The sequence below is a fragment of the Stegodyphus dumicola genome, chromosome 10, assembly GCF_044657685.1.
Source record: "Stegodyphus dumicola isolate Sdum_Otavi_A_Nest chromosome 10, ASM4465768v1".
Classification (NCBI taxonomy): Eukaryota; Metazoa; Arthropoda; class Arachnida; order Araneae; family Eresidae; genus Stegodyphus; species Stegodyphus dumicola.
Window position 1 is genome coordinate 98,441,593 of NC_140777.1, and position 144,179 is coordinate 98,585,771.

The 144,179-nt window shown below is 32.7% G+C and overlaps 2 protein-coding genes and 1 long non-coding RNA gene across 4 annotated transcripts; 1 reads left to right on the top strand and 2 right to left on the bottom strand.

Moving 5' to 3' along the window:
* Positions 1–7,023: 7,023 nt before the first annotated feature.
* Positions 7,024–61,333, bottom strand: OXA1L (OXA1L mitochondrial inner membrane protein). Its single transcript, XM_035358564.2, has 9 exons — positions 61,141–61,333; positions 56,901–57,062; positions 49,850–50,138; positions 35,551–35,694; positions 33,318–33,403; positions 26,385–26,549; positions 24,940–25,044; positions 13,638–13,800; positions 7,024–7,342 (listed from the first exon to the last, which is right to left on the bottom strand). The coding sequence occupies exons 1-9, from the start codon at positions 61,288–61,290 to the stop codon at positions 7,182–7,184; spliced, it is 1,425 nt and encodes a 474-aa protein (XP_035214455.1). The 5' UTR covers positions 61,291–61,333; the 3' UTR covers positions 7,024–7,181.
* Positions 61,334–63,805: 2,472 nt separating this feature from the next.
* Positions 63,806–65,841, bottom strand: LOC146995046 (uncharacterized). Its single transcript, XR_015043487.1, has 2 exons — positions 65,591–65,841; positions 63,806–64,729 (listed from the first exon to the last, which is right to left on the bottom strand). It is a non-coding gene; the product is annotated as an uncharacterized LOC146995046 (long non-coding RNA).
* An 81-nt stretch (positions 65,842–65,922) lies between these two features.
* LOC118188192 (putative RNA polymerase II nuclear localization protein SLC7A6OS) lies at positions 65,923–118,500 on the top strand. Of its 2 annotated transcripts, none has more exons than XM_035358565.2 (6): positions 65,923–66,199; positions 90,265–90,579; positions 97,750–97,877; positions 99,190–99,335; positions 99,422–99,495; positions 118,264–118,500. In XM_035358565.2, exons 1-6 carry the CDS (start codon positions 66,062–66,064, stop codon positions 118,435–118,437), a joined length of 975 nt encoding a protein of 324 aa, XP_035214456.2. In that variant the 5' UTR covers positions 65,923–66,061; the 3' UTR covers positions 118,438–118,500. The 2 variants fall into 2 exon arrangements, with proteins under 2 accessions (XP_035214456.2, XP_035214457.2); XM_035358566.2 differs by having other exon boundaries at positions 65,926–66,199; positions 99,422–99,499.
* The last annotated feature ends 25,679 nt before the right edge of the window (positions 118,501–144,179 follow it).

Below are 144,179 nucleotides of genomic sequence, written 5' to 3' on the forward strand. Positions count from 1 at the left end.
AAAAAAAAAAAAAAAAAAAAAAAATGGAGATATCAGATTGTGCTTAGATTATCGAGCTTTGAATGCAGTGACGAAGCCAGATGACTTTCCTATGCAAAATGCCATTGATTTAATGTACAGCAGCGTTTCCCAACCTTTTTTGGCCAAGGCACACTTGTCGCGGGGAAAAAAATCACGAGGCACACCACCATTAGAAAATGTTAAAAAATTAACTCTGTGCCTATATTGACTATAATAAAGTAATTCTCTTGAATAGGAATCAAATAAGCACAAAGAAAGTATTTTATAATTACTTTATTATGAAATATTAAGTAAACAGAATAGTGAAAAATTATAAAATACTTTCAGTGTGGAACCTAGGCCTGTTTGGCTGAACACAAAGCTGATATTCTGGCTGGAATCGAAGAAAGACACACACGTAGCTCTTCGTCAACAGTTCTCAGTCTCTCTCTGTATTTGGTTTTCATAGCAATCATGCTTGAAAAGCTAATCTCACACAGATATGTAGTGGAAAAAGGGAGCAATGTCAAAATAGCTTTGTTTGCCAGAAGGGGGAACTCCTTGGCAGTATCCAACCAAAAACTGTCCAAAGGTAGATCAGCAAATCTTAGCTTGCAACCACGATTTTGTCTCAGTTCAATTAGTTCCTCCTGCTCCTGTAAAGTCATTTCCTTTCCAACAACTGATGCTGAGCTATAAGGGTCCCTAACCCAGTCAAGGCATTCAGTGGAGACTGAAGAGAAATAAAATGACAACTTCTCCTCAAGAGTTTTTAAATGCTTAACTATTATCTCACACAGTGCAGCAGTGTGAACACCTTGCCATTGCATGGTGAGTGTGAACATTTCAAGATTGCCACTTTTCACGTGTTGATGCCAGAGTTGCACCTTTGAACGGAATCCATTTATTTTATCTGTACTTGTAAGCAGGTTTTCATTTCGGCCTTGCATTCGGGTGTTCAATTCATTCAGATGATGAAATATATCTGCCAGGTATGCCAGCCTTGCACACCACTCATCACTTGCAAGTTGCTTTCCGTAATATGACCCCTCATTTGTCAGAAACACTTTAAGTTCCTCCCGCAGCTCATACACACGAACCAAGACCTTGCCACGCGACAACCACCGGAACTCCGTATGAAACAGCAAGGTTTTATGCTTTGCTCCCATCTCCTCACACAAAGCTGCAAATATGCGACTTTTCATGGGTCGTGACTTTACAATGTTTACCATGCGCACAACATCATCCAACACATGAACTAAGGCTGATGGTAAAGTCTTGGCTACGAGGGCCTCGCGGTGTAAAAAACAATGCGTAATAATCACATGTGGATTTCTTTCCTTCACTCTGCTTACAAAGCCTTTGGTGCGCCCGACCATGGCTGCAGCTCCATCGGTGCAGACACTTGTGCAGTTTTCCCACTTAAGTCCTCCTTGTTCAAGGTATTCTGATGTGACCCGAAAAATTTCTTCTCCTGTTGTTTTTTCTGGCAATACCTTGCAAAAAAAGAAATTTTCTCTAATTGCATCACCATCAACAAAACGCACATTAGCTAAGAGTTGAGCATGTCCACTGATATCAGTAGACTCGTCAAGTTGCAATGCAAATTTCTCACTGATACGGATCTTTTCCAAAACCACACTTTCGATGTCTGCAGACATGTCATTAATACGTCTGGAAATTGTGTTGTTTGAGAGAGGGACTTTGGCTATTTCCTTTGCTGCTTCAGGTCCGAGCATCTCCTCTACAATAGCTTTGCAGGCAGGAAGTATTAATGTCTCTGCCACAGTGTGCGACTTTTTTGTCTTGGCTATAAGTTCAGCAACTTGATAGCTAGCTTTAAGAGCTCTTTCATTTACATTTGTTGTTTTTCTCATAAAAGTTGCCTGTTTCTCCATGTTGTCACGCAGGCGAACAAAATAGTCCACATTCTTGTTTTGAAGCAAAGGGTGTTTCGTTTGGAGATGGCGTTTAAGTTTGCTTGGGACCATAGCACTGTTAGCTAGCTTTTCACCACACACCACGCTCAGTGGAGTTGGTTTGTGTTCATCTCCAGTGAAAGTAAATCCAACTGAAATATAGCTTTCGCTATATTGCCTTACGCCAGAGAATTTAACCATCTTTGCTTTCTTTTGACCCCCACTCATACTCGGGCTCTCATCTGGCTCCAGATTTTGTTCAGAGTCCAGTTCTTTCCTTTTCAAAAACTTGTCCATCACTGCAGTATCAGTGTCTCTCTCCTCACAGCAGCCGTTGTCTCTCTGACACTGTGTGAGGCGTCTGCCTGCGTCTCATGGGGGCGGGAACACGGCGGACACTTGTCAAGATTGGCAGGGGGAGGAGTTATAGCACTGCACAGCGCCGTGACCACCTATGACACTGGCGGGGGGAGTGACGGGAAGAGTTATAGCGGGCGAACAGCACCGTGACATCCAGACCCGGCGGCACACCACGGTGCTTCAGACGGCACACTGGTGTGCCGCGGAACAGCGGTTGGGAACCGCTGATGTACAGTATAGGAAGAGCCAACGTCATAACAACTTTAGATTTGCTGAAAGGATATTGGGCAATTCCCATGGAGGAACAAAGTAAAGAGTACACATCCTTCAAAACTCGAGGTCAATATCAGTTTAAAGTGCTACCCTTTGGATTAAGGAACGCAGCAGCAACTTTTCAGAGAGTAATGAATAACGCGCTGAAAGAATTTCAACAATTTTCAAGAGCCTATATTGATGACATAGCTATATTTTCCATGGATTTCGACACTCATCTCCGACATCTGGATAAAGTTTTTACCAAACTAGAGTCACTTGGATTTACTATCAATTCGAAGAAATGTTCGTTTGCAAAACCTCAAATTAAATATTTAGGACACATCATTGGATCAGGAAAACATCAACCAGATCCCGAGAAAATAGAGGCAATCAAGAAGCTGGAAACGCCGAAAACGAAGAGAGATCTTAAAAGTCTGTTAGGACTATGTAATTATTATCGCGATTATATCCCAGGGTATGCAGAGATCGCCTACCCACTCACAGAACTCACGAAAAATAAACAACCGGAAATACTCGAATGGAAAGAAATTCGTGAGTCAACATTTCAACAACTGAAGGAACGATTAGCGATGTCAACGGAGCTGATCACCCCAACATTGCAGGATCCGTTTGTCATTCATTCTGATGCATCCCAAATCGGAATAGGTGCATGTTTGTCACAGCAAAGGGGAGAGAAGCAATTTCCCATCTGCTACGCGAGCAAGAAATTATCGAAACCTTAACAGAGCTGGCCGACAATAGAGCGAGAAGCTTATGCTATAGTATGGGCATTGAAGAAGTTTGAACCTTGGATATTCGGTTCATCGGTGAAAATTGTGACTGATCATAATCCTCTAGCCTTTATAGTGAGAAATGCTCCGCAATCGTCCAAATTACAATGATGGGCCATAGCTTTGCAGAAATATAATCTCGAAATAGAACATTGCCCTGGAAAAAAACTGTCAAACGCGGATGCATTATCCAGACTTCCCACTTGTGAACTTTGAACATTAATTTACTGTTCATCTTCACGAACATTTTGTATAGTTAATAATTATATAGTTTTCTTTGCTTTTCATAATCATTTTACAATTTTGTGCAAATAAGATGTTTATGTAATTTGAAATAGATAGAGAAATTATTGGATAACAAATATTCGAGGTAAGTGGTAAATTTAGATATTTGTCTCCCAAGGATTTAAATCATGCTGCAGCATCATTAATTAAAAGGAATGTTAAGAATATAATTTTATATATATATATACGAGGGCTATCCAGAAAGTAGATTACGTTTTGGAATAAAAAAATAAACAAAGTATAGGAAACAAATTTTATTATATACAGATGAAAGCCACACTCAAATACTACTTTTCTACATAGTCACCATACAAATTAAGGCATTTATCGTAGCGATGTACGAGCTTGGAAATTCCTTCGTCGAAAAATTCGGCCGCCTGCGCCTTCAACCACTTCGTTACCTCTTCTTGCCTTCCATCTTGCACAAAACTTGTGGTAACCAAGCTTTTCGCTGATGATTTCGTGCAACAAACTTCGCGAAATTTGTGGAAAACTCAAAGAAAGTTCCGTTATTGTGAAATTTCGATTTTCACGGACTTTAGCATCGACGTTTTCGAGAAGTTCGGCGGTCACTATGCTGGGTCTCCCACTTCGATCTTCGTCGTGAACATTGGTTCGGCCATTTTGAAATCTTATGACCCACTGACGCACTCCACCTTCAGTGATAATGTTGTCCCCATACACTTTCTATCGGTTTACAGTTTTTTGCAGTCAGAAACCTTATTACTGAGCGCACCTCGCGGGATTTTCAATTAACGCAGACATTTCAAACCGTCACAGTATCTGAACGGAGCACAGCACGAACCTCTCACTAGCACGGCTAGATGCAGACTGAGCTGCGCAACGCTCTGACCCCAAGATGGCCGCGCTAGCCCCGCCCCTAGCGGACACAGACGGAAACGTAATCTACTTCCTGGATGGCCCTCGTAAGAAACTTAATAATTTTACTGTCATCATTGGAATAATACTAGGGTATATTTTAACATGTTTATAAAAGAAAATATCAACTTGGTTTCTTTGAATTAAGAATTGATAAATTGTTACAATAATAATAAGGTTCGGAACAAGTGAAGTTAAAAATGATTTATCTATGTTTATATATAAAAATGTGTTATCTATGTTTATGTAGTAAATTGAGGTATGTCTATAGTAATTGAGATTTGAAAATTAGGAGAGAATGTATAAAAGTATATGTAGTTTTTTTTTCTTTTTCACGTTGATCGCAAACAGTTGCTAGATTTTAGTTTCCAGATTGCTGATTGATTTGTAAATAATATCAACAACAATCTTACGACGGGGGTGTGATATCTGGCGACTGTTTGGCGATCAACAGAGCATACTTGGCGCAGGTAGCCCTTCTCCGAAAAGGGTTAATGTATTTATTAGGAGTTGCATGTTAGCCTCGGAAGAGGAAGGTAGTAGATTGTACTATGCGGTAGGAGCGACGTACTGCTCTGAGTAACTATTATATTATTATTGGAATTATATATTTAATAAATGTTTGTTTCGTCTTGCTAAATGGTGCCTTGTTAAACCACGAAGTCATCACAGATGTCACTTATTCAGATTTTGTAATAAAGAAAGGACTTTGTTTTTACTTAGAAAGCTGATGCACATTTTTTATCATTTAATCAATTGCATTTACTATTCTGTTTGCACATAATAATCGCTGTTCACCACTGTAAACAAGCATTTTTTATTCTGTTTACATTTAAAACTCACTTCGCAGTGCTCTGATCTGATAAGTGTATACATTTATTTACTCAACAATTATTTACAAGAATTATTCATTCTACTATTATGATGAATTACATAGATAGGACTATGTTTTTACTCGCAAAGCTGTTGGACTTTGCTTTACACATCTAGTATTTTATCATCTCATTTTATTATTCTGTTTACATCAAATAACGGCGTTTCACTACTGCAAAACTTAAAAGTTGCTATTCTGTTTATGTTTAAAAATCACATTCTTATACTTTCATTGCCGCCAAAAAAATTCGCTAAATCTTGAAGGCCAAAATAGTTTCGCGCCAACTTAATCCACTTATGGAATTTTAGCCCTATTATCTCTACTTACTTTCCTTTTCTCAAACTTATATTTTTGTTCTTCTCTCTGTTTAAACATAATATACTCTTTGTTTCAGTTATATTTTCCAGTTTTCTTTAGATAACCAATCACTTACTAAATATTTATCAAAACATATATAAACACAAAAAAATAATACTAATTCAAAGGAAAGAATTTAAATTCATATTTAATTTTAATTTGAAATCTGAAGTGCTCTCTCTACCTGCAAGAAATTTCTCCAACTTACTTTTTGCAAAAATATTTTGCAATTCAAAGATGCAGAAAAACTAATAAAATTTTAAGTCTAACATTCATATCAATAAATTCTAATAGGTTGAATTAACCACTAAATAACTTACTTAATAATAAAGAAAAGGGACAAACAAGGGAACTGTATAAGTGGGACAAAACTTGAGAATAAATAATGACAATGCATTATCTTTTTGCCCTAAAAGGCTATTAGGCTAGAAACCAGATTTAGCATTGTTTAACTTTTCATTCCAGTCTATTCCTATTCAGCAAAGTGTTAAATATCATTCTTTCATGTTTAGTCTATCTGCTATTAATTAACAAACTATACTACTAAAAAACAATATACACAGTTTTTAAAAATATAATTTTTTAAAATAATTTTTAATCCAACTGATTAAAATAAATATGCATTTAATTCATGATGTATCTAATTAAAAACATTCAACATTTTTATATTTATATTTTTTCACTTTTTAAATACACAGACAATATATAATGCTTCCATGTTAGTCTAAATGCATATTCATCATATATTTCATAGAATGTTTTGCTATTCCACCTGAGCCATCTCTCTTGATAAACCATATTAAAATTTGAAAAAGCCCTTTTGGATTGATTGTTAAAATCTGAACCCTTTTAAATTACTTTTCCTTTATTAATTTTACTTCAACACATGCAGAAAAATACTTGTCTGCATATATATAATTATTATAACTTTATCACATTCCAATGCTGATAAAGCTCTTAGCTTTGGAAAAAAAATTACTAGAAATCATCTTTATCACAGATTGAGGTGGTCACCAGTCAATCGGGCTCTAAGCTTATTCGTTCTTATTTGCAAAAAACATTGTTCAGGTATAAATATACTCACACACACACACAAAAAAAAAAAAGATTATTCTTATTGCAAAAATTTATAACTGAGCATATTTTAAATGTTAATCAAATCTGTATCTTAAAATCTTCAACTGTAGTTACAACAAATACATAATTGAAATGTATTTGAAAGTATTGTAAAACTGCTTCTGGGGCCCCTGAAGAATGCACAAAAGACAGACTCAAAAAATTATGTTATTCAATTTTAACAATATTTAGCACACAAATTTTCTTTATTATTGTCAACTTTTAAGTTGGACTGAAGGAAGGAAAAGCATTTTTTTACAAGGTAAAAAGACACTCTAAAATACAATCACAAAAATTTTCTAATATCAAACTCTGATTTTAATGTACACTATATTTACATGAAATTTACAATGCTTTCTGTTTTGCAGCAATATTTGCAGGTCTGGGTTTAGTGGGATCATATGAATAAGTCCTAGGTATAGGTCCTGTACCATACTTCTGAAATCTAATTTCATCCATTCTTCTCCTGTCTTCTACAGCAGCTAATATTTTTTGATCTTCGTATGCTAAAAAAAGAAAAGATTCAGATTTTAAAGTTGCACTACATGGTTTTCAAACCTTCTTCTAGTATGACTCTCTCTCGTGTGTGTGTATATATATATATATAGAGAGAGAGAGCTCTTAAAGAATTTTTAAAAAGTGAACTTAAAAATAGCAAAGAGACGAATCTATGCTTGTGCTACTAGATTGAAAATTATAAAAATTGAAAAGGAATCGTTCAAAACTTTTTTCTTATCATATGAAGGTTTAACCATTTCTTCGCCTAGTAAAGAATTACCAATTTGAGTACATGTACATTTAATGAAACATTCAAATATGTTATCTAAACTGAAAATTAACATCAGCAAAGATAATTTTTTTAAAAACATTACTCAAAACAATACAACAATTTATTAATCTCCTCTGTTTAATACTTCAAACAGAACTTGTCAAAGGAAAAGTGTTTTGAAGCCTTAAACCAAGTTAATGATGAGTTCTGTTTACATGTTTTGTTCCTCTGAATCATTTGAGACTCGCACCGCTTTTTAGTATCAAACTTTAACTTTAAAACAACATTGTAGTAGTTTTCAAATGTTCAGATCTTTTCCCTACATGTATTCGTACTCCACTAAGACTAAAAATTATATACAAAAGTTAAAAAAAAAAAAAAAAAAAAAAAAATTTTTTTACAAAAAACTTAAAAAACCTAAAAATGGCTAAACTAACTAGATACACAAACAAAATTAAATTAAGAAGAAAATTCTACATCAAGAATTAAAGAATCAATTATTTCTTCAAAACGGAAAAATAACTTGTTTGGTCAAATTATTTAAAGCCAAAAACAAGGGCAGCTCAATTACTTGAAAATTAACTTTTTGTGAATTTTCACTTATTCTCATAAGATACTCAAAGATAAACTGCTGGAGTGAGCTTAGTTACATTGAATTTTTTTTTTTTTTTTTAATTAAAAATGCAAACTAGGAAAATTACGAAACAAAAGACAAACATATCTTTCTTTAATCTTACATCTCAGAGAATGCTTGAAAAGTCCAAAGAATGGATGCCGATAGGGTTGCATGAATTTAGATGACCCCTGCTAAGGGGTTTACCAAAAAAGGAAAAACGGGGGGAAAAAAAGCTTACAGAATAATCCGTGAAGGATGAAAAGCAAACAACTAAAAACAATGAAACAGCCCATGCTTTCTGGGAGTGATTCAATTGGAGGTGAAACTGGAATGGGGGGTGTTAACAAAGCAGAAGGTAATGAGGATGAACAATGGCACCATTTTTTACTAATATACTTTTAATAGAATGATCCAAGATGGTGATGCTTCTTTACTATTTTAGTTTTAAAACTGGCTGAAAGATAATCCGTGAAGGACGAAAAGCAAACAACTAAAAACAACGAAACAGCCCATGCTTTCTGGGAGTGATTCAATTGGAGGTGAAACTGGAATGGGAGGTGTTAACAAAGCAGAAGGTAATGAGGATGAACAATGGCACCATTTTTTACTAATATACTTTTAATAGAATGATCCAAGATGGTGATGCTTCTTTACTATTTTAGTTTTAAAACTGGCTGAAAGATAATCCGTGAAGGACGAAAAGCAAACAACTAAAAACAATGAAACAGCCCATGCTTTCTGGGAGTGATTCAATTGGAGGTGAAACTGGAATGGGAGGTGTTAACAAAGCAGAAGGTAATGAGGATGAACAATGTCACCATTTTTTACTAATATGCTTTTAATAGAATGATCCAAGATGGTGATGCTTCTTTACTATTTTAGTTTTAAAACTGGCTGAAAGTTTCAGGAAAAAGAAACAAGGTGTTAAAAAAGTCATTCTTCATGTAATCAAGCTATAAATATGTCTTACGAAATTGAAATAGGTCCTTTGTCAAGTAAAATAGGATAGAATGCCAGTAATTCTATTAAGTACATAATTAATAGTACTTTAAAAAAATCCTAGCTGAATACAAAGAGAAAGGAGAACATGTCTCAGATGTAAGACTAAACAAAGGTATGCTTGTCTTTTGTTTCATAATTTTTCTAGTTTTCATTTTTAATAAAAAACTTTTTCAATTTAACCAAGCTTGCTCCAGCAGCTTATCTTTATGAGTATCTTATGACAATAATTTAAAATTCACAAAAAGCTAATTTTTGAGCTGCCCTCGTTTTAGGCTGTAAATAATTTGACCGAACAAGTTATTATTGCGTTCCCCCCTTCACATTATGTTAAGAGTTCATAGATTTGGAATGAAAAACGAGAACAGTACTTGATGAAGTATCAAAACACTCCAAAATCACACTTTTACAGTCGTCGAAGAACTACTATAGACACGCTGTAACAATCAGCAACACATCCTTCAGGCAATCAGGCTATAACGCTGAAGATAGCTTCACAGCAAAGCACCAGAGTACAGCTCCTGCCTCTGCTCGGTCATTCTTGGAATTCTATATACTCTTAAGATTCTCCACACTACAACTAGCGATGCAGTCGACGATACACAACAGTACAGCTCTTGAATTGGTTCAGTCATTCCCAGAGTTTAGCACACTTTAAGACAAAACTCGATGATACACTAACTCATGATAAACTAAAAGACTCTCTTGATGCACTCGACAACCAACTTGGTGCTTGACTTTGAGACACTAACTCAATGACTGACTATCAACTCATTAGACGAGGCACTAACTCTCTGTGTACCAGCAGGGTTTACTTAGCTTTTGGATTGTGTTTGAGAAAATTCTGGGCTAAACCAGTAAGAATTCATTCCAGAAGGTTCTCCATCTGTCTATGGTGTATTGCCAATTTTGTCACCAAATGGACAATTTCTTGCCAAATGTGGCATCCCTGCCTTCCCCTTGCCTATTTATGGCAACCCTGTCTATCAACAAACTAGCTTACCACGTTTGGACATTTCGTAACACTGCTCCCTCCTAAGGACTGCATGTCCCGGGCAGTACAAGCCTTTGTCAGAAGCCAAATTCGATACAAACAAAACGTTATAAAACAAACAAATAACACAACTAAAGAAACAAATATTTACACTATTTACAACTTGCTACGTACAAACTTTACACAGAAATCAGGTCAGAAAATTAATGCTTAAGAATTATGGGTACCCCTAACAATGAGAAGCACTAGGTACTATGGCTATAGTATGGGGCTAATCTGTCATGATGAACGACCTTAGGTTTGGAATTAGGGGGACTTACAAATCCGTATCAAGACGTCGTTCAGTCTGCTGAGGACTGTATACAGACCCTCTCAATACGACTGCAGTTTGGAAGAAACACCTTTACGAGGACTCGGATTCCACAGCCACACCTTATCGTTTTACTGGAAGTGATGTTTGGTGGCACTTGCATCGTATCTCTTCTTCTTCCTGTCCGTCGTAATGTTGATCCACTCTCGGGAAAAACCCGTGCACTGTTCCTAACCGGGCCTGGAGCTCTTGCACATACTCCTCAGGCGAGGAATGTATGTCCGGAGGGCGGCCGAAAAGCAAGTCACCTGGTAGACAGAGATCACGACCGAAGAGCATCTGTGATGGAGAATAGCTGGTGCTTTTGTGGACAGCACTACGCTAAGCAAGCAGGAACAGGAGCAGCTTGCGATTACAGTCTTCTTGGTTCTTGGAAACCATGAGCGAGAGGTGGTTGAGGATTGTACGGTTAAACATCTCCACCATGCCATCAGACTGCGGATGTAACAAGGTCGTCTGCGTTTTCGTGATTTCCAGCAAGTCACAGAGTCCCTTGAACACAGCCGGAGTGAAGTTCCTACCATGGCCGGAATGAATCTGAAGGGGGATCCCAAATTTGGATGCCCAATTCTGTAACAGAACTTTAGTTGTCGTGACAGCCTTTTGGTCTGGAACTGGTAAGCTTCGAGCCACTTTGTAAAGTAATCCATGGCAACGAGGATGTATTTGCTGCCATCCGTGGAAAAGGTCGAAGTATGTCGAGGACAATTTGCTCGAAAGGTGCTCCTACATTGTATCGCTGGAACCTTCCTCGGCTACGTCCCTTCGGTCCTTTCTTGGCTGTGCAAGCATCACTAGATCGGCAACACTTCTCAACATCAACTCTCGCCAAACTCCAGAAGAAGAACTCTTGGACCTTGTTTAGTGTCTTCATATAGTCGAAACGCTCTCCTGTTGAGCTGCTGTGTATTTCCTTTAGAATATCAAGCATTCGTTTTCAAAGAAGCATCAGCTGCCATCTCTTATTAGCCCCATCATCACTTTCCCACAGTCGATATACAGCCTTCCTCGGCTACGTCCCTTTCTTGTCAGAAGATTGGCACCACTTCTCAACATCGATTCTCGTTGAACTCCAGAAGAAGCGATCTCGAATCTTTTTTTGGTGACTTCTTATACCCGAAATGTCTCCTGTTGGGCTGTTACATACTTCCTTCAGGACATCAGGTATTCGGCTTGAGGAAGTAGCAGCTGCCATTAGTTTTATCGTTGCTTTCCCAATAGCCAATATAAGACTCCATTTCAAAAGTGGAATGAATCACAGAGAACCCAGTACCTTTTAGTTGTAGGACTGAAAATGGAAATGTCTTGCCACTTGGGTTTTGTACTGGATGATTCCTTCAGTTCTATTATTGGCTTAATGTCAGGATCCGCTAATTGGTCTTAACTTTTTCATCACTCCACAGACCTGAATCAGTTGATGCTGAAGATGTTATTTGATGGATGCTCGGATTCGCCAATCTGCACTTAGCCTCTGCTCTCGAACAGGACAAGGCTTCCTGGATAAAGCATCCACTTTTCCGTGGGAGGAGCTTTTACTATGTTTTATCTCAAAATCATATTCCTGGAGTTTTAACATTCACCACTCTCACAGGAATGAAACCTCTCGAAAGGTCTACTAATGTGGAGACCACTAATATCTCTCTTGGGCTATTTTCAGGGTATTCAATTAGTCCGAATCTGAAGCTACTCTTTTCTATGGAGCAGGCTGTTAATAATTCTGTCATCGGAAAGATGGTGACATCTGTTTTTGTTGATACTTCATGAGCTGAGGGAATGATACTCTTCATTTCAAACACAGTTATATCTTGTTTTGCAGAGTGCATTTCGTTACACATTTAAAGTCCAGTGTAAAGTCGTACTTTCACAAAATGTCCAGTCCAAGTATTAATTCGTCCACGACGGAAGCCAAGTGTTGGTAGGTCTCATTTCTGAAGTTCATTTTACCTTCAATGGGAATCTTATCAGCTGTCACTGCTTGTAAAGTCACACAGGGTGGAGTCCAGCACAATCTTTTGCTCTTTTCCCAAACTACATCTGTTCTCATGATAGTTACATTTGCTCCTGTATCTATGATCATCTTACAAGGATGCTTATTCATGTATTCTTCAAAGAACAGTCCGTTATTTCCGCCGCTCAATGAAGAGATTTGAAGAACTTTCAGAGGGGCTGCATCTTTGCCTGGCAACCTCCACCCCATAAGATTGCTGCATTTTAGTTTCCATGATTTTGTTTCACAGATGCTCTCTCCCAGTCCTGATTCATGTGACAGTTCCTGCGGAGATGTCCTTCCAATCTGCAGTTCCAGCACTTGATGATTTCCTTTCTAGTATTGCTTTTATTCGGTCTTCTTAACACCTGCCAAATCTCTCTTTTTTCTCAGTTTTGCAACATTAAAATTTGAATCTTCTATTTGAGCCTTATGTGCATTATAAGCATAATTTAAAAAGTGACACACTGCAAAGGTGTGGATAAGTTATAAGCATGATATGCATCATAAACAATACACATTATCTTTCAAAGAGTAAACATTTGGCAACATAATATTTTTTAGTGTTACAACCATCTGTGCATTATAAGCATTATAAAGATAAGTTATTAACCTCGTTAATATATTTAAATGCATACAGAAATTTACAACAATATTGACTTGAAGGTGGACAACTTTTATATATAAATATACGATAAATTTTTGACTTGAAAATGATACACTGCAAAAGTGAGGATAAGATTAGAGCTCTTTTGGTGCTGATGACATTAAAAAGAGCCTTCACATAATATTTAAAAATCACAAAAAAATTTCATTAGGAATACATGGGCTTAAAAATAGGGCAGCCTAATGGAAAGTACAATAGATTTAAGTTTTTTGCCCATACTTCTCCCCCTTTGCAGTTGAAAAAAGTTTTGCTTCTTGCCATTACAAACCTAAATCATATCTGACTAAAGTATCTACATAAATATTTTTGTATATAAATATCCAATAAATAGAGTAAAATACTAATATTCAAGACCTTAATCCACAAACAACATATTAAAAAAATTTTTTAGCAACTAACCTTCTTTTATTCCACCAACAAAACTCTTTTTGGGTAATTGGAATTTTGGATCAATTGGCTGCTGTGTAGGCAACTTAAAATATTGACGAACAGGCTGCAGCTTTAAGACAGATACAATTGCCAGTGTGCAGAAATTAGTTGTACACCAATAATATAGCACAGCCTGTAAGAAACAGAATCATGTCATTTCAACATGTAAAATGACAATCAACAAAATCTAAGATTTACATCAGAATTTGCAAATATATTTTCTCATAAAATAATTGAATTTTACCACTGATATGAGCAATAACTGTTGGTTTTTTTTTTTAAGATTGGCATATATATAACATTCTCAAAAGAATCATCCACTTCTAACAAAAATACATTATGGCAATATACTAACAGAAAACTTTATTAAAGAAAATCAGACATAAGAAATCTTACCACATTCTACCAAACCATAATAATGGAAAAAAAAAAAAAAAACTCTCTCTTCCAGATACATTTTTAACTCATTCTTTTTACAATTTAATATCAATGTTGCCAAAATATTAAAACTTAAAATTACGCTTTATAAACAAATACTATCAATTCCCCCCTTATTTGTATTTAAAGATATAATTTTAATCAGTCAGTCATGTCCATACTTTAATAGTTCATCTTTTAATTTCACCCTAGGTAGATACTTTGTTAAAATATCTGCTTCTTGATTTTGTGAACACACAAACTGAGGAATGATTTGATTCATTTCATATTCATCCTTAACAAAGAAATATTTTCTATTAATGTGCCTTGAACTGCTACTTTGTTTTGGTTTTTTAATCCAATCTATTAATGCTTGACAGTCTGTTTTAATTCCTATTGGTTTGTCAATTAGATCAACTTGACCCAATTCTTCAAGTAAAAAGATGTACCATTTAACTTCACATGCACATTCGCAGAATGCTAAAAGTTCAGCTTCCATTGTAGACAGAGCAACTATTCTTTGTTTGTTGCACTTCCAATTTATGAAATTTTTGCCTAATTTAATGAAATAACCTCCAAATGATTTTCCATCTTCAGTGGTACACCAACTTGCATCTGATGTAGCATTTAATTTCCCATTGTCTGAAGTATACACTAAGCAAGTATTTTGTGTTCGTTTAATATATCGAAATATCCTCTTTACAGCTTTCCAGTGTTTCTCTCTGGGATCTTGATTATATCTTGCCAAATTACTTACTGCAAAAGCTAAGTCTGGTCTTGTGCCTGTTGCTAAGTACACCAATGAACCTAATGCTTCTTGATATTTTGTCTTCGACACAGGTGGTGAAGATACTATGTCATCAAGATTTTCACCCAATATTCCTGGAGTCTTGATAGGTTTACATTCATCCATTTCAAAGATTTTTAAGATTTTAGTTATATAGTTTTCTTGACTGAGTATAAGTTTTCCAGATTCTTGCCGGATGTCTATTCCTAAAAATTTTTGTGTTTGAGCGACTTCTCGTAATGTGAATGATTTAGATAGTTGAGAGATGATGTCATTTATCTCAGAATTTGAATTTCCAATCACCATTAAGTCATCCACATATGCTGTGATAAAATATTTGATCTTATCTTTATAAATATAAACACACGGATCTGACTTTAGTCTAGTTAAATTCTTTTCTTTAAGAACTTTACATAATTCATCATACCAGCATTTTCCTGATTGTGGTAATCCATATATACTTTTGTTTACAAGATATACTTTGTTCAGATCTGATATAAAGCCAGGTGGTTGTTCCATGTAAATTGGTTTATCCAAGTATCCATTTAAATATGTAGTTTTTACATCGAAAAATCTTATTTTGTAGTTTTTGTAAACTGCAATCGATAGTAATGTTCTAAAGGTTGCAAGTCTCATTACTGGGCTAAATCCATCTTCATAATCAATTCCTTTTCTTTGATTAAATCCGGTCGCTACTAGTCTTGCTTTGTAAATTGTTTCTAAATTACCCTTTTCATCCCTTTTTGAGAATATCCAGCAGTTTTTAATAACTTTCTTATCGATGGGTCTTTCAACTAATTCCCAGACTTCATTAGCCTCCATTGAACTCAATTCTTCTGTCATTGCTTGGAGCCAGAATTCACTTTCAGCAGATTCTATAGCTTCATCATACGCCTTAGGTAATCCTTCATTTGTATTGTATACTACATAATCTTTTAATTTTTCTGGGGGCTTCGTAATTCGCGCTGGTCTTTTCTGTACAGAATTTCCATGATTGTCATTTCCAGGTTCTTCATTTATTTGCGGATACTCGGTTGGCTTTTCCAATGAATTGTTATCATCGTGTTCATCATCAGTATTGGATGGCAAAATTTTCTCAGCTTCTTCATCTGTTGTATTATCTTCTCTATAGTATCTGTTAGTTATTTCTGAATTATTTACATTTCCATTAGTTTGTTCCTTATAAAAAATAATAAGTTCTTCTAATATTTGATTTTTATTGAAATTTAAATAATTTTCTTTAGTAAAGGTGATCCAAGTTTCTGTTCATCAAATTTTACATCTCTCACTTCTTGAATTTTATTTAGTTCAGGGATATAAATTTTGTATGCTTTTCTCTTCATGCTATAGCCTATCATAATTCCTTTTTTAGCTTTTAGATCCATCTTTCTATGTTTTTCTCGTCTTATATGAACATATGCTTCACATCCAAATCTTTTAAGATAAGTAATGTTAGGCTTGCGTCCTTTATATTTCGTATGGTGTAAACCTTTTATCATTTTTGTGACTCCTGTTATTCACATGTACAGCTACTTTAACGCTTTCAGACCACAATTTTATTGGTAATTCTGCATCAATTAACATAGTTCTAGCAGATTCAATTATAGTGCGATTAAAACTTTCAGCTTTTCTATTACTTTCCAGAGTATAAGGGGTTGTAAGTTCATGTTTAATTCCCATTTTTTCAAAAAACTCTTTTATATTTTTAGCTAAAAACTCACTACCATTATCACTACGAATTCTTTTTAGTTTCTTTCCTGTTTGTCTTTCTTCTTGAATGATAAGTTTGATTAGAGCTTCTGAAGTTTCACTCTTCTTCTCAATTGTTATCACAAATATGAAATTACTGTAATCATCTACCACTGTTAAAAAATAACAACTTCCATCTATTGATTTCTCAATTGGTCCAACTAAATCTATGTGCCATAATTCTAAAATATCTTCAGATTGCTTAAATTTCACACTTTTATAAGATGTTCATGTTATTTTCCCTAATGTACAAGGTTCACAATTGTTTTCAGTTGTTTCAATTGTTTTACATTTTCTAATCCAATGACCGATGAGTGTTTTTTCATTTCTATCAGCCTTTGATAATTTATATGACCTAGTCTCTGATGCCATAGTACATCATTAACATAACTAATTTTAGCTTCTTCAACAATATTTCCTTCAACTTCAAATTTATTTCCATTTCTGTTAGCTATATATAGAATGTTTCCCTGTTTATTGATCACTTCTGCTTTATTTTTGGTAAAAATTACTTTTAAATCATGATCTACGATTTTTGATACTGACAGCAGATTTTTCACTTAAATTCGGTACTTGCAGAACATTTTCTACTCTCAAGATGTTCTTATTTCTATCAGTTTGCATTTTAATGTTACCATTACCAACTGATTTGATCATGGCCCTTTTTTCAGCCGTCATTATTTGTCGTTCTTAATCTTTAAAATTAGTAAATATTTCTTTATTAGTTGCCATGTGAGATGTGGCTCCTGAATCAATAATCCATTTAATTTTTCTATTCTCGTGTTTATTTATTTTATTCTTTTCATCATTTCTATTTTGATTAAGATATGAGCTTTCTATTTTCTTAGATACTTCAAATAAGCATGTAGCTGATTCATATTCTCTTTCCTTGCTTGACATTCTATAAGTTTTATTTGTTACATTTCTCTGCTGTCCGTGTTCTTGTTTAGTTTTCATTTTACATTCAGTTGATTTGTGGCCGAATTTTCCACAGCAAAAGCACTTTATACTATTATTATTATTTCGACATTCTTTTATTAAATGTCCTAATTTTCAGTTTTCTTTTGCCTTAGAACTTACTTCTATTTCTTTTCCTCTTTGTTTATTTTTTCCTTCTGTTTCTTTTAAAGCTTGTCTAATTGAAGCTAGATCTTTCTCTTTATTGCTTTAATTAATTTTAACATCAAATTCAAATTCCTTTCTAAGTCCTTCTAGTATGAAGTAAATTAATTCTTTATCTCTTATTTCATCTCCAACTTGAATACTTTTACTTTTCAGAATAACAGCTCTATTCATATAATCATCTACTGATTCATTTTGACTCATTTTCAGTTGAGCTAATTCTATTCTGCATTTGATTTGAATATCTTCTGTTCTTGCCGCCATTTCATTTTTGATTTTCTCCTATAACTTCTTTGCGTTCTTTTCATTCGCATATTTTAACGCTTGTGGAGTTGTCATAGTTTGATTCATTATATTTCTTGCTATCACGTTATTATCATCCCATATTTCCCAAGTTTTTATTTCAGTTTCGAAATTAACATCATCCTTTTTATATGGTTTTGGTGGTTCATCAGCTTCTATCACACTTCTCCATATCTTTAAACTTCTTAATTCACTTTCAACTCTGTTGGCCCAAATAAGATAATTATCGTCACTTAATTTTTCTATATGACTCAAATTTATTATATTATATGCCATATTTTCTAATTTATATTCACTAATTATTACAAGTCTAATTTATCTCTTAGAGAAATTGGCTATTTTGTTAAGCCTAAACAACATCAATGTTCTATCTGAAAGTTTATTAACAGAGGGGGCAACCACGCTCTGCTACCAAATGTTTTTTTTTTTTTTTTTTTTTTTTTTTTTTTTTTTTTTTAAGATTGGCATATATATAACATTCTCAAAAGAATCATCCACTTCTAACAAAAATACATTATGGCAATATACTAACAGAAAACTTTATTAAAGAAAATCAGACATAAGAAATCTTATCACATTCTACCAAACCATAATAATGAAAAAACTCTCTCTTCCAGATACATTTTTAACTCATTCTTTTTACAATTTAATATCAATGTTGCCAAAATATTAAAACTTAAAATTATGCTTTATAAACAAATACTATCAATAACTATTGGCATAATTTTTTTATTATTACTTTTTTTCCCTTTAAAAAATGCCATTTTGTATAAGATATTAACATGGTAAACAAAAATTTCTATCAATGCCGAAATAAAAAAGGTATTAGGATTAGACATATACCTCCCAATGTCCATAATCCAGAATGATCTAAAACTGGACCTCAAGACCATCAGCAACCTTTTTTACTTCTTTGTATGAAGTAAAAGAAGTATTGTAATCACGGAAAATTTCGGGTAATCATATTTCAATGGAAGTATCACTATCGAACACAATTTAATGAAGTTTTTGTGTGACATCTTTATGTAAGGACAGAATAAAGGACTCTTTTTCCCCAAAACGGATTGTCAGATGGCTTTAAAACAGATTCAGAAGAGATTTTTTTCATGACATCTGTGCATATGTATGTACGGTAAAACCCAGCTTAATGCGGGGGTTACATTTTATCAAAGTAGAACGTTATATGAAATATGATTAAACATGGTCATCTCTATAAATTATGGGGTTAGAGGGAAACGGGTATAAATTTTACAAAATGTTCCAAGTATTTTTCATTATTTAAGTTCATTAAATATGTTTTTTATACATATTTAACAATACAAACTAAAAACTTATTTCTTACAAATACTGAAACAACAAATGAATATATAGAAATAAATAAAATTTTAAGTCACCATTTATATTTTTGATCATTCAGATTTTTCTGCATTTCCAATTTCCTGCTTAATTAATTATTATTATTATTTTTTTTTATAAAGAAGGTACCTAATGTCACTTGCATTTTTCTTCTGCACTCAATAAGGGGACAATTTTCAATAAATAAGTCCATAATTTCCGGTTTGGAAGCTAAACTGGTGTTAGAAATACTGTTCAAAGTTCTTTTGCTTTTCTTCAGAATCACTATTTTTAATATTTTTCTGGTCTTCTCAATCCACTAATTCCTTGAGCTCATCAGTAGAAAGATTTTCTGCAAATCTGCTTTTTCTTGCAAAATTTCTTTGAGATCTTCCAAATTTAGTTCATCTAAACCTGTTTGTTTCGCTAATTCCACCATTTTGCCATATCAACAACAGAATCTCTAGTGTCATTGTCCTTATTTAAATCTGGCCAAATGTTTTTCCACACTCCTTTCAAACATTTTTTTGTTACTTCATTCCAAGAAAGATTAATGTTTTCTATAGTATCCATGACTTTATAGTTTCTCCAAAAATCTCTTATTGATTGTTTATCATCTCCATCTGTTTTTTCAAATATTTGTCTAAATGTTTGCTGCGTTTTTGTATTGTTGCTTAAATATTAACAAGTTTTATTTTTGTTGTATTCTGTAACTTTTTTATAATTAATTTTATTTGATTAACTATTTTGAATATTTTGTAATCCTTTGTTTACTTGGTTTATTAATAAAACATATTTTTTAAAAAAGAAATGCCACGTTTTATCATGTATTTTACTCCTAGCACTTCAGCACAATGCACCGAAAATTTAAAAAAAAGTTTGCATCATTTCCCCCTTTCTCTGTTGTATACAGTATTTCTATTTGAGGCCTAGTTTACTGGTAAACTGTTCATCATTTTAATTTTTATTAAATGTATTCAATCCGCATTTGCATTTTCATATTAGCATTTCTCCATTTTACTTTTCCTTGCATTTATTATCTGAAATGTATTTTGTGCAGCTTCTTTGTTAAACTATCTGGATGTGGCGAATGATTTCACAGTTAAGAAACCTTCCAAACATGCGATTTCATTTCATTTCTATTATTCACATTTCAGCTCATCATAACCTAATTCACTACCGATGTGTTTGATTCTTCAGAATCCAGGTCTTTTATTTCGGCCCCTTCTCCTTCATTTCTCTGATGTGCCTTTCTGGGACTGTGATCAAGACTCATTCATGTGAGGTGAGCCTGGGGCTTTAAAGGTAATTGAGGTCCAATCAAATTACTGTTGTAACCAAGAAGTTTCTCAAATAGGTATAATTTATATTTAAGCAATATATAAAGCAACAAGTAAGCTAAATGAACATGCATGTCGTTTGTATTTGCAACTCATGAAAGCTTAACAGTACAGCAACTGTGTAACTAAACACTAGAAAACAGTCTCCAGTTCCTGCAGAATCACCCTAGAGGGTGGGGGGGGTGGACCCACTAACAACTCAACTGCTAGTTTGAGTTTCGGTGGAATTTTACATGGGCATAAATTTTTTCCTTGTTTGAGTAAATTCCTTTGTGTCACTTTTATTAATTTTGTCATGTCATTCTTTTGCGAGGTGTTTGCGTTTTAATTAAATTAATTTTATTAAATACACAAAGTTTATATCAAATTAAAATTTAGTCACTAAAAATTTTGAGCTAGATAGTAAAAGAATGCTACACTATCAGATATTGTAATGTTAATATTACTAAGTATTTTTATTGGAATGTAGGTATTTTTTATAGAAATAACACTGTAATATTTACTAGTAGTTTATCCATGACTACTTTTCATTTGCTATTTTCTTATTATAGCAATGTTCTTCAGAAATTAAATTAATCATAAAATTTTCAGATGATAAAATTAGTTACATAAATGGGAAAATATAAATGAGGAAATATTTTAATTGAAGGAATTTAAAGCTTTGATGATTTTAACTTTTGTTTTTTGTAAACTTTAAAACACAATTTCATTATTTAGCATAACAAATTTAAATTAAAAACATTTTTATCAGGAATTAATTTATTTTTACAAATTCCTTATTCAAACCATTTTATGATTATACAGTCAAAAGTCGTTAATCCGGACTCGTCGGGACTTCGGCGATTCCGGATTATTGATTTTTCCGGATTATAGATCATCAGTTTAAATCACGTAAGATGGCATGCAGAAATTCTAAAATTAAAAATATGAAACCGTAATTTATGAAATAAAGAACAATTATGATCTAAAGGGTATCAAAATTTACAAAAAAAAAAAAAAGCTTAATATTTATTTGTTTACTTTAGTAAACATTTCTTTCAATGTAAGTTGTTTAAGTTGCTTCGTTTTATGTGATAATACTTTCTCTTTAATTCTATAAACAGACATAATTTTTTGTTCAGTTACAAAGTTCCGCTGTTCAAGTCCCGTTAATTGCTGTGCCGAGAATACCGACTAACTTGTCAATCGAAATTTTTTCGTTTTCACTAACCTCTCTGTCACATTCTTCATGTCTTTATCCATTTTTTGCAGCAATTCCACTTTTTGTTTGATGGACATCGAAACATACTTTCGTTTTGTACGATCCTTTGGGAGCTCCAGAATCGGAAATTCTATTTGACATAATCGAAAGTTCAAGTTTACTTTTATAGTATTGCTCTTACAGTCTGCAAAAAATAATAAGCCGGTTCCAATTCGAAAATTAAGGAACAACGCAATCATCAACATTAACTGAAATAGATAATTAGATAATTTTAGCTTATACCGTCCGTTATACATAAAACGCGCACGCGAAAACGTATTCTGCGCTTGCGCACACGCAAATGCGCAGTCGTAAGAAGTCTTAACGCGCACGTGTAAATGCCTATGCGCATGTGTCAAAGCAGCGCATGCGCAGAAAGTTTTTAGCTTTGAGGTCCGGATTATAGATCATTCCGGATTATGGGTGTCCGAATTAACGACTTTTGACTGTATTATATTTGTTTCTTATGAAGTTTAGAAAAATTAAATTTTATACTTTGAAATATTGGTGTGCAACATATTGCCTATTAAAAACATATTACCAAATACATATATTGCAATGCATTACCAACAACAACATGTTAAAAATTTATTTATTCAGATAATAAGCTAATCAATAATTTTCACTTTCAATCTCATTCCTCCCATTTTAGAGCATTTTCCCATTTCACCACCTTTCTAAAAAGATAACATGAACAGAAAATGAACTATTTAGTAATTTGATAGGTAACTTTTCAACAGCATAAAATGTCTGATAATTATTGCTACTTAAATTTTTCAATAAAATATGCTGAACTATAATAAAAAAAATAACCAAACATCATTCAAAGAAAGAAGAAATCGCTTTGAACATTCCATTTTGGAAATTGAATGTAACAGCAATGTTACAATGAGCATTTTACTTGAAGCTAAAATGAAAAAACAAAACAAAGTAGAAAATTGCTCAATAAATATTTTTTATCATTCTTGCTTAAAAAGAGGATGATAAATTTGTTATATAAGCTGCGAAAATTTCAAAATTTTACATCCATAAATTATTAGATGCTGAAGTCTTAAGACAGTTTAAAAAATTGAGCAATTTTCAAAAATTCAGAAATCGCATTATAATTTTTATATATGTTTCATCGAAAAGATTTTTTTCCACTCAATGTACCACAAACAGTAAAATTTTTATATATTTAGTTTATTCATTAAATGAAGGCATGTGTGAAAAATTGTTTAAATAAAAAAAATCTAAATCAAATTTTGAAAATAACACTTCATGACATAGCACTATCATCGAGAAACAATGCAAGTACACAATTTGAACAGGATAGCCTATCAGGAAGTAGGTAGATAAACAGGTTTTAGTCGAGTCAGTAATTTACGACAGAAAAAACAGGTTGAATATTCTTAAACAAGGGGATTTAAGATTCAAGTTAAGCCATTTCATATCAAATATTAAAAAAACTGCATCAGTACATCAAGTATACCCATCACATGAAATCAAACTTTTGTGTCTGTGATTTGTGTGTTAGAATCTGTGATTTTACTTCTGAATATTTCCTTATATTTATACAATAATAATAAAAAAATAACAATATAAATCTAATAAAACATTTTCTTTTTTCAAAACTGTTGTCCATATTCTTAGTCTAATCTTTAAGTTATTTATTTGCAATTATTTATTCTATGATTATGTTGTATACTGCATATTAGAGAAAAGTATAAGAGGGTTGATGACGAAAATCATTCTTTTAGAAGGTGTCAATTAAAGGAAAGGGATTAGCAATCTCTGCTCTAAATGTTAGCAAGTATTGTGCCATTATACTCTATTCTGCAGGAACTAAACGGATTGGTAAACTACATATGTTGAGGCCAATTAAATAATAAAAATAATTTACTGTGAAATATTCCAAATACTAAAATTCATTGGGGGGGGGGGGAAGAGAAAGGAAAAAAAAAAGAGAAAAAGAAAATATTCAGATTTTAATTCTGTAGCAAAATGTCTGTTTTATGCTTTCATCAAACTAAGCTCTTTGAATCACACTTGCTAACACAACTTTTCTTGTATGTGTGTTTTTAAATTTATCATTAAACACTGCTTTCTTTGCACTAAAATTCAAAAGCAAAATCAGAAAATATTTAAAACCAACATAACTTTAGAATTCCTGGTACTTATGTATTATCCCGCAGACAGTGAAAGTTGGCTATTATAGAACTATGAAAGTTGGTGGAGATCCTGCCAAACTTGAGCCATTCGTCCCAAAAAAACATTCTGAAGAAGCTAATACATATTTTAATTAATAAATAATCAACATTCGACTTGCTTTATTTAGCTGTTTATAAAAATGACTTCTTCCACTTCTACTATTTCATTACGCCCTCCAATTTTACTGGAGTTTCTGTTTACAATGCTATGAGTGAAACTTTTCTGTTATTGTTTTGTTATCCATATTCAGCTGATCATATTACGTCCATGTCCATTAATGCATACTTTTTTTATGGCAGGATTCCATAATTTTAAAAATTGCTGCTTGCTGTTTTGTAAAATGTAGGTCCCAAATTTCAACCATTGTCCACTCAAGAAAGAAAGTAAGCAATAACACTTACACTTGCTCCTTAAAAAAAAATGGCTTATCAAGAATCAATCAGAGTACATTAAATGAAAATATGGGTGTGTTGTTATGTCACACTTATCCACAATTGGTGTTAAATCATGCTACCTAGCAACAGTCTGATGGAATAATATGCGAGTACTGAATTCCCAATAGAGTGTTAAGTGTGGCCATATAGTATATAGTTTCTTGAATACACTAGATTTTGTCTTAAAAAATAATTCATGGTGCTAAAAACTGGTTACATGAAAACCAAACTGTTGACAGTGTCAAGAAAATACATCACAACAAAAAAATACAGTGTCAAGCAGTACAGCTTTAAATTAAAAGAACTTATTATCAGGACATTCATATATTAACATCTAACACAAAATAATACTCACCGATGGAAAATTCATGCAGAAAGGAAAAGCAATAATGGGCAATGCTCGAAGAAAATACCCTGCCATTTTCATATTTTCAAGTTTGATACCAGATTCTGCTCCAATCTATAAATAGAAGCACACCTAATAAATATTAAAGTACAGACAGCAGAAATGAGATAGTTCAGAAAATGTTGGAGTAAAAAACTTAAAATTAACTCTCTTCCCCCCTTTTTAAGTATGTGAGTGCAGAAATTTCCACAGATACAATAGTACAAATTTTATCTGAAATATAGCTAATTACCATAGATCAGATTCTGATAATCTAAAAATTTTAAAAGAAATTTTCTTCAAAATACAAAACAGCAACTGATAGACATTGACAAATAAAACCCAAACAATTACACATATCTGTCAATTTGAATTTTATTTTTTCTTATGAAATTTTAACACATAAACAAACATATTACAATTGCACTGAATTATAAAGTGCTTCTTGGTGCTTACGAAACTGTACGATCTGCTGTCAATCTATAAGTTTTTATGTTGTGAGAAGCTTCTCTTGATGTCTACTGCAGTAACTGGAGCATATTTGAAAAAAACTACACCACTTACTGTTAAATCTTCATCAGTTTTAACAGTCTACGTCTCCTGTTGAGATGAGGGATATTTTTTGCATAATTAGGAAGCCACAATTTTTAGTCAAAACAGTGCTGAATTTAGCAAATACAATATCTGTAACTTTGCTTTTGTCATATTTTAAAACATCATATAATTTATCAATGAACTTTTGCATTGACAAGTTCCATATTTTTCTCTTGTAATGATTTAATAGTTGAAATTAGGATCCTGAAATTAGATCCGATGTATCAGTTTTGTCTGTGTCAGTTCTGTGCAAGATTCAAAGCATGACTATAGCAGCTAAGCAAAAAAAAAAAAAAAAAAAAAAAAAAAAAAACAGGAAGTTTTATTGAGGTAGAAAAATGTACTGCACACACCCGTGAGAGTGTAATTCAAAGAATGATTCAGTGGAACAGCTTTTTCCCTTCTGCACATAATTCTATGGAACTGAATATGCACTAAATGGCTTAAAGAACTAAGAAATGCCAGCACAGAAACATTCTTATGAGTGACAGAGATATTTTGTGGAAAAAGTCTGTCATGATAGATAATGTCTGCCTGGTAAAAATGAGTTCTTAAGAGCTGAGATAGTGTTATTTCAAAGGTAACATTGAGTGTGATTATTAGAATATGTATCAAAATGCTCTGAAATGTCCAAAATTGCTTTAAAAGGAGAAAAATATTAAAAATTAAAAAAAAAATTGCATAGGTTATTAAAATCTGAGACTTGTTAATTATTATTTAAAATTGCCAAGTATAAATTTTAGAGAACTCATCTAGCATAAAATATGTAAATTAATCAACTTTGAAAATATATGCATTTTTTAAAAATTACTATAGCTTACCTTCAGTACAACATACAGAGTACCACATGCAATGGCTGGTAAAATGTAATATGGATCTGGAATTGTCAAATCAGTAGCCCAGCCAATGCCACCATACTTCATACTTTCTACAGGCACTTTTGCCATCGCTCTCAAACCCAAAAAGAATGATATAAAGACAGGAGCCTAAAATAGTTACACATAATTTAACTTACAAATATTAAAAAAAAAATACATGAAATTTTGATTATTACTTTTTTACTTCATAATGATATGCAGACTAGCATATGCATATAGTGGCTCACATTAGTTTTAAGACAACTATGTTTTCCAATTTTACTTGAAAACTCTAGTTGTTGAATATTAGGGAAACAACTTTATTTTACTTCCACCTATTAACTATTGATCATCTTTTTTTTTAAAAAAACCTGCTTGTTTTCAAAAAATTATTCAAAACAATTTGGCAAAAAAAAGAAAAAAACAGTTTATTCAAAAAAGTTCTGAAAATCAACTTGAATAAGTATTGGGACACTTTGAGTAATAAATCTAATAAAAATACAAAAACAACGCAGATATTCAAAATTTTGTTACATGTCCTTTAGCTACAATTACACTGGATGGATTCTATTAGTTTTTTAAATAAGAAGGGTCCATATCTCTATCAAAATTGCTTTTAGTAGAGCTTTTGAAAATATATAATGTTTCCATATTTTTTCCTCCAGTTCACTCTATGCATGTTTGATAGGAGAGGATTTTGATGACATCAGGGCAGTTGCATTATAACTGCAAGTGATAGAACTTGAAGGTACTCTGCTTACCAAATTTCCATGAAAATGCTTTCAAGTTTTCATTAAGAATGTTCATATAGTTACACTGATCTATATTATTTACTATAAAAACGAAATTTTCCATTTTGAGGGAAACAAAGCATCCTCAAATTATTATACCTTCACCTTCGTGTAACAGTAGGCAACAGATCTTTTGGATTCAGTTCAGCTTTTGCCACACAGTGATTCGTCCATCTGACCCAAATATGAGATTTTGACTCATATGCAAATATAAAATTGTTAACATTTTGCTTACCATGGAGATTTTGTAAGCACCAAGCATATTTTTTTTTTGTTTTCTTCTTGTGGAAAATTTTTTTTCTTGCTGATTGCCCATAGTATTCATGTACTCTAATGACCCTTTCAACAGCGTTAGGGTTAAATTTTGTTGCATACTACAGTCAAAAGTCGTTAATTCGGACACCCATAATCCAGAATGATCTATAATCCAGACCTCAAAGCTAAAATCTTTCTGCGCATGCGCCACGTTGACGCACGTGCATAGGCGTTTACGCGTGCGCACAAGACCTTTACGACTCGCATATGCGTCTGCGCAAGCGTAGAATAAGTTTTCGCGTGCGCGTTTAATAACGGACGGTAGAAGCTAAAATTATCTAATTATCTATTTCAGTTAATGTTGATGATTAACTGAAATGTTGATGATTGCGTTGTTCCTTAATCTTTGAAGTGAATACGGCTTATTATTTTTTGCAGACTGTAAGAGCAATTTTATAAAAGTAAGCTTGAACTTTCGATTATGTCAAATAGAATTTCCGATGCTGGAGCTCCCAAAGGATCTACAAAACGAAAGTATGTTTCGATGTCCATCAAACAAAAAGTGGAATTGCTACAAAAAATAGATAAAGGCATATCCTTTGTTTATGTAACCGTTCCGAAATCTGTTTATCAATTTCATGCTGCTCTGCCCGGGGGGTGGGGGGAGGGCGTCGCGGCGCGCAATGAACTGGAAGTTGATCTGTCAGCACTATCGTTATCTTCAGGGCAGATGTTCTTATTTTATTCGGCTTATAATTCCTTACTAAATGTTGCATTTCATCTCGGTATACTCCGTCTTTGATATGATTTAAATCAAATTCCTCGTCATTATAAATATCACGAATACAAATCAAATAGTTTTCTTGTTGCAATTTTCTAATTTCGACTATGCGTAATGTATGCTTTACGCGCACGCACGTTGAAAGAAATGTTTAATAAAGTAAACAAATAAATATTAAGCTTTTTTTTTTTTTTTTTTTTTTGTAAATTTTGATACCCTTTAGATCATAATTGCTCATTATTTTATAAATTACGGTTTCATATTTTTAATTTTATAATTTCTGCATGCCATCTTACCAGATTTAAACTGATGATCTATAATCCGGAAAAATCAATAATCCGGAATCACCGAAGTCCCGACGAGTCCGGATTAACTTCTGACTGTATTCTCTTAAATCCATTGTAAGTTTAAAGGACAAACATTTCGGTTTCATTTGATTTTGCATGAAATAAATCTCCGATTACTTGGCATTACCTTGGAATGTGATCCTAACTTAGTATGCATGCTTTAGCTTAAGAATGCATTTTTAATGGCTCCACAAAATTGTATTGTTTTGTAACATTAAAAAATAGCTGAATACTACTTTACAACCATTATCTTTTTGGACATTTTGAACCTTTTTACCATCTTCAAATTAATGAATAATTAAATTTCTAACATAACTTGTCATTAATTTGTTTTTAGTTGCTGTTTTCAGTTCAGATACAGAACTTAAATATATTTTGCTAAAAAAGTAATCATTTCCATATGGAGAAAATAATTCTTGTGTTATATTTTCATTTAAACTAAATAATAAGAAAAAAATCGAAAGCTTTTAGATTTAATATCACGTCTAAAGGGGTATTTTTACACATACATACAAGTTTTGAGAGTATTTGGGCTAAAAATATTTAAAAACAGCATATCTTTAGATTTCTAATAGACAGTCTCATGCACTGGAGATAAAAATATTTTATTCTGCACAGTGTGCTACCATTGCTCGCTTTGAAATCATTGAGTTTCTTAATCAAAAATTCATCAAAGTTTAAAAAATATGAAACAGATAATAAAACAAATTCAAAATACAAAATTTGGGCTTCCAGGTGCTCATATTTGGGCTATTATTCAAAACTGGATGGCCCTATGTATTGTTGTTTTTTTCAAAGCGAGAAACATGCATACATTCATGCAGATCTTTCATTAGTTAATTTATTAAAATATAATACAGGAACATAATATCTGGTAGCAACAATTTGAAAAGTGATACAACAATCTGAAAACAAAAATCGGTACTATTCGGTTTCGAGGGCCGTAAAAAATCGCCAAACTATTGTTGATGCCAAAGCTGCCAAAAATAATTGCGGCAAGAAAGGAAGTATAATAGTAAATAACTATCTAAGATTGATGTTTTAATTTAGAATGAAAGGTTAATTTTATATAATACATTTTTATTATTATAATTTATATAAAAAAGGCTAAACATGACTGAATGGAAGCAAAAGAGTAAATAACTATTTCAGATTATTATAATAATTTATATAAAAATTGCTAAACATAACTGAATGAATGTCTGCATCGCTATTTCGCTACCGACTTATCGCTAAAGCATAATTTCATCTCGTTGGTTGTTCAAACGTAATTCTCTATCATGAATGATGCCTTTTCTTTGAAAATATTCTCGTTAAAGTGCAGAATTGCCCACTTATTTGTTTGCCACTTTTTAAAAACAATTGGATTTTTGTCAATTTTCTTTGACATTTCAAGTGAAAATAGGTCGATGTGTACATGGATAAAGTCAAGGGAATGCACAATGCCATTTTTGTGCAATTCTGGGATGTTTTTTTTAAGTGAAAATAGGTTGATGTGTACATGGATACCGAGTATGTGCAATTCTTAAAAACGCGTCAAACAGTGGGTGATTCTGCACTTTGCCCAAAATTCTATTGCCGATTTTTTGTCATGGGCAATTCCCAAATTGTTAAATCCATAGGATATTAAAAAAGGATTTAAAAATTAAACTAGTATTTCAATGGCGTCTTAAGAAATATAGAACTATATAAACTTACGCAATCTGAAATCAGCGGGTACACTAGATTTGGCGCGCTGTTAAATGGGCGCGTTTGCTAGATTTGGCGCTTTTGCGCATATATTTTCGCTGCAATTTTTTACGGTCCTCAAAACGGAATAGTACCCAAAAATCTTTGTTTACAGTGATTCGGGACAAAATGCTGTTTTGAAATCAATAGCCTTTTTGGGGGTAATGCCCCTTCCGGCTAATAAGAAATACAGTCTGTCAAAAAAGCTTAAACACAATTTTTGAGTGTTCAAATTATTATGTGATTACTGATTAATCTTTTTTAAATAAACTGTTTTATTATACGAAATATTTAGGTGATATTCATTTTGTGACAAGCAAAACATTAAATAGAGAGAAAATAATATATTTTAAAAAATGAAGTCTGTGTTTAGTTATCAGATTTACACAAACAACTTTCAAAAATACAAATGTCTGAAAAAAAAATGTAAGCCTCACCAATTCAGTTCCTTGATTTTATTTTAATGCACCAAAAGTATAAGAAATTTGCTTTACATTTGTTTTATGCAAGTAGAAAGAATCATCAACATATAAATCTTCATATACAGTCAAAAGTCGCTAATCCGGACTCGTCGGGACTTCGGCGATTCTGGATTATAGATCATCAGTTAAAATCTGGTAAGATGGCATGCAGAAATTACAAAATTAAAAATATGAAACCGTAATTTATGAAATAAAGAACAATTATGATCTAAAGGGTATCAAAATTTACAAAAAGAAAAAGCTTAATATTTATTTGTTTACTTTATTAAACATTTCTTTCAATGTAAGTTGTTTAAGTTGCTTCGTTTCATGTGATAATACTTTCTCTTTAATTCTATTAAACAGACATAATTTCGTTTTTAGTTACAAAGTTCCGCTGTTCAAGTCCTATAATTGCTATGTTGAGAATACCGACTAATTTGTCAATCGAAATTTTTTCGTTTTCAATAACCTCTGGGTCACTTTCTTCACTATTGGAAGCGAATTATAATGACGAGGAACTTGATTTAAATCATATCAAAGACGGAGTACATCGAGATGAAATACTACACTTAGTAAGGAATTATAAGCCAAATAAAATAAAAACATCTGCCCTGAAGACAAGGATAGTGCTAACAGATCACCTTCCAATTCATTGCGCGCCACGGCGTGAAATTGATAAACAGATTTCGGATTTCGAAACATACTTTCGCTTTGTAAATCCTTTACATATTAGTAAATATATATCGGAAATTCTATTTGACATAATCGAAAGTTCAAACTTTACTTTTATCAAATTGCTCTAACAGTCTGCAAGAAATAAGCCAGATCCAATTCGACGCAATCTGCAACATTAACTGAATTAGATAATTTTAGCTTAGCTTATACCGTCCGCTACACATTAAACGCGCATGTGCACACACATATTCACAGCCGTAAAGGTCTTACGCCCACTCGTAAATGCCTGTGCGCATGCGTGAACGCGACGCATGCGCAGAAAGTTTGTAGCTTTGAGGTCTGGATTATAGATCATTCCGGATTATGGGTGTCCGAATTAACGACTTTTGACCGTATTAAATACTTTGGAGGACATACCTTGGAACAGAAATCTCATGAAGGCAAGAGCCATAACTTACAACCAACAGGTTAAAAAAGAATAATTCTCAAATGAAAATACATAGTATAAGTTCAGATTCGAAATGTTAATTTTTTTTTTTTTTTTGCTTGCATAAAAATAAATGTAAAAATTTGTTGGTAATAGTATCATATAAACCTACTGAGCTCAAGTCGATCACATGGCTCATTGTGGTCAGTCACATGCAATATTAAAAACAGAAACCAATTATACGCCATGATAAATAAAGAACACAAGTTTTTAATTACACTTAGAGTGGCATAACAGTGCTTTGTTTACAGTACACTAAAACTGAGATGTAAATGAGTCTGCAACTACAATTACCATATGAAAGAACTCATGCTTTTCGTAGATACAGAACTCTGGCAATATAAATACTTTAATATAGGATGCGGGCACCTCAAGTAAGAAAGGCAGCTTTATTCTTCATTACTGGAGTAAAATTGAATTAATTTTCATCACTTTTGAGCTCACAGATGTAATTTAAATGTTTGCCTGATCGTTTTAGGCATCCAGGTTTACTGACACATGTTGATTGATTGAAGTTTTAAATTAAAATAAATTTGATTAATATAGCGGTGAATTATTGTTTCGCCTGAAGTAAAATTTCTTTTGTTTTAGGGCAGAGTCTTCTGTAATCAGACGGTTAAATCTGTATGTATTTTTATATATGTTTGTTTGATATCGTTGCACAAGGTTCTTCACACTAGTGTTACTGTTTTGCTTTTGACAAAATAGAGATGGATTCATCCGCTTTTGGAACAAACATACAAGCTTACTGCCGTTAATCAATGAATTTGTCAAAATTTATTAATTGTGTTAAAAATAAAAAACCATGCTGATTTTCAATTTTTATCTGTTTTTGATTATAATATTATCCTTTATTTTTAAATTTATTGTAGCATTTTTTGTATTAAATTTTTTACTTCATAAGTTTTTATTCATCTTTTTTTTTATTTATCGAGTTTATATAAAACCATGGCAATATTCTTATGATTGTGTGACATTACACTTATCCATATTTGGTCTTAAATCACATTATTAGGCACCCATGTATATGTGCTAATAATAGAACAAGTTATACAATGGTGTTAAGAACGTCTCACTTTACTTAATTTTCTGGGAAAAATGTTTTTGTAAAATTCTATGATATTTTGGTTAGTTCAATGCCAGACAGTTGAACTTTTACTGTATGCACCTCTCTTATTTACTTGTGTTAATTTTTTTATTCAATCAATAAGAGTAAGAGTACAGATTTAATATAAGTAAATGTAAAAGACACTGCTGATGAAACATAAAAATGGAGTCATCTACAGCATATTTCTGCAATAAACATAAAAATTACAATTTTTTATAGTTTAACAATAATTTTCAAGATTATTAAGATTTTTAGGATTACCTGTGACATGGGAAGGAGAGCATTTTTTATAGGACTGATATTATGTTCTTTCATAAATACCATTATCTCAGAAGCATATCTGGAAGCTACAAAAGTACAACTTTATATAAATAAGAATTATAAAGATTTTATTCACATGAACAAACTAATTTCATACAAAACAATTATTTGATGTATAATCAGCATATATTTTCACGCATAAGCTGGAATTTTTTAAAACTTTTTTAAAAACTAGGAAAACTTTCTCTTAGACAGGTGAAAGTGATAAATTGACAAATATGACATTTTTCTACTTTTTAAATTTATGACAAAATTCAGTTTCAACTAAATGGGTTATTTGTTTTATGAAAATGAGTTGTTTTAATTTTGAAATTATTTATATTGCTTGTCTGTTGTGTCGGTGGAGGAGGGGAAGGACGATACCAGGGAAATTTGCACCTTGCTAGTGAAAGGGAGCATATGCTGCCTTTTTTTTTTATTTTGGTATCTCCATTAATTCAAGACATTTTTTCCTCCACTCTCAAACTTGTTTTCATTTATGGAAAAATGCAAAGCAGTAATACTGTTCTTAGAACTTTCAGAAAATGAGATTACTTGTAGTTTGAAATTTGTCATAAATTTTTTTTTTTCTTTCCGCTCATTTTTAAAACAAAAAATTAAGTGTCACAGAAAGTAAGAACAGATACTACAGAATATATACAAGATACGAATGAATGGGGAAAATGTGCTAGCTGCAGATAAAGTAATCAGAGTTAAACTATTTTTGTTGGCATTTGGTATTTTACTTCAGAAATTTGATTACAAAATACTCCGTCTGTTTTGCCTGCTTGGCAATATCTCCACCCTCATGTTTGAACGCTGCAGGTTTTTTTTTTTTTTTTTTTTTCATTTCAGTTTATATGTGGGTTTTGAATTTTAGGTAAACCTTTAAAGAAAAAACACACTATCAGTTTATACATGGATTGGCTTATATCCAGAAATATATGGTAAACATTTATTTAAATTTTGCTTCAAGTGATGCTTTAAATAATTTAATTTCCATTCATCACAGTTTTGACCTGCACTAAATTCATTCAAATTTTTGCTTCAGCACAGAAGAAACATGAAATTTCATTTTCTTCATTTATTTAAAGATATTTCCCAATTTAATATTTTATTTTTTATTTGAAGATGGGGTTTCACATTCTAACAACTTTGAGAGCCATTCCATTTCAAATGAGCAGCAGGATTTTTTATTTGTAATATTTTCATTATCATTTAATTTTTTGTTTAGACATCTTTTATTTAACAACTTACTTTAAATCTTCAATATTTGCAATTCGAAACAACTATAAAATAAGAAAAGTATACAAACAGAGGCTAGTTGCATGTTACACTAGGAGACATTACTTGCATGCTGTGCTGTATACAAAACTCGCACAACAATGTACTCATCTCTCTCAACATAAAGCAAACCAAGCAAATGCTCAGTGACATAGTTGATGCAAACAAAGAGATTTCATTTGACATTTAAATGTCAAAGGCCGATTTTAGTAAAATCCTAATATACCGTATAGCTGTGATGTGATTTAAAAAATTTTTGTTACACCAAAATGACAGCCTTACATTTGCCGCCAAATTTTTGGCAACAGCAAATGGAAGTATTGCCATAAGTTTGCGGAGGCCCAAAACATAAACAAAATGATAAGCTGAAAGTGATAAATTCACACCCATATACAATGAGATAGTAAGCTTGCATTTATTGTCTACTGTTTTCTTCTAACTCCAACTTGCAAAAAATATTCTGTGATCAAAGACTGCTCATCCTAAATAAAAAATACACTATCGAGACTAAACAAATTCGTATAAATCAATAGAACTAAAATCATTCAGAATCACTATTTTGCTAAATCTCATGTGCACCATATAATAAGTCTTTTAAATCTATAAAGCCAAAATTATTCCCGCTCATAAATGCAAAATAGCTATACAATAAACAACTCAACAAAAAATAGCAGTTACCCATTATTTTTACTGTTATGCCTCCAAAAAAGCAGAATCCCATCAAAAATCGCTAAAACTACTGATACAGAATGTAAACTTTATCACCTCCCGAAATCTGCCGAACCTCGTGTGTACCATATAACAGGAACTTTTCTGATTATCTAACAGTAAAGTACTTTTAGATAAGGTATTTGCTATTCAATTTTAAAAAAATTATTATTAATGTAACACAGTACTTATTTATACAAACCTTCCACTGCATTTCCTGTTCTTCTCGCTTCTCCAAATTTAGCTTGCAGAAACTGAAGCTGTGGCAGGTAATTGCTCATATTAATTGCATTTCTTTGTGTTTTAATTAATATGGGAAGCAGCAGTATCCTAGCTATAACTGTAGCTAAAAAAGATATAACAACACAATATAAATTCATGACATTAAATTATTAATACATTTAATAAACTACTAGTATAATAAAAATATATTTGGTAAAACAATCTGATACATTAATTAAAAGGCACATAACTATAATTGGAATTTTATTTTTTTAACAATGTTAAAATGAAATGGAATCCCGATATCTTCGCACCTCAGGATTTCACCAATATATTTGTAGAGACATTAGGTTATTGGAAGCAAGAGAGATGAAAAAGAAGCAACGCTTTCGCCGGGAATCGAACCACGGACCTCTGGAGTATGTGCCCAGAGTGCTGACCATTACACTATGAAGGCATGCTAAGAAGGCGGGAGAAATACCTTATTAACTCTTCCTTTTAAAGGTTGACTAGAGTTTTCTGGGACTAAACGGCAAATTCTGGGTGTGGAGAATCATCATCCACCACCCTTTTAGTTCGAGCGCCACTGTAGAAACATGAGGTTATATTTTTGAAGCAGAAGTTATGAAAAATGAGCAACACCTTCGCCAGGAATCAAACCACAGCCCTCTGGAATATGCGCCCAGTCTGCTGACCACTACCTATGAAGGCATGCTAAGCAGGCAGGAGAAATACCTTATACATTAATCCAAAAAATTCCAGTATTAGAAAAATTTTTGGGATTATATGTCATGCCTTGAGCTTTGTTTACATTTTCCCCTTTTCTCATTTTTTACATCAAATATGGGTTATTTGCCCCTAAATAACTAACTTCAGCAAATTCATACCTTAAGAATTATTTAATCAGGATATTATTAAATATAAAACTGTTGTTGCTTATCCTCGAAAGATCCAGCTCCAGAAGGTTGTTGACCACCAAAAAATCAATAACAGCGAGGGGATCGGATGTTAAGTCCCCCTTAGAAAGTCTGATGCAAACCAGCATGTGATCCGGTCCCAGCATTTTTCACAAGCGGGGTAGATTCTTCTGCCACTATCAAAGGAAAGACATTTAAGGTGGCCACTTGTTAGTCTAGCCAGAGAGCAGTCTGGGAGCCACGTACACATTGGATTTCCAGCACCGAGCCAGGGGTTGCTCCTGTGTACCATTGGTACGTTGGTAGAATACGCCATATCATATTTAGGTCTTTCATTTGAGTAAAGTTTTTGGCAAGTAAGTGAAGAGCCAGTGACTGTTTCATTTTCACTATCCTTTGACAGTCTATCAACGACTTCATTACCACTAATATTAACATGTGATGGGATCCACTGTAGGTGGACATTGTGGGTCTGAGAGATCTTCCTCAGTTTGAGCAGAATAGATATGCTGGGTTCATTGTTTGCGTACGACCAGCCACCAAGATGTTGTAGTGCACTGCGGCTGTCTGATAAAATCCATAGTTCTCCAAAATCACAATCATAAGCCATGACAGCATCAAGCCCCACATTAATTGCAATTAACTCACTCCTGAGGACAGAACAAGTGTCAGGGTTGCATTGCTTTATAGTAGTTTCAAAGTGAGGGGTCCTAATAAAGATACCGCTGCCAGTACGATCTTCTGTACAACTAATATAAAACTAGTATTAGGTAATGATATAGAATGCAATCTACCACTTTTAGTTGATTATTTACTTCGTAAATGGCAGCATTAAAATGCTATTTTTAAATATGAAAATAAATTCAAAAAAAAATTAAGAAAACATAAATGAAAATAATTCCAGTAATTAGTTTAATCCTCTCAGTGTTACGACTTTTTTCGTAAAATATAAAAGTTTCTCAAAATCTCATGAACAAATAACATTTTCTTGATTATAGTTTAAAAATGACCCTTTAATTATGTACCTTGATGCCTTTTTTTTCCAGTATACATTCAACTCGAAATTGGATGCATTAGAATCTGGTAAAAATTTTTCTGTGTAATTGAATTAGAAAACCATGTTGGTTTACATCTATCGTGATTAAAGGGTAAATAAGCTATTCAATTGTTAATTCATTAAATTTACATTCCTTTTAATTTTACAAAAGAAAAGCAGGTCAGGCCCTTAAGATGGCTGTATATATGAGCTGTCCCATCACATACATTATGAATGCTGCACAGCATGACCAAAAAATAGTTATCACTTTTGCTAACAGATATCTACTATGCTTCTATGAGATATTGTGATTTGCAGTGCAATACTCTGCATGTTGCAAAGAATCTGTGGCTTTAGAATCCCCCAGCAAGATTTAGTTTGAGTATTAGTACCATCTGTAGGATTGATAACCTTTTGGTGGTTTATTCTTCGATGACTGTACCCTAATCAACCTATAAATAATTAACTAAAAGTGGTAGATCACATAACACGTGGCCGGTTATTAAATACATTTTTTAGTCATCAAATAGTGTAATTTGATGCCAATAATGGCAAGGTTTATTTATAAAATCTTCACTTTGTTTATAAAATCAACACATTTATAAAATCTTCACTTTGTTTGTAATCTATTTTACATTTGTACAGTTAACTGCTATTTTGCTGTTTTTCATTAGCAATTTGGAGAAGAGGGGAAAAAAATATAACCCATCTTTCACAGAATAGCATGTAGTTAAATATTTTCAATGTTATGGAATTAATGCCTATACTCAGGATACCAAAAGAGTGTGGCATTTCACAAAATGGTGTAGTGGGGGGGGGAAACATAACACCAGCTAGATTCATATTTACGAGAGCTGTCTAAAACGTTTCCGACCTCAATATGTAGATGGCAACTCAAATCAACTGAAGTGGGGGGAACTTGTTTGGGCATCACTTGATAATTATAAATCAAAATTTGAGCTCAATTACTTTTGTGAGTTGATGTGACAGTTTTTGTAAAAATGGGAAAAAAAAATCAAGTACAGTCAAAAGTCGTTAATCCGGACTCGTCGGGCCTTCGGCAATTCCGGATTATCGATTTTTCCGGATTATAGATCATCAGTTTAAATCTCGTAAGGTGGCATGCAGAAATTCTAAAATTAAAGATATGAAACCGTAATTTATGAAATAAAGAACAACTATGATCTAAAGGGTATCAAAATTTGCAAAAAGAAAAAGCTTAATATTTAGTTTACTTTATTAAACATTTCTTTCAATGTAAGTTGTTTAAGTTTTGCTTCATTTCATGTGATAATACTTTCTCTTTAATTCTATTAAACAGACATAATTTCTTGTTCAGTTACAAAGTTCCGCTGTTCAAGTCCTATAATTGCTATGTCGAGAACACCGACTAATTTGTCAATCGAAATTTTTTCGTTTTCAATAACCTCTGTCACTTTCTTCGCTATCGAAAGCGAATTATAATGACGAGGAACTTGTTTTAAATCATATCAAAGACGGAGCATATCGAGATGAAATACTACATTTGGTAAGGAATTATAAGCCAAATAAAATAAAAACATCTGCACTGAAGATAAGGATAGTGCTGACAGATCAACTTCCAATTCATTACGCGCCCGCCGCGGCGATCCCCCCCGCCGAGCAGCGTGAAATTGATAAACAGATTACGGATTTCAAAACATACTTTCGCTTTAGATCCTTTTCATATTAACAAATATATATCGGAAATTCTATTTGATATAATCGAAAGTTTAAGCTTACTTTTATAAAATTGCTCTTACAGTCTGCCAAAAATAATAAACCGGATCCAATTCGAAAATTTAGGAACAACGCAATCATCAACATTAACTGAAATAGATAATTAGATAATTTTAGCTTATACGTCCATTATACATAAAACGCGCACGCAAAAAAGTATTCTGCACTTGTGCACACTCATATGCACAGTCGTAAAAGGTCTTACGCGCATGTGTCAACGCGGCGCATGCGCAGAAAGTTTTTAGTTTTGAGGTCCGGATTATAGATCATTCCGAATTATGGGTGTCCGAATTAACGACTTTTGACTGTATAGTGCTGTCATTAGATACCTGTTTTTGAAAGGTAATTCGCCTACTCATATTAAAAAGGAGTTGGACGCACTGTACGAAGACTCTGCACCATCATTTATTGCTGTGAAATTCTGGGCAGCTGAATTTTAACATGGCAGTACCAGCCTGGATGGTGATGAATGTTCAAGAAAGCAAAAAACTGCAACCACTGACAAAAGCATCATTAAATTCAACCAGATGGTGCTTGATGACCATTTAATCAAGGTTAGAAAGATAGCAGAGGCTATGAGCATGTCCAAAGAACATGTCTGCCACATATTGAACCAAGATTGAGATATGCGCAAGCTACCTACTTGTTGGGTGCTGCATCTGCTCACGCTAGACCAAAAGCATGTCCAAATGAACATTTGCACCTTTCTGTTGGCGAAATTAATCAGAGTTTCTCCGACTATTAATCATTGTAGATGAAACCTGGATTCATCATCACAGCCCAGAAACAAAAGCACAATCAAAACAGTGGACTTCAAAGGGAGAATCAGTTCCAAAAGAGGCAAAAAAACTGTTCCTTCTGTTGGGAAAGTGATGGAATTGTCCGTACTATGTTACTTGACAAGCTGAAGGCAGAAATTGCAGAAAAATGGTCAAATTTGCAGGTTTGAACTGCTTGACCACTCAGCCTAATTGCTAGAACTAACCCCAAGTTCCCCTCCAAGCTAAAAGAAGCACTTGGAGTACAAAGACATGAGGAGACTTTGTAGAGAAAGATTCCACATATAATTTTGAGTGGGTTAAAAGGATGAGAACATCACTGGAAGAAATGTATACACTTACAAAGAGAATGTCGAAAAATAAAGGTAATTTGGGAGAAAAAATATCTTTTTTTCTTTGTTAGGTTGGAAACTTTTCAGACAGCCTACATAAGGGAATATAGATCACTTAACAAAAGAGATCACTACTTTGTTGCTATTTATATGCCCTTTGAGAATTTTGGTAACCAGACTGATTTGAAAATTTTAATGAATTTGTCAGATATTTTTAATAAGTAAATATGAATAATTTTTATTTAAAGATAAATTTTTCAGCAAATTCATTTAGGAAGTAAAGAATTCTTTTGTAAAAATGCATTACAGAATTTTATGTAATAGAATTTTTACATCCACCAACCAAATTACTCTTGAGGCAATTTTTATGCACTTATACAGGAGAAAAACAAATAAATACATTGCTTATAAAATCCTCAATAGTTAAGATTTGTCTATATTAATGTTGTCATGAGCACAAAAGATTTTCCACATCTACTAACAACATGGCCATTATACACATTTGCTTCAGACTTCATTGAAGTCTGCAACTGAATAGGTTTGGCCTCACCTTTGAATTGCAAATGATCTTTTGATACCTATTTTAAATAGTAACTTCAAAAACAATGTTTAATATAGAACCTGCAAAACTGGAAAATTACGTGTTCTTTTTATGTAGTCAAAAAGTATATCGATTTTGACTTTTAGATATTGTACCAAATAGAACAAAAGTCTTACAAAAATTTTGCCGATATATTCCGCATATCTGTAACTGGAAAGAGTACTAGATTTATAATTTTGGATTCATAAAAAGAAAATTTATCTGTTTCTTAACTCTCTTTCCATTATCTTGTGTTCTGTTTTTAACACCAGAAAAATTTTGCGAGTGCCATTTTCAAATCTTTTCCCTACTCATTATCAATGTGAATGAAATTATACATTGCACAAAATGTAAACAAATCAGCTACAAAGTGCTTTTAAATTTCAATGCTACCACTGAAACATCGCAGATATAAGCTCTTGACACACACAATATAACTTTGAAATTTATGTTACTTTTTTGTTAATAGTGTGCCAACTGCCATGCATGCTAGCCTATTCATTCTATGACAGGCATACTTGCCAACCTGTGACACTCAAAAATCAGGAGAATTTTCTCAATGTAAAAAAGATATTTAAATGATAAAACTTTATTATTAAATACTGAATTAACTTTAAATAGTTGCTAATTAATATCTGAAAGTTTAGTTAGTTATTCTTAAATGCAAACAGTAAAAAAATACTTACATGGGGGGGGGAATATTACATCTTAAAAAAAAAAGTACTTCAAGCAGTTTTCATGCAAATGGTATGAACAGTGGCAGATTTTGCTTTCATTAAGATACTTCAGAGCTTATTTATAGCTACTGCCATTTAGGCCTGCTTTTGCTAATAAATTTTTTCTAATGTGTCATTACTATTAAACTCAGTGGCATAACAGCCCTAATGGGCCAAGGCCTGCAGTGCCCGAACTCTGCTTCCTTGACCGTGGGCCCCGGGGTGCGTAATCCAAGTGGCCCTGAACAAGTGGTCAGCTTGTCGCAGGAACCCCAGTGTTCAGTCCCCAAGTGAACTTGGTACTCATTTTATTGACCCAAGTGACGGAAATCAGGGGATGAAAGGCTGAGTCGACCTTGCCCAGCCTGGGAATTGAACCCCAGACCTGTGGTGCTGCTGCACGATGCACTGTGATTACTATTATTAGATTTAAATTAAGCCCTTGTTTTAACAAAAATACTGAAAATCCTCTTGCACTCTTCATTACTATGGAGAATTGTCACGACGGCCAACATTATTCTAGACAGTTTCCTAAACTTTAAAATTCCATCAGCACCTTTCAGGTTTCCAATTAAATTTCACTGGGTGCCAATTTTAGCTAGTTTTATAACTTGAGTTTTCTAATTGTTAACTGCAAAACTGCGACTGCAGTTTATCTGCAACTCCAGTATTATTAGTAGCAACACCAATATCATCATCCTTCATTACTCAATGAAGTAAAACTGGAAATCTATTCAAAAAATATATCAGAAAAAAATGCATTTGCTAGAGTAGAAATATCTGCAACTTTAGCATGTAAAATCACTTCATCATTAATTGGAAATTTATATAATATGTAATTACATGCTCAGAAGAAGTAGCTTCTAACATGGAAATAAACTTATTTTTGTCTTCCTCTGAAAGTTCTTCCACTACTTTGTTAGTTGCAGCCCCTATTACCATATCTTCATCTTTCTTCTGATTTTTTATTTAGTCATAAATCACACCCTAGATAGAATTGAAAGCAGAACAAAGACTGCTTTTACAAATTTTGATACAACTCTTTAATCAGATCATTTAATTGCAAAACAGATAATTTGATTGCAAAAAGTGAATTAATGAAATTCTGCTTTGTAGAACTGTGTTAAGAACATCAAATGATGGCAAAATGAATTGTACAAAAATGCAAAAAGCTTTGATAATGTCTGAAAACAAAAATATAAATACAGTCAAAAGTCGTTAATTCGGACACCCATAATCCGAACCTCAAAGCTCAGCAAGTAATTAATTCAATATACCAACAGCGTATCAGGTACAACTCAGTTCGAAGTCATCTTTGGAACTAAAATGAAATCTGCCACCCATGATAAAATTGCAGAGCTGTTAAATGCAGAGATCCAGTCAGATTTTGTCAACGCTCATGATGATTTTAACAAGGAAGCTAAACAACAGATTTTGAAAGCGCAGACTGAAAATTGCAAAACCTACAATTTACCAAATATAAAACTACAGCTTAACAGTGAATCAGCCAGGAAGTTCCAGCTTCATGATATAGTGGCAATCAAGCCTACACAATACAGACCTGTTCTTAAAATTGAGAACTAAGTTTCTTGGACCATACCAGATCATTAAAATCATGACAAATGACACTTATGATGTTCAAAAATGTGGTTTCTTCAACAGACCTATGGAAAAAAGTACTTGTACCAAATTTATGAAAACTTTAACTGGTTTATCAGAACATATTACTTGAGTGTTTTATGGACATTTTCTCATGAACTGATCAACACTTTTGGACATTAACCTTATCAATCTTTTCTTTGATAATGACTACTACCCATTATTTTTTTTAATTTTCTAGGTGTTATTATTAAAAGCTCTGATTTAATACTTTTTCATTTATTGTTTAATACAAGTAGCATTAACATTTTCAATTTTAGTGTATTTTATGCCAAATTTCATTGTTTGCTCTAGTCATCTGAGGGAAGACTATGAAGTATAATGGCTGAATTATATAGGAAATTGCCATGCAACTTAATTTGCAAAGGTACTCCGGAAGCCAACGCCTTGGGCAGTTGAGCTGAGTTAATTAATGCAAAAGCGCCATTCAGATGAGTGCATAAGCAAGGCGTTTATGATGACAAACGCTGGTGCACGACGTAATAAACGTTTTTCTTATTTTTAATTTATGTAAATAAATCATAGTTTAGCAATAACTTGGTAAGTTTTAGTGATGATTATTAGTGATGTTTTCTGTATGTTATCGAAGTATGTACATACATAAAGTATAATAAGAGGGTTTACACACATTCATTAACACACTAAAATGAAACTGTGTTGTTGCGCTATACAAGGGTTTCTGCAATTTCTTATTGGGTAAGAGTGAATATAAGAAAGATAACTATAAGAAAGATAACTCTATTTATTTTAAATATATTACAAACCATTTTCTTAAACTAAAAACCAGTTATGTTATTCAACAGCCAAATAAAATAAAGTTTTTATAAAAAAGAACAAAGAGGAAAACATTGATTATATTGGTATAAATTTAGAAAACACAGTTTTTAGCCTTTGCCAATTAGACCTAATAAAATATGATGTAAAATTTAGCATTACAGGCCTTTCTATTTATTGAACACCAAATCAGATTTTCTTTGTGAATGATTAATTGAAAATTATACTTTACTTAAAACTCATTGCTATTTCAGACATGGAACTGGCAGGAGGTGATGTGATGGCCACACCAGATTTTTTTTAAAGTAAAAAACAGATGTTTATATGGACAGAACAACAGTTTTTTCTCTCCGTTCACAGTTACTTGGTACATTCATGTTATCCACCCTGCTGTGAGAAGAGTCATGGCGCAAAGTGGTATGTGGGTGAAAACATTAGATTTGAACTTTAATTTAGCTTTCATGAATTACTAATACAGGCAAAAGTCGTTAATTCGGACACCCATAATCCAGAATGATCTATAATCCGGACCTAGGGCCTTTACGGCTGAGAATATGCTTGTGCACGTGCGCAAAATACGTTTACGAGTGTGCATTTAATGTATAACTAAGCTAAAATTATTTAATTATCTATTTCAGTTAATGTTGCAGATTGCGTTGTTCCTTAATCTTCGAATTGGATCCGGCTTATTATTTTTTGCAGACTGTTAGAGAAATTTTATAAAAGTAAGCTTGAACTTTCGATTATGTCAAATAGAATTTCTGATATATATTTATTAATATGTAAATGATCTACAAAGCGAAAGTATTTTTCGAAGTTCATTAAACGAAAAGTGGAATTGCTACAAAAAATGGATAAAGGCATATCCTTTGTTTATATAAACTTTAACGTTTGTTTATCTAAACTTTGTTCATCTTTAACGCTGCGTCGCTGCGCAATGAATTGGAAGTTGATCTGTCAGCACTATCCTTATTTTCAAGCAGATGTTTTTATTTTATTTGGCTTATAATTCCTTATTAGATGTAGTATTTCATCTCGATGTACTCCATCTTTGATATGATTTAAATCAAATTCCTTGTCATTATAATTCGCTTCCGATAGCAAAGAAAGTAACAGAGGTTATTGAAAACGAAAAAATTTCGATTGACAAATTAGTCGGTATTCTCGACACAGCAATTATCGGACTTGAACAGCAGAACTTTCTAACTGAACAAGAAATTATGTCTGTTTAAAGAATTAAAGAGAATGTATTATCACATAAAAAACGAAATAACTTAAACAACTTGCATTGAAAGAAATGTTTAATAAAGTAAACAAATAAATATAAAGCTTTTTTTTTGTAAATTTTGATACCCTTTAGATCATAATTGTTCTTTATTTCATAAATTACGGTTTCATATTTTTAATTTTATAATTTCTGCATGCCATCTTACCAGATTTAAACTGATCTATAATCCGGAAAAATCGATAATCCGGAATCGTCGAAGTCCCGACGAGTCCGGATTAACGACTTTTGACTGTAGTTGTCTGTGTACTGTGACAGCCAAAAATGGGCGTCATTTTGGAATTCTCACGAATCAGACTCTTCTGCCTTTGGCAGATAGGTGGTGCTCTCATCGCGTGCGAAGAAAAAATATAAAAATACATTAATGGTTGAAATTAGTGGAATGAAGAAGTGCAAAATATTTTATAAGATTTTCATAGCCACTGCTATATGCAGAAATTAAATAAAACATGTTGAATTTCATTAATAAAATGTTTTGTGCTTTTAATTATATTGGACTCTAATCTACATTTATGATAATTCATAAATTCAATGAATTGAATTCTGTATCTTTAAAAAATAATTCGCATAATTAGAAAGGAAGATAGATTGCATACAAAAATGTTAAAGATGCTGGGAATAATTTGGGACTCTGGCGATGACACACTGAAATTAAATGTACAACAGCTTTTACACATGTCACAAAACAAAAGGTATTACAGATTGTGGCTAAAATTTATGACACAGTTGGGTTCATTGTACCTTTTGTTATCCGAATAAAATTCTTATTATAAGAGTTATGGGAATTCCTTATTGGTTGGGACACAAATTTTGCCCCAGCGACTTGAATGAAAAATTTAAAACTTGGTACTTTGAAGTTATTTTCAACTTGTGCATTGCTAGAAAAAATATGTTAAATGATAAATGTGTAAATTTTGATAGAATAGAGCTTTATGTGCTTTGCAAAGCCAGTCTCAAGGGATATGCAGCTGTTGCATATTTTTGTGATTGTGATTCTTGCTCAGTCTTTTGTATTTTCAAAGAGCAATGTATTCCCACTTAAACAATTAATCTTGCCTCGTTTCAAGCTTATGGGAGCTGTATTGCTGCAAGAATCATTAAATATTTAAAGAAATTGTTTGGCATTCAAGAAGATAATATATTTTGTTTTAGTGACTCTCAAATCCTTCTTCACTGGAGCACAGGAACAGCTAATAAATAGAACCCCTTTGTTGTGAATTGCATACAGAAAGTACAAGATTTTGTACCACTTTCATAATGAAAATACAGTAAGGGAAACAAAAATGCCGATGACATAGTCTCATGTAGATATTAACATCCTCTGACCAAGTGGGGAATAAAATTTGGTTCTATGGCCCAGTATGGCTGAAATAAAAAAATCTACCTTCATCATCTTTTGATTGAGCTATAGTAGAAGAGGTATTGGTAGAACAGTATGAAGAGACTGAATTTGAATTGATCTTCAGGCATTCTGGCGAAGACTCAAACTGCACTATGTTTAAGGTTCTGCAACCTACATCCTAAACCTACATCTTTAAAATTCAAGAGGTTTTTAACAATTCAAAAGCTGGATAAAGCAAGCAATTTCATTTTTAATATTACACAAAATTCTGAATTTAAAGAATAAATGTAACTTTTGAAAGGAGGGAAGAAATTGAATCTCAAGGAAAAATCCTAAAATTAAATTTTTTCCTCGAAAGAGAAGAAATTCTTAGAGTCAGCGGTTGACTAAGCAATTCGAATCTTTCGGAAAACAGAAAGTATTAAATCATTCTTCCCCCCCCCCCCAAAAAAAACCGGTTACTGAATTGATAGTCAGATACTTTCTGAAGTGAACCTCCAAGGAGGAACCACATTAACATTATCAGCTCTATAACAAAAATATTGGATTGTTAATGACCAAGAAATTGTAAGAAAAATATTTTGGAAATGTACAGTGTTATATAAAATCAAACTATAGGACTGGATTTTGCAGGACCTTTCCTGATTAAAGCTAGAAAGGGAAGAAAGGGAACGACATATACATACTACGTTTGCTTTTACATATGCTTTATTACAAAGGCAATCTAGTGTCTCTGAAAAGATTTGTGTTAAAACATTTATAAACTACTTAACCGATCAAAATATTCACTGGACCTTCAATCCTCCTGCTGCATGGTGTGAAGACATGAAGATTCACTTAAAGCAGACTATTGGAACACAGGTTTCAGTACATGAAAAGTTTCACACCCTAGTTACACAAATGGAGGTGTGTTTTAATTCCAGGCCAGTAGTTTCCATCTCACCTGACCCTGAAGATTTTAGTCTTTTAACACTTGGGCATTTCCCAACTGGGTCTGCATTGACAGCAATTCCTAAACCTGATCTTACTAATAATAACAAAGACAGAAATTCAACAAAGACAGAAATTGATCCAGCCAATTTTCAGAGCTTCTGGAAACGTTGGTCTAATGATTATACTTCTCAGTTTCAAGGCTGTACCAAATGGTTGAGAGATAAACCAAATTTAATCCTCAATAACTCAGTCTTAATAAAAGATGACAAATTGCCTCCATTAAGGTGGCACTTTGGATGAATAATTGAACTACATCTGGGTGTCGATGGAAACATTTCTGTAGTGAAACTAAAAACTTTATTGGGCGAAATGAAGCATCCTATACATACACTTTCCCTATTACCATTGAGTGATATATAGTTTCATTGGTGAATGCTTTTTGAAAAACTTGTTTAAATCTAAAATTGAAGGTTTTGATATTAACGTTTTAATAAACTACCTGATCATCGGGGTAGAATATGTTCTGCCTTGAGATGATGCTTATGCTGCGTATCGAGAAAAATATAAAAATAGTTTGATGCTTGAATTTTGTAGAACTTACATGATGCTTGAAATCTGTACAATAAGCAGTGTAAAGTATTTGAGAACATTTTCATGGCCACTGCTGTATGCAGAAATTAAGTAAAATGTTGAATTTCGTTAATAAAATGCTGTTTCGTGTTGGTACGGTAATTATCTTGCGCTATATACATTAATGATCATTCCCATCAGTTCAAATGTTCTAAGCATTTTGACTAACAATACAAGCACTTCCAATCAGAGCACAGAAATGTCTTGAAACATCATATCCCACAGATGATCAAACTGTATCAAAATGTTAAAGACTGCCAGTAAAGTGTTTGAACGTGAATAGGAAATTGGTTAAAGTATAGCTGAATATCTTTTACGTTAAGTCTAAAGAACACACATCTGTTAAGTTTGTCATTCTTACAGTTCTTCTTATCTTGATATGTCTCTGAATATACTTATTAACTAATAATAATAATTAATATAATTATTGACTATCTGTGAGATGTATGCATGTCTAGTATGAACAAAGAAAAATGTCAAAAAATTGGTTTTTCTGATTTTTTCCCAGTTAAAACAGGTCAATGTGTACATGAAGTGCAATGCCACTTTGCTCTATAATGCTAAGAATTCTGCAACTGTCTGATTTTTATTTATTTATTTATTTTTTTTAAAGGTTAAAACAGGTCGTGATGCACATAAATCAAGAAAATGGAAAGCTAAGTGCTTTATTGTGAATGTTTATCGCGGTTCTAATTTAGTTCATTTGTTACTTTTCTGTGAAATTTTGAAGATTTCATTATGAATATTTGTTTTACCTAATTTTTACTGTTTCATTATGGATGTTTTTTTCATTTTTCATTTTGTTAATTCATTCCTATGTTATGCAATTTTCAAGTCACCATCATTTAAAAAAAATAGCTGCTATTTTTCACTTATTAGTTTGGAGAAAAGTAGTTGCTAATGACTAGTCACTTTGTGGGAGTGCTGGAAGGATAATGTAAAAATACCAGCTATTATTTTCATGAAGCATTATGCATTATTAGGATTATCTAGTTAGACCTGGTGTCAAAATTTGGGTTAACAAAGAGTTAACAGAGAACCTAAGTTAACAGAGAAGTACTAAATTAATTAATCACATAAATTCAAATATTAAAAAATACTAATATGCAGTATTATTAAAAGATATTGTACCTATAATTATGTAGACAATAATAATAGCAATAATTGTTATATAATAATAATTAATACAATTAATGATATATGCAATATTATTAATATATAATAATATTAAAAGAATTACTATCTGAAAAAGTAGGGATTTAACTATATAAGTATCTATAAAGTAGGCACAACAAATAATTTCTAAATATAATGCTAAATAATTTCATTAATTAATTGTGATCAAAATACAGTACAATATATTTTTGTTAAAAAAAGTTAATTTCCATATACATATTAAAAATTACCTTTACATTTGCTATGCTGAACTTTCGGAAAATCTTAAAAAATTGTTTGTTTTACATTCAAAACTAGGCATGGATTATAAGCAATTTACTACATATAACATTATTACTAATATAAACACAAAAAATGCTTACACAGTGCAATTGCCATCCACCATGGCATATGCATCCCCACATGTAAGTACTCTAAAAGCATTTGAATTAAACCCACTGGTGTCCAATGTGCAAGGCCTAAACTGGCTAAAGTTGGTTCAACCACTTCTGCAACACCTTGAAGCTCATCAGTTAATGTCACACCTAGATCAGAGATGTTTGCAGATGATTCTAAACCTGAACTTTTTACTTCGTCGAGTATTGAAGGGCTCGAATTTGCTGGAATATCTGACTTGATGGTATGTCCATGAGAAGGATTAGTAATGACAACCTAGATCCAACAAAAATGAATAAACATTAGAGATAAAAATATTTCAATACAATTTAAATATTTTACAAGCATATACATTAACTTAGAATAATGTCTATGGCACAGCTGATGGCTGATCATAAATTTTAGGTTTAGACATGAGCCACCATTTTCTCTGTACTGATGCAATCTATTTTTGAAGTTTCCCTCAACATATTCCAACATCTCCACCAAAATTGTTGTTGAATAATATTTTATTTAACAAATTTGCTCTACTTCCTTAAAACCAGTTTCTTTCCCTGGTGGTACTAATATTAAGCAATCAGCCTATAATTAGTAGCATCTTAGAAAAGAAGACCAATATGATAAGTTTTTTAACAGCTATGAAAAATGCATTGCTTCCATTTTACTTTTGTGTAATGGAAGTTAAAGATGCTATACTCCACAACTTTATTAGAGTTTAATTAGATTAAAACTATGTTGTAGCTTCGCTATAACCATAACAGTATCATATATGCAATTATGTGCCTTATTTACTAAAATGATCAATTATTCATACCTGCATTTCGGAAAAGGATAGATAATTGTTCTTTTAAACAGTTACGTTTCTTAAAGTACATAGAGAGCAGATCAATACTGATTGTAAAGAACACTTAGATTTGAACTGTAATTTAACTTGGTGCTACTTTGGTAGACGGTTGCACGGGTTTTTGGCGATTTACATTGGTGCAATTGTTGGTGTGGTTTTTACAATCATCAGCCATCTTGAAAAAGGCTGTTTTTACGTATTTTACGCATACACTAAAGTATTGGAAACTTAAAAAAAAAATAAATATCGTTAAAAATAATGGATTTATTTTTTGTTGAAAACATTTTTTTTAAGATGGCTGGCAAATGTAAATAAATACATTTACTAAGAGTATAAAATGCTAAAGTGAGGTTGAATTATTACTTTCATATAATAGAATAAAAACACCGCTATAAAAACATTGCGCCAACATTTAATTGGATTAAAATATTACTTAAATTGAATATCGAATTAAAAACATCATACCAACGTTTAAAAGAATTAAAATATTACTTAAATAATTTAAAATAAGTTTTATAGGATTTAATTATTTAACATTAAAACTTATGTGACAATAAATATCTCATCAATTTTTGAAAACATTGTATTAATTTTTTAATAAAAATTGAAGTATACAATTATAAAGTAAAAGAAAATTACGTACTTACATTTTTTTAAAGTATTTTACCTGTCGTATATTGATAAGTACAACAACAACAACAACAACAAAAGTCTTTTAACGATCTTCATCTGTGATCCACATCTCTCGCACTTAACTAAAGAAGCAATGAGCGAGGTTTTCTCCAAAAATTGTAAATAAATTACCTCTGATGCTATTAACAATTTATAAATAAATCTTTGATTAGGAAAGACAGGTTGGCCAAAGTAAGGTCTCAAAGGGCAAATTTTTTATTCCGATAACTGTAATTCTTGGTAATTACCAATAATAACATTCATCTTCGAAATGGACATATCCATTCTATTTGAAATCTGAGGAATTCGAAGAGATGAATAATAAAATTTTAAAATGGTGCGGTAATGCACAAATATTCAGTAACCAATCAGGGAGCTGATTACAGCACGCATAGAATTAAAATTATTTAAATAATCATTCATAATAAAATATTATAAAGAACAAATTTTTTATTTCAAATAAAAATGAAAAATTAAATTGATTTTTAATATTAGAAGCCATAAATAATACTTAAACACGGAATTTAAGCATAATAAAATGCATTATTTTTTAAATAAAATGACAAAAAAGTATCAGTTACCATAAATTACTTATCCAGCAATGGGTTTACTATAAGTCGTATTACTCGCCAAAAGAAAAATCGCCAAAATCCGTGCAACCGTCTACCAAAGTAGCACTTTTAACTTTTATGAACTGGCAACAGCTTATTATGTTTACTTTCCTTTTCTATCATGGAACATTTACTGTAGTGTAATAGTAGTATTCTTTGCACAATAACTGTTTTATTGCATTTACTAACCACTTTTTTCATCACATAGGAATTAAATAGCATTTAAACTTCTCTTTTTATATTCTGGCTAACTGTGATAGAAAGCATAAGCATTTTTATGTATAAAAGAGCATAGTAGTATACAAGATATTCAAACTGAAAATAAACTAACAAGGCATAAATTGTGGACATTCAAAGTGTCCATGAATTTAAGATAGATTGTGGACATCTATGTGAAATTCATGGAAACTCAAAGATAATAATAATAATAATTTATTCTTTTCCCACAATAATAAATTTAACGTCACAAAAATTTTGGATAAAGTGAAAATAATAGTGCTCTGCAATGCATGTGGTGATTACTACAATAAATGCTTAATTAAAATAGAAACTGTCTTAAAAGAATCACCAGATTTGTTAAGGGATAAATAAATAGAACAATTATAACTTCAAGAGCCTTTCATAAATAAAACCAAAAGTTGAATATTTAAATTCCAAATTAAAAGCCAAAATTTAAGAAGTTTACTAATTTTCACAACTGTAGTAGAATGATGATAAGCAGAAATTTTCTGTATTGTTATTCTAGTGAAGAAAAAGAGAAATGTTGAGTGTGGTGTTAGAAACAATCACATTCTTTTACACAGTGTTATAAGGTACAAAATTTTTATGTGAAAAAAAAAAAAAAAAAAAAAAAAAAAGGAAATTTTATTGAAAAAGAAAGGAACTTGTTTTTCTTCATTTAAAGGTGGACATATTTCTGAAAGATGCAATGCTCAAATCAAATGTTCCTTGTTTGTAAGTACCTTCACACTATGTATACAAAATTAAAGCAACCCTAAAAATCACGATATAGAAAAATTTCAAAACAAAATGAAACAGAAATTTTAATGTCACTTACAAATGAAACAGTATTACAAGAGTTAGCAATGAAAATTCTCAGCTACAGAAAATTTTCATTATCTATGGTTCATTAGAATCTTATATAAAGTCTTATATGAAACATATATCATTACAGTCTTATATCACAAAAGTCTTCAATAAAAGTGTGACAATAAATTTGATTTAGGAAAAACCTAGGGAAAGAAAAAGTAATGCATCATCTCTTTGGAGGGGGGTGGGGTAAAAACAGAACAAACAATAAAGTTATTTTTAAAAAGTATTCATGAAACATTTGAGTATAATGTATCAAGAAAAGTGTAACTCTCTTTCTCGACAAGAAACATATATTTTTATCCAGGAATCCTTCAGATCAAGGATGATGAATCAGGATGTGATATTCTTGAAGTAACAGTATTATTAAGTGCTGATATAATAGACTAACTAATGACTGATGTCATCATAAATTTAGAAAATGGTTTGACTGTTTTACAAATTAAATTAGGTTAGACTTAACAGCTTCACAATACATACAGCTGCATGCTTGAATGTTATTGATACAGCAGATTTATAGAAACTGGAGAGCATAAGAATTAAAGATCCAGAAGCTATGAAAAAAAAGGTAAATACAAAAGATCAAGTATTCACATTCTTTGCGAAACCTGCAAAGATTAGTGCAAAAAGAAAATATGAAATTTTGCTACCTTTCAAGAAAGACCCAATGAGACAATTTTATAGTGGCTGATAGAGCAACTCTTATACTATAACTTTATAGGTAACCCTCTACTAAAATGCTTCTCTATAAAAATCTATAGAAATTCTGTAAAACTTTTCAGGGAACAGAATTCAAGAAAAAAAATTATTTTGCCAATTCAAATAGAAATACAGTAAAAGCTTGATTATCCGGAATGCTCAGGAAGTGCTGAATTCTGGACATGAAATTTCCAGACAGTTGAGCTAATAAAAATTGCAGTTCATGGTAGAAAAGCCATGTGAATGGAGAAAGCAATTTCAGGTCTAAAATTATAAGAACTGTCATCTAATTTATTATTGGCTTGAGTATCAAAACCTACAAATAAAATTATGTATGATTTTGGGGAGAAAACTCCATTTTGTGCATGAAATTTCACATATTTTAGAGGCCTTTAGCATATGAAATTAAAATATCTTATTTGATTATAAAATGTTATTGACTATGAAAATTGGTAGAGATGCCACCAAACTTCTGCCAAACATTCCAATAGAAGCTTAATGGTAATAGATAATTCTTTACTGAATTAGAATCATGTGATTCAAGTTACAGATATAGCACATAAAAAACTTAAATCGCATATCATCACTTTGCATCACCATTGTTTATTCATTTTCAAATAAAGTGGCATGTAGAGTCCATAAAAACACATTTTCATTATCACCCCTAACTTTGAAAATACTCCCAAATCTTAACCTTTTTTTTTTTTTTTTTTTTTTTTTTTCAAATTGCGAGAAAAAACAATAAATAGCAGTTAACTTATAACTTCTTTACAGAAACTTACCCCACTTATTTAGAATTAATCCAGTTTACATAAAACTAAGGCAAAGATTGCATTATAGTGTTGTGACATTATGCTTATACATATATTGCACGATTTGGTTACAGTTCTGCTTTGTCAAAAATGGTCAAAGATGAAGTGAACTTAACAGAACTGAGAAGTACTTTTGTTTTATACTTTTCCAGAATAAATAGAATTCTTAAATTTTTAATATATTATCTCTGTTCTGATGCCATAGACATTCGATTAAATACATCATGAATGTCTGTCCGTTTCAGTGAAAGTTTTTTTTCAAAACTTTAAATGAGATGCAGTTCCAAAAATTCTTTGGTGTTTATAGAAATTTTCTCACAAAATTGCAAAAGACCTTTCTCTGCATCATCCCAGGAAATATTTTTGTTCCTGTTTCATCTTCAGATTCTGATGAATCAGAATTTGTTTCTTCCTGTAACAATGCATTTTGAATCGAACCCTCTTCTGTTAGCATTTCTGTTACAAGTAAATTTTTGTCACAATCAAATCATGTCTCTATTTTATGCCTAGAAATGGATTCTTCAGCTTTGTTTCTGCTTTTTAAGGCTTTTAATGTTTTTGCTAGACCTTGTTCTTCTATTTTAAAACTGTCAAATTCCTCAACAGATCAACTCTTTATACAATTTTGCTTATACAAAAATTAAATCTTTTAAAAGTATGCAATCAATTTAATTCATAAAAAGATTATGCTTTTAATTATAAAATTTTAATTCCTGAAATTGATGCTCTCATTATTGTACATGCACTTATAAGGTATTTTCTCCCTCCTTCCGGCATGCCTTCATAGTGTAATGGTAGCACACTCGAATCATATTTGAGAGGTCCAGGTTTGAGTCCCAGTGACAGTATTGCTTATTTTTGATGTCTCTTACTTCAAAATAAATGAATGGCTCTACAATAATGCTTTAACAAATGGTGGACAACAATTCGTCACCACCAGGATTTGCAACCCAAATCCCCAGTCATTATTTAAAAGGGGAAGTACATAAGGTATTTTCTCCCTCCTTCTAACATGCCTTTGTGGTGTAATGGTAGCACAATCGGCACGTATTTGAGAAATCCAGGTTCAAGTCACAGAAGGGCAACGTACAATTTTAACATCTCCCGTTCGGAAAAAAAAAAAAAAAAAACTAATGACTCTACAGCACCCAATATGACAAATGGTTCCTTAACTGCAATTAAACTTAATTATCATTTAAAAATGTATCATTGTTAATGTATTACTAATTATCATTTCAAATGAATTTATTTTTATTTAAATATTTTTTTTAATCAAAATAACATTGACATTTTTTATGGGAGGGGGGACTTTACATCTGTTCCAAAGCTTTTATCTCCCCCATTTTATGTATTGTTACAAAATTTAAGTTAAAAAATTCTACTCAGAAATGAAAATTTAATTCACTCTCAAAACAAAATTTTTCGGTTTATAGTCCTTTTAAATATTCAAAACCACTAGATCTTTTATAGAAAATTTAAAACAAAGGAACTTATTTAGAGTGCTTCAAAATAATGGCCTGATCTATAAAAACTGGGGGTGTTATTTTCAGTACAATTCAGCCCACTGTTTTGATACATATTATATATGATTCTATATATGGAGCCTTTAGAAGTTGGATTGAAAGAAAACTTGTATAGAATTCTATAACATTTTTCCAAGGGAGGTAATTTCAGTTAATGAGTAAAAAAGAAGTTAAGAAAGGATTCTTCATAGGTTCACTATCTGCATGAAAGTGTATAAGTATGAAGAATATAATAAGATTTTTCAAGAATGGTTGAATTGAACATTATAGAAAAAATTTGAAAAATGAAGAAAGTAACTACAGATATTATTTTTTTTTTCATAGTTATTGAATATACTAGTTTGACTACAAAGAAGATCAGACCTATTTTCAGTTCAAAATTTCAGTTAGTTTCAAAGAAATTAAACTCTCTTAACAACTGCCTACAAAGTGGACCAAATTTGATTTTTATAATATCTCAGATTTTAATGGAACTTAAAAATCTGGTTAATATTTGTGATATAAAGAAAGTTTTCTACAAATCAAATCATCTTAGGAAAACTGAGATAATCATTATATGTATCAAAGTTTAAAAGGCTTTATTAATAAAATAAATAAACAAATAAAAAGATGCCACTGAAGTTTTAAAATATTTTTCTTGCAAAATAGTCTTAAATTCAAATAAAACAATAGTAAATTTTATTTTTTAAATAATCTTCCATAATTTAAGTACCAGAACAAACTTATATATAAACTTATACATTATATTTAAAATAATGAAGTATACAATCAATAAATTTCTAACTTACTGTAAGTTTTTCATCTTGTCCATTTGTTGACAGGTATGAAACAAAATTTAACGATGATGAAACAGGTCTTAAAGCACAATCGATACTATTTAAACCTCTTGAATGGAAAACTGTAGAATACTGCCGGCTAGTTAAATATTTTGATGACCTATGTATAGGAACCTAAATAAAATCCCACATTTTTAAGCAAATAAAATTTCAGTAATTTGTAGAAAAATACACAAAAATTTTTTTTAAATTACATTTTTCAGTTAAAACAAAAATGAAGGATATGATAATGGTTTTTATATGTAGAAAAACATTTTGCATAGATCTTGAAGTACAAAATAATAATATACATTATTACTAAATCCTGAAAAAGTTTTCAGCTCTGACTTTTAAAGGTATTTCTAGATTTAAACAGTTTAAAGAATATACAGATATCCGTTATCTGCGAGGGGCATTTTTTCCTCAATCTCTCAATGGAGCATAAAATAAAGATAACTGTATCAGAATGATTTTATTACCAGAATTCAGTACAATTAAAGTCACTGCAATGTCTGGAAGAAAGGCCACTACAGCATGATTGCAACACTCAAGGTAAACAGTGCAAAAAAAAACTAAAATTGCACAGAAACGCCACAACCATATAAATGCCACACTGTGTTAATTTGCACATGGCATCACCATGAATGTCAATGTCACAAAACCTTAACCTATATTGTGATACATGGCATATCATTTAAGAAAATTGCATGAAATAAAACCATAACTGAAAAATAAGTGAGAAATGTTGAAAATACGTTTACGTTAACAAATGTACGTATATTCAACCAATAAAGATGGTGGTAGTAATGCATTTCTGGCACAAAACTCTAAAGGCCATATGCGTCAAATACAGGATTCATTGTTTAACACACAAACTATTGTACACTGCTGCAAGGAAAAAAAAAAAAAAAAAGAAAGTTCAATATCTCCCATTCTAGTGGGCCTATTGATGAAATTCAACTTGCGTTTTTCATGTCTCAAAAGCGCGAAGATACGTATTAGATGTATATACAGCATTGTTCTAATATAGGTATTTTGACACAAAATTGGACTTTTTCTGCCTTGTTTTATGCCTTGTTGGCATGTTCTGAACAACAAGGCATGCCAAAGGTAAGTATGCTTTCGCTTTGTAGATCCTGCAACAGCTGAAGTTCTTTCCAACATCACCAAAAATTCAAATTTTAATTTTGATAATGCAGCTATAATAATAGTTAAAAAAAACTGTATCAAATTAGTCAACAAAGAGTGGTATTTGTGATGTTAACTTAATATCTTTCAAATCTAATTATTTTTCTCTTCCCACTGCTATACCAGCAAAAGAAAACCAACTTTTAACAACACCCCACTTTAAATAAGAATATCTTGGGTTCACCTATCGTCAGATAGAGGTCAGATAGAGGTAAAAGTATATTTAGGGCGGTACATGGATACCGATTTTGTGCAATGCTTTGACTCATTATTTTGGCTTGCGAAGGCTTTGTGTAGGCGGCGATTTTTACAAAAATCGCCGCTACCCAAAGCCAAAATAACAAGACAAACAATTGCACAAACTCAGTATCCATGTACACATTGACTTATTTTCACTTACCCCCCCCCAACCGAATTGCACAAAAATGGCATTGCACACTCCTTTGATTTTATCCATGTACATGTCGATTTATTTTCACTGACAAAAAAATCCCCGAATTGCACAAAAATGGCATTGCGCACTCTTTTAACTTTATCCACTGTACACGTCGACCTATTTTCACTTAAAAAGAAATCCCAGAATGGCACAAACTGCCATTGCGCACTCCCTTTACTTTATCCATGCACACATCAATATATTTTCACTTAAAAAGTCAAAGGAGCACCAAAGTCTACAATATAGGCAAACAAAAAATACATAATCTCAATAAAATACATTTTAAACCAAACAATAAAATAACATAAAAAAGGGAAAACAAGTTATACATTTAAGCACTACCAAAAGCAAATATTCACTTACCATGATTTTCGAATTTGCTTCGTACACCCAGAGCCCCGTAAAAATCAAAATATCAATAATACTCAAATGACTTTTTTCAAACCAGGTACTCTTTCTGGTAAAATCCTAGTTTATGGTGCAGCCTTGGCGCGATTTTGAAAATTATCACCAACACCAAAAATGACTCAAAGAATATCTACGTATATACTATACACTATATACATAGTATATACAGTCAAAAGTCGTTAATTCGGACACCCATAATCCGGACCTCAAAGCTAAAAACATTCTGCGCATGCGCCGTGTTGACTCATGCGCATAGGCGTATACGCGTGCGCGTAAGACCTTTACGACTGCGCATATGCGTGTGCGCAAGTGCAGAATACATTTTCGCGTGCACATTTTATGTATAACGGACGGTATAAGCTAAAATTATCTAATTATCTATTTCAGTTAATGTTGATGATTGCGTTGTTCCTTAATCTTCGAATTGGATCCGGCTTATTTTTTTTTGCAGACTGTAAGAGCAATTTTATAAAAGTAAACTTGAACTTTCGATTATGTCAAATAGAATTTCTGATGCTGGAGCTCCCAAAGGATCTACAAAACGAAAGTATGTTTCGATATCCATCAAACAAAAAGTGGAATTGCTGCAAAAAAATGGATAAAGACATGAAGAAGGTGACAGAGAGGTTAGTGAAAACGAAAAAATTTCGATTGACAAGTTAGTCGGTATTCTCGGCACAGCAATTACGGGACTTGAACAGCAGAACTTTGTAACTGAACAAGAAATTATGTCTGTTTATAAAATTAAAGAGAAAGTATTACCACATAAAACGAAGCAACTTAAACAACTTACATTGAAAGAAATGTTTAATAAAGTAAGCAAATAAATATTAAGCTTTTTTTTTTTTGTAAATTTTGATAACCTTTAGATCATAATTGTTTTTTATTTCATAAATTACTGTTTCATATTTTTAATTTTAGAATTTCTGCATGCCATCTTACGAGATTTAAACTGATGATCTATAATCCGGAAAAATTGATAATCCGGAATCGCTGAAGTCCCGACGAGTCCGGATTAACGACTTTTGACTGTAGTACATACACTATATACTATATACATAGTATATACTATGTATATATTCTTTGAATGACCCGTTTACTACTCATCGTATATGTCCCGTTTGTACTGCTCATCATAAAGTCGCCAAATTGCGTCTGCACCGGATACTAGGATTAAACCCTCTTTCTGATAGAATGCTTCACACAGTGACCATCTGAACCTGTCTTCCTACAAACCCACTCAAATCCATCTAAATGGTTTTAACACACACCACAAAAACGCTTACAAAACATCCCATGATTCAAAATTTCTCAGAATTATGCACCCGATAACGTCACAATAGGGTTTCCATAACATTCAACTACTCAGGCTCCCATAAATGAAACAACAATTTGGCAATAAATCAAACAACAACTTCGCCATAATACAAGAGGTACCTTAAAGTCGACTCTACCCCAGATAGATAACTATTAATCTCCCACCTCTGCAAACACTTTTCAAGGGCCAATTGTATCCGTATATCAAATGCAGCCATTATATTCATAAAATTAACTTTCAGGTAATTAAATTCTGTGACTTTGTTTCTGTAACTTGTTTTTATTTGTAATCTTTAAAATAATATTTCAAAAGAATTAAAAAAACATAAACCTAATAAACAAGTAAAAACATTTTTTATATTCTGTTATTTATGTGCAACTGTATGTATGTATTATTATACTGTATGTATGTATTATTATGTAGCATGCTGAGTACAGAGAAAACTGTAAGGCCACTGATGATGAAAGCAGTCCCTTTAAAAGGGTCGACACATGAAAAGGGTTGGGAATCTTTGTTGTAAAGGAGACAGTCTGCATTTTATCTATATGTGAAGAGTCTCACATACACACATAAAAAACATAATCTATACAACTGGTTTGTTACTTGTTCGATCAGGAATTGAGCTCTAGCTGGGAAGGGATTTAAATAAATAATAATACACGATATGAAATGCTTTTGCTTCAATTATGTGAAAATTTAAAATTTCTGAATCCTGACAAAGTGAATTGAAATTCGTTCTTTACATAAATGAACTTTTCATAATTACGAAACTAGTAAAAAAATAGAATAAAATTACTTGAGTAGGGGAAAGAATCCTAAAATCACTCTAAAACTTATTCACCGGCAATAATATTTACACTTACTTTAACTGCACTTGACAACTTTATTACAAGCTGGCTATTACTCCGCACATACACCTGATGAAAATTATGAATAACTGAGAAATTTGGATGAATAAATAATTTACTGAGAGACATAACTCCTGGTATGAAATTTGAAAACTTTACATACATTCAACATAAACACATGCTTAAGGTCAATAACAAAGTGGTGTTGCCAAATTAAGTTTTAAATGGATTTTAATAATAGACATAACAGACGCTCGATTAAATGTGATTAAAAAATTGTTCTTTAAAAGGAATTTCTCAAATTAAGCTTACTCACGTATGAGTGATACAGCAAAGTTAGCAAAGAAAATTTATCTAATTGTTTATTTAATTTGAAGATGAATATCTTGCTCACTCAGTTAATGAAGAATCAAAATTGGGTCAATATGTTAGATATTTCGCGATCATTTCATTCCCTATCATTAATTTCCCAAAATTCTCAAGTAATATCCCAAGAAATTTTGGGTATAAAACTTTAAGAAAATTAACTGGAAGCATTTTAACTAGTACTTAAAATGTTTCCTATTTTACATGTGACTAATATTTTCGATTTAATAAAATATCCATCAGAAAATATTGTAAAAAGTGTAGAATTTTGTGAGCCCTCCGATTTCTTTCTTGATTAGATAAATCCTGGGAAGCACTTCCGCAAAGAATCTGGTAAATGTAAACATCGTCAACTTTGGCGATAACAATTCAAACCTGGTAATCCAGCGGATTTAACCAAAGCCCCCTGAAGATCTATTTCAGGCGGACTTTAGCCAGGAATAAAAGGGTCATTATTACAAAGCTCATTATTACAAGATTATTTTACTTCCGTTAGGCTTTATAAATTGTTTTCTGTGCTAACTTGAATTCAGTACAAATTTGCTTCACGTTTAATCGGTTAATTTTGAATTTTCACTTCTATATGCTTCTTATATTGTTTTGTCTGCTAACTTGAATTTATGTTACTTATTCTTTAATACGCATAATATATTGTTTTCTCTTCTAACTTGAATTTATGTTACTTTTTCTTTAATTATTTTGATTATATACACTAAATACCACGTTTTTGCGGCTAACTTCCATGTGTTTTAATATCTGATAACCGTACGTAAGGCTCCTCTAAACCAGGCTGAATCACCAACTTTTCTCTCTTGGCGAGGGAGTGAACGCGCTGCCAATTTTGGCGCGTTTATCGCACACGCTGGCTGAATGTCTGCTGTTTTTTTAAAGATTTATTTTATAGACGCGCGGCATTCAGCGCATATAAACTTTTCGGATAATTTATTAATTCTCGAATAGTATATAGACGTTTTCACTTAAATAAAAATTTCGCGTATATTTTGTAAACATATTCAAAATAACTTATTCTTTAGATGTTTCAGTTTCGTTAGCAGACTAAAATAAATAAGATATGAATAAAAACTTTCAATAGTGTCAAATGGGGAAATAGTTAAAGCGTAGAGTGTGCAAATAAATTTATCTTAATGACATTTTAACAAAAACTTCCATAAAAACACTGTAAATTCATACTAAAAAAATATGTTGTCATTTAAGTCTGAGGTATATGGAAATAATTGTGCAAGATTCTGAAGAAACACTTTCTTTTAAATGTGTGAAATATTTCATAACATATATGGAAGAAGAAAGTACAGCATTCTCTGTTTTGGATGCTTTTCATCAAATGTAATATAAATACGAACTAGAAACCGTAATAAAAAGTCCTTCCTCTTCAATCAGATCACCTTTGTGTTGCATTGTATTTGTAATACTTCTAAAAATCCAATTTTTACCTAAATTAAAAAACAGTTATTCCATAAAAGATAATAACTTTGAACGTATATAGAATGAATTTTGTAATTTGAGTTATGTTACAAAATAATTCATAGTTTATATATTTTATACTAATAATTTAGATAAAACCTGTCCAATTTAAGAATGTGTGTTAACCACATTCTTAAATTGTAAAAGGACGACTTAATCAAATGTAATTCATTTCAAAGCATAAAAGAAAGCTTATTTTTTATTTTACACAGCAACAGCATTTTCATGCAGTCAAGTTTTTTTAACTGCTAGTTATTATACATAATACTTAATTTTAAACCCATTCTTATTAGAAAGCATAACTAAGAAACTTCTTTTTAAAGCACCACAGTGATTGCAAAGAATGTCGTTAAATTTACAAAAGTATTGAAGATATATTGAACAGCATTATAACAAGAAAGTACTGTACAAAATATGTAAATTTAGCATAACTTTTTTTTTAGTATTTGCATAGTTTCCTCCAAATGAACCTTAATGGGAAGTTATCTTGCGAAAATTTAAAAGTATTAAAATGGCCTCTATTTAAGATGTAACTGCATTTATAATTATTTTGTAATTGCGAATAGATTATATTATTGCAATTAGATTATGCACTTACAACATAATTGCATAAAGTAATGAAATTAAGAGTTCACAGACACAATGTAATATAATTACAATGCAATTATCTAAATTGTAATTATAGTCACTTATTTAATACCACAATATTATTACAATCACAATGTAATTTAAATTGGGTACTATATTTGCATACCCTCCACTCAAAAGGAGGTACTGATAAGCCTGGAAGTTATTATCAACAAAAAGCCTGTTCAGGACAGTTTGATGACAATTTCCACCGGGCGAAAAGTACATTCTTAAGCCCAGGCAAATCATGACAATAAAAATCATTTAGTCTTATGATTCACTATATTTTAAACCCTAAATTTGAATTCTGCACCAAATTATTTACCTATATTTTAACATATTTTATGAATTATTAGAAGCGATATGGCAAATATCTTCTAAAAATAACTGTAAAATATTTGTATTCATTAATTGATTCAGATACACACTTTTATTATTTAAGTATATCAAAATAACAGTTTCATGTTCCTGAAATACAAAAATTATGGAAAAAGTTAAAGTAATATTCTTAGAAGCATATGATATTAGTCACCAGATGCAAAATTATAGTTAATTTTTTGCCCTAAATACAATTTTATTACACAGTAGTCAAATGTGTAACTTAATAACATGTTATATAAAAAATTAATGATAATAAGTTTATCAGAAATGAATTAATTCTGCAAATAAACTTTCTGCACTTGAAAATTTTCTACACCTGAGGGGAGGGAGAGATCTAGTAAAATTAGATTTATTATAACTTCAGTTGGACCAAACACCTTCTCTCTATATATATGCATCACTAAAGAAATAAATAAAATTATCATGCTTAAAAAACAGATATACCATACCAGTTTTTTTTTCCCCTTGTTACCCTTTACATTGAGAAATAACAAACACTGAAAAATACTATCCTTGAAATTTTGTTTAAATGAAGAAACACACACCATCTTTTTATTTAAGCATTACACTTCAAAAACAGATACACATACCAATTTATTTTCACTAGCCTTTATACTGATAACATGCCATATAAAAATGAAAAGAATTACCCTTGAAATTTAGATAAAATGAAGTAACACAATGGGAAAATTTATGCACACGGACATCTTTTTTCTATTGCATATTGTCTGACATGATCCACAAGTGCCTAAAAATGTACCCAAAGAAACGCATTTAAATATTAACAAAAAATTGTTTACAGATTAAAATTCATTCATTTCATACCAGTATTATAAAGATCATGCATGAAACAAATCTGCTTTCCCATACTTTTAAGTAAAACTTTTATACTGGAAAATAGACTATATTTCTATATATTAGAAACAAGAAAATACTAATTTGAATGTTCTGCATTCATTTCTAAATCTTTACTCCATTGCCAAATTGTATAATACTTTGATTATAAATAAACTTGCACAATCCTTGCAATTATTGAAGTCAGATTATATATATTTTGTCTCACACTATTCAATTTATTCTATTGACTTCAGATGTCAATGTCAAAATTCTGGAAGTTATTTTAACCAAGAAACAGTAGTGGGTTCCGTGCATAAACAACTCATCTAACTTTTTAACAATAGTGATTATAAAATAAAGGAAAAAATTATATATCATTCCAACGATATTGCAACTATAGTGTAATGTTACATATATCTTTAGCAAACATTCAGATTTTATCTTGACTTTCCAAATTATTATTTATTTTTTAATAAATTTCAATATGCTAATGATTTTCATGTTACATTAGTATAAATTCCACAATTAGCACAGGAAAACAAAATACGCGCTTTATATTAGAAGAGAAATTTCTTTTCCACATTCAAAACATCTACATTGGCGATGTTTGGCGACTGGTACATTAACCCTAGACTAATTTAATTATAGCTATTATTACAGAAATTAGCAAATACTCAGGTTATTGTACACAAGAATTTCACTTTACTTGCACATTATAAACATCAGAGAAGATATAAACTCTAAATGAAGGCGTAATTAACATTATACTTACTAAGCAAAGTTCAGCGCCTGGACCAGGTTTCCAATTGTCTCTTCGGCAATTATTTACCCATTTCTTCTTTCTTCATTTTTACGAAATTTTACCAATGTATGACTTTTCCGTGAATGATTTGAACAATTAACAGCTGTACATCCGCCCATTTTACACAAAAGAAACACAAAAAATTGTTGCACCGTAACTACACAGCCGCCATTAAATCTCCCACTTGGGAGCGCGAATGCCTGATGATTCAGCCTGGTATATAGGAGCCTTAACCGTACGCCGATCATTCTCGACGTCGATCAAACTTGGCGAGTAAAACTGCAACGGCGCCAACGGATTCTTTGCGGATGAAAACCCAAATGCGGAATTCTGGCAACATGGTTTCTATCCAATTCCGCTCGCATATATGTTGTATGAGGTAAGCAAGAGATTCTTTGGAGGTAAGTGTGATAGTATTTCTGTTTTCGGCGAAAATTAAGAATGGCGGCTGTTTTGCGCTTGAAGCGGAAAGCTTGTGATGAACCTGCTGAAGGACTGATAATAGCATTGAAAAGACCAAAGTGTGAGGAGAACGTGAATGAAGTCTTTTTCAAATTTGCTGTTACTGTGAAAAGCGAGGTATGTTAATGAGCTTCATTTGTATCACTTAATTTTTTTCTTTCTGCGTGTCATAAAAAATAGATTTTATTGTTATCTCCCAAGTTATTAATAATCTTAAGCATGACATATATTTTATGTAGCGGAACGAATATTGATTAATGTAGTGCTATTATTAAATAAATTAAGATAGCTTAATTATTAATTATATTAATAATTAGCAGGGTTTTTCTTGACTATTCTTTAATGTTTCTTTTTCTTTGACCAAGTTATTCAAATTAATGATTGCTCATGTTTCAATGTGGTTTCAAACATCATCTTAGTATTAAATACATAGGTCATTAATGTATATTAATCTATGTCTTAATTAAAGACAATTGAATGGCCTTGTTTTTATTTCTACTCAAATTTATATGCCCTTTTTAAGATTTGCAAGTTGCCCCAACAGATAGATCTATTTGAGAGAACATTTGTTGATGGTAAAATGCTCAGCTGAAGAAAATGTTGACAGTTTTAATTAGCTGAAAGAAGATGCAGAGTTAATGTGATAACATTGCTGCAGTTTGTAATTATTGCAAAAGCTTTAATTACTCAGAAATATATTTCAAAAAACAATAATCTGTATTTTAGTGTATATTGTTTTCATATGCATTATCATTTGTCTCTAATTTTACTGCAGGTACATAGGGCAATTTTTAGTTACCTCCCTTCATTGTTACTTACTCTCATATTTGTACAACTACTTGTATATATATATAAAAGTAATCATTTTTTGATACCTCGTGTTATCTTAGATATTTCTGTCGATTGGCTTTTTCTGTTGATATATTGCTTTAAGTACATATTATTTGCGCATTGAACTACTGCATAACAAAAGAAATTTCCGTACGTAAAGAAAGTTTTATAATGGGGGTTTTCAACCATGGAGGTAGGAAGTTATATGGAGTGGCCCTAGACCGGTTTTCCCATACCCTGCTTTGAAGCATTGGTGATCCCTTCTTTGGTGACCAAAACATTGCATAATTTACCATTGAGATCAATGGGTTTTGACATGATCGGATGTAAATATTTTGTAATTACGTCGTCAATATGCATATAAATGTGTATATTTTCTTTTTGTACAATATTTCAGAGTCCTAAGTATATGAAAAGAATACATTTTTAAACAACATTTCATTTTGAACAGAATTAAATGCTATACTTTTCACAGAACAGTTTGCTCCGAATGGTTTAATTTGAAATATTTTCACAAGTTTTCGTTAATTACATTAGAAAAAAATTAAGATAATTCAATTTGATTCTGTTAAGGATTGCAAAAATTAAGATCAAAGTTTATTGTATTATTAAAATTATGCATTATTTCTTTTCTATTTATAGAACTTCTTCCTAAAATACTTTCTCGTATATGACATGATTTTTTAGCTTCTGAGGCATCTTTTAAATCGAAAACTATAAGTCTATTTATAATTAATGCTCTATTCGATCCATTTTAAATTAGAGCACCTTTTAATTTAATAGCGAAATACTTTAAATAGTACTTAACTGTCTCTGAATGTTTCTGAAAGGGAATAAAATAAGGATTTTTTTAAAAATATTATTTAAAACTTGTAATTGATTATAAAATATAAGGGGAATAATTCTTTTAATTATACTTATTATATTTTTTTATCCTTAATTTCATCAATACATATTCCAAAACTCTTCTTTATTACTTTCTTAAGAATAATTAGATTTCTTCACAGTTATGAATGAATAAAGGCTTCATTTCAAATACATTTATGAATAATTTAATGAATATTTACGTATTTTGTTAAAGGCAGATACATACTTTTTGGAAGCATATGCATAAATACCCATACATATTTCATATTTTTCATTTCCGGCATTTGGAAATCTTTAATTCCTGTGCATTCACTATATTTTTTGAGTAAAGTAATTTACACTAATTTTAAAAAGTACATGTTACAATAATGTGTGGATGTGAAAAAAATTTATTTTATTTAAAACATATTGGCGTTAGGATCATAAAATAAAAGGAGCGACTACTGTATTAAGCCTTTGTGGCGCACTATGTTAACGTTGGAATTTCAACAGAAAAAGTTGTATGCAGTCTATTTAGTCCTAAAGGAGTATACAGGTAAAATTTTGTAAAAATTGCACTTACCGTTTTAATTCTGTGGGTGTTCCATGAGGTGGAACACTGCTCCGCCAGAGCTTTTAAAAGTGCGACTAAGCGAGCATTGCAGTGAAGCATGAAAATGAGTAGAAGCGTTTGTATAAGAATGAAAAAACTCTGTGTTATGGCTGTATACATGGTTTCCTGGATATACACAATATTCTTGAATATATACGGATAAATGAGATAAACATCTATATACACAAGTCCTATATACAAAAATATTTACAAATTTGGTTGATCTTTACATTATGGTAACTTGGCGTTTTTTTGGCAAAAATTTGGTGACCAACTCTCCTACAGCAACCCTCTGTTTTTTTTTTTCCTGCCGCCATTTTGTCTTCATGAAGTAAAGACATGTTTCTTTTCTTTTTATCTACTGAACACTTCTTCCAACAATCTACTAGCCGAATTACACTTATGCTAGAAATTTTATCTAACAAAACTGCTTAATCATGACAAATATTCACTGCAAAATTGGGGAAAAGTGCACAATACCATACTCCTTACGCATTTTTCAAAATAACACATGCACATAAACCATGTACACGCCGACTTATTTTTACTTAAAAAAACATCCCAGAATTACACAAAAATGGCATTGCGCACACTCTTCACTATATCCATGTACACTGCTTTTTTCTCATAAATTAGAAAAATTTCACGAAAATACATGACAATTTTCTGAATCTTTAAACCCGGTAAAAAAAACATATATGAAATTACCTGATCGCGAAAAAGTACATACCCTTTCCAAATATGAACATTTCCCTGTATAAAATAAATAAAATATCCAAAAACTTTTACCTCTACATTATCTATTATATTACAGACGTCACTAATTCATACCTTTACTTCATTACAAATGGTTACAAATACTTAGTGTCAAATATTTAAATTATTTCCATGCACGTTTACGCAAATTACTTTACTTCCACCTTATATTTAGAACAATGCATAAAAATAATATCCTCAAATAATTAAAAATACTAACTTACCTATTCTTCTTCAGAATGCTGATTACGTGTCCGATAAACTTTTCTTATTTCTGTTTCAGGATCTTTAAAATCATACTTATAATTCACACCAAGGTACCAGGTAAAATAAATAACTTAATAAAACATCTTTCCTTCTATCTCACACAACCTTAAAGAAACACTTATTACTACGCCTTTCAATCCCACTAAATACCCATTTCGAATTCACTTTAGTTAGGGCCATGGGATCCAAAAATTAACGAACACTGTTTCACACAACACAGAATAAAGCCAAATAAAAAATTTCCAGATTTTTTCCCGATTTCCCCCTTTTCCGATTAAAGAACCGTAATTCGTCCATTAATATCACATGACATATCCCATGATCTCTCATTTCCCTCACACAAAATAATGCGTAATCGGAACTGAGTACTGCTCACATTATTACCAAAGTCCCAGGTAGTAACCTTTATCGCCTCCAAAATGTCGCCAAACTACCAGTTACCATATTGTAAAGATCAGCCACAAATTTTCGGAAAGAGTTGGACCTCTCCGTGCCATTTATGAAAAATTAATAATAAAAAAATTAACTACGATTAATATTAACAATAAAGAAAAATAAGCCTATAATATATATATACACGAAAAATATCTACACAATTATTGAAAAACAGGAATGAAACTAAAATGCAACAGCAAAAAATTCGCGCAGGTCTAAGTAAAGATGAGTCAAGCTATTAATAAAACTCCCGCCTAAAAACAAATGCCAAGAAATTCGAGATGCCAATATTAGGGCTTTCATAACACAACTCACCCCTAAATACTGCTTTGTTTGAATTCATTCCCCCCCCAAAAAAAAACAGCGGAAACAGAAAACGTAAACAACGGATGTTCTCTCCTAAGCACAGATGATTCGTAACAGCATGAGATCGCTAAAGGCGCAGTGTTCCCGATAATAGAACACCTGGTTATATTCAATGATTCGGCGTATGGTTTTTGCATGAAACATTAAAAAAAAATATAGAACAAATAATTTGGAGTACGGCCAGGAAAATTATGCCTAATTTTTTTGCCCAAATAAAATTTTTTATATCATTAAAAAAATAGAGAAAATTGCTTGAAAAAAGTGGATTTTAATAACACATAATAAATGAAAATTCTGTGTCTCCTTGTGATATGCTGCTGTCTACTGTTTAAAAAGAAAAGTTCAAAGTATATTATAAAGGCATTTTTATCTATTTACGCTTGAATTTAAAGGTTTCAGAAGCGATTCAATTTGGGTGTTCCATGTAGTGGCAAACAAAGGGTTAAGGGTATCAAAAAATGAATGCAATTGTAAAGGTATTTTGAGGTATTTTTCATTCTTTAAGCATAACTTTTTTGCTAAAATCTATATTTCTGTAGTTCAACAGCTTAGAATTTTATAAAACAAATTCATAATCAAAATTGTTAGTTATCGAAAAATAACCAAGATATCATTTTTGCATAAATGTCACTAAATATGTCCTAGTATGATTGCTATTATCAATCATACTAGGAATGTTTATTTTATGCGGAAGTGTCCCGTTTTTTGATTTGTATGGAACTGTCGTGTGTCGAAATACTATCAGAGCGCTGTCAAGCTAGCTTCTGAATGTAAACAAAAAACAGCCCATCTGGTGACCGAAGCTTCGGAGCAGTGCTTCACTTCTAATGCCGATTTGGCCACTCCTTCCTTTCTTACCTCCATGTTTTCAACTGAGGGGGGGAAAGTGGGAGAGCTATAAAAAATCCTGCTGATGCCATTAAGGACAAAAAGTCATGGTAATCCTAATGCAAGGAAGTATAATAGTAAATAACTAGTTAAGAAAATTAATTTAGATGAAAGGTTAATTTCATATATTGCACATTTTTGCATTACTATCCATTAAAAAAAAGGCTAATTATATGTTCCAACATTGAAGAGGAAGTTCAGATTTTGTGCAGAAGTCTCCACATAATTTTGGACAAAGAAAAATCAAAATGCTGTTGAGCAATGCTCTGTGGTGTTTATTAAGCCATCTAGCACTGCTCTGCCCCTCTTCTAATGTCTGCGTATGACACTTTCAGGGTCCATAAAGCTATATTTGTCAGTAAAATTTTCAAACTTGGCATCTTGCATTTCATTTAACTTGAAAGCTTTCCTGCACTCAGTATAAATAATGTTCATTTTTACGATATTTTCCTGAATGACATTCAATAAAGTTTTTGCCAGTCGATTTACTACAGCATCTAAAAATATTCATATGATTTTCTTCACAATCCATTGCTAAGCCATTGTGGCAGAAGAAAATGTCTAATATTGTCCTTTCTTCAAGTAAAAAGGCTTTCTATTACTTCTATAATCTTGTCACATCCACTGATTTTCAACTTAGGATGAACAATTGAAGCTGAGGCACAGACCTCATGCATGTAACTGTTCCAGTCTGTAGATATATTGCGGTTCATCTTCAGTTGATGTTCACAGAATTCAATAGATATCATCTCTTGACACTAAAATAGATGAACCTCACAGCTGTAAGTAAGAGGATTTTCAATCTTTTGAACCAATTTCAAACAAAAAGGAAATCCAACTGTAGCAATTCAGAGTGAAGAAAAATTGCAGGAACTATATAAAGTCCAAAATTCGTATAAGAGATATAAATACTCTTAACCCGTCACAATAGATATCATCTCCTGACACTAAAATAGATGAACCTCACAGCTGTAAGTAAGAGGATTTTCAATCTTTTGAACCAATTTCAAACAAAAAGGAAATCCAACTGTAGCAATTCAGAGTGAAGAAAAATTGCAGGAACTATATAAAGTCCAAAATTCGTATAAGAGATATAAATACTCTTAACCCGTCAGCACAGGCGCTGGGATAAAATCCACCCTACGTGGGATAAGGGAAGTTTGTGCGTGACCTTTCTAGTACTTGTACCTTTCAAGGTCAAGGTTAGGAAGGGGTCGTCCAGAGGAATTTTTCCTGTGCCCTTGGGATTTTGTGTTTTCAGAGAAGGAATGTGCAGTGAAATTATAGTTACCCCGCACGTGTAGTAATGTTTCACTTCTAGAGTTCTTCTTCTATCATTGAGATGAGTGCGTACGAGCGAGAACAGTAATGACTGCGGGTTCTTGCGAAATTGTTTAAAGAGCAGTTGAAATTGAAAATTCCGACTCTGAGTGCGATAATATTTCGGAAAGTGCTCACGAAACTGATTCTGACCAATATGATGATTCACATGATTTATGGAGCATATCTTCTTTGACATCAAAGTAAAAAAATTACCCTCGAAAAACGTTCAGACATGGCCACACAATACAGTGACACATTTACCTGGTGTCAAGAAAAGCATTAGAAATTTCAAAAATCCAAGTGAGTGTTTATTGCAAGTTTTTGATGAAGAAATAATGGAAGATTTGGTGAAATTAACAAACATTTACATTTCAAAAATAAGAAACATATTCTCTAGAGAACTTGATGCACAAGAGACAAATGTGGTTGAATTGAAGGTGTTGTTTTTCCTATTACATTACGCTGGAGTGCTGAGAGCAGCACTTCTCAAAACAAAGACTTGTGGTCAGCTGATGGAAGCGGAATAACTTTTTTTCAAATAACAACATAAATTTACGAGCAGAGCGAAAGATGATGGCTAGACTTAATAGAAATGTTTTTGAAATAATTATCAAAAACATACGAAAAAATATTTTTTATCTGAATATTGTACTATAGATGAAAAATTAGAACCCTTTCGGAAAAGATGTCAATTCAAACAATATATAAAAAATAAGCTCTCAAGATATGGAATAAACACTTTTGCTTTGTGCGATTCGCATACATTTTATGCATACAGCCTAGAAATTTATGCAGGTCAGCAGCCTGTCTGACTATATAGACAATCAAATGTGCCATTGGATGTTGTATAAAGACTTATTGCACCCATAAGTGGCACTTAAAGAAATATAACTATGGACAATTGGTACATGAGCATTCATTTGGCTAATGAATAAGCGTGAAATTCCAGAATTTCTGCCAAATAAAATGGGCTTCTGTACTCTTCACGTTTTGGGTTTAGAGGTAAAGAATTAACTCTTACTTCATATGTTTCCCAAAAAGAAAAAATTGTTTCTTGTTCTATCATCCATACATGAGGATAATCAAATCGATCCATTGTCTAAAGAGCAGCTCAACCTCGGAATTATAACTTTTTGCAACACGACAAAAAGTGATGTTTATGCTGTTGATGAGTTATGTGGAACTTAGTCTGTTTCAAGAAAATGCCGCCGCTGCCCTCCAACAGTATTTTTTGAACTAATGAACATTGCAGCTACAAATGCTTTTATTATTCATCGATCAAATAATGACCAAGTGAATATGAACCGAAGAACATTTCTCAAAGATTTAGGATTAGAGCTTGTAAAAAAACATGTCCTAAAAAGGGCTGCTATTCTATTTGTCTCGAAAGAACTCGAAACTAGAGTAAAAAGGTAGTAGGAATAGAAGATGCAGCAGACCTTCACCCTAAGAAATTATTTGCAAAAATATGTTGTCACACTATGTGAGGATTGTTCAAACTGAGATTATTTGAATAATAAACTCAGGTAGAAGAGGGGGGTGAACAACCTATGTGTTATTTATATTTTTTAATATTTGTATTTAGAAAATGTTCTTTGATATGAATAATTGTATGACATTATATTGAGTTTTAAGGAAAAAAGCTAGTATGAATGCAGCCTTTTCATATTCCTCTAGTGCTTTATCAAACCACGCTTTATAATAAACACTTATGTTTAAAAATATGTACATATGAAAACTGTTTTTTCTAATATAAGAAATCATATATGTATCTTATATAAGTTAGTAATTTTTTGCATAAATTTCCATTTTAATGGCTTACTTTAGGTAACTAGTATGGAAATGTTTGTATAAGATTATCTCAAATTAAAACTGAAAAAAATGTTTAACAGAATTCACAAAGCTATTAGTCATTTATATTCTTTTAAAACAAAGAAAATGCATTTATTTATATGTTGGGGGGTAAACTCCAAAAAACAAACACTGGGGTAAAATTTGTCCTGCGTATTTACTAACGTAGTGCAGTGGTGCACGTATGCTAAAGGGTTAACACTTTCGCCATCCTTTCCCGTCCGCCGAAAATTTCTCCTCAGCGGCCCTTTGTTTTTTGCAGCGTTAATGTGTTTTTCTCTGTACATATGTAACTTTCGTAGTGGAAGAATTTAAATGAATACACCACGAAGTCTGTAATCCAGGCGTCCATTATCCGGACCTCAAAGCCACAAACTTACGCATGCGCGTAATGCGTTTAATGTTTGCGCATGCGTGTTTAGCACAAAAAGTGAAGCAACTTAAACAACTTACATTGAAAGAAATATTTAATTAAGTAAACAAATAAATATTAACCTTTTTTTTTGTAAGTTTTTGTTTTTTGATACCCTTTAGATTATAATTGCTCTTTATTTCATAAATTACGGTTCCATGTTTTTAATTGTACAATTTCTGCATGCCATCTTACCAGATTTAAATTAATGATCTATAATCTGGAAAAACCCTTAATCAGGGATCGCAGAAGTCCCGATAAGTCCAGATTGTGGACTTTGTACTGTATTAAGTAAAATCATAAGGAAATTGGAAAAGTAATATCTCTACTTATTTCTAACAGCAGGATTAATTTGATAACATCTAATTCAGGCGGTCCACTCCTCCCATTTTGTTGTTGTAATCTTTTACAATTATTGGTTTTTTTACAGTTCTTTTCCATGTTTCAACATCAGTCGTAGAGTTATTATGGACTGTACTCATCAAATGTACAGTCAAAAGTCGTTAATTCGGACACCCATTCGGCACCTCAAAAGCTACAAACTTTCTGCGCATGCGTCGTGTTGATGCATGCGCATAGGCATTTACGCGTGCGCGTAAGACCTTTATGGGTGTGCGCATGCGCATAATACGTTTACTCATGCACGTTTAATGTATAACGGACGGTATAAGCTAAGCTAAAATTATCTAATTCAGTTAATGTTGCAGATTGCGTTGTTCCTTAATCTTCAAATTGTATCCGGCTTGTTATTTTTTGCAGATTGTTAGAGCAATTTTATAAAACTAAGCTTGAACTTTGGATTATGTCAAATAGAATTTCCGATATATATTTACTAATATGTAAAGGATCTAGAAAGTGAAAGTATGTTTTGAAGTCCATTAAACAAAAAGTGGAATTTTTGCAAAAAAATGGATAAAGGCATATCCTTTGTTTCTCTAACCATTCCAAAATCTGTTTATCAATTTCACGCTGCTCTGCGAGGGGGGGGGATGCTGCAGCGCGCAATGAATTAAAAGTTGATCTCTCAGCACTATCCTTATCTTCAGGGCAGATGTTTTTATTTTATTTGGCTTATAATTCCTTAATAAATGTAGTATTTCATCTCGGTGTACTCCGTCTCTGATATGATTTAAATCAAATTCCTCGTCATTATAATTTGCTTCCGATAAAGAAGAAACTGACACAGAGGTTATTGAAAACGAAAAAATTTCGATTGACAAATTAGTCGGTATTCTCGACACAGCAATTATGGGACTTGAACAACGGAACTTTGTAACTGAAGAAGAAATTATGTCTGTTTATAGAATTAAAGAGAAAGTATTATCACATAAAACGAAGGAACTTAAACAACTTACATTGAAAGAAATGTTTAATAAAGTAAACAAATAAATAAGCTTTTTTTTTTTTTGTAAATTTTGATATCCTTTAGATCATAATTGTTCTTTATTTCATATTTTTAATTTTATAATTTCTGCATGCCATCTTACCAGATTTAAACTGATGATTTGTAATCCGGAATCGCTGAAGTCCTGACGAGTCCGCATTAACGACTTTTGACTGTATATCCTTCTTGTCTTTTCAATTCACAGCCTCATTTTTTCTCTTGTTCTGCTAAGTAGACATTGAAGATCTCTCATTGTCTTCTATCTTATGTAAAATGGCGTGAATATTCATGAAACCTGGGGGGGGGGCGAATTAAATTAGAAATAAAATGCCTGCAAAAAATTCACTTATGCTAGCCCTCTATTAGGTATTAGAATAAACAAATCTAAAAATTCAAACAAGTAAACATTTAGAAAGCATTTTAAACGTTTAAAATATAGAAGAAGACTTGAAGCGCAGTACAGCCGCCCTGCAGAAATTTCACTTGAACGCGCTAGACGTGTTACGGATGACGAAGAGGTTAATGAAATTGCTAAGTTTTCCAGGAACAAAAGTAATATATTTGCTCATCTTTCAAAATTAATTATCTCTAAATTTTGTGTATCCCAGTGACAAATTTTTGGAACTCTCTCAAAATTGCAATCCATGATAATGAATCCTTAACAAAAATAAAGAAATTGTCTGTTTGTTCAGAATGCAAAAAAAAAAAAAGCATAATCGTTCCATTTGTTTTCAGGCTGAGAAGAAACTAAAAGAAAAAAAAAAAGTAGAAGAAAAACAAATTCTCTCTGCATTCTTGCGGGACAAAACTAAAAGCATCTCACTTCAAACTTTTTGCATAACACTTCGAACAAATACACATTCAGTTTTACGAGGGCCATCCAGGAAGTAGATTACGTTTCCGTCTGTGTCCGCTAGGGGCGGGGCTAGCGCGGCCATCTTGGGGTCAGAGCGTTGCGCAGCTCAGTCTGCATCTAGCCGTGCTAGTGAGAGGTTCGTGCTGTGCTCCGTTCAGATACTGTGACGGTTTGAAATGTCTGCGTTAATTGAAAATCCCGCGAGGTGCGCTCAGTAATAAGGTTTCTGACTGCAAAAAACTGTAAACCGATAGAAATCTATCGGCAGCTTCGTGGAGTGTATGGGGACAACATTATCACTGAAGGTGGAGTGCGTCAGTGGGTCATAAGATTTCAAAATGGCCGAACCAATGTTCACGACGAAGATCGAAGTGGGAGACCCAGCATAGTGACCGCCGAACTTCTCGAAAAAGTCGATGCTAAAGTCCGTGAAAATCGAAATTTCACAAAAACGGAACTTTCTTTGAGTTTTCCACAAATTTCGCGAAGTTTGTTGCACAAAATCATCAGCGAAAAGCTTGGTTACCACAAGTTTTGTGCAAGATGGAAGGCAAGAAGAGGTAACGAAGTGGTTGAAGGCGCAGGCGGCCGAATTTTTCGACGAAGGAATTTCCAAGCTCGTACATCGCTACGATAAATGCCTTAATTTGTATGGTGACTATGTAGAAAAGTAGTATTTGAGTGTGGCTTTCATCTGTATATAATAAAATTTGTTTCCTATACTTTGTTTATTTTTTTATTCCAAAACGTAATCTACTTTCTGGATAGCCCTCGTAATAAGAGTTTTACTTGACACTGGCAGTATGAGCACATTAAAAAAAAGAAAAAAGAAATTGTGGATAATTTGAAGCTTCCTATTATTTGAACAGAGACTCTTTCTGTATTTACATTTGGAAATGAGATACCTATTTGAGAAACATACCATATTATTAAAATAAAATTGGTGAACAAGAAAATGCTGAATTTGAAAATCAAAATTGAAGCTCTAGTGACGGAACAAATTTCAATTTCTGATTTACTACTGCGTTATCTAAATGGACAAATTATAAGCAAACAGTTAAAGAGTTTACAGCTTGCAAAGGCTTAGGATTTTGAGGAAAAAATAACTCGTAACAGGTAAAGATTATTATTATGATATAATGACTGGGAAACTTATGCGTTTAGACAGATATTTGCTAACTACTGAGATACTGATTCAGAAATCAAACAACCAAAATCAGTGTTATATTTTCAAATTTTCACAGGACTAGTTTTGATGGTTTTACCAAACCATCATCGTCAGCTGCAAAAGCGCAAATGAACGAGATAGCATGTAATGATCAGATAAGATAAGAAAGCCTGGGCAGAAAATAAGATAGTGGCGCCATCTGTTGATAAAACCAGAACTAAAATATAATTTCTTTAAAGGCCGAAGGCAAATTTGGATTGGAATTAGGATCGTTAACTAGAACAGAAAGATTTTTATGAATGTGAAATGCCTCTAGAAAATCCAGTTCTCCAATGGAAGATGATTTTTGAATAATTTGGGCAGCAGAAAAACTGAAAGTGTGGTTTTCGGACCAACAATGTTGAGCAACAGAAGACTTCTGTGTTTCCTTTTTTCTAACATATGCCTCATGTTCCTTGACGCGAAATTTTTAGGCTCTCTTAGTTTGGCCAATGTAAATTAAACGACACTGGCAAGGAATCCTATAAATACCCCAGGAATTCATATCCGAAATGGGGTCCTTGAGTATGGAACTCGGAATTTTATTGATGGAAGAATAAATGACCCGAAAGTTAGATTTCTGCAAAATATGTGCAACTTTATAGCTAATTGATGGAAAGAAGGGAATGACAACAGAATTTTTATAATCTCCTAAAATAAGAGTGTGGCTTTTAGTGTGTTGAGATGAGAATTTTTTAACTGCTTTGTTAATAATGTTGGATGAAAAGCCCCTGTCAACAGCTATTGCTTTTAAATAATTTAGTTATTTATCAAGGGATAGTTTGGAGGAGCAAACTTGAAGAGCACGGAAAACATAGGAATAAAATGAAGCTAACTTTTGTTTAGTCGGATGACATGATTTAAAGTGCGATGGAAGACAAACCAATGAAGGTTTACGGTAAACCGTAGTACTGAAGTTGGATGTGTTACATGTGACCAGAATGTCGAGAAACGGAAGAGAATTGCAAGTCTCAAGTTCAAAAGTGAACTGAATAGCAGGATCAATAGAATTCATTGTTGAAAGAACTTTATTTAAATCATCGTTATTATCTTCAAACAGGGTAAATGTATCATCTATCTAGCGGAACCATACCGGAAAGTTTAAAGTTTCAAACAATTTTGATTTATAATAATGCATGTAGATATCAACCAGGATGGGACTGAGGGGGCTTCCCGTGGCTAATCCCTCAGTTTGCTTGTAATATTTATTTTGGAAAACAAAATGTGTTTGTTTCAAACAGAGTTGAGTGAGAGAAATTAGCTCATAATTTCGATGCAAGAGAAATGAAATTCACGAAGTCTGGTTTCTAGACATCTCAATGCACCCTCCACTGGAACATTGGTGAATAATGATTTTGCATCAAAAGAAACCATGAGTAAATTTCTAGGAAAAATGTTTTTAACCTTTTTTACAAACTCTATTGAATTTTTTATGGTGTAAATGTTATTGTCTGATAGATTGGAAAATCTAGAAACTAAATATTAAACTAATGGATATAAGGCAGTACCTAAATTTGATACAATAGGGCAGAAAGGAATACCACTTTTATGAATTTTGGGAAGAGCATATGATGTGGCACAATTCGCAACAGATGGGATAAGCAAATGTTTTAAGTTGCTTGAAATGATTTGTAAAGATTTGATTGCAGTTTTTATTTTTGACAGGTCCGAAGGTGAAGGATCTTTAGGGATTGGATTATATGGTCCTTCGTTTAAGAGTTTAGTGACACCATTGATGTAAGTGTTCTTATCCATGACGACTATCTGGTCACCTTTGTCGGCCTTTGAAATGATAATGGTTAATCTTTGGATTTTGGTAAATTCGTGATTTTTTGGCGAAAATTTGGCTACCAACCCTACTACAGCAACCTGCTAGTTTTTGTTTGGACACCATTTTGTTTTTATGAAGTAAAGGCATTGCACTTATGCTAGAACTTTTATGGAACAAAAGTGCTTAATCATGACAAAGATTTGGTGTGAAATTGGGAGAAAGTGCAGAATCGCAAACTGATTGCCGTGTTTTTAAGAATTGCACATACACGGTATCCATGTACACGTCAACCTATTTTCACTTAAAAAAACATCCCAGAATTGTACAAAAATGGGATTGTGCACACTCTTGACTTTATCCATGTACACTGCTAAAGTCCTAGCTAGTAACCTTTATCGCCTTACCAAAAAGTTGCCAAACTACCTGTTACCATATTCCAAGGATTAGCCATGATAATATCATGTATAATCTCCAAATTCCCCACTGACGAAACCATTTCTTCTGACATGTATAGGTTCACTAGAATTTTATTAGTAATGAATAACAGTCTATTTCTATTAGCTGCCACCATTAAATAACATCTGAAAAAAATATAATTAACTTTATCCTACTATGGTTAACCTTTTGGTTGAAAACACATATATATATAGATGTGATGGGAAGTCAAGAGACAATCAGTAAAGTATTAACTATGATTTTTGAATCAATCCAGATTTTTAAAGAAGCAGGCGTGCAGCTTCACAAGTGGCACACTAACCCCCCCCCCCAAAAAAGTCTTATTGAATTGTGGGTAAAACAAGGCATTGTTCCAAGAGAAAATCCAGAAGTTCCTTTTAATGGAGAATATTCCTCATTTAAGATCTTGGTTATGACATGGGATAATTCAAAGGATTTTCTGTGTTTTGACATTTGAAATATATTCATCACATCTGAACCAATTAAAAAAAAAATTCTCTTACAAGTGTTAAGTCAAATATTTGATCCAGTTGGAATCTGGGGATCTTTTACTGTTAGAATAAGGTGCTTAAACCAGAAGATTTATATTACAAATAGACTGGGATAAACCGCTGTCTGAGGATTTGTCCTCTCCAGTAGAGAAAATTGTGTGAAGAGTGCCTCAGATGGATGAATTCCCCATCCCTCGTTACTGACACTGCCCAAAAAATATATTTATCATATTACAGAATTTTTTAAAAAATAGGAAAAGTGTAAATTCATAATATTCCCAAAACCTTCCCAAAAAATTTACACACCTTCCCAAATTTGCAATGAATAGTAAGAAAATAAAAATTACTCAAAGCATTAAATTCCTTGGTCTACCATTGATAGGAAACTAAATTGGATTGAGCACTTAAAATTCATTAAAAAATAAAACCTCCAAATTTGCAAACAGTATTTTGAAAAATAAAAGGATTAAATTGGCGATTAAATCCATACGTTCAAAAAACTTTGTTTCATACAGTTAGTGAAAAAATTGTACAGTATGGGACAGAGATCTGGGCACAACCTCTTACCCCCCCCCCAAAAAAAAAGGGAATTAACTTCATGCAATAATACAATGCTAATTCTTACTAAGCATTACAAAGTGCTACAGAACAACATGAAATGCAGCATTCTGTGTGCTGGCCGGTATAACTCTCCTACACGTTGTGGCGCAAATGGGTCATACCTAAGCAGGATTTTAAGGCTCGAAAGGAACTGTTCTGTAAAAGATAAAATCTTTGAACATTCCAGTTATGAATCTCCTTGTAATCCATACAGAAGATATCCAGCAGTAAACCCAAATATCAATTGTATTGCAAAAGATACACAAATTAGAAACTATTATCCTTGCGCATACACAGATAGTACGAAAATGAAATGGAAGAAGCCAGTTGCGTGTGTATCTTTCGTACTAATTCCCAAGTTAACCCATTCATGAGCTGATCCTTCAGAACAAAATGCTTTGAAAACGGCTGTATTTTTGTCTAACAAATCCTTCCAAAAAGGTCTGTTTCGCTCTCAGGAAACGCCGTTAAGATGGGCCATTGTTTAGAGCGGTATGTTCACTTCTCCTCGGAGTGATGGATAAGCCATAAAAGACCTCCCCGCTAATGAATAGCAGCAAGTACTTGTTCTGTTAGTTTCCCATCCCCAAATCTTCTTGATACATTTTAACTTGCATTCTTGTAAATTCTCGATTATTCGATGTGGTTTACATGTTTACTTTTTTCACTATTTTATTTAGTTTTATTTCTGTATTTATTGGCAAATTATATTTTAACCTCGTTTTTAACGACCCAGTTTTCTTGACATTATCAGTTCATATGTATTTGGAATAATAATACAACATCCCTCAGGAATTTTCAAAATTTGGCATAGTATTTATATTTAGGTCTGATTTTTTTTCCCCCACAAATTGTTCACTAATAGTCAAACTAATTATCGTAAATGTTTGATCTTTTGATCATGGAACTGATCAAACAATTTTCCTAGCGTAAGTTTTTCTGAATTTTAAAGCAATTTCTAAAGTTTTGGTGGTTTTCCAAAAATATTTCAGCTATTTTGCATTTGCTAGCAATATGCAATTTAAAATTAAATTTTGAGTTGATTTGAAAGAATGCATTTCTAAATCAAACAGAAATTTGGTGCAATCTTATGCCAGACTAGAAAGAACTATTTATCAGTGTTTAAAGACAATTTTTTCTTTTCCGCACTTTACAGATAAAATGTATAAAACAAAACATGAAAATCCTTTTTCATTCTCACAATTAAATGAACTGTAACATTTAAAAAAATTTTTTTAGTTTTTTTTATAATATATCTGCTTGTACATGACTCAGTTTGAAATTATGGAACTCGTACTTAAATTTATATTACGGGATCACAGTATCTTAAGGAACAATTGAAATTAGTGCAATCAAATGACATAGAATATAAGAATGATTAAAGACGGTTTAAATAAATTTCTATTTGCCAATTTTCATTTAAAATTTTCTCTACTTTATATTCCGTATGAGGAAAAATACTCTTAAATTCATTGTACTTTCAAAGAGACGCGCTAGAAAAAGGAATTATTCCTGAAACGGTAAAAATTTTTCTTTAGGTAAGGTAACTCTCATCCAGTTCAATTTAAATAAATTTTTTATGCTTTGCGTAATTGATTGCAACTCTGTAACATTTCATATCCAAGTTTTCAGGTATGTATGATCTCAACTGAGAATGGGTGGGCACTGCCTTCTTAACAGCATTTATTCTTGAATCTTTTTATATATTGACAAACACTCTCACTTAAGCCGCCTAGATGATGTAGTGGTTAGGAAAGCCTGCTGTGGTACGAATGGGTCCGGATTCAAATCTCGGAGAAGACATGTCTGTTTGTAAACGTACTATAATGTGGCTCTTAATATGCAGCTAGCTGAAAGTCCTCTCGAGAGGTTAGTGGTAGGGGAAGAATGGTGGGAGGCCCTAGGACCCGTCTCCCAGGGGTGTTCTCCATTAAAATTGAGGGTGGAACTGAGCAAAGTCATACTGTCACCTGTATGGTGCTCAAGGCTCTTGCCAACAACAGGTGCAATACTGCACTTCTTGCCAAGATGAACTTTGTGGGCTTGTTCAGATGTTACTGTCAGACAAGGAAGATAAGTTACACACAGCACATATTCCCACATATTTTTGGCCATTTGTATGCTTTTATCAAAACAGAATTCCAAAAAGAAGTCAATTGTCACTCTCATTGTTAGATTATCACAATTTAAATTTTTTTAAGTATAGGTTCAATACCAATTTCAAATTATTTAATTTTACTTTGTTTCTGATAAGGTATTTTTATAATATGATTGTGTCATTTTTCAGATTTGAATCGAGCAGGAAGTATGTATTTGAAAATTGCAGTTTGATTTTAAAAAATTGCACACTTGTTCCCTATATGCTTCCTTCAATACAAATAATTTTTTGCAATTTCAAATGTAACTGATGTAAAATACTTTTCCCTCTATTCTTGCATGTATAGTAATCTTCAACAAAATATAATTAATGCGCTATTTTCTCTAAAAGCACATGGAACTTAAATTGGGAATTGTAAGAATAGATTTCCTGGAAATATGAGATATCCATATTAATCTAGCAATGGTCAAGTATTTCTCAATATTGTAGATTAAATGTCATGTAAACATTTGCTAGCAATACATTTCTAGCAAGGAGTTTGAGAGATAAGCTATTTGTTTTCACATAGTTTCTGTTTTTGCTTCTAAATTAAAATCATTACTTGAAATAATTTCCCTTATTACAGCTTCCATTTAGTTACTTCAGACATATATATATATATATATATACGCACTAAAATAAGAGTGATACTACCAATTATTTTCATATATTAATATTTTATTTATTTTGCTCATTGGAAATATTAAAAAAAATAATTATTAAAGAATTTATAGTTATGAGCATATAAAATTATATACCATTGAAATGGATAAATCTGGCATTCTAATAAATACAGTCAAAAGTCGTTAATCCGGACTCGTCGGGACTTCGGCGATTCCGGATTATCGATTTTTCCGGATTATAGATCATCAGTTTAAATCTCGTAAGATGGCATGCAGAAATTACAAAATTAAAAATATGAAACCGTAATTTATGAAATAAAGAACAATTATGATCTAAAGGGTATCAAAATTTACAAAAAGAAAAAGCTTAATATTTATTTGTTTACTTTATTAAACATTTCCTTCAATGTAAGTTGCTTCGTTTTATGTGATAATACTTTCTCTTTAATTCTATTAAACAGACATAATTTCTTGTTTAGTTACAAAGTTCCGCTGTTCAAGTCCTATAATTGCTGTGTTGAGAATACCGACTAATTTGTCAATCGAAATGTTTTCGTTTTCAATAACCTCTGGGTCACTTTCTTCACTATCGGAAGCGAATTATAATGACGAGGAACTTGATTTAAATCATATCAAAGACGGAGTATATCGAGATGAAATACTACACTTAGTACGGAATTATAAACCAAATAAAATAAAAACATCTGCCCTGAAGATAAGGATAGTGCTGACAGATCAACTTCCAATCCCCAGCGTGAAATTGATAAACGGATTTCAGATTTCAAAACATACTTTTGCTTTGTAGATACAAATTACATATTAGTAAATATATATCGGAAATTCTATTTGACATAATCTTTCTAATCTATCATAATCTAATAATGACGTTTCTGCCCCCCCCCCTCTCTGCCGCAGAGCAGCGTGAAATTGATAAACAGATTTCGGATTTCAAAACATACTTTCGCTTTGTAGTAAATATATATCGGAAATTCTATTTGACATAATCGAAAGTTCAAGCTTACTTTTATAAAATTGCTCTAACAGTCTGCAAAAAATAATAAGCCGGATCCAATTCGAAGATTAAGGAACAACGCAATCAGCAACATTAACTGAATTAGATAACTTTAGCTTAGCGTATAACTCCGTTACACATTAAACGCGCATGCGCACAAACATATTCGCAGCCGTAAGGGTCTTACGCGCTCTCGTAAACGCCTGTGCGCATGCGTGAACTCGACGCATGCGCAGAAAGTTTGCAGCTTTGAGGTCCGGATTATAGATCATTCCGGATTATGGGTGTCCGAATTAACGACTTTTGACTGTACATCTTTTGTTTCTTATAAATTATTTAAAAAAATTAATTTTTGTACTAACATTGCTTTTAAGCTATTGAAAGTTTAGAATTATCCATTCAATATATCAAATTCCTCCTTGGGTGCTCTAGTAATACTGGTGGTTGCAACCGGCAATCAGAAGTTCGAGTCATATGAAGAACTTAACTCATTTTTTATATTTCCTGCTCCAAAATACTTTAAATGAACCCGAACTAAAGCGTGGTAGTCAATATTCCATGTGAACTAGATCGTCTGGGTATCATGCATTTTCAGTCGCCCTTAAAGTGGAAGAAAATATTTATTTTTATTCCATTTATTTATTTACTTCTTGTCTTGTAATCTAATAATCTTTCAAATACAGAAAGGATAAAAAGGAAATCCTTTTTTTTTTTAAATAAATGGGATATTTGCATTATAATTTGAATTCTTTCATACTTCTGCTGCTAGTTTTTTTTTTAATTATTACATATGTATATATGTAAATAAGAGTAATAAAATTTAATATCTCAGTGAATGTATCATTTAACATTTGAATTTTCACAAAAACAGAATGACAAGATGTTTACACACAAAAAAAAGGGGGGAGAAAAGAAACTTACTCTCTCCCTCATTCAAAGCTATCGCCCATTACTAAGCAGTTTACATTGAGGGGTTTTGTCGCCCACAGGTTGGTCCTTTTAATGAATGATTAGGGGTCAGTGCCGGTAAAGGACGAACGGAATCCACAGGTTCCAAGAAGCCTTTATCCCCACTGAGTAAAATACAGTCTGGGAAGTCTAATTTTAGCATAAAATAGCTTGCAAATCCAAATGGAATTAATTTCGAAAAATGTTTCAGAAGTTTTAGCAAATTAGTTTCTTAAATTATTACATAAATGCTATTCAAATGAGAAAATATCTCCATGCTTTTTTTTTTCCCCCTTCCTTAAAAGACCTATGTTTTGCATTTCCCTTTGAAATCTAGCAAACATGTGAAGAAATCTAGCAAACCTGCTGTCTGTGTGGCAATTAAGAGTTTCAGATAGCAAAAACATTCGTAAATGTCAAACATTGAAGTACTTTGTTCAGTTTTCCTAATATTGATAAAAAAACTTTTCCTTCTTTAGGTCATAAACATAGGTCTGAGCGAAACAGTAATATGAATATATAGACACAGAGAAGAATTATTTTTTATTTTCCAGAGATCAGTTTTTCTGCATTACTAAATATTTTAATATTACAAATTAAATTTAGCACTAATTAACGTTGTGTTCCAATTTCTGCAGTAGTAGTAGTAGTGGGCCATGGAGCTAGCTTCTGATCACGGGTATGAACCACATATGATTTTCAGCTATCTTCCAGAGTATATCTACTAACTGCCAAACCCTAAGTAGAGATGGATCAGCACTTCATTATATTAAAAAAATATTTGTTAATTTAAATTTTGAAAATAGAAATATACTAGTACAGTTTTTGGAATGCAAGAGAAATTTAAAAAAAAAAAATGCATTAACACAATTCAATTAACAATGTGCACATATATATGTATAAACAAGAATTAACATTTACGTATATACTTGAAATGTACTCAAAAAGTTAATATCCATTTGATCATAAATTCGGTTTTTAGTTCCATATAGTTATCTTTAAAAATGAAAATGCACTACGCAATCTGTGGAATATTACCGATATCTGAACAGGCTGAACATTTATTTATTTTCTACTATACTGGAACACTTTTCACTGAATTCATCATCATTAAATTGTCTATAGTGTGTTGATTAGATGCTACTGAATTGTCATGTGTTCAGATTAATTGAAATCATAGAAGTTACAGCTAAAAAATTCCCCGAACATGTGAGTTAGGCTTTATTTTATTCTACGACAGGCGCTCTTAGTTCTGCTCTGAGTAGTATCTTGGCTAGCACTTCCCTTTAACGAATAGTCATAGTCTGAATTATTTCAGGTGATTAATAAATAAAAAAGTCCTGCAAATTGATGTTTGGAGTTGTAGTGCTTCCTAACGAAAGAGATATTTCCGTGGAGGAATTTCTAAGGAAAACGGTCTCATATGCACGCTACATATAATAGGGCAATGTGTTTTAAAATATGGACGCGTCAATAAGCCTAGAGATTAGTAATCGGTACATGCATAGGATACACCTAAAATAATAGGAAACTTCTTTAAATATTTGGATTAATAATAAGCAATAAACATTAATATAGTTAATAGTTTTGGAAAAGAAATAATTGTCTTTAAAAACTTAACTGCCGTTTTTAGGTTCTAAATACAATTTAAATTTATTTCAAGTTCGTTTGCTTGTTTCAATGCAAAATGTTGTTTGAAAGAAATGAAGGGCTAAGACTAATGCATAGTTGTACAAATCATTAGCATAAAAAAAAACCTTAATTTGAGTTCAAGATTATTTCAGAAATGAAATATTTTTTACTTATTAGTTAAGCATCAAGTTCCAAATGCCGCTGTATGCCGACGATTAGCTTGAAGTATGTTAAGCTTTGTCCCGGGTATCTGCTGTTAGTTGTAGCGTTGCAGGTGTGTAAATGCCCGGTCACGGACACTTAGCCGACGGGACACTTAACCGACACCAGTATTCCGACAGGACATTTAGTTGACACAGACACTTAGACGACAAGGACAATTAGCCGACAGGACACTTAACCTACAGGACACTTCGCCGACACGGACATTTAGCTGACAATGAGTCTCATTCTTCCCAATGGTTTTAAATTTCTAATATTTTCACATTTCATTACTACTTTGCTCAACATATCGCACTACATTCATTCCCGTATAAAGTCGTTTCGCTCCTCCCTTTAATGAAATTTCCTTTTCCTGTCAGGAAGTAGAGTGAATTGCCCTACTCCTCGCCACACTGGAACTACTTTTTTTTTTTTTTTTATCTAAAATGCTATTTACACCCTATACAATTACAGGTTAGGCATCACGTATTTATTACAGGTTAAGCATCGCATATTTATTAATATGGGATAGTACTTCGGCACGGGAATTCGTACCTCGTGGCCTGCGGCCAGAAGTAGGTTTGGTTTATGTAATCATGGCAAAGCTGGAGGGATACCTTCGTGGAGGACTTTCTAAGGAAAACTGGCTCGTATACATGTTATACATGGGGAAAACACCCATGCAGCCTGTCCGTTTGCGGGATTTGAAATTCGGACCAAACTGCCAGTGTTCAGTGACTTTACCGCTCAGCCGCTGCTGGGCCTAACAGAAATTGAGTGACGTTTTACTTCATATATAACCAGTCTCTTCCAATAAGATTGCCTTTTTAGGCTACAACTTTATAAATGTATTCAGGAAAATGGATACCAAAAATTTCCCTATTACCATGTAGCTACAACAGAAATGAGAAAGAGAAGGAATGAAAGAGAAAAAAATGCTAATTGAATAGCTTCAGTACATAAAAAATTAGTCTGTATAGCACATGTGGAAATGTTAAACCACCTTATTGAGAATTAATCAAATTTAACATCAAACCAAAGCAACCAAACATTCTTATGATTGCATTGTGATGTCATGTTTATCCATTATTGGTGCATATTGTTTGGTAGCAGTGTATGCATGTTTATAGTACTATGAGCTCTGTAATGGCATTATATATCTCATTTACTAAACTTTTCGCAGCAAAAAGTTTTTCAAACATTCTAAAATATTCTGGTTAGTTGAATACAAGATAGATACGCTTTTACTGTACTTCGAATTAACAAATAATAGTGGCAGGATATTTAATTATACTTCAGTGGGTTAGAGTAGAGAGAAGGGTACCCCTTGTATTATCACGAAGTTGTTGTCTCATTTATCGCCAAGTTGTTGTTTCATTTACGGTAGCCTGAGTAGTTGAATATTATGGAAACCTTATTATGAGGTAATCAGTTGCATGATTGCGGTAAATTCTTAAAGGGCTTGTGTGTGTGTTGGTTAGGAAGTATTTTGCTTGTTTTGTTGTTGAGATGTTAAAATGACTGAATGTGGTAGGATTAATTTGAAGTTTCTGTATGATTTGGAAAAAAAAAAAGGAGAAAAGAGCATTACTTGACTCGTATGAAAATGGTTTACTTAGTAGCCATTATTAAGTGTCCTGTTTGTAGGAAGGAAAGGCATATGGTCAAAAGTTGGACGATAAACGGCACCATTGAGGATATTTTTTACTCTTGTTTTGTGAATTTATATGGCGACACCAGTATACCGATTCTAGTTCAGTAATTTTTGGAAGTTTTTGGATGCTGTTAAGGAATTTTGTTTGACTGAAGACATATTAATTAGTAGACATAATTAGTAATAAGTGATTAATTAGTAATAAGTGGATATTTCCTTTGTGTAGTGCAAAGATTAATTTCCCTTTTTATGTTATTTCATTGTTTGATTTAAAATGTAGTTTATTGAGATTATATATTTTTTGTTGGCTCCTTTGATGCAAAAATCGCCACTACATAAGCCAAAATAACAAGTCAAAGAATTGCACAAACTCGCTATTCATGTACTGCCAAAAATCACCAATTTTCACCAAGGGGTATCGGTAAATATATTTTTACCCTTCAATGCTGACAGCTATGTAAACTGCTTCGCAGTTAAAATACTTTTTTTGCTGGAACTTCAAAAATGTAATTAATGTTAAATGTTAAAAATGAAAGCTTTAATGATATTTTAGTATAAATTTATGACTATAGCTATTTAAAGAATTAATATTTCTTCTTAAAGTCTGTTTTTTAATTTTCAGAAAGAATCCATCAAAAATCATATTCAGGCTGCTCTGTCGAAAGAAAAAGTTCTTTCTTATTCCAGATGGCGTGATAAAAAAAATGCTGTTCGCCAGAAAAATGTTCATCAGATTTGTCAGAAGTTGAAAGCTGAGCATAAAGCTGCAAATGAAAAGAAACGTTTAGATCTCTTGAACAATCGACGCTTAATTTTTAGTGAAACTGTTCCTGTCGAGGACGATAATGAACACGAATCTCTTGATAAAGACATAGAAGTTCGAAAATTATTTCAATTGTATGATATTATTGAAGAAAACGAAGATGTTAAAAAACAGGTATTTTGAAAATATTAAGTTCTAATTTTATTTTCTATAAATTGTATTGGCATAAGCATTATTTATATATTGTCCAAAATATCCTTATTGATAATGTAATAATTATATACAAATAAATTATTTTAATAACTTATTTATTATAAAAATATCATTTTTTAAACAAGCATTTTTTTTAACACTTTGTTTACCTAATATATCATGTTGTTACTTGTATCAGTAATTTAAAAAGCCAGTCCTATTAAGGTGAAGGCAGTGACTGGGGATTATAAATTTACCAACTTTTCCCATTACAAGCAATTTCGTAAAAGCACCAGAAACTAAGTTAACAAACTAAGTTATTCTGACAACTTAGTTTGTTTTCTTTCCAAAAGTTTTATTGAAATTTTACTGACTAAAAGTGCATAAAGAGACTTTTATTCAAAACTTATCTGGCATTACGAAAAATGTATGAAAATAAATTTTATTCTGAGCATAAAATGTAAAATGATGTGTAAAAGAAACTCTGAATACTTTGTGATAAGTTAACAAATTATTTATATACATATGTATGTAGGTTTTACCATAAAAACATTAAGAAAATTGTTCACTTACATCTATAATTAAATATTGTTTTTATATAAAACAGAAGAGGAACGTGCCAAATAAAATATAAAATTAGAAACACAATAAGCTTGAGTTTGTCGTAGATTTATATCAAGATCTCAGTCAATTTGGAGGACAAGCAAATACCACCCTCTTCGTCAGGAGCAAAGATGTCTTGAAGATTTCTTTCCTCCTAATGAAGAGGGTCGTATACCTGTGTGCCCTTGAAATAGATTGAGGTAAATCTAGGCTAAACTCAGAGTTGAGTTACTAATTTTATTGTTTTTATTTATTAACTGTTTTTAAAAAGTAGAGATAAAAAATATCCAAGTTGCTATCTCATAAGTAAAAATCATTTTTGTATAAAATAAACCAGTCACAGAGAGCTTTCTCAGTGCTGACTTTTGTCCTGAGAGTTATTAGAAAAATCTCTGAAAACTAATTAAATGAAATTGTTTTAATATATTTTGCCCTTATTTTCTCCTGCTGAAAATACTCTAGTCATTTTTTGAAAGCTTTATTATCATACACAATATTTCCTTTCGGTCTTTGTTAGGGATTAGCATTTTTCTTTCTTTAGATAGAAAGCAGTAGCTGTAGATAGAAGGTTCAGGTGCCTAGGCTAAAAGCCACATCCTGAGTGTAACACATGGAGAGATGGCATAACTTTCCTACCATAACATTAGGGAATGTTGGCTGAGAATTCTAGAAATAGTATTCTCGATGTTGCGATGAGAAGAGCCTTGCATATAAACCTTCAGGAGGTACTCCGACTAACAGACAGCAAAACTGCACTGGTTCAAGAAGGTAAAATGGGGGAAATTGAAAAAATCATTTCTGAAAATAGCTGCTTGAGTTTCCTGCGTTCTTATTGGTCCGTCATAGAGGGAGTGTTAAATCTTTTCTAATCTTCAGACTCAGCGAAGTTAATATGTAACATAGCTGCTTGAAAGCCTGTTTGTAATTTTTGTGCTGGATTCTTTTCTGCTCTGATTTTACCAATGCATGAGATGATCGAAGTTAGGAAAGCATTTATTTTTCATCTTGAATCCCTTTAATCCGGACGTCCATAATCCAGAATGATCTATAATCCGGACCTCAAAGCTACAAACTTTCTGTGCCTGCGTATAATACCTTTACGCATGTGCACAATAAGTTTACGTATGCGCGTTTAATGTATAACGGACGGTATAAGCTAAGCTAAAATTATCTAATTGTCTATTTCAGTTAATGTTCCAGATTGCATTGTTCCTTAATCTTCTAATTGGATCCGGCTAATTATTTTTTGCAGACTGTTAGAGCAATTTTATAAGAAGTAAGCTTGAACTTTCAATTATGTCACAAAGAGTTTCCGATTCTGGAGCTGCAAAAGAATCTACAAAGCGAAAGCATGTTTCCATGTACCACTTCCGATAGTGAAGAAAGTGACAGAGAGGTTATTGAAAATGAAAAAATTTCGATTGACAAGTTAGTCAGTATTTCTCGGCACAGCAATTACAGGACTTGAACAGCAGAACTTTGTAACTGAACAAGAAATTATGTCTGTTTATAGAATTAAAAAGAAAGTATTAGCACATAAAATAAAACAACTTACGTTGAAAGAAATGTTTAATAAAGTAAACAAATAAATATTAAGTGGTTTTTTTTTTTTTTTTTTTGCTTGTTTGTAAATTTTGATACCCTTTAGATCATAATTGCTCTTTATTTCATAAATTACAGTTTCATATTTTTAATTTTATAATTTCTGCATGCCATGTTACCAGATTTAAATTGATGATCTATAATCCGGAAAAACCCCTAACCTGGAATTGCCGAAGTCCCGACGAGTCCGGATTAAAGACTTTGTACTGTAGCATCATTTAAGTCTTTCAGTAGCGGGGTGATCTTTCCTTTCAATTTCTCACTGAAGTGACTCTGAGGGGATTTTTCTGCATTGGGATTGAAGCAGTTTTTGAGCTAGGAAAGTTTTCCTTAGAGAGTTCAGGAACTGTAGGCTGAGGTGGGCTGCTTTTCTTTTCAATATCTTTTCTTATACTTGTTGCAACCTCTATAGCTGCTCACATGACAGAATGCACAGAAAATACACTTTGGCTTATCATCGGGTTTCATGTGCATTGATTGCTTTGATGTTGTCGCCCGCACTTCACACATCTAATGGGATTACTGCAACAGAATTGAGAATGACCGAATTGCTGGCAGCGGTAGCATTGGACTGGCCTTTTCGTGGGATTGAATTTTTCTATGATGATGTTGAAACTGATCATATTATTGAGCTGGTGGATCTTATTTCCTTCAGGAGATCTTTTTAGTTCCAGTAAGTAGATGGGAAGTTTAATTTTTGTCCTTGAAGATTTCTGGAAAACTGCTTAATTTTTTCATTTGGATAGTTCCTGAATTTAAGGTCTTGGCATATGGCATCTTCTTTGATAGTTGCAGGGAGGTTCTTCATAATGACCTGGATCGGTTTTTCAAATTCTAACTGGTAGGAGTGATGGAGAATCTTTTTCTCAAGTAGAAGTTCATTCATCATACTGTAATCTGTCAGGTTTCTTAGTGTTTATGAAGATGGATTTTCCTCTCATTTGGGATTCATGAACATCTGTACAATTTAGTGAAAACATTTCATCCAAAGTCATCCAGTTGATTTCATCTTGTGAAAATACAGTGGGGGCGAGTTGTTGGCTCCTCCTACGAGCATTTCCTCTGCGATTTTCCTGAGTAATTGAAAACAGTTCTCTTGTGGTATCTCTCGGTATTGCTTTTCTTGAATTTTTGCAATCTTCTTTGGGGTAATCCAATAACCTTTATTATCCGGGATTGTGGCGATTCGCTTCGTTCGCTGCTTCTTGCTGACAAGTTGGTTATTTTTCCTTGCATGTTTCAACACAAGTTTATTCTGTTTTCCGGGGGGGGGGGGTTTGCTTCCTTTAATCGTTGCTCAAATTCCAAGTGTTGTATCAGATAGTCAGCTCCGAACTCCTGGATAAGTTCCTGTATTTTTTCTTCTGGCTCTTTCTGCATTCTTAACTTTCTTCTCTGAGTTCGCATTCTCCTTTTTTGTTTTCGCTTTTTCCTGAGTCTGGGATCCTTCAAAAATTCCTCATGTTTTGAAGTAGATGGCAGAGACAAAGTCGATAATCCACAATCTGTGCAGTCACTAGCTTCATCATCCGTATTTACTACCCTAAAAAAGGACATGCTTACCGTGAAACCCTAAGGGATCACTTGCCGAAGTCTAAACGATACTCATTAAAAAACTATGAGCAAACTCACTGACCGCCTACACTGACTACCGCCTGAACTGACTGGGTCAGTTCGTAGAAAATGAGATACATTCCGATGACTTCATTGATTACATAACTTATGTATACCTTTTTTAAACAAACAATGCAGATGATCTTGGAGATCAGGTGACTTATGTACAGCTAATGCAAACAAGCAAGGTCACTCTTCCTCTTTTTCTCTTGCAGAATGTATCTCATTGAGCAGTAAACCAAAGTGCGTCTGACACGCTCGGAGTCACAGCTCGGAATCAGTAGATAGAACTGAACCAAGAAAACTTTTTAAATTTCACATATTATTTCTTGTAATTCAGCAACTGCCATTTTTTTCTTATAAAGGGTATTCCAATAAGAATATGATTTTTAAACGAAATGGCAGCTGTGTTAAAAATGTTATATCACTGTAAATATTTTTTATTCATGTTTAGTATTATCTGATAATGTATCATGGCCAAATACATGCTTTAAGAATGTTAATTTTGGGCAAAAAATTATCTCGAAGCTCATTTCTGTTTGATTGGATATGTAAACAAACAAAATTGTCATTTTTGATATGAAAACAAGTCATAAGAGGTGCACTAGAAGCCTTTGCATTTGGAAAAGGTCATGTTATAGTGGTGTTTGTGGCATATTGGCATCATCGGACATTTTTACACATTTGTATGTACAGACAGAATAAAGAACTTCCCCCCTCAAAAAAAAAAAAAAAAAAAAAAAAAAAAAAAAAAAGAGATTGTCAAATGGAGTGACGTCTGTATATATGAATGTATTAACATAATTCAAAAATGAGTAGCCATAGAACATTAAAATTTTTTATGTGGGACTGCTATAACATCTAATTGTGCAGCTCCCTTTTTTCATTGCAATCGGCCATGTAAAACATATATAAATGTATATATTCCCATTTTGTTACCTGGCTTGGTGAGTTCAGTGTTTTTATTCTTATATGCCAGTAAATTCTGCATTTTTTGTTTTAAAAGTGAGGTTTTTATGCCTTTGGTTAATCTGCATGCAATAGTTATAGAATTATAAGCAGTTTAAAAGTTTAAGTGGCATTAGTCCTAAGGAGGCTGCCATTTATATATATGAAACTTTTAGTGTAGTTCAACTGTCTTAAATGCAGTCTTGGCTTGCATTCAACCAAAACACATAGAATTTTCCAAAAAGGGCATTAGTTATGTGCTGAAAGGTGAATGGCCACTTGAAAGTTCTCATTTTCCCAGAAAGAGGGAATTTTTATGAACAAGGAAGGGAAAGTCCCCATGTAATCGGGTGATGCTGTCATCAACTGTTTTTCGGGCACCCCCTTTTTTTATTACTTTTTTAATATTTGCAGAATTTAATTCTAAGATTCGCATTAGTTTGCAGCTGGAAACCTAGAGTAATGAAATTATTAAATGAAAGTTAGGAATTTTTTTATGAACAATCTGAATTTCATCACTTACTTTTAAAGATAATGTTGACAAAAATCATGGAACTGTATTCTTTAGCGAAAGTATTCTTTTTGTAGTAAAAAAGAAACTGGTCTATAGATTTCCACCGCATTTACACGGGATTTACCTAGATCGTAGTTTATTTTAACGTCACATTTGTCAATATTGTGGTCTTTTGTGTAAATGTTAGGGATAGTTTGTTTTTATCATTAAAATGAGTTCAGTTGATAAAAACAAGATGTTTCACAGTGGTGCAAAGAAATTGCTACATAATGTCATTACATTTTATGACATGAAGGCTGAGAGTGGAGAACTTAACATTCCATTTCACTGCCCACAAGAAGAGCCAACAACATTGCAGTAGTATTGCTAATGATGATAAAAAAAATTTACTGATAGGCAGAAAGGGAGGAAGAGACATTTTTCAGTTCCCCCCAAAAAAGTCTAAAAAGGAAGTATTAGTTAAGATTGAGATGGTTTTGAATGTGATTTTAATTTGAAGAACTGTTCATAAGAAATATACTGCATATTATTTGATTTGTACAGAGAAAAAGCCAAAACAAGACAAAAGTTTTAATTGAAAGAAGTGGCATTGTGTTAAGAACACTGCATCTTAGAAAAAAGGGGCAAATTTGTCATGAAAGACCTCTCATTTATTTGAACGAAACCTGGGAGGACAGCAAACATGACATTCTCAAAATCTTGGCAGGTGGAACGTTTTTGGCGTTGTTCAGAGCAGCAGTGCATCTAAAAGAATTTTGTTTTATGTGCTTGAGGTGATATGGGATTTTTTACCTCCTAGGTCTCTAGTATACAAAGCAGATACTACTTCGGAGATATACCATTAGGGAGATGGATTCTTCTGTGTTTTGAAAAGTGGACTTCTGAATCTTCCACCAGATGCTGTAGTGATTTTAGACAATGCCACTTACCACACTCTCCAATTAAATAAATGTTAAACTATGGCAAGTCGAAAAGAAGAAATTATGCAGTGGTTATTTAATAAAACCGTCGCACATGTCTCTCCAATTTTATGGAAAACAGAGTTAATGGAGCTTATGAAACAAAATGCTCCTAAAGAAAAGTCATATAAATTGTATTCAGTGTTTAAAGAACATACTTTTATGGCTCTACATCTGGTCTCTTACCATTGCAACATAAATGCAGTTGAATTCATATGGGGTGAAATAAAGCAATTTTTACGGAATCACAATGCATGTGGAGACATGGGAATGCATAAATTATTAAAAATTACGGAAGAAGCTCTTAAAAATGCTATGACAGAAAACTGGAAGAAAAATGTAGGAAATGATTACTGGAAAAAAGTTGGTTTAATGGAAGGTTTATGTGAATCTTTAACTTTTTCTTCTGATGAATTTCTTCTGATGAAGAGAATGACCACTTGGACATGTATAGTGACTGTTATACAGAATAATAAGTATAAAGATAAGAAATTCGTGTTTTACCCCCCGTCCCTGAGATCAAGATTAAAAATGATATTGCAGACCATCAGAATAACTAGTTTGTCTTTCTTTTATATACTACCTAGAAACATTCTTCATATTTTAAAATATTAAGCTATATTTTGCAAGTTACTGGTAGTACAATTCCTGGTAGCCATGGAAAATTTTGCAGATAATCACATTAGGTGGTTTATGGGTATCTGGGTTGCCATATACATGAATACATTTTGGTGGCATTGGTAAGTTGCCACATAGATACTTTTTGGTGATGTGGTGCAATTCCTCATCAATATTTTTTAACACGTTTTTGGTTAGAGTGTGGATAATTAATGAATGCTTTCAAGGGTTGCTGATAGTTACTTATGGAGCAATATTATTTTAATGAAAATAGTTGTATTGATTATTTTTTAGGGTGAGGAATTGGAAAGCATTATCACGTGTAACAATCAAGCTCTTATTCGAGAAAAAACAGATTATGTTTATGATGTATATATTGCTGATGTTCCTATCGATGATACATTTATTGACAGTGCTGTATGGTAAGTTGTTATATGAAATTTCCTCTCTGTGTGAAATATTTTATTATTGAGAACATATTAGCATATTATTTTTATTTAACTATAGGTGTAAGAGAAGCATGCTAACTTGGATATTAAAAATAGGCAAAATTTCATTCTACTGTAGCACTTGATTACAAACGAGAATGATATATTTTAAGATTGACGATTGTTACAAGCCTTTTCATGAAGTGTGGATCCTCTTAGTAAATGCATTAAGCACTTTTGTTCTGTTTGATGCTAGATTTGAGAAATAAGTATTATAAATTCTCAAACTTAAAAGTTATATTGTATATTTATATACACACATTTGCATTTATTTTTATTTCTTTCAAATGCAACATACATTTGCTTTGTTAATAGTATGTGTAATTAGCCTATCTTAATAGCTTTAAAAACATTTTTATTTCAATGTATTATTAACCACAGTATGACTACCTAGCAAGCAAAGGTTTAAAAGTGACACGCAGAAATTTACCTAAAGAAAAATGCCGGAGAAAAATCATTTTCCTAGACTTTGGGTGTTTTTTTTTTTTTTTTTTTTTTTTTTTTTTAAATCTTTTGGCTGTTGGTTTAGGTTTTGCACTGGCTTACCAGCGGCCAGGCAGTAAAATTGTCGAACAGTGGTTCTGACCTGGGTTCAGTTCCATGTGAACAGGCTGGCTGCATGGGTGTTTTTATGGTTTTTTCCCATGTGTAACATGTATAAGAGCCAGTTTCCTTTAGAAAATCCTCCACTAAGGTATCTATCTCCTAGTGTGCTTTGCCACAATCAACTATACCAAACAAACCAGATTTTGCATTTACAAGCATATGTAATTCAAGTAATGTATTATTCTACATTTACAAGAATATGCAGTTTGTAAGAACATATCCCATAAATAACTGAACTTTCACTTTTAGTTATTCTGTGTGGAATATTTGCAACATTAGTCAGGATTCTGGTGTTTTTCACAAATAATTTATTGATAGAACATTAAAAAATTGGGTTTGATTATTTATTTTTCATAGCTATGTACATTAATATTTAATTCAGTGAAAGCATTTGATAGTTCTACAAAAATTTTATGATTATTGACAATAATTATATAATTTTTTTCTTCTGCAGAACTGATGTTCTGCAAGGCTACCTCAAGGACTTTACTACTTGCTATGCCTCCCTTCCTTAAAATACATATTACATGGAATTTTTAAATGAATACATTTAAGGAAATGAGCATATTTGTTATAAGTATTTTATTAGATTTAGATTATTATTATTATTATTATTATTATTTTTTTTTTTTTTTTTAAGTGTGCGACCGTATTCCTTGATAATAGATGATGATATATACTTTGGAGACAGTGAAGATTCTCAAGAGTGTTATGAGGATGAAGATGACAGCAATGATGAAAATAATTGGCGAAATGATTATCCGGATGAATCTGATTCCGATAAAGGTGAATTAAAATATATATGTTTTAATTTTCTACCAAATTTAAGCATATTGAGTATTTATAAATTATAAATGTTTTCTTCTTTTTAGATGATATTGAATCTGATTATGACATTCATGAATATCACAATGAAGAAATAATTTATGCTTTGGATAAGTTTGATGTAGGTACGTATAATGAAAGTTACTTGTATATAAATGAGGGAAATGAATTTTGTTATAAAAAGTGCTCAACAAAATATATTTTCATTGCTTCATAAACAAAATTTTTGTTTTGAATAATGTGGAATAGAATCTCATTTTTTAAACCAGTTGAGATAACACAATTTGGGATAAAACTTGCTAACTCATTGTCAGGGCATTTTCATAAAAAATGGGAATGGCTAATTTTTGGCAGTAATATTACTTCTGAACACATTTTTAATAAAACAAATTTAAGGAAATGCTTTCAATTTTGTGTATTATTATAAAAAAGAGCATTAAATTTAATATTTTTAAAATTATTAAACCGGATTTATTCCACTATTAAACTCAAAGAAAATATAACTTATAAAAGCATATCCCATAAGTTGAGCTTGCAATTTTAGAAAAGACATTTGGAATATATTTATATTAGTTTTGATTCTGAGAAGAAAGAATATCCAGAAATTACACAACAAGTAATTTCTTGATAGAATATTGAGTAACTGGTTATTTGAATTATTTATTTTTCATAACTGTATACATTAACACTTAGCTAAGTCTAATCAGCGTTCCAAAAACATTCATGAATTCTAAAAAAATTTCTCACTTGTTGACAGAGTAACCGTATCCATTTTTTTTCCACGCTGCAGAAGTTCCATTTGACAAGGTTACCTCAAGGGTGATATGTAAGAAAAGTGTTTCTAATATGTAAGCTTTCTCACAAGAACTAAGTTGCTCATGAATTTTGTTGGAAGTGAATTTTCATGTTTTTAGTGATACCAAAATGTTCACAAAATGAGTTGTTGAAACCTGTCAAACGAAAAAGTGCATTTTATGTCATTTGCATCATGTGTTATTTTTGACAGAATGTTATTCTGTAAAGTTGTGGGTGTACTTGAATCTGCTTCCATATTTCTGAATTGCTTGAACTGAGGTGTGTATTTAAACATGATACTAATACTTGAGAATCATAACTTCTAGTGCAGGTAAAAAAGAATACAGCAAGTTATAATAAATACACTATTTATTGAACATAAAGAAAACTACTCATCTTGAGTATGAAAAGTTAAGTTAATTTTAGAAGCAGTAAAAATAATCAGTAAAGTAAATGTTTCAAACATGTATACATAATGGCATATTCGTGTTGGGCAGAATACAAGTTAAATTTTTTAACCACTGTGCATACTGCAGGAAAAATTTTGGAATGGCATGCATGTTCATTTGAGTTTGCCAGTTTTATGCTTTTTGGCAAACATTGCATTGGGTTTCAATAACAGATTCTTTTACCCTTGTCCTCGTTTTGCAAATGGATATCAAATTAATTGTAATTGGTTTTGGAAAAGTAAAATTTTGTTTTAGAAATTGGTTTAGCCATGCTGAAATGCTTTGTCATTAATTAGTCTGCTGAGAGGTAAATTTATAATATTGTTACGAAATGTACGGATGCAGTGTGATAGCTTTCCCGCAAAGCAGATTCAGCGTTGCCATAAAATAGCAAGTGAAGGCAGGGTTGCCACATTTGGCGAGAAATCACCCATTTGGTGACAAAATTGGCGGTAAACCAGGGACGGATGGAGAACCTTCTGGAACAAATTCTTACCAGTTTAGCCCAGAATGTTCTCGAACACAAGCCGAAAACTATATAAACACTGCTGGTCCACAGTCAGAGTGTGTGTGCCCAGAGAGTGCGAGATAGTCTCGAGTTAGTCCGTGCAGAGTGCAGCAAGGCCGAGTGGGTCGTCGAGTGCACCGAAAGAGTCGCGTAGTGTATCGCAGTTAGTGCATCGTCGAGAGAGAGTGTTGAGCTCCGGTAACGACTGAACCGAAGAGTCGGGAACTGTGCTCTGTGTGTTCGTCGAGTGCATCGCGTGTTGTAGCGTGGAGAGTCTCGAGAGTACATGGAGTTTCGAGAACAACCAAGCAGAGTCGGTAGCTGTACTCTAGTGCTTTGCCGTGAAGCTGTCTCCACCGTGATAGCCTGATAACCTGTAGTCTGTGTCGCTGATCGTGTCAGTGTGTTTATGGTAGTTCATCGTCGACTGTAGAAACGTGTTTTGGAGCTGTCCTGACAATATTGACCAATAAAGTGTGTTTCGATACTTCATCAAGTGTCGTTGTTATTCACTCCAAATCTACGAACACCGTACGAACGTAAAGGAAGAAAATAACGTAACAACTGGTGTCAGAAAAGAAAAACCGTAACAAATGGTGTCTGGAGTGGGGTTTGTGAGTGAATGCCAGCGACTCGCCTGCAGAGGAAAGCCATGGCGGAGGAGATGAAGAGTTTGATGGACATTTTATCCGAGATGAAAGCTGGATATGATGAGATAAAAGTTGGATATAAAGAGATGACAGCTGAGACCAAAGCCGACTGAAAGAGAGGGAAGCCGGACTGGAAGAGAAGAAAGCCCGACGAGAAGAAATAAATGTTGGCCAAGAAAAGGTGCGAGAGCAACTCCAACAGGGAAAAGTTGAGCTTACAGAAGAAACTGGAGCTATAAAAGACGATGTAGAAATGATGGAAGTGTCATCTGAAGAATCAGAGGATGAAAAATGAAGGAAGTAGCTGGTGAAGTATCTGAGAAAGCTAAAAAAACAAAGGATGAAACATCTTACGAGATTAAAGAAAGAGAACGAAAAGATGAAGAAAAAGACAGGAAAGACGCTTCTCATCCACAGGTGTCCGAAGTTGAACTGGAATACAGTGATAATACTGTTTGTAAAGATGAAGTGTCTTGTAAAGCTTCTGAAAGAGGTGAAGAAATAATTCATGTAAATAAAGTTTACTTCATGATTCTCAAATGCGTGAAGTAGAGATGGAAGAACACGAAAACGCAACATTAAAGTTGGTAGAAACTGATAGTGAAGTTATGAAATCGCAGTTAGAGAGTATTGAACCATCTGAAAATGCATGTGATGCAGAGACTAGAGAAGTTAATGTGCAGCTTAAGCAGTGTACTCCAGTATTGCAAGAAAATTCACCCATTTCAGAAACTGTGTGTCTCCTAATACAGATTCTGCAGACACGGACTTAACTCTAAACCAGGATACTTGCGTTTGTAAAGTATCGGTCTTCGTTTATGATTCTGATGCAGAATTTGGAGCTGGATCCCAGGAAACGGAGGAAAATGAACATGTACCAGTTGCTGAAAATACCAATGAGAACTGTACACAATATGCGAACAAGCTACAGAGTGGTCAACAAACTGTTTCAGATCTTCATGCGGATAAAAAGTTTGAAAGGACTGAATCTTCAGACTGTGATATGCAAAACATAAATACATCTGAGAACTGCAGTGTAAAGAGTATTTGACCCGGGTATATTTTAATGAAAAGACTGAGACTTAAATTCATTCAGAACTTTAATTTGTATAATTTAGAATTGTTATGTGTTTAATTTGTGTGTATAACTTGTACATAGTGTAAATAATTTTTTTTTATTTATGTTGTTTTATTATGTTTTGTTTGTATCGAATTTGGCTTCTGACCAAGGGTTGTACTGCCTGGGACGTGCAGTCCTTGGGAGGGGGCAGTGCTACGAAATGTACAGACTCAATAAAATAGCTTTCCCGCAAAGCAGGTTGAGGGTTACCATAAAATAGCATAGGATGGCATGGTTGCCACATTTGGTGAGAAATTGCCCATTTGATGACAAAATTGGCACTATACCATGGACAGATGGAGAACCTTTTGGAACGAATTCTTACTGGTTTAGCCCAGAATGTTCTCAAACACAAGCTGAAAGCTATATAAACCCTGCTGGTCCGCAGTCAGAGTATGTGTGCCTCAAGAGTGCGAGATAGTCTCGAGTTAGTCCATGCACAGTTGATCTAGTTGACAGCTGGGCAGCGAGTGCCGAGTGGGTCGTGTGAGTGTCTAGTGGGGTGAGCAGTTATTGATCAAGCAACGTGATGAGGAAGTACATATTTGGTGATATGGAGGTTGTTAGAATTAAGAACTTTTTTTAAAGATGTAGATAACCATAATGTTTCACTAACAGAAAGACTATGGAATGATCTTGCAGAATTAGAAACTCTTCTTTCTATACCATGTATAGTTGTAAAAAGCTGCAATCTGAAGAATTGACAGGAGGCGAGAATAGAAGAATATGAAGTTTGTTCTTTCTGAAATGGAGGGTTTATTTCAGAAGGAATCATTTCTTTAATGAAGAAAAGAGAAAGTAGTTTGCTAGACAATGAGATCTTGCTGGGTTCAATATTTGTAGATCCAAAACATCAAATTTTCTTGGATGATGAACAAATTAAAAAGGCAAAGAAAGCCATCTATGAACTTTCATTAAGAATTCGGAACAACTGGAGAATTCAAATCAGGACAGTCAAACTGCAGACATTGCAATTAAGTCTCTATCATTCTCTTCCAATGATGAATGAGATTTTGTGATATATTTGGATAATACTGAAAAGGCTAAGACAAAGCGAATGAAAATGAGCCTTTAGATATAGAAATAAAAAATACAAACAATATTTCTACACGGCCTTTGAAGAAGTAGAAAAATATGATTGCTCTTGCACGAGACCTCTTTTAGAACTTATAAAAATCTATCCTGAAAAGTTCAAAACTAGCCCTAACAGTAACAGCTCTTCCTCCTGCTGAAGTCAATGTGGAAAGGCTTTTCTCAGCTCTGAAGTTTATCAAATGGGATCTATGGTCCTCTAACAAAGAAGATCTTGCCAAAGCTACAGTACAAAGTCTTTAATCCGGACTCGTCGGGACTTCAGCGATTCAAGATTATAGATCATCAGTTTAAATCTGGTAAGATGGCATGCAGAAATTATAAAATTAAAAATATGAAACCATAATTTACGAAATAAAGAACAGTTATGATCTAAAGAGTATCAAAATTTATAAACAAAAAAAAAAAAAAAAATATTTATTTGTTTATTTTATTAAACATTTCTTTCAATGTAAGTTGTTTAAGTTGCTTCGTTTTATGTGATAATACTTTCTCTTTAATTCTATAAACAGACATAATTTCTTGTTCAGTTACAAAGTTCCGCTGTTCAAGTCCTGTAATTGCTGTGTCGAGAATACCGACTAATTTGTCAATCAAAATTTTTTCGTTTTCACTAACTTCTCTTTCACTTTCTTCATGCCTTTATCCATTTTTGCAGCAATTCCACTTTTTGTTTGATGGACATCGAAACATGCTTTTGCTTTGTAGATCCTTTGGCAGCTCAGAATCGGAAACTCTTTTTGACATAATCGAAAGTTCAACCTTTACTTGTTATAAAATTGCTCTAACAGTCTGCAAAAAATAATAAGCCAGATCCAATTAGAAGATTAAGAAGGAACAACGCAATCTGCAACATTAACTGAAATAGATACTTAGATAATTTTAGCCTAGCTTATGCCGTCCGTTATACACTAAACGCCGTAAAGGTATTATGCGCATGTGTAAACGCTACCAGAGTTGCCAACTCTCCCGATTTTCGACCGCTCTCCCGCCAACACGATTTACAGTATATTTCTCCCAACTTTTTCTTATTCTTAAAATTTCTCACGATTTCTATGGAACTTGGCTTAATACTTTCTTATATGAACAAAAAAAAAAAAAGTGATTTTGGACGTTTGAAAGTAATTGAGTTTTCTCTAGATTATATCTAAAAAAAAAAAACCTTGTGAATTAGATAACTTCTGCTTTGTGAGTTGAGAGCATATACTTATCCAGAAACGTCGTTCTCCAGTTCTCCAATGGGCATCGTGCTCCACTGCGTGTCATCTGGCATATATTAGCCAAAGAGGACAAAGCAAGCTGTTATTTGGATGTTCATTAGTTATTTCGGTCATTTTGTCCTGAGTTGTGCTAGTACATTTTGTTATGTCTACGAGAAAGGTGAAATACTCGTGTACGTTTCAAAAATCGTACACAGTTGACTTTCCTTCCATTATTTCCTCAAGGAAATGTAATAAATTTGCGATGTATACCGCCTGTCGTTGCGATTTTTCGATTTTCGCATGTTGGAAGGGCGGATGTTCTCAAACATGTGCGTACACAAAAACACAAGGACAACATGAGTTGTTTTGAAAGAAAACGAAAAATTAAATTTTTCTTCGGAAACAAAGGACCAAAACATTATTAATGCAGAATGTCTGTTCTCTGCCTTTTTACTAGAGCACAACCTGCCACTGAATGCATCGGATCACACTGTAGCTTTATTTAGAAAAACGTTTCCCAATAGTGAAATCGCTAAGAAATACTCGTGCAAGAAAATCAAATATAAAGTCCCTTATAGGTGCTTACTTTTTCTTTAAAGCCCTTATTTTTTTTTATTTTTAGTGCTTACTTTTTGCTTTTAGTGCTTTTTTTAATCCTTTTTTTTTTAATGAACGCACATTTTTTTCCCCGTACCAAAGCTGAAACTAAATAAACAACTTTTCGTGCTTATATGCAACGTCAGATGGTGAATTATACTCTCGGAAATTGCTTTTCCCCCTTTCTCTGCATTAACATAACCTATGGTGCACGCGAGAGTACAGACAGGTGCATGTCGTTCTATTGGGCAAAGAATTGCGAAAACAGTGCAAAATTCCGGTACATTCGAAATTCTTTTCCTCCCACCCAAATACTACATACGTTTGGATTTCTATCAAGATTTTAATAATTTGCATTCTCGTTATACGTGGTCAGTTCATATTTGTGTTTATTATGATCATTATGCTTATATTATGAGCATATGCATGAATATTTATAATAATATAGTTGCAGTAACTGCTGAAGCATAGATAAACTTCCAAAAATGGGTGTGTTTTTACACGGATTAGCTAGGAATAATATTCGGAATGGCTTAAATAAAAAGAAAGTAATCGAATAGTCGATTCTCCCCCCCCCAATACATTATACAGTACGGAGGTTGGGAGGTTCTCCCCTTTCTCCGCAAAATCTCTAATATTGAAGCAGCAGACTTTTTTTTTTGTCACTGTCCAATCTGGATTGAATAGGACTAAAAGTTTTTGCGGTCTATCCAACCCAAGCGAAGATTGATTCTATTCCGGAAATTTAACGCAGTCTGTTGAAAATTAGAATCAGAAACACCCCAGATTAGTAAGTCTCTTTTCCTTTATTTAATTCTTTATTCTCTTAATACTGGCAGCTGTTGATTCCAATTGCGTAATATCACATGTCAGAAAATTATGCTGCGCGTATTGCGCAATAACATTTGCAGTATTTTGCAGAGATAATTAATTTTGATGTTCAGTCTGAGATTTCTTTATGAACACTTAAAAGACTTTTACTGTGCTTTCTAAGCAGAATATTTCTGAGTTCCGTTGGTCTATTTTTATGTGATGCATTTATCGAAATGTCAAAATCATTTATTTAGCCGAGAAATTTAAAGAACGGCTACAATCTCCCCCACTCCTCTTTTTCCAGTTACTATCCGGAATATTCGGCAATTTCCGAATGTGCTGGTTAGTTAAGCTTTTACTGTTAAAGGATGACTGCATGAAGCAATTTCCCGTCTTCTGATTTCAGAAATGTTTCTCTTTTTTACTTGAATTACTTTGCTTGGAATATATGTTAAGGGAAAACTGTTATGCAGTGAAAATTTAGAAAATGTTCATAATTTTGATTTAAGTTAAATTATTTAAATATTAATATGAGTGGAAAAATAAATTGTATTTATTATTAGGTGCCAAACGAATACAATTAATATGGCTTATTATTATTTATTTTCTATATTTTGAACTGAAATTTCATCATTAAATCTTGTAATATAGTTTAGTTCTGCGTAGTTTTTTTTTCTCTCATTGTAAACTAATTCTGTAAATTGAACTGTCATTTAAAATTTAAAAAAAAGTTAATTGTTTTCCATGGTTGAGGTAATGCTCATTCTCTTAATAAATATTGCATTGCTCATATTTTAAATTACAAATCTAATTTTTCTTTTAAGGTTATGCAGTTGTGTATAATGTAATTATACAGGTGCTTATTTTTCCTTAAAATGTGCTTGAAAAGTTCTTATAGGTGCTTATTTTTTTTACTAAAATGTGGCTAGAACCCTGTGCAGAGTGTGAGAGGATTTTCAGTGTTGTTGCGAAAATGAGGACTAAATTTAGATCTAATATTAGTGACAACACATTAGGAAAACTTTTATTAGCAAAATCAGGCCTATGTGGCAATTGCTATGAACAAAATTATGAAGTTTCTTTCTTAAGAAAGCAAAATCTGCCACTGTTTATAACATTTGTACGAAAACTGATTAAAGTGTTTTTTTTTTTTTTTTTCTTAAACAATGCAATAAAATGTTTTTTATGTGTAAGGTATTTTTGTGTTGCTTGCATTTAAGAATTAGTTACTATTTAAAGTTAATTCAATATTAAAAACTATATTTTCATCATTTAAAAAGTCTTTTTAACATTGTGAAAAATCTTCCGATTTTTGAATGTCATAGGTTGCAAGTATATGCTACGCATGCGCAGAAAGTTTGTAGCTTTGAGGTCCGGATTATAGATCATTCCAGATTATGGACGTCCGGATTAAAAACTTTGTACTGTATATTGTTTTTTAGGAATTACTAATGTCAGTTTTCCTATTTCATAATAAATGCTAATTAATATAAATAATTTGCTACGATATAAATTTTTTCTGTAGCAGGTACTACTTCTTCTATATTAAAAAAATAAGCTGTAACCTATGTGTATATGTTTACATATATATGAGAGAGTCAAAGTTGGAGTCGGTCATTTTCCCTACCAACTCCACAAGCCCTGGTTATATGGGGTAATTACTGCCTTGATTTCTTGTCTCCTAGGAACATGTGAGTGCTAATAGTAAAAAAGAATTAAGCATACAATAAAATTATTCCAAAAGATTTTTATAATTTTGTGCTGCCATGTAGTATTAGTATTTTAAAGCATGATATTGCAGGGAAGAACTCTAGATATCCAGATCATTCGTCTTTTTTCCTACATCATGAAAAATTAAGCAGTTTTATTATACATGTACTTTTAAATTTTTCATTCATTTGCAGAATTGCCAACTCTACCGATGCTAATACTTCGTTGAACTAGTGAAAAAAAAAAAAAAAAAAGTTGTCTGAAAGCATTTGGTTTTTTTCTAGATTACATATAAAAGAAAACTAAAGTCATTTTTTCAGTGAGAAATTATGGCACACAGCTTTGTGAGGGAGAGCACATGTGTCTGAAAACATCGTGTTCCAGTCCTTCAATGAGCATCAAGTGCCACTGCATATCACCTGGCATATATTAGCCAATGAGCATAAAGCAAGATTGAGGTTATTTTATCGATCTTGTCACTGAGCGGTGTGAGCACACATGCTTTCAAGAAATACAGTGGAACCTCGAGATATGAGGAAAGTATGAGCAAAAAATTAGTCTTTAAATACAAGCATTGACTCGAATAACGAGCCAGTCTGTTAGTATGCATGCTGCGTTTCCCGATCATACTCGACTTGGGGTATCCCCTCGTCAGATCACTTGGTGTTCTTTGATCTATGTGTTTGTGTGTTAATTGTTTTTTACATTTAACGTGAAAGTAATTATTTCCCAATGCCTTCCAAGAAACTTGGTTCCCTCAGATAGTGCTGCAAAGAAAAAGAAGGAAGCCCTGGTTGCTGAAATTAAGAAAGAAATGATATATAAACATAAATGTGGTGCAAAAGTAACGGAATCGGCGAAGACTTAAGGCCGTTCGACATTGACAATCTGCACTATTCTGAAATACGGATAAGAAACTTGATGTGGCCAAAGGAGTTACCGTTACTTCCAAGCTTCATCCGAAACTCCTAGAAGATGTTGAGAAGCTGTTGGTGTGGATTAACGAGAGGTAGTTAAAAGACAATTTGATGTTGGAAGCTATCATTTGTGCTAAGCCTAAGAATCTGCACTTGGACCTTCTCTGAAAAATACTGGATATGTCGACTTAGGATGAGATGGCATTTAAGGCAAGCTGTGAATGGTTCAAAAAATTTTAAAGAACCGTTGTTCAAGGTGTTATGTGACATGCTGAGGTTGCAAGCTCTGATACAGCTGCTGCTGATAAATTTCAGCCAGAGTTCCTACAGTTTATTACTAGTGAGGGGGTTTCTTTCCTAGCAAGTGTTTAATTGTGATGAAAAAATCTTTGCCTGGCCACAAAACAATGAAAGATAGGCTTACCCTCTTTTGCACCAATGCTTTTGTAAAATCAAGACATTACTCGTCTACCACTCAGAAAATTCACGAGTTTTCAAGAGGGGAAGGTGCACAAAAACCAATTGAATGTGATGTGGCGGGCCAACAGCAAAGCCTGGTAATACGGCAATTTTTCATCAAATGGGTCAGTGAAGTTTTTGGTCCCTCAGTAAAAAAATACCTTCCCAAAAATTACTTACCACTCAAGGCTTTGCTCGTCCTTAGTAATGCTTCTGCAAATCCTCCAGGGCTTGAAATTGATCTGCTGGAGGAATTTCAGTTCATAAAAGTCAAGTTTCTTCCCCTCCAATACCACTCTACTTCTCCAGCTTGTGGCACAGCAAGTTATTTCCAACTTTAAGAAGCTGTACATGAAGGCCTTGTTTCAAAGGTGTTTTGAAGTGACCAAAAATACAAGCCTGACCATCGGAGAATTTTGGAAGTATTACTTCAGCATCCTTAATTGTTTAAACCTCATTGATAAGGCTTTGGAAGAAGTCTCAGTGAGGGCTCTGAATTCAGTATGGAAAAAACTGTGGCCTTAGAGTATTCCTAATTTAGTATTCGATCCTCAACCTGTGGACAACACAGTGTAGCTAGTTGAAGAAATTGTGTCTCTGGGAAAAAGTATGTTTCTGGATGTGGATGGTGCTGATCTGAATGAATTGGTAGAGGAGCATAGTGAAGATCTTACAATGGAGGAACTTAAAAGAATTCCACAAGGAGCAGCAGCAAGAGGTGGTAGAAGAGCTTTCGTTAGGGAAGGAGGGAACAGGAGATGGGGCCATCTCTTCCAGTAAAATTAAAGAAGGGTTGGCAAAGTGGGAAGAAATGAAAACTTTCTTTGAAGAAAATCACCCTAATAAAGCAGTGTGTGGGTGCACTATAAACTTGTGTAATTAATGACAGTGTAGTGTCATGTTTTAAAGGCATCTTAAAAGGGAGACTGAAGCAAATGTTATTAGATAAGTTTTTGGTAAAGCAACCTGCAACTAAAAGAAAATTAAATTATTCTGACCCAGAACCTGCTTCCAGGAGGTAAAATTCCCAAGAAGAAAGCCTTCCTGAATCACAGGGGGACTCTCCTTCCCCACAGTAACCTGGTTTGTCTTCCCTACCTTCCTATTGCCAGTCAGGGCTCTTCATAAAGGACTGCTATGATTTCTATATTTTTGTGATATTTTTTTGGATTAACGGATTAACCGGATTTCCATTATTTTCAGTGGGGAAGTTTATCTCTAGATATGAGAAATTCGCTATACAAGCTCAATGCTGGGATAAATTAAACTTGTATCTTGAGGTTCCACTGTAGTTCAAGAAATTACAATCTTTTGTTTTAGCTATGTCTGTGAAAAACATAAAATACACATGTACTTTTCAGACTTTTCATCTATTATTTCCTGAAGGAAATGTAATACATTTGCGTTCTGTACCGTTTGTTGCTGCAATTTTTCGATTTCACATGGTGGGAGGGCCGATGTTCTCAAAGATGTGCATACAGATAAACACAAGGACAGCATGAGTTCTTTTGGGGGGGGTGAAGTGAATTTTTTTGTGGAGACAAAGGACCAAAATGTTATTAACGCAAGGCAAAGTCAAAAGGCAGATGGAAATGTCTGTCTTTTGACTTTGGGGCACAATCTGTAACTGAATGCATTGGATCATGCTACAGCTTTATTTAGAAAAATGTTTCCTGATAGCTAAATTGCTAAGAAATACTCAAGTGTAAGGACCAAGTTAAAGAAATGGGTATGAAAAATAAATCTCCATTTATTGTTTGCATTAAAAGAGTTCTGTTTTGCTTCTCTACCTATGGAAGCAGTAATGCAATTCAAAACTATGTTTTGAATTGCATTACTATCCGGTTTCTTTAGAAGTTGAATATAGTTTACTTTCTTCTTTCCTTTCCCACTTTAGAAGGACATTCGACAGGGTTTAAAATCTCACAGCTAATTATTAAAACTTTAAAAGAAGATGCAGATCCTCTGGGTAATTGCTTAGCACTTGCTGCTGATAATGCACCAGTAATAGTAGGTGTAAAGACTGGTGATGCCAGGTATTTTAAAAAAGGAAAATTCAGATTTGCATATTACAAAGTGCACTTGTCACATGTTAAATTTAGCAGTCAAAAAAGCGGCAGCTTCTTTATCAATAAGTATGGATGAACACATTGTAAATATTTATTATTATCTTGAAAGGAGTTCTAAAAGGAAGGGAAAATTGAAACAATTTCAATAGCTGCATAATACTGAAATAAGAAAGATTTTAAAACATATATGTACATGCTGGCTGTCTTTAAAGGAATGTTTATCTAAATCCTTGACCAATGGAACCCATTTCTTCATTTTTTAAGTAAGAAGTAAATGCTTCTAGAGTTAAGATCAAAGGATCTATTGAAAGTTATAAAATACCTAAATACAGTCAAAAGTCGTTAATTTGGACACCCATAATCCGGAATGATCTATAATCTGGACCTCAAAGCTACAAACTTTCTGCACGATGCATGCGTGTAAGACCTTTACGGCTGCGAATAAGCATGTGCGCGTGCGCAAAATATGTTTACGAATTCGCGTTTTATGTATAACGAACGGTATAAGTTAAGCTAAAATTATCTAATTCAGTTAATGTTGCAGATCGCGCTGTTCCTTAATCTTCTAATTGGATCCGGCTTATTATTTTTTGCAGACTGTTAGAGCAGTTTTATAAAAGTAAGCTTGAACTTTCGATTATGTCAAAAAAGAACTTCCGATTCTGGAGCTATCAAAGGATCTACAAAGCGAAAGCAGGTTCCCATGTCCATCAAACAAAAAGTGGAATTGCTGCAAAAAAGTGTATAAAGGCATATCCTTTGTTTATATAAACTTTAACGTTTGTTTATCTAAACTTTGTTTATCTTTAATGGCGGTGAGCAATGAATTGGAAGTTGATCTGTCATCACTATCCTTATCTTCAGGGCAGATGTTTTTATTTGGCTAATTCCTTACTAAATTGTATTATTTCATCTCGATGTACTTTGTCTTTGATATGATTTAAATCAAATTCCTCGTCATTATAATTCCCTTCCAATAGCAAAGAAAGTGACAGAGGTTATCTAAAACGAAAAAATTTCGATTGACAAATTAGTCGGTATTCTCGACACAGCAATTATAAGACTTGAACAGCGGAACTTTGTAACTGAACAAAAAATTATGTCTGTTTATAGAATTAAAGAGAATGTATTATCACATAAAAAAAACGAAACTTGCATTGAAAGAAATGTTTAATAAAGTAAACAAATAAATATTGAGCTTCTTCTTCTTCTTCTTCTTCTTTTTTTTTTTTTTTTTTTTTTTTTTTGTAAATTTTGATACCCTTTAGATCATAATTGTTCTTTATTTCATAAATTATGGTTTCATATTTTTAATTTTATAATTTCTGCACGCCATCTTACCAGATTTAAACTGATGATCTATAATCCGGAAAAATCGATAATCCGGAATCGCCCGGATAAACGACTTTTGACTGTAATACTACAAAATATAAGCATAAAGTTGATACAAATTTCTCTCAAAATAATACTAATAAAAAAAATTGCTCAACAAGGAAAATATTTTCCGATTACTGTAAGTTTATGTTGTGAAGGACAAATATTTATGTTTTTGGCTTTAGACATTAACAAACCTTTTGTTTTTTTCTACAATTCCTTTTGCTGTCTTTCAGTGTTCTTAACACAACTCTACAAAGCAGAATTCCATTAATATATGGGTACTATTCTGTTATCAGGGTTGGATTCAAGAAATGTATGAATATATGCATGTGTGTATGTATGTGTATGTGCATATAAGTATGTGTGTATGCATATATGTATGTGTATATATCCATGTTGCATTAAGTCTATGCCACACTTCATAAACCGTATTGGCTGGAGAAAGTGGGGGCAGACCTTGCTCTCAGCAACTCATGATCAGATGTTTTCAGTGGGTGACAGATTTGGAGACTGTCAAGGCTAGGGAAGCAGTCAAATACCCTGTGTAATTGAGGAATGGCAGAACACGATGTGCAATATGTGATCTTGCAGGAACAGGGCATTTGGAGTCCTCAAAGGTAGAGCACAATCACTGGATGTAAGATGTCAGAAATGTACCCTTCTGCATTCAAATTACCATCGACCTGAACTAGAGACGTGGGTGTCGTGTAACCAATGGCTGCCCAAACCACACCAGGTGCAGGGCCCCTGTGGCGATATCGAATGCAAGCAGGTGACGTCCAGTCTTCTCAGACACTCCAGACACATATATAGCCATCAGAATACTGCATGTAGAACCGAGACTCGTTTGAAAAGGCAACATTGTGCTATTCCTGTACCCAGCTTTGTTTTTTGGCACACCAGAGTTGCTGTCTCTCTCTATACTGTATTGTTAAGGGAAGCTGAAGTAATGATCCACACTGCTGCAAGCATCGATGCACCATACAAGCTGATACTGGGCATGCTGCAAACATGCCCATTTCCTGTCTTATGGTCTGTGATGTGGTCATGCGATTTTGCAGGGGTGACCTCACAATATGTCTGTCCTCTCTGGCATTAGTCATGGGAGAATGTTGAGATCCTGCATGATGTTCAATATGATCCAGCATTTTCTCTTCTTACTGGAGACATAACACGATATTCTGAGCAAACTCCAACTTTATGAAGCAGTTTCCGAACGAGAAATCCACTACACAAATTTTCTTTTATGAAGTGCTTCAGATGTTGTTTCTCCTTCATGCGTCATCTAAATGTGCTGATATACTAATCATTTGCATATCCCAACTTCTTACTTTCATGTGATTTTGACTTTCACCAGATCATTCCTTCCTGGTGTTGCAATTTTAATGGCCAGCAGTGTACATGCATACATAAACACATACATTTCTTTATCTGGTCCTGATAACAGAACAGTACCAATTCATGTTTTGCAATTAATGATTTATGATATGTTTAAAGACATTTTATCAAAGTTTGCAAAACCAATCTTTGTTTTGTCTTCTAATTTTGTATATGATGTGATTTAGGGTAAAACACAAAATCGGAAGGCTAGATTTGGTAATAGGGGCTGCAATTAACAAAGTAATGGAAGAACTTTCAGAGAAAGATAGAAATAAATTTTTATTTCCGCATTCTAAGCTACTTCTGTTGAGTATGTGATTACATACTATATAAGTTTCCAGTCAATGATGAAGTGATTTTATATGCTTATGGTGCAGATGTTTCTGCTCTAGCAAATGCATATTTTTCTGATATAAGATATTTTTTGAATAGATTTCCAGTTTTACTTCATTTAGTCATGAAAGATGATGTTGCGACCGATAAATTGCAGCCGCAGTTTACAATTAGAAAACTTGGTTATAAGTTTTCTATTTGTAAACTGTAATTTATAAGTTATAAAACCAGCTAAGATTGACATCCAGTGCAGTTTAATTGGAAAGATGAAAGGTGCTGATGGAATGTTAAAGCGTTCTGAACTGTCTAGAATAATGTTGGCCCTCCTGATAGTAGTGGGTGAGAGGATTTTCAGTGTTGCAAAACTAAGGACTAAATTTAATGTTAGTAATGACACATTAGAAAAGCTTTTATTAGCAAAACCAGGCCTACATGGCAATTGCTATGAAAAAAATTATGAAGCTTCTTTCTTAATGAAAGCAAAATCTGCCACTGTTCATAGCATTTGTATGAAAATTGATTCAAATATTTCTTGTTAAAAGATGCAAATAATAAAAATGTTTTTTTTTTACATGTAAGTATTTTTGTACTGTTTGCATTTAAAAATTAGTATATGAATGTTCAGATATTATTAGATACTATATAAAGTTAATTCATTATTAAAAAAGGTATTTATATCATTTAAAAAATCTTTTTGTTGTTGAGAAAAATCTGATTAAAAAAAATGTCCTGATGTTTGAATGTCATAGGTTAGTAAGTATGCATTTGAATAATATTATATGCCACTGTACACATTTTGAAGAAGTTTGTAGAGATATTAGGAATTTTTGGAAGCAGGAGAGATGAAAAATGAGCAATGCCCTTACCAGGACTCAAACCGCGGACCTCTTGAATTTGCTTCAAGTGTGCTGACCACTACACCACAAAGGCATGCTAAGAAGGCAGGAGAAATACCGTATAAGTTATTACAGTAATTTACTTGTTTAGTAGGTATTAAATAATTCTATAATATGATTTGTTAATTTTATTATTTTCATCAACAAGTATGTGTTTAATAATAAAAAATAATAATAAAGATTACATGTCCAGTTACAGAGGCAACTGCAATAATCACAATCTGTTGAAAATTATCTAAGATGGATTAATGTAATCCAGAGAATTTATTTGAAAGCATTCAAATTACCATTCCAATTTTACCTTACATTAGCGTATTTGACAATTTATTTAGATAGTTGTATATTCTTTTATTGCTCTCTCTGTACATGACAAGTTCTGTTTGAAACATTAAATAGGGCTCAATTATGTATTGTTCTGTGTTTTATATAATTTTTATTGCTTCTTTTTTTATTGACTTTTCCCATTTTTTATATAATTTTAATGATTACACCACTGTTAACAAGTTTCAACTTCCCATACAAAAAGCTTAACTTGACATATTTCACTACCCCAAAATTTTTTCTCTTATACTATTAACCCGTAACTGGCGAGGTGTGGTCTCAGATACCGCTACAGGTGTTGTTCCTATCACCAATATTCTATATTTAGTCTAATTGAGTGGATTCTTCTGCTAGCTTCTCCTTTCGTGGCCTTGATAATTCTCACCCAGTAGCTAACATTTTTTGCACCTGCTTCATTGTGAAATTCTGGTCCTTTGTTTGAGAGCGGTATGTCAGACCGCACCTTCCTCTCAGTGTTACGTTTTCTGTCCTCATGGCTGTGAGACTCGGTCCGAGAAATATCATATATCCTTCTGATTCATGTTATGCAGAAGAGCTGCAAAGAATTCTTGATGAAGTAGGAAGTGAATTTAGCGACGAAGATGAATGCCAAGAAGATTTTGCAAATGAAAGTTCACATTCCACAATATCAGAACTTTCTGAATCTAACAATGAATCACTGAACCAGAGAGTGAAGCTATATTTCATCTACAAAATATTATTATGGGAGAAACCGCTTCAAGTGGTCATCTATTGAACCACCTCAACGAAATGTGACAACACCTGTGCATAATGTAGTTCATCTTCCAGGATTAAGATCATATGGAGAATTGGGTGAAAATACAGATCCTAAAAGCGTTTAATAACTCATTTTCACAAACGAAATATTAGAGAAAAAGAATGAACTGAAACCTTCGTATTTATGCGCAAGTTGTAAAAGGCTAGTTTGTTGGGTATGTACACAAAAATTATGTCACGAATGTGCATAAGAATATGCAGAGTAAATTGATATTGATTAAGAACACAATGATATTACTGATAGTTAATGTACTGTCATTTTTTTATGTTCCGTACAATATTTATATTTTTCATCTGAATGTATCTATCACATGGTAAATTAATGGAAAATAATTATTATTCATAAAAATAATAGTTATTCTGGTTTGTTTTGCGTAATTTACATTTGCAAGTGGTTTTTCATAAAAAAAAAAAGTTAATGTTGCAGAAAAGACATTCTTTGTATTGATTGATTTCTTTGTAAAATATTTTGCCCCCCCCCTGTTTGAAGATAAGTGTTTATAGAATGTATGGGTAAAATAAAATTTTAATATTTTGATTAAAACTTTTTATTTAAATCGTAACGAGACGCGGTGTCTGTGACCGCACATCCCCAATTATGTCCCAATATTTGACCTCCCCTTTTACGTGTTAAGACATGTAATATTTACCCTACAACGTTTTCCCTCAGATAAGATAATCAAGATTTATATTCCTGTTAATCTCTATATATGTATGGAAAGAGAGTCAATAAAACAGTATGCAAATATTAAGAGAAAAAAGGCAAAATGAGAGCCCCCCCCAAAAAAAAAGAAAGAAAATTAAATACAATCTCTGATAATTCAGTTTTTGTTAATTGACTTGTCAGCTTCAGAAAAAAATGCTGTAAAACTGTCATATTTCTTCAGAAGTCAGGATAAATTTAGAAAATAATGCTAAAGTTCTGAATTAAATATATTCAGTTATAGAGCCTACATTAAAAAAAAAATCTGTGTTTAATTTTAGTTATTAAATAGAAATGTGTTGGTTTTTTACCAATAAAAAATTACTTTCATCTATTTAACTTTACCGAGAAAGAGTTATGTGTTTTGCTTTAAGTAAAAACATTTTATTTTCCGTACCTGTTTAATATTTTTGAAATACAGTAAAGTTAAAAAGTATAATTCCATCTTATGAATATCTAAAGCATACACTTGGCTTTTGGGGAAAAAATTATTATTTGCATTTTTAGAATATTCAGCAGTTTATGGTCGTGTATAGCCCAAATATTTGGGGTTCTTTTGCAGTTTATATAAACAAATTATGTATGTGTCTTTTATATTAATACATAAAATTAATATAAATTTACAGAAAATGTATATTTAATTATTTTCTCCTCTAATATATTCATGATCAAAAGGGTTTTCCCCCTTCCTTTCTTTTAGATGATGATGAGGAGGAGGAGGAGGAGGGTGAACAGTATGACTCTTCTCGTGTTTTACAAGAGTTATCAGCTGATGATGAGGATGATGAGGATGATTAGCTTTTGTTTTATTTCATTACAAAAGTCAGTTTTAATGGCAAAAACATGTTGTATTAGTGATTTTGTGTGTGTGTAAAAATTGAAATATTGTACAAATGTATATTTTTTTAATGTGATAAATGTTTGTATTTGACATTCATAGAGTTTATTAATTATTTTATCCTGTATGTTTACTATATAGGGTAAATTTTTTGTAAGGCACTTACAGTTGCTAAAAATAAAGCAAATTTTAAAATCGGAAAACTGTTCAGGGGCTGCTGATGAGCAGGTTGCGATATGTGACTTTAACTTTTCTAAAGCATATTTGGATGACGACATAATGAAATATATATTTAATACACTGTCATTAATGAATGAAGTTATATATTTTTAAAGCTGACCTAAATACCATGCATGTAAAGCATTTGCATTTAGATATCAGGTATAATAAAGGTCGAAAGTTTATTTATTCATGCACATGTATCGACTGAGAGAGTATTTGCATGTGTGATATTTTATAATGTTATTTGCTGTTTAAATCTGTTTAGTAAGCCCATTAAGTATAAAGAATTTTCTTTGTATTTAATGGACAAAAACTTAATTATCAATGAGAATCGTAATTTCTCATCGATAATTAAAGTTGTAGTATTTATTTAATAAAAATCTCTGGCTTTTAATAAAGTCTTGTTATATTACAGTATGCATTATGGTCCAAATATTTACAGTTTGAAGATTTTACTCAAAACATTCATTTATTCTAATACAGTGGTTCTCAAATGCCCCCCAAGGCACCCTTTCACTATACTAGATCCAGAATGAAAAAAATACATATGCACTTATTTAAATTTAGATTTTTAAAAGTTTTTAATGTGTTTTATAAATTAAACAAGGAAAAGCATAGAAATTGATAAATACCAAAATTTTTAACCCTTATAGAAGTTAAACAGAAATATTTGTATTTGTTCTACTTAAAATAACCTTAGTAATAATTAAAAAAAATTAATTTTATTCAAATTTCGTTTGAAATAGTTGCCACAGTTTATTCACTACAGTGGACAGCATGCATATATGTACATGCATACAGATCTCTTCCCAACGATTTACGGTCATTGCATTTGAAATCATTTCCTGCCTTGTTTGCAGTGATCATTACTATCTTCTAAATAGTAAATTTACAACTGACATGTACATACAGATCCCCCAAAATACCTTCATTTCATTGATTGTGATTGAATTCATTTTGCTACGATTTTGTAACCTGTACCTACTGGATTCAAATGTCAAATGTTCTAGAAATTCCTTGCTAAACATAAACATTTCCAGTGGTGTTTTGGCTTGATAAGTAGTACATTTAGGTTTTAATTTGCTCTTTTCGGTAGATCTTTATGTACCCACTCCACAATTTTCTCAAACTGACATTTAAAATAAAATGTCTAAAATTACTAATTATGAATAAAAAATGGCAGTATAAGAAAATGTAAGCAATATTATATAATTTTTACTATGAGAAATTGTACTAACTTGGAAAAAGAAGTAGCAGCCATTTTCCAAATAGCAGTGATTCTCTTAGTGATGCTATACAACCATCTATGATTGGCGGTTGAAAGTTCTAATAATATAGAATAAATAAACACAGGAATGGAATCTGTTAAGGCATTTACAGAAGAATAAACAAATTTAAACTTTTATCTACTAGAGTGTGCATGATGAAACAAAGGGTTAAAGTAGTAAAAATCGTTTTTTTATATTCATAAACTAAAAACTTAACAAATAAATAAAAGTCTGATTGCATTTCCCCCCTGAAACTCCCCCTATTTACTCCTGCTGTGGTAGTTTAATCTAAGCATTTTAAGCAATGTTAATTTATTAGGTAAATTTAACTTTCATCTTGAAAAAATTTAAAAGAGTAAAAATGAATTTGGTAAAATACGCAGAGCAACATAATATTTTTTACAAAACGAAGTTTTGGTTGACAATCCAAGCATTATTTATAGCTGGTATGGTGATCCATAGCTATGGTTAAAATTGCATATATATTAAAAGTTTAAGAAATAGTATTTTTATGTGGCTTTCTATGTATAATTGACTGAAGAAATACAGTTAATTTGCATTTTTAATTATTAAAAATTTTAGTAATTTTTGGGGGTATTTGAATCTAGATTTGAAATATAAGAGGAATGTTAATGGAAAAGTATAACTTCTGAAGTAATATAATAATATGAGTCTGTTTATTTTAATGTACTTAATGTTTGAAAGTACATTAATCTTATTAAATAAGTCTGGAGATAAAAATGATGTTCACGCAGAAATCATATGTATAATAATACAATTGTTTGTCTAAAGATACAGAAATCTAATCCTTTTTTTTTTTTTAAATACATTCTGCCACTTGCAGGTAATTCTTGCACAATAAATTTAAAATCTAAAATATGAATTTTTCTCTCTCTCCTGTTGAAATATTCAAATGCTTAATTTCTGTGTGGCTATTATATGAAGACCAGATATTTTCATAAAAGTTCATATGTTAACCAACCTTTTGTTATTAGAAAAAAAAAAAAAATTTTTAATTTTATAATGAAATTTTTTTGCATTTTCATACTTCTTAAAAAATGGGCATTTGAATATTAATGCAACCAGCATGGCACAGTTTGGCGATTTTTTACAGATGGAAAAGTAAAACTTACTTATCGAGTGCAAGTTGGTATTTTTTATAACTTTTTACAAAGATTCCCAAATTATTGTTATTTATCGTAAATCTGCAGACATTATCAACATACAAAAAGAAAATACTTTAGTAATTTAAAATACAACTTTTAATAATTAAATAAGAATTACATCATACATTAAAAAAATAAAATACTCGCACCAAATCTTTCTATAATTCTTTTATGTTAATTTTTTCCTTAAATACACTGTGATCTGTATTTGCTTTAAAAAAATCAATGTATTGCATTGTGCAAACCTGAACAATGCTGACTGCCTACCAAAAGCATTTCTAGTTCCCGTTAGAGATTTATTGGCGAAATTCTGTATTTGTGCAGAAATTTTACTGCAGTTTCTTTCATTGCTGAAAAATTTCTGTAGAGCGTACTTATAATTAAATTTAAGGCGCAAAATATCACTATTTGTCTATAAAAACCTTTGGAACTTGGAATACAAAAAAAAAAAAAAAAAAAAAAAAAAAAAAAAAAAAAAAAGAAAAGAACACATACAAAAATGGGGACATTGCTCGACTGAAGGATTGGCATGAACATGTTTGCCTGACAAATGGTTATACACATGGTTGCCAGAGTTTGAGCACATACTGAAAATTTAGTGACTTCATCTAAGGTAATTGCAATAAGATATAAATACCAAAAATTCTGTTTTATACAAGCTTGTGCAGAAGTATTACTGTTTGAAATATTTTATTAGTATTTATGTTATTCAGTTGAGTAGCCAAATTAACCACATAATTATCAAGAATGGCACAGAATTTGAAAATAATTTACTTTCTTCAGATAAGTAAGGATTTATATTTGATTGTGAGGTCTAAAAGAAATAATGTTATTACTTCTGTAATTGCAGATAACTTCACATAAATAATTCTATATAAAATAAATATTTGTTTAAGATTCTTAAGAATGATTTCGAAGTCTATCAAGAGTTCTTATGTATGTGAAGCTAAATATGTAAATCTTAATTGTTTGGTGTTTTTTCATGTTTCATGACAGCAGAATCTTTCATGCTAGAGTAATTTTTGTTTCATTTTAGCATAGTTCTTCATATTTTTATTTATTTAAAAAAATTATTTATTTATAATTATCATTTGATTGTTTTTTGCTTAATAATTAGTTGTTCATTATTTTAATGGAGTATTTGGAACTATTTCTTTAAAAAATTCAATTGGGCAAGAAAGCAAAATGTTCTCTTTATGTAGGAATATTTGTATTTTGTTTTATTTAAACCGATAGTTAAACTTCTGGTCTTTTTTCATTTTAGACATGACATTTTGTATATTTGGCATTAATTTTATATGATTAGACTATAGTAGTTATTTTTCATCATTATGAAAGTGAAATGTGAAAAATATGCTTTCAAAATGCTTTGTTGTGCAATTATTGTAAAATTGTTTTCCAGCAACAATTCACATTTATATTCACTCGTTTATCAATAAATAATAAGGTTTAAATTTCAGATGCAGTGAACACTCTTGTGACAATCAATCAACCTCCCTCTAACCTGACCCAGGTTATTAAATATATAATTGGCAACTAGGGAATGTCTAATCTCAAAATACAATAAATTACATTCTGTGTAAATCTTATAGAGAGTTAAAGCTTAGAATCGTAGCATAAGACTAAAACAATTTTCTAGCGAAAACAGTAATTAAAAACCTTTATGAATGTTTGTGTTCATTTTATGTGCAACATTCAAGTTACTTTTACATTTATGATTTGTTACAGTTCTATAACTGCAAAATTTTATTAATTTTTATAATTTTGCCAAAAACCTAGTTTTATGATTTTAGTGTGTAAAATTAATTTTCTTCGAATTTCGCTATTTTTTATTTGGCTCCAAAAATAAAGTTTGGAGATTTGTTGCCAAGTTTTTAGTAAGTGCTTCTTGTGGATAGTTTAGTTACTGTTTAAATTCTGCCCTGTATGGTATCAAAAGAGAATTTTTTCTTTTGGGGTATGAATTCATTCATTAACCATCTCCAAAATTTGGTGACTTGTCAGTAGTGGGATTTTTAGATTAATTTGTGTACTTGCATTACTATTTTGGAAAAATACCGATTTTAATCTTAACGTAAGAGCATTATTATGATATTATTAGAACAAAAATAATGTGTTAAAATTAAGTTATTATAGAAGAATACACCTAGCCCTCGATTTACACGGAAGATAGATTCCACACAAAACCATGTTAATCGAAATCTTGGATTTTGCTATGTAAAACCATGTAAAACGCAAAACACACTAAATGTGCGTAATTTAGAATACACCTATCCCTTGATTTACATGGAAGATAGGCTCCGTGTAAATCGAAATCTTGGATTTTGAGTGTAAAACACAAAACCCTGTAAATGTACATAATTATTTTTTTTACATAAAACAAAAGTAAGAAATCTTAAAATAAAAAAAGCTATACTTCGTTCATAAAATAACAAAGTAATAGACATACATATTTAGTTTATTTTACATTAGGAAAACAAAAGATCATTCAAAATAGTTATTATGAGTTTAACCATTGTCATCACTTCCATAAACTATTAGTATTTTCTTCTTGATTGGTATGATGTCACTTTCATCACTTGAGCGTTCTTGGTAAGATTTTGCGTCAATGATTGATGACTTGGGGAAGATCTCAGACTGACAAGACTTTGTAGTGAAATCCGTAATTAACAATTGCCTAAGTATTTTCCTAAATCTTTGTAAACCTCCTCATATTGATTTAAGCATTTACTAAGTTCCCATTAGAATCGAAGAGCTCATTGAACTTTCATGTCATATTGCAAAAAATGATTATCTAATTTTCTTCCCAATTCAAGTTCTATGCTGATGACTTACTGTGATTGCAACTGGTTCAGATTGCTCTTCATCATGTTTATTTGTTTCTTGAATCATGTTAACTAACTCATCATCATTTAGTTCTTCATCAGCCATTATTTCTTCAATATCTGCCTGAGCGAAATCCTCAAAACCTTCTCCTCCTATAGTTTGGGCTGGTTTAGTGATCTGAGAATATTCATGCTTTGATGGTAAATAATCATTCTCATCTTTAGCAGCATCTGGCCATATTGCTTTCCAGCATGCGTTGAGCGTTCATTGTTTATGGCTGTAATAAGGAAGTTTTATTCTTTGGTAAAAAGACAATTTCTATATTTTCATGTTGTAAATCTTGATGATGACCAGATGCATTATCAGTTAATAGAAGAGGCTTAAAAGGCAATCCTTTTTTACTTAAATAAATTTTGACGTCTGGGGCAAACATGTTATGAAACCATTCATTGAAAGCTATGGCAGTGACCCATGCATTCTTATTAGCCATCCAATAAGCGGGAAGGTTTATTTTTGTGGTTATTCCTTTAAATGAGTATGTTGTTTTCGATTTGTTAATAACCAATGGTTTCATTATATTATCGCCTGAAGCATTGCAACAGAAAATAATTGTTATATGACTTTTCGCTACCACTAGCTGATTTACAACCTTTAGCTAAATAGTTTTCTTCCGGCACTTTTTTCCAGAACAACCCGGACTCGTCAGCATTGAAGATCTGATAAGAAGTGTAGGAGTTGGCGGCAATGATTTCAGCAAATTTTGCTGGACATTATTGTGCTGCACCCAAATCAGCAGATCCACTTTCTCCTGTCAATCTTAGAATATGTTCTTAGATTATCTAAAGAATGTCTTTGTTTTTAAAAATCTTTAAAGGCTTATTTGTAATAGCATTAGTATTAATTGGAATCTATTTTTGATTTTGGTTTTCTATCCATATCACTAATTACCTTTTCCATATTTTCCATTGTATATGAAATTGTGTTCTTACTGCTGCAAGTTCCAGCTGTTACACTTTTTCTAGTAGAGACTTCATATTCTCTAATTGACCTTATTATGTAATGGAGTAAAGTTTAGCAACATCTGTTACACTTTCTCTATTATGTAGATGATCTAATATTGTAGTATTTGTTTTAGGTTTTTTCCCCCTTCCAAATCTTTTGGTATTATAAAACCTTAAAAAAAATTACGTAAATTATAAAAATGGCACAAAAAATATAAATGTTGAAACCTTACCAGTGAGCATTCAAATATATAAATAAAAATGATGTAAGCTTTGCTGCTAAAATACTGATACTGCACTAGTTCACATGAACCAAATAGATTTACTGTTGTGAAATACATATACATAGTAAAAATGTTTCAAAATCTTATTTAGAACATATTCATCCATTGCAAGTGACATTTGAAAGTACGAGTAATAAAGTATTAACATTAATAAGTGACGAAGAAGAGTTTCAGATTGAAGGTCGGTAAAAGTGGCTAGTTAACCAAAAGACAGAATGAAGCAAGGAAATTTCGTTAGTTGTGTTTTTGGAATTTTAGCAATTTCTTTCATCACTTCACACATAGGTTGCATTTAAAAATGTATTCTCTTGCAATATTTCTAAAAATTAAAGAAAATTATTTTAGTTTTTTTGTTATATTATATGCAGTATCTTTGTAATTAACAATTTTATTAATACAATGGTATTAATAAGCTGATATATTGACATTTACTTTAGTGTTATTCTTTGAAAGATTCTTAAGAGTTGGGAATAGGTTATATACATACTAATTAATAATCCCCACCGCATTCCTCAAAAGACCAAAAATCTTCTGAAATTGTTATGTGGGGCAATAATTGTATTGTCATAGAGAGGGTTCTTTGCATTTGCATGAATATTTTAACTGATAAATATTTTGCATTTGTAAATGAAGTGAAAATGTTTGATTAAAATTTTAATTTTCTTGCTCATTTTATTTCTTTTAATAATGTAAAAGGCAGCTTTCTAGAGATATTCAGTTTTGTTTAGGCATTTTTGTATAATTTTTATTTGATTAAAATTTGCATCAATATATATAAAAGAGTACTTATCTGCTTATTGTTCTGCTTAGTTCTAGCTTAGTTGCTTATCTGCTTAGTTGGTGCATTTCGAACTTAAGAAAGTGCAATTTGTTGTAAATATCCATGAAAATAATATTCACTGTGGTAAACAATAAATTGGTAATTCATTCAATACCTGTACAACACAAGTTATTTAACATGCATAGAGAGAAGGAATTTAATATACATTTGTATTTATTATACTATGTAATACAATTTTTCTTTACAATTTATTTAAATAATATAATTCAACAGAACTCATTTAATAGACAAATTATAATTTTTAATACAATTACATAATTCAGATTTAATCTTCATTTTTTATTTCAGTAACATGTTGCGGCCACAATCAAGTTGGCACGTTAAATGTGCCTATTCCAAAAAGTTTACATTTTAGATAAATTTGCAGTAACATAGAAGAAGCAGACAGATAGCAGGCCAGTTAGGCCAAAGTGTTGAAAGCAAGTGTGTTATGTTCAGGGCAAACTCTTAATTCAGAGTGAGTTAGTTTTGGTTCTCAATGTATTTTGATTGGATAGTTAATATTGCTGTAAAATTACTATTGGTTACAGTTCCGTTTACATCAGCAAAGTTATGTAAGAGTGATGTGACATGGATTAATTTAGAAATGACACAGTGCAGGAAGAGGTTACTATTTATAGAATTCAGAAGGGAATTTAAGCTGCTAATTGAATGTTTTACATAGTCTTTATTTTTCTTACATATTTATATATAATCTTGATTTTAAATTTCTCAACTCTAATTATATATAAACATACTGGAAAATTAATTTTTTTGCAAACTCTTTCTGGTGGCCACAATTCAGGAATTGCTTCTATATATCTTAATGGCTTAAAGATGTTATAATTAATTCCTAAGGCATTATTTATAACATCTTTTTCCACTGATGAAAATGGAAAATAGTAAGCATTACAAGTATTTTGCAATGAAAAATCACTATATTGACATAATGCAATTTTGAAAAATCTATCTGATTGTTAGCCACTTGTCTCTCATACATGTGCAGATTGGTAACCATTTGTTTCTCTCCAATGCACCAAATTGCCGGTATCACCAAGGCCAGTATAGAAGACAAGTACCCGTAAAAGTGTAACCCACCGCCAACTAGCTATTACTCTATGTCGCCAATTTTTTTTTTTTTTTTTTTATCTAAATCACTTTTTTTAAAGTGATTCAGCATCTTCCTAAAAAGTTTTATTGGATTGAAAGAAGTGTTTTAGTTAAATATGGATTTGATTAATTTTTGTGTAGAAGTGCTTTAAGCCTGATTGGCTACTTTAAATGCCAGTATTTATCTTTTTTTTTTTTTTTTTTTGCTAAACTTTTCATATTTTCCCACTTCTCCTTTGTTTGGTAAATATCAAAGCTTCAGTTAAAAAAAAAAATGAAATGGTAGATTTGTTCAAAAAAATACTTTCTACATCCTTTTCCTGCTTACAGTTAAAAAAATGTTTATATTCATTGCCATTAAGATATATTTATATTTATTTTATGTGTAGCATAAAGAAAAGCTATTGTATATATGTAAATAAAATGTTTTAAATTACGTTTCCATTTTTTGTATGATTGATTTCTTGTGTGTGTACTTTTTGCTTGTTCTATTTTAGATAGTCAAATCAAAGTGAATTATATTTACATTCTTTGTGGGATTGTCATTTTTGGAGAGGGTCTTATTCTTTTCTGTATTTTTCAGTTAAGCCAGCAACGCTCTTAATTCCCATCTTGTAGCAAAAATTGTCTAATAAATTATGTTTGATTATATTACAGTAAGAAATTTATAATGGAAGATCTATATTTAGAATTATGTATTTTGCATGTGTAGTAGTAAAGGTCTAATCATGAAAATACTGGAGAAAATTATATTTTAGTTCACAAAGAGAAAAATCTATTGGATAAGCAGGAAAAATGTTAAACGTTTACATGCTGATGCAGAAATGACATGCAAGGGTTCATTTTCAGGCAGCTATTGTGTTAAATGTTGCAATTTCAAACTGGCATTTCTCACTTACTAAGGTTTTCTTATCTTGGAACCTTTTTTTGGGGGGGGGGGGAAGATACAAGCATGGTTTTGAAATACAAAAATATGTGCCAGTTAGTACTCATTCAAAATGACATCTTAAATAATCAGTGGATCAGAAAGTTCAGGACTAGCTCTATTGACAGAAAAAGTACCTTATTTACCTCACCTCCTTCGAAATAGTCATCTTGCAAAACAATGAACGGGTCTCAGCATTTTGGCCACCACTGAAATATGCCTTTAAAGTTAGAGATTATGAAATTATTTTGCATAAGCACATCTGTAACCTTTTTTTATGATTTGTGTTGGAATTTGCCAAGAGTGGGAAAATGGCGACTTTTTATCTACATGTCCATCTTTAGGGGGGGGAAAGTAGGTAAGAACTAAATTTGGCAAGCAAAGCAAGTACAGAAGTTATAATATGTTATGGTTAATGAGAATCTCACAATTGAGGAATGCTTACTGATAAGGTGCACTGTTGTCATGGAGAATCCAGTGTACTTATAGTATATTCAAAATGTTATGATTAATCTATAACACTCTCTTTATCCTGCAAGCGAAATTTTTTGTGGCGATGATCGTGGAACGTCTTCCATGTTGTTTCTCATATTCAAGGGAGATTATTCCATTTTTGAAGCACCTGCTTAATTTAAGTGTAGACTATCTAAATATATTTTGTGTTAGAATTGCATTATAAATAATAGCTTGATAACCTGATATTATGCAACAAATGCAGGCCAATTAAGAGTTTTAAAATGCACCATGCTGTATGAAAAAACCTCTTGATTTTTCAGATTTCAAGATTGGCAACTTCAAACATATGTATTTAATATTTTTTTTTTTTATATATAAATGCTGCCCAAGTTCTCACTTTTGAAAGGGGTTTTAGCATTTTTACGTGTTCTAAAAGACAGGATAGTCCTTAAGAAGGCTGTTGAATCCTTTCTTTGTAACTATGAATAAAATTTTCTTGCAATCTGAATAACACCAGCAGAAAATAACATATTACTTTTGCCTTTAGAAGTTAAGCAAATATTTTTTTGTAATTAATTTTTTGCATGTTTATATTGTTATGGATCAAATAATTTAATTATAATTATTAAATTAATAATTGATTATAAACATAAAGTTATTAGTTGTAAATATTAATATAGTAACATGTGTACAGGTTCATAATGGATGGAATGCAAATAGACCCATGCTAGCTTGATAAAATTTATTTTCCGAAAAGAAAGACTTTACAGTTCTGAAACTTTTCACAAAAGTGCTCAGCTGTTCTCAGTAGGGCATAATACAATCAGTAGTTATTTCAAACTATTGGTAATGCTAAACACAATGCAATGCAAAGTGCATCCAAAGAGCAAAGCTTCCACAGAGATCCCTCAATACTGCAAAGTTGGCTGTGGACTAAAAACAGAACTGATGCTCTCTCAGGTGCTATACAATTTTCCCCTGGTCACTGGGAAATCTCTAAGGCATCTATGATTAAAGTTATATATAAGGGTCAGATACAGTTAGTTACATTTAGTGATCAATTACCCCATATAGTATTAGTTGCTGTGATGTCCCACTGTTATATTTTTGTCATGTTACATTTTGTGACTAGAATATAATGCCAGAGATGCACATTGTGATGTGGATTTGAATGTTGCATGGATATCACATACACATCACAGCAAACATTTAATGTGATCACAGGGAATTTTATCAGTCTTCTCAACCCTGACCTTTCTTGACCTTGCTTATGAAATTCTTTAATGAGATATCCCTACATGTTGACCTTGCTCACCCAAAATTGTTTCGAAATTATTTTTTTATGCAAATAGTTTGCGATTTTAGTTACTTCTTTTTTTTTATTAAAACTATTGATAGTGTTACAGATTTCGTATTTAAATAGCTAATGTTAGTTGAATTATAAATTAAATTGTTTTACTCCCCGTGCTGTGCAGCGCATGACGAATATTAAAGGAAAGCTAAGCCGGAAAATTAAAAATACAAGAGCACGTGCATTTAATAAATAAATACAGTCAAAAGTCGTTAATCCGGACTCGTCGGGACTTCGGCGATTCCGGATTATAGATCATCAGTTTAAATCTCGTAAGATGGCATGCAGAAATTCTAAAATTAAAAATATGAAACCGTAATTTATGAAATAAAGAACAATTATGATCTAAAGGGTATCAAAATTTACAAAAAAAAAAAAAAAAAAAAAAAGCAAAGTTTAATATTTATTTGTTTACTTTATTAAACATTTCTCTCAATGTAAGTTGTTTAAGTTGCTTCATTTTATGTGATAATACTTTCTCTTTAATTCTATAAAAAGACATAATTTCTTGTTCAGTTACAAAGTTCCGCTGTTCCAAGTCCCGTTAATTGCTGTGCCGAGAATACCGACTAACTTGTCAATCGAAATTTTTTCGTTTTCACTAACCTCTCTGTCACATTCTTCATGTCTTTATCCATTTTTTGCAGCAATTCCACTTTTTGTTTGTTGGACATCGAAACATACTTTCGTTTTGTAGATCCTTTGGAAGTTCCAGCATCGGAAATTCTATTTGACATAATCGAAAGTTCAAGTTTACTTTTATAAAATTGCTCTTACAGTCTGCAAAAAATAATAAGCGGGATCCAATTCGAAGATTATGGAACAACGCAATCATTAACATTAACTGAAATAGATTAGATAATTTTAGCTTACACCGTCCGTTATACATTAAACGCGCACGCGAAAACGTATTCTGCACTTGCGCACACGCATATGCGCAGTAGTCAAGGTCTTACGCGCACGTGTAAAACGCCTGTGCGCATGTGCCAACGCGGCGCATGCGCAGAAAGTTTTTAGCTTTGAGGTCCGGATTATGGGTGTCCGAATTAACGACTTTTGACTGTATCTCTTTTTGCTTTCGAGAAAATTCCAGAAATTCTCGCGCGCGATTTAAAAATCATATAAAAAGGAGGAAAACCTCTCAATTCGATTAGATAGTTAGTTAGTTTGTTGTTGTTTTAAGAGTTTGTTTAGAAAACTGCTCTTGTTGATTGTAGCGAATTAGCTTTCTTTAGCTGTTTTGAATTAAGTTCTTTTGAACGTTTGAGTAATTAAAAGATAACTACTGTGAGATTTTGGAATACTTCACGAATATCTGAGAAAATTTAAGCATTATTTGTTGTGATAATAAATTTTGTTCCTTTTTCATCCGACTTGTGCATTCATTTCGTAACGAACCCGTGAGCACGCAACAATTTTTGGTGGCAGCTGTGGGATTTGAATGCCAATAACAAGAGCGATGGAAGAACAATTCAGGCAGCTCACCAGTGCTTTTATTGCGTTCCACGAAAAGATGGAAGCTGGACAAGCATCATTTAAAGAAGAAATGAAAGATGAGATGAAATCCAGTCATGAAAAGATTGAAACAGGTCAAAAAGAGATGAAAAGGGAAATTACCTGCATAATAGAAAATAAATTTGAAGCTATGGAAGGCAGGATAGACGCGGTTGAAAACAAAGTTGGGCAAATTGAAGAAAACGTTTCTTCTGCCAAAGAACAAATAGAAGGGAGAGTTTCGGCCGTAGAACAACAAATCGATTACAGAGTTTCTTCTGTAAAACATCTAATAGAAGATAGTTTCTGCTGTGGAGCAACGAATAGAAGGAAGAGTTTCTGCCGTCCAACAACAAATTGGTGACAGGGTTTCTGCTGCCGTCGCCAAAGAAGTTGACAGCCTAAAGAAATGCAAAGCGACAGCAGGAAACAATTCTGAAGGTTTTAAATTTCTATCTATGCTTGCTCGTCCCTCGCTGATGCTATCTACATATGATGGGAAGACCTCTTGGCAAGTATATAAGACACAGTTTTCTATAGTGGCAGAAGCAAATGGATGGGATCCCGAAGCTAAGGCCTGTCATCTTGCCGCTTCTTTGATAGCAGACGCGGCGGATATCCTTCAGACTCTTCCCGAAAACCAGAGACTTGACTTCGAAGCTCTATCCAGCGCATTGGAGCTGCGCTTTAGCGAAAAATGTTTAAAAGATAACAGCAGGCTTCAATTAAAATTCAATAGAAGCCCACAGAATCACTCCAGGAGCTCTCCACGGATGTTGAAAGGCTGTCCCACCTCGCCTTTACGGAGTGCCCGAGAGAAACGAAATCCTGTCCCTGCAGTATTTTATCGATGGCATCCGGGATCCCGAAATACAGAAGGTTCTACGAATGGCGAATGTTAAAGATTTAAAAAGCGCTCTAGTGTACGCCATGAAATTGAAAGCAGCCCTGCAAGCAACTCGTAGAGATCGGTACCCAGCCAGAGCTGTGCGAGTCCACGAGCCGGTGGATCAATTGATGGCTCGTTTAGATGATTTAGCCAGACAAGTCGACGCTTTGATACGGTGTAGGAGCGAGAACAAAGTGGCTCTAAGGTGTTGGAGATGTGGTAGTGAAGGTCACCTAAGACGGAATTGCAGAACACCCCAGGGTACGGAATATAAAATAGATGATTTTACCAGACAAGTCAGTGGCTTGAGATGGAACAGAAGTGAAAAGAAACTAGTTCTAAAGTGCTGGAATTGCAGAGTTGAAGGCCACATACGAAGAAACTGCAGAACACCCCGAGGTACGGAAAATGAGATCATTTCCCAACAACGACGCAGAAAAAAAATTAGTGACCATATCGAGGAACGGAGGTTGCCAGATAATGAAAAACCAAGTTTTAAAGCGCTTAAGATTTCTACAGTGAGTGGCAACAGTAACGGACTGTCTATCAATGGGAATGTCGATGGAGTTCCTTGAAATATGATCATTCACGCAGGAGCTAATGTTACCATCATTCGGAAGGATTTAGCTCAACAGTTTAAAGATAAACTTATTGAGACGCCATCCTGTGTTTCAGACTGCATCTGGTGATAAGATCGGCATAGCTGGGAAGTTAAACGTGAACATCACGTTTGGAAGTGACCCCTACCGTCACACGGCATATGTGGGGGATATTACAGATCCATGCATACTCGGATTGGACTTCTTAAGGAAATGCAAATTTTCCTTAGACTTCAAAAACAACAAGCTGTTCTCAGCATCTGAGGACATGATTATCCATCCTCAAAAGGGATCATCGCCTGGAAACGCCGACCTCATGTGAAAACCCTACTCAGAAAGCTGCCGAAATCATACTAGTGTCGAAGAGAAACATCAGACTACCGGTTATTCTCCATCCCAGATGCTCTTCGGTCGAGACCTTCGTCTGCCTTGTGACCGCCTGTTTGGTCGCCCTACAAATGCGCCTTCATCGCCTGAGGAATACATTCAAGATGTCCTGGCCCGGTTTGAAGTGATGCACCGTTCCGCACGAAAGCGAGTCAACTTGGCGACGGAGAAAGTGAACTCCAGATACAACACGAGAGCTACTGGACATAGATCCAACAAAGGACACAAGGTGCGGTTGTGGAACCCGATTCGACGAAAAGGAGTCAGGCCTAAATTACAGTCACCTTCGGAAGGTCCGCACACAGTCCTAAACAGGCTGAATGACGTCGTGGTTCGGATCCGTGAGTCTTCGAACTAACTCTAAACATAAAGTCGTTCATTACGACAGGTTAGCTCATTCCTATGGCCATAGTACGTAGTGTAAATAATTGTAAATAGTGCAAGACCGTGGTCCTTTTGTTTTTAAATGTGTATTTGATTTGATTTTTGTATTTGTTTTGTATTTAGTATTTGATAACATTTGATTTGTTTAAGTTATTGCATTTCTTGTTCATGTTGTTTGTTATTGTAATGTAATTTTTATCATTGCATTTATGCCATAGTTTAAGTTTGGCTTCCTGTCCAGGGATTGTACTGCCCGGGACGTGCAGTCCTTGGGAAGGGGGCAGTATTACGGATTTCGTATTTAAATAGCTAATGTTAGTTGAATTATAAATTAAATTGTTTTATTCCCCGTGCAGTGCAGCGCGTGACGAATATTAAAGGAAAGCTAAGCCGGAAAATTAAAAATACAAGAGCACGTGCATTTAACATTTAATAAATAAATATCTCTTTTTGCTTTCGAGAAAATTCCAGAAATTCTCGCGCGCGATTTAAAAATCATATAAAAGGAGGAAAACCTCTCAATTCGATTAGATAGTTAGTTAGTTTGTTGTTGTTTTAAGAGTTTGTTTAGAAAACTGCTCTTGTTGATTGTAGCGAATTCGCGGATTAGCTTTCTTTAGTTGTTTTGAATTAAGTTCTTTTGAACGCTTGAGTAGTTAAAAGATAACTACTGTGAGATTTTGGAATACTTCACGAATATCTGAGAAAATTTAAGCATTATTTGTTGTAATAATAATAAATTTTGTTCTTTTTTCATCGGACTTGTGCATTCATTTCGTAACGAACTCGTACGCACGCAACATTAGATTATAGCGTGTATTTACTTGCTTTGATACTAAGAACTATATTCTGTGTTGAATGCATTCATATTGTACCATATCGAGTATTAACTAACGAGGCTGACCAGGGCATTCAGCATAGTTTTTTTTTTTTTTTTCTCCCTTGAAGATATTTGAGACCACATTTTTGGTTCTCTACCATGTTTTAGCTTGTCACTGTTTATTGTATATTGATGTGAATGATATCAGTAATAGTTAATGTATAATAAAAACTTTGAACAAAAAGAAATAATGAATTGACAATCTATTCATTTTTATTTGTATTACCAAGAGTGGGGAAGCAAGGGCATCAGTAAAAGTTTACTCACTAGATATAATTCAGTTTCCGTTGGTTTTAATATTGAAAGATGGAAAAGGAATTTTTTTTTTTTTTTTTTTTCATTTTAATTGTAGTTCTTACATAATACTCTGCTATTTTTCAAAATTAATTTCACAAATTACAGTATTTGCCGGCGTATAAGATGCATCCTTTATTTTATACGCATTTTTGAAGGATAAAACTTTATTTCTGATAATGATAATGAATTTACAGTATTTTAAATATAACGTAATACAAATACAAAGTAATACTTTCTGCAAATACCCAATTTATCTGAGAAAGAACACCTTTCCCAGATAGATTGGGGAACTAGAGATAATCTTCGTCAAAACCCAGACGCCCATCTCCACAGTTAAATGAAGAATCACTTGAAACCTCTTCTAAATCAGCATCCCATGCAGCTTCCCTGAAGGTAAGACTGATGTTTTAAACCTGCTACCTTGCGGCAAAAGCAGGGATTATTAGAACCTTTCAAACTTTTATAAAACCACCATACCGTACTCGTACTCTAAGAGAAGATTTGCTGACCTCACCAGCAAATACCTTTATTTAAACAAAAACATTTTACAAGACAAAATAAATTACTTCATTTACAATTTCTCTCTTTACAAAATAAAACAAATACAAAGAAAAATTCAAACATAACAATTCATCTTGAATTTACTTAAATTAATATTTATAAAATAATTTACAATAGATTATTTGTTCACATATTATTTCTTCTATTATAACAATAATAAGTTACAGTGACTGCTCAAATATAACATTTTCAAACTCAGTAATAATTTTCATAGTTTCTATTATTCTATTTTTAAATTTGAAATATTTTTACAATATCTTTTTCTCTATTCAAACATGGTAAGAATTTTAACCACTTATTTCTCAACAAATCACATAAAATTACATGCTCGACATCAGCTTCTTGTTCACCACATAGACACTTCAAATATTTAATATGAAATCTACTATAATACAATGGTACATGTGCATGATTTGTTAAAAATTGGGCCAAAAACCCATTACCAATACACCTCTTTTTATTAACTTTTTTTAAAGAATCTATAGGTATATCTTCTTTTTGAATCTTTATCCCAGAAGTCCTGCCAAGAATTAATTATACTGTTCTTTAAAACATTTTTAAAAGTTTCTAAAGAAGTAGGAAGAAAAATGTCAATCGAGTTCTTCAACGTGGCCTGTTTAGCACAAGCCTGAAGGTAAGGAAGTACAACTGATTCCCACACCCCCCTCCCGGGGGTTGACTCAGGCGAACGCCTAGGAAGTACTGGTTAGGATCTGTACCTAGGCAGTCTGAACCACGGGGGGTATATAATTTGACTTCACAGGACTAGAACCCCCGAGTATTGTACTGAGGTAGGTTCAGGCTTGGCAGGGACCGTACTGGTACTGTCGTGTCTGTTTCTTCGGCTGTGGTGGAGCTAGATCGGAGATCGTTGACCGAATCCCTGGGGGGGGGGGTTTAACCCCATTCAGTTCTCGTGACGGGGACTGACAGAGTGGACAGAGCACTCACAACTGCGATGTTTAGCCAATGGAGTGGTGCCCGGAGGCAAACGGACTATGTTCTATTACATATCTACGCCTCGTTCTGCCCCCAGTGCTTTGTATAAAGCCGGGCGGGGCTTGCGCCCGCGTGGATGAGGTCCCTTGCACCATAGATATCTAAACTCTGTATGGAACTTAAGTCGGAGCTGGGCCAGAGATCTATGTCGTCTGGCTCCCGCACCTCGGAGATGTAGGGCTGACTTTTTAAAGTACCGGCAATGCGTATTAGAGGAGTGCGAGAGTGATATCCAATACCGCCACATACCATAATACCCGGTGCAGGACCAGTGTGGCGTTGTATAACGCAGCTGTTCAGCATCCTCTCTTCACGGTGTCTCCAGACTCGAATCCGACCATCGCGGTTTTTGTTTTTGTTAGAACTCCCCAACCCGCCTGATCACAAAGTGATGTTATGGTCCAAAAAGGGGTGTCCCATTCACACCACTAGCGAAGGCAGCTAGAGACCCGGAGAGTCCCCCAACAAAAGCCAAAACGCCAGATCAGTAAAAAAGAACAACTAATCCAAGATATACACGAAGCAACTTTAGCATTTAACTCAAAATTCAAAGCTCCAAGCCCGGTATTCCGAGTAACTAAAAATGTTAGTATAATCAACTAAAGAAAATAATAATTATACATCCAGCAAGGTTGCCATGCAACTATATAGTTTTATTTTTTTATTTATTATTTTTTTAAATGGCTGGATTAACGACACAACAGGAAAGAAGAAAACCAACAATAACTAAATCAAGAAAACTGTGTTAGTAAAAATAATAGCATAAAATAAGGAAGGAAAACACACATAAAACACACAACGAAAATATGACATACAGTCACACATATCATCAAAACACGACGAAAAAGACATCCTAAAATAAACACATTGAAAGTAAAATGAACTTAGTTAAAAACCCCAATCGCATGTCTGTTGCCATTAATAAAGGCCATCAATTCTCTTGCATATAATTTCAAATGTTTAAAATCAAAATTCAATAAATCAAAATGTATATCACAAAAACTTCGTCTAATAAAATCAGTCAATTGGCAGTCCACCACGAAGTGTTTGGCATCACCCAAAACATTACAATTTAGACATAGATCATTATCTTGTACATGAAATCTTTTTAAATAATGAGGAAACCTACCATGTGCGGTGATAATTTGATTCATATCAACGTCATCATAGATTAAAACTTTATCTGTAATTTCAATATTAATCAACAAATTATTTTTCCTTGTTGAACTTTTCCACACATCTTTCCATATATTTATATAATATTTCTTCATACTCATAGTAGCAATATGTCTAGAACCAGAAATTTCCACAATGGGTGCATTAGTTGAAATACATGGCTCCTTGGTTAGACTGTCAGCTCTCTCATTACCAAAAAACCCCACATGGGCTTTAATCCAATGAAAAGAAATCGTAGAACTGATAGGTTGCAACAGAAATTTAATATCCATAATAATACAGTTAACATTATCGGGGCAAGAGAGCGACTGGAGCAAAGAAAGACAATCAATATACAAATTTATAGTAACACATGTTTTAATATTCATTTTAATCCATTTCAAGGCCTTCAAAACAGCAATACATTCCGCTTGAAATACTGAATTATAAGAATTCAATCAATTTCAACATCATAGAAATATACAACAAAAGCAGCTCCAGTACACCCTTCTAACCCCGAACCATCCGTATAAATATCATATATTCCAATTTTTGGAATTTCTCTATCAAACCTATAACTGATTCTATTTACAGGGTGTAATAAATGTACATTAAATTTTTCAAAAACATATTTAGTAATAATATTGGAATCAAAACAAATCATATCAATATTTCCAGAACGTAAAAGATAATCATCGACCATCGCGGTGTTGCAGACGGAATCGTGACTCGTCAGTAAAGACAATTTCGTTCCATTCTGCCGTCCACATCCTTCTTTCATCGGACCATTGGTGGCGGAGACGTCTGTGGTTCTGCGTCAAGGGTAAACGAAGCAATGGACGTCTTGCGGACAGACCACTCTGCTGTAAATGGCGTCGAATGGTACACGCAGACACTGGATAATGCGCTGCAGACTGAATGTGCTGTGCTATGGTTCGTGATGTGACTGAGCGATCCGTCACTGCCATGCGCACAATGTTCCTGTCATCACGTAAAGTGGTGCACTGAGGTGGATGCGATCGAACACGTCGGTGCGTTCTACCCTCCCGCATCCAACAGTCACATATCCGCATTGCAGTTGTTTGGTTTCGTCCAACACGACTACCGATTTCCCTGAAAGATAATCTACACTCTTGGTAGGTCACTATCCTTCCTCTGTCGAACTCGGATACTTGATCAAACGATTATCGCTGTTTACTACGAGGCATAATTAATCGTTTTTTGAAGAAAACCACAAGAAAAACACGGTTGCCGAACTTGAAATCGTCGAAAACTCTAAGCCTTAAATAGCACTTTGAAGTAGCGCCACGGGCGCGCGTGATGTGCGTCTGCGCTGAAATTCTAATCATTTGCATATCTCACCTCCGCTAATGCATGTTGTAAATTTCATGTTATTTGCATGCTACCTTCAGGGTGTTGCATTTGCGGTGGCCACCATGTATTTGTATTTCAGTGTGTTCCTATGCACCAGTGTATTTCTTAGTATCCTGTTACGAAATGCCCAGCCACGGTAGGATAGCTTCCCCGCAAAGCAGATTTAGGGCTGCCATAAAATAACAAAGAGAGGCAGGGTTGCCAGATTTGGTGACAAAAATCAGCGATATTCCATGGACGGATGGAGAACATTCTAGAACGAATTCTTACTTGTTTGGTCCAGAATATTCCCGAACGCAAGCCAAAAGCTGTCTAAACCTTACTTGTACGCGGAATAGCACTGAGTATTGTCAGTGTATCCAGAGTGTGCATCGTTAAGGCTGTCGAGTGAGTATTGTGAGTATATCGCGAGTTGTAGCGTGGAGAGTACGTTGAGTTCCGAGAACGACCGAATTGAAGCTGTTTTCACCGTTATAGCTCGAAGACTGTGTTGCTGATTGTTTCAGTGTGTTTGTCGTAGATTTTCGATAACTGTAAACGTGATTTTAGAAATGTCCTGAGTAATACCGGCTAAATAAATTATATTTTGATTCTTCTTTAAGTATTGTCATCAATCATTCCATATCGATAAACCCGTAAAAACGCAACAACTGGTGCCAGAAGTGAGATTTGCGAGTGAATGCCAGTGATCCGCCTGCTGGAGAAAGCCATGTCGGAGAAAATGAAGTTTAGAAATTTTTTAGCAGCTGTGAAAGCCGGACCATGAAGAGATGAAGGTTGGACAAGATAGTTTTTGAGCGAAATAAAAGCCGGCCAAGAAAAGCTGCTAGAGCAACTCCAACGGATGAAAGTGGAGCGCAAAGAAAAAATTGGATCAAAAATAGATGTCAAAATGACAGTAGTGGCATCTGTAGAATTAAAGGTGAAGAAGTGAAGGCTGTAACTGGTGAAGTGTCTGAGAAATATCAAGAAATGATCGATGAATCATATAACGAGGATTAAAGAAAAAGAATAAAAACATGAAGAATAAAATACGGGAAAGAAGCTTTTGATTCTCAAGTCCCTGTCCCTGAAGTAGAAGTGGAAAAAAAGTGAAAATGTGACTGTTAAGTTGGTAGAAACTCATAATGGAGTTACAAAGTTCGCAGTGAGCAAGTATTGAACCATCTGAAAATGCATATGATGCAGAGATGGGAGAAGCTAATGTACAGCTTAAGCAGAGTGCTCCAGTATGGGAAGAAAATACACCAACTTCACAAACTAAAGTATATCTCTCATAATACAAGTTCTAGATACATACTTGATTCTAAACTAATATACTTTTGTTTGTAAAGAATCGGGTTCCATTCATAACTGAAATGCAAAATTTGGAACTGGCTTCCAGGAAACACAGGAAAATAAGCATATACGAACTGCTAAAAATACCAAGATGACCTTGTAAAAAGGACAAAACTTGATGAAGAAACAAAACCAAATTTATTTAGCTAGTATTACAAGACAGTTCCAAAATTACGTTTACAGTCGTCGAAAAAGTACGACAAAGACGCTGAAACAACCAAGAACACAGCCTTCAGGCTATAACGTTGAAGACAGCTTTACCGCAAAGCCCTAGACTGCAGCTCCCGACTTGGTTCGGTTTTTCTCGTTTCAACGTATTCTCGAAGCTCCCCACGCTACAACTTGGGTTACACTCGGTAGACTCAACGATGCACAAACTCGCGATCCACTGACGAGACTCACTCGATAGCCTCAACGATGCACACTTTCGACGCAACAACTAGCGATACACTTACGATACTCTCTCGATAGCTTCAACGATGCACCAACTTGGGATACACTGACGAGACTCACTCGATAGCCTCAACGATGCACACTCGCTACACTAACGAAACTCACTGCTATTCCGCGTGCAAGCAGGGTTTATATAGCTGTTAGCGGATGGAAAGTAGACACAAACGTTCGTTATTGCGTTTATTAGACTGAGTGAAGAACAAGTTCGTACAATAGATATACAGGTAGTTCGGCGCTCACAGGCGCCCTCTTGCAGAGAACAAAATCAAATTTTACATAAGGCGCGAACATGCCGCCCACCTTGGAATACTATTTCAACAGTTAGTGGTTAAAATTCAGTAAATTTTAAAATTGAACCACTAAATCAATTTATTCGCAAGATTAAACACAATACAATATTAAAATCATGATATAATACTTAATTTCAAATTGGTAATGGACACAATTTTGTAATATTTCTTCTGACCATGCCATCTGAAGTCTTAATAGTCACAACCCTAACAATATTATCAAGACCAGGATGTAACTGAGTAATTCTACCCATTTTCCATTTAGTTGGAGGTAAGTTATCCTCCTTAATGAGACACAGATCATTAACTTAAAGATTTTTAATTGGCAAAAGCCATTTTGGTCCTTGTTGTAATCGACACAGATATTCTTTGTGCCAACGCTTCTAAAATTGTTGAACCATTTTTTGAATATGTTGCCATCTAGTGAGATGGAAAACTTCAATGTAATTTGGTTCAGGAATGCTTGTTAATGATCTACCAATAAGAAAATGACCAGGCGTCAATACTGATAAGTCATTTGGATCATTAGACAAACTTGTTAAAGGTCGCGAATTAAGACAAGCTTCTATTTGTGTGAGAAATGTTTCAAATTCTTCATATGTCAATCTCACCTCACCAACTACTCGTTTTAAATGGTATTTTGTTGATTTTATGCCAACTTCCCAGAGTCCACCCATATGTGGCGCACCTGGAACGTTTAGATGCCATTTTATGCCATTATCAACCAAATATCTGCTAACATTTTGGTTATAAGTTGCAGACCTAGCAAGCCTTTCAAATTCCATCAGTTTGCGTTTTGCTCCAACAAAATTGGAACCACAATCGCTATATATATCACTGCTTTTGCCTCTGAGGGAAATGGACCTCTTAAGAGCTGCAATAAAAGCATCTGCTGAAAGATCAGTCACCAATTCTAGGTGAATAGCTCTTGTCGTAAAAAAAAACAAATAGAGCTGTATATGCCTTGAATGACCTAGAGCCTCGACCCTTATTTGCTTTAATTTGAAAAGGACCTGCGTAATCCACTCCACAGCGCAAAAACGCAGGAGCAGGCGAAATGCGACTAGACGGCAAATCGCTCATCAATTCATTAGTGACAGATGCTCTAATTTTGCAACACTTTATACATTTCCTAACTAAATCTCTGATAACAGCTCTACCATTTATGATCCAATATTGTTCTTGAATGCAAGACTGCATAAGTTGTGGACCTGCATGCAAAAGTCTTTCATGGTAATGTCTAACAATGAGATGAGTTAAAATGTGCTTCTTTGGAAGCAAAATTGGATGCCTAAAGCCATATGCAAGGTTTACATGTCGCAAACGACCGCCCACCCTGAGAATACCTGAATTATCTAAAAATGGATTTAAAGATAAAATTTTGCTTGTACCAGATGATGATTGATTTCTGCCTAGAGTGTTAATTTCATTCTTAAATTCAACACATTGAATTAATTTAATTAACACATGCATAGTTTTTTAGTTAACACATGCATTTTAGTTAACTCACTAGTTTTTAAAAATCCACTTACCTGATCTTCTGAATTTTTACAGTTATTTACAAACCTCAAACATAATGCTATAACACGTTTAAGTTTAGTGAGCGAAGAATACTTATAAAATAAATCATGAGGGTCTGTCAAGTGACTGGCAGCAATTGTTGACTGTAAAGCACATCTTTGCTTTGGCACAGAATCATTCAGTAGTGGTGCAGATAATGCTGGCTGAAAAGAAAATAAATTATACAATAAATCTGGACCCCGTAGCCACAATGAAGTAACCAGTGCAGATGATGACACACCACGCGTTGCACGATCAGCAGGATTAGCATTTCCACTCACATGATGCCACTGGACAGGAGAAGATAAAGTCTGGATTTTTGCTACTCTGTTGGCGACGAAGGTCTTCCATCGGCTTGCATGAGATCTTATCCAAGCTAATACAATAGTGGAATCAGTATGAAAATAAACTTGTGATAGAGGAGTATTTAAAGCCCTACAGGTGAAATCCATTAATTTACTAATTCAGAAGTCAAACAACAAAAATCAGCGTTATATTTACAAAATTTTCACAGGACTAGTTTCGATGGTTTTACCGAATCACCATTTTCAGCTGCAAAACCGCAAATGAACAAGATAGGGAAAAACTGATTAGATAAGATAAGAAAGCCTGGACAAGAATAAGCAAGTGGCGCCATCTGTTGGTGAAACCAGAACTAAAACATAATTTCTTTAAAGGCCGAAGGCAAATTTGGATTGGAATTAGGATCGTTAACTAGAACAGAAAGATTTTTATGAATGTGAAATGCCTCGAGAAAATCCAGTTCTCCAATGGAAGGTGTTTTTTGAATAATTTGGGCAGCAGAAAAACTGAAAGTGTGGTTTTCGGACCAACAATGTTGAGCAACAGAAGACTTCTGTGTTTCCTTTTTTCTAACATATGCCTCATGTTCCTTGACGCGAAATTTTTAGGCTCTCTTAGTTTGGCCAATGTAAATTAAACGACACTGGCAAGGAATCCTATAAATACCCAAGAATTCGTATTCGGAATGGGGTCCTTGAGTATGGAACTCGGAATTTTATTGATGGGAGAATATACAACCCGAAAGTTAAATTTCTGCAAAATATGTGCAACTTTATAGCTAATTGATGGAAAGAAGGGAATGACAACAGAATTTTTATAATCTCCTAAAACAAGAGTGTGCCTTTTAGTGTGTTGAGATGAGAATTTTTTAACTGCTTGATTAATAATGTTGGTTGGAAAGCCCCTGTCAATAGCTATTGCTTTTAAATAATTTAGTTCTTCATCATCTTCTAACCACACTTTCAGTTTTTCTGCTGCCCAAATTATTCAAAAAACATCTTCCATTGGAGAACTGGATTTTCTAGAGGCATTTCACATTCATAAAAATCTTTCTGTTCTAGTTAACGATCCTAATTCCAATCCAAATTTGCCTTCGGCCTTTAAAGAAATTATGTTTTAGTTCTGGTTTCACCAACAGATAGCGCCACTTGCTTATTCTTGTCCAAGCTTTCTTATCTTATCTAATCATTATTTCCTATCTTTTTCACTTGCGGTTTTGCAGCTGAAGATGGTGGTTCGGTAAAACCATCGAAACTAGTCCTGTGAAAATTTTGTAAATATAACGCTGATTTTTGTTGTTTGACTTCTGAATTAGTATTTATTTGGCGTGTTATTGTGTCTCCATTAATTTAGTCAACAGTAATGCTCCACAAAGTTCCAATCGGG

Coding starts and splice junctions, on each gene's coding strand:
- OXA1L (XM_035358564.2), bottom strand. CDS start 61,290: ATGTATGTAAAGTTTTCAAATTTCATACCAGGAGTTATGTCTCTCAGT. Junction 35,695..49,849: donor GTGGATGGCAATTGCACTGT/GTAAGCATTTTT, acceptor TATCTTTTTTAG/CTACAGTTATAGCTAGGATA. Junction 33,404..35,550: donor AACAGGAAATGCAGTGGAAG/GTTTGTATAAAT, acceptor GTACTTTTGTAG/CTTCCAGATATGCTTCTGAG.
- LOC118188192 (XM_035358565.2), top strand. CDS start 66,062: ATGGCGGCTGTTTTGCGCTTGAAGCGGAAAGCTTGTGATGAACCTGCT. Junction 90,580..97,749: donor ACGAAGATGTTAAAAAACAG/GTATTTTGAAAA, acceptor ATTATTTTTTAG/GGTGAGGAATTGGAAAGCAT. Junction 99,496..118,263: donor ATGCTTTGGATAAGTTTGAT/GTAGGTACGTAT, acceptor CCTTTCTTTTAG/ATGATGATGAGGAGGAGGAG.